Source organism: Lampetra fluviatilis, chromosome 49 (assembly GCF_964198595.1).
Source record: "Lampetra fluviatilis chromosome 49, kcLamFluv1.1, whole genome shotgun sequence".
In the NCBI taxonomy this organism is placed as follows: Eukaryota; Metazoa; Chordata; class Hyperoartia; order Petromyzontiformes; family Petromyzontidae; genus Lampetra; species Lampetra fluviatilis.
In genome coordinates, this window is record NC_136323.1 from 956,386 (window position 1) to 1,099,527 (window position 143,142).

Below are 143,142 nucleotides of genomic sequence, written 5' to 3' on the forward strand. Positions count from 1 at the left end.
ACCGTCCGGCTGGCTGACTCGCCCTCTGTGCTTATCTAACCCAGGGAGAGGTGTTTGTGTTTTGTGTGGTTGCGGCTGTCGCGTAAGTGAGCACGAAACAACCGAGGTAGCTCGTTACCGGGAAGGGCGAGGTGGGGAGACTCAAAGGCGACGCCGCCGCGGTGGCCAGGAGATGTTGACTTCCTCGCCTGGTATACAGGAAGTCGTGGGCTCCATCTAGACCCTGACGCCTGCTGTGTAATTGGAGTTTGCGTGTCTCTCTCTCATCATCACGGTGGCTAGGAGATGTTGACTACCTCGCCTGGTATACAGGAAGTCGTGGGCTCCATCCCGACCCTGACGCCTGCTGTATATTTGGAGTTTGCGTGTCTCTCTCTCACCATCACGGTGGCTAGGAGATGTTGACTACCTCGCCTGGTATACAGGAAGTCGTGGGTTCCATCCCGACCCTGACGCCTGCTGTATATTTGGAGTTTCCGTGTCTCTCTCTCACCATCACGGTGGCTAGGAGATGTTGACTACCTCGCCTGGTATACAGGAAGTCGTGGGTTCCATCCCTACCCTGACGCCTGCTGTGTGTTTGGAGTTTGCGTGTCTCTCTCTCATCATCACGGTGGTTAGGAGATGCTAACTCCCTCGCCTGGTATACAGGAAGTTGTGGGTTCCATCCCGACCCTGACGCCTGCTGTATATTTGGAGTTTCCGTGTCTCTCTCTCTCACCATCACGGTGGCTAGGAGATGTTAACTACGTCGCCTGGTATACAGGAAGTCGTGGGCTCCATCCCGACCCTGACGCCTGCTGTGTGTTTGGAGTTTGCGGCGTGGATCTATTCGTCGCTGTTACTGGTCGTAAGCGGGAAGCGAACGCGGGTCTCCTGGTTTCGTAGCAATGACTACACACACTCTCTCTGTCTCTCACGGTGAAAACCCATCACGTCGAATTCATCTATTGTTACTTCCCTGCGATGCTGAACTCGGATGTGGGTGTGCGTCTGGGCGATGCGGGTGGGAGGCCAGCCCAGCCCTCCACAGCCCACGATTGCCCCTTTCTTGATGAGTTTATGGCCGTTTGAAGTCAGCCTGGCAAGGCGATATATTGCTTCTGCTTTCTCTTGTTCTTAGCAACAACAGACGAGTTCCTCTTGAGTGTCACCTGGGCGCCCTTCTCATGCTCACACCTCCTGCCGCCGGAGTCGCCCGAGGATGCAACGATGGAAACTCCGCCTTCGTGTCACCTTCACATCAAATCCGCCACCGCCACCACCACCACAAATCCGGCAAACTCCATACGGCTCACAGCCCCCCCCCCCTCACACACACAGGGCGCCGCGGTGGCTAGGAGATGTTAACTACATCGCCTGGTATACAGGAGGTCCTGGGTTCCATGCCGACCCTGATGCCTGCTGCTGCATATTTGGAGTTTGCGTGTCTCTGTCTCATCACCATCACGGTGGCTAGGAGATGTTAACTACCTCGCCTGGTATACAGGAGGTCGTGGGTTCCATCCCGACCCTGACGCCTGCTGCTGCTGTATATTTGGAGTTTGCGTGTCTCTCTCCCCCGCTGTCGTGTCGATTTTTCTCCGGTTCCTCCGGTTTCCCCCTCCACATTTAGAATAAACGTCACGCGTTTGGAGTGTTTGGCTGCTGTGCATTACCACGTGATCTGCCACTTCATGGGGCAATCATTCTTGGCCAGGTCGCTTCTGAAAAAATAGCGACAGAGGTCAATGGACTTTAACCAGTAAAAAAAAAGTTTATAGTTGTATAGTTTAGAGTTGTATTGTTTATAATTGTATAGTTTATAATTGTATAGTCTATAATTGTATAAAGTCACGTAGAATGGAGATAATAAAATAATTAAAATAAAACATAATAAAATAATTCAATTGTCACGACGTTTCGGCCACAACGCAAGCAGCCGTCCTCAGGTGAAGAACAGGTATGTCGGAAAGACAGCGTCTGAATGAACCAAGCTTGTTGGTGTTGTATTGTTTATATAATCCCCAAGCGCCACTCTCAGCCCCGTAGCGTTGGGAGCGGAGCTGGTGAGGGGGGAGCTGAGCCCCCCCCCGCCTCGGTATACGTCGTGGGGGGCGTCCCTGGACGACGTACATCGAAACTACGTAAGTCGAAGCGATGTACAGGGCACGGTGGTGGTGGAGGCTGAGAGGCGATGTACAGCGAGGAAGGGCCGAAGATGCTGTCAGCGACGTGAGCGTGGAGTCGATGTGACGCGTTTTTGCCAAAACGTCAAAGGGGGCAGCCGTAATTCTCGGTGTCACTGCACTGTAATGCCCGGCCAGCAACAAACAGCACCATCGCTCACTCAATGAATCCAACCACCTCCACGCGTCTTCTAGCGCGACGCGAAGACCCGCGGTGGATTTTATTGCTTCCTCCTCCCGGAGGGTCGAGGCGCCGACACTTTTCTCTTTGATGACACACGTGACACACACACGCACCCACACACGTGACACACACACACGTGACACACACCCACACGTGACACACACACACCCACACGCACACACACACCCACACGCACCCACACACGTGACACACACCCACACGCACCCACACACACGTGACACACACACGTGACAAAGATCCCCCGTATAGCCTTCAATAGACTGTCGGGGCAAGTGCTGTTCGCGACCAGCTCCTATGAAGGTCGGCATTGTGGCACACGAGGGGGTGGGTGGCCAGCACCACGCCCGGGCCGCCTTTGTCTCCCTAGTGGCGATGTTTACACACCGCACCAGATGCTCAATTGAGGCTGAGTCGACCTAGGGGAGGAGGCCCAGGACCGGTTCAGATAATCGTCACCGGTGGTGGCCGTGAGCGGGAATCGAACCCGGGGTGCCGAGTTTCTTAGCGCAGCGTAGCGCTGACCGCTACACCACCGCTCCCCACCCACCCCCTACCACACAGACACACAACACAGGCACAGAGACACACAGACGCAGACACACAACACAGACACACAACACAAACACACAGACACACAACACAGCACAGACACACAACACAGACACAAAACACAGACACAGAGACACACAACACAGACACACAGACACACACCACAGGCACACAGGCACACAGACATACAACACAGACACACAACACAGACACACAACACACAGACACACACAACACACAGAAACGCAGGCACACACCACAGGCACACATACACACGAAGGCATGAGGGCACACAGACACACAGGCACACAGACACACAGGCATACAGGCACACACACACAGGCACACACCACAGGCACACAGGCACACGCAGGCATGAGGGCACACAGACACACGCAGGCATGAGGGCACACAGACACACGCAGGCATGAGGGCACACAGGCACACAGACACACGCAGGCATGAGGGCACACAGACACACGCAGGCATGAGGGCACACAGACACACATACACACACAGGCATGAGGGCACACAGACACACAACACAGACACACACAGGCACACACACGCAGGCATGAGGGCACACAGGCACACAGACACACGCAGGCATGAGGAGAGCACACCCCCAGCGCCAAGCCAAGCCAATGGGGACGTGCAGCTTGCACCTCGCCCATCTTTGATGTCAATTGGCTCTGGGCCCAGACAGAAGACGCCGCCTCCTCCTCCAGGAACAGCGCCAGTGGCATCCACCCCCAGCCCCGCCGTCGTTATGTTAATGTGCCCAATGTGGCCGCGTATAAAGCGCAAAGGGGGCTTGGAGCGGGGAAGACATTGAGCTGGGATGGCGTGGAGGTGACTTGCTGCTTCTGCTGCTGCTTCTGCTGTTGGTGCCACCGCTCCTGCCGCTGCTGCTGCTGCTCTTGACGCTGCTGCTGCTCTTGACGCTGTTGCTGCTGCTGCTGCTGCTGCTCTTGACGCTGGCTGTCCGGCCGGTGACATCGAGGTGGGTGCTGTCGGTGGGTGTTTGACGCCTCGAGTGACGGCGGTCCGTTGCCGAGTCGGAGCGAGGATCAGAGACGCGCGGAGGCTCTGCAGGAGGAGATCGCGAGGAGGAGGAGGAGGCCACCATCAGCGAGCACGAAGGAGCGGAGCGAGTGAGCGACCAACACCTCGAGCTGCACGGAGACGGACGACTCCGCGGGAGACCGGCGACTTGCCTCGTGTGACTCGGCACGGCTGCTGAGAACCGCGCTCACGCCGGACACCAACTGTCTGGCTCTCTGTGTGTGTGTGGTGGTGTTTTGTTGTTGTTGTGAGTCTTCTGCTACTGCACGGACACAAGCATCTACTTCCAACAACAGCAACAGCTGCAGCAGCAGCTGTAACCGGCAACACCAAACAGCAGCCAATTTCGTAGGGAACGAAGGGGAATTTTGAGTCTCCCGGCCAGTTTTGCGAACGAGATCTGACCGAGGAGATCGCGTTCGTTTCAGCTTGCGGAAGATCGCCACCGCCGCCACCACCACCCACCAAGAACAACAACAACACGCCTTGCTGTTAAAGACCAAGCCAGGGTGGTAGCAGCACCGCCACCACCGCCTCCTCCTCGCCCGTGTGTCACCACCGCGCGTCTCATCACAACGGCGCAGGAGCGGCGCGCGCCCATTGACCTCTTCGCTGCAGCGAGACGGGCAACGGTCGCGACGCGGGGGGTCACGAAGAGAGCGAGCGGAGGAGACCACCACCACCAACCACCACCAACCACCACCACCACCACCAACCACCACCATGATGAACAAAACGGACTTGTTCCAGCAGGCAGTGCGCTCTGGCAACGCCAAGGAGCTTGAGAGGCTCTTGTTGACGATGGGGGGAGGAGGAGGCGGCGGAGGAGGCGGCGGCTGCTGCGACGAGTTCAACGTCAACTCGTTCGGCCCCGAGGGCCACACGGCGCTGCACCAAGCCGTCATCGACGGCAACCTGGAGCTCGTCAAGCTGCTCGTGCGCTTCGGGGCCGACACGCGCCTCGCCAACCGCGACGGGTGGAGCGCCCTGCACATGGCCGCGTTCGCGGGCCACCAGGACATCGTCCTCTACCTAGTGGCGAACGCGCGCTGCCACTCGGCCAGGCCCTGACGACGCCGCTCCTCCTCCTCCTGACGATGGTGGCATGGCACGGAACCGGGGACCCACCCCCGCCACCCCCGTCACCGAACGGCATCGGTGGACGATTATCTCCGAATCGGTGACGGGCGACTCGGCCTCAAATGAGTACCCGGTGCGGTGTGGTATGAACGTCGCCACTGGGGAGACAAAGGCGGCCGGGCGTGGTGCTGGCCACCCACCCCCTCGTGTGCCGCGCCGGCCTTCATAGGTGCTGCTCGCTAACAGCACTTGCCCCGACAGTCTGTTAAGGCTACACGGGGGATCTTTGTCTTTGTTTTGGGTGTTCGGTGGCCCTACCTGATGGTGGCCGTCCGTGATTGGCAGCTGTCCGAGCTGCTGCTGCTCGGCCTGCTGCTGCTGGAGCCCACGCTGGTGAAGATCGTGGTGGTGGTGGTGGCATTGGTCGTGAAGTGTTGACGGCGGTAGTGGTGGTGTGGATGGGTCCGAATGGTTATGATGCTGTTGGTGATTGATTATGATGGAGGTGGTGGAGATGAACGTGGGGACAGTTGTGTTGGTGGTGGCGCTGGTGACGAATACGCATGCCGTGGTTTTGACTGAATGCATGTGATGGTGAGTATTGTGGTGGTGGAGAAAACTGCAGCTGTTGTTGATGCAAGGAGGATGATGATGAGGATGATGATTGTGTTGAAGATCGTGACTGGGGGAAGCTGCGGGAATCATTCACGAGGAGCTTTGTCGACAAGGCGGTGACTTTGCGATGGTTTGTTTTTTCGCATGAAACCTTGAACTTCTTTCGCACCGTACGTCGCCAACCGTGCTCATCGCAGGTGCCTTCTGAGCTGTGACGCGTGCTCCTCTCTCTCTCTCTCGCGCGCGTCGGTGCCGTGGCCGCTGGGTCGGCAGGTTGGGAGTCTCCCCACGATGCTGCTGATTGGAGCTCTTAAAAAACAACATTGTGAGAGCGTAACGGCTGTCAATACTGCTTTTTCAAAATGATTTTTAATTTTTTAAAATTCATTTTGCTCACGGATTTGGTCTCCTCCTCCTCCTTTGCCCACCACGACACCGAGCCGCATGAGCCGCGCGACGCCGTGGCGCAAGGGGCATTGGCCAACAGAGTCGGGCACCACGAGGTGACTTGCTACCGCTACTACCGCGACTACCTCGCATGTACAATGTGAACGCCTGGGACAGGGAGACGGCGAGAGAGAGACACACACACGGAGGGGACATGTTGAACGAGCTCGGCAGGATGGGACATTACTCAGCACGTCCCTTCGAAATGGTTATATGTCTGTGGGTGTGTTTGTGTGTCAGTGTGTTTGTGTGTCGGTGTGTGTGTGGGGAGCGGTAGTGTAGCGGTTAGCGCGCTGCGCTATTAACCCGGCGACCCGGGTTCGATTCATGCTCACTGCCAATACCAGTGACGATGATCTGAACCGGTCCTGGGCCTCCCTTAGGTCGACTCAGCCTCAAATGAGTACCTGGTGCGGTGGTAGAACATCGTCACTGGGGAGACAAAGGCGGTCGGGCGTGGTGCTGGCCACCCACCCCCTCGTGTACCATTCCGGCCTTCATCGGTGCTACTCGCTAACAGCACTTGCCCCTCCAGTCTGTTCAGGCTACAAGGGGGATCTTTGTCTTGTGTGTGTGGGTAAATTGTACATCATCATTTCTCTTGGTGCTTGCGCTGGGCGGGTAAACAACTGCTGAGTGCTGTCACCTCTCCCGGCGACATTTGCCTGGCTGGGACGAGAAGGGCCCCGAACACCACCACGAGGGGCGCCTCTCGGCGGGGTTTGCCCCCCGCCCCCCCCGGAGTCCTCGGCGCGCGAGACGCGACGCGCTTCGTCTGTTCCGCCACTTTAGTCGAGACACTGCGGGCAGGTTGCGGCGACGACGCGCACGCGCACACACACACACGCGCACACACACACACGCGCACACACACGTGCACACACACACACGCACACACGCACGCGCACACACACGTGCACACACACGCAGACACACACGCACACACACACGCACACACGCAGACACACACGCGCACGCACACACGCGCACACACACGCACGCACACGTGCACACACGCAGACACACACACGCGCACACACACACGCGCACACACACGCACACACGCATACACACACACGCACGCACGCGCACACACACGCTACGAGCCCGGCGACCCGAGTTCGATTCCCGCTCACGGCCAACACTGGTGACGATTATCTGAACTGATCGTGGGCCTCCGCTAGGTCGACTCAGCCTCAAATGAGTGCCTGGTGCGGTGTGTAAACATCGCCACTGGGGAGACAAAGGCGGCCGGGCGTGGTGTTGGCCACCCACTCCCTCGTGTGCCGTGCCGGCCTTAATGGGTGCTACTCGCTCACACCACTTGCCCCGACAGTCTGTTGAGGCTACACGGGGGGTGGATCTTTGTCTTTGTGCGTGGTAGTGGTGGTTGTGATGTTTAGGCCCTTTGCACGTTGAGCAAAGGGAAGGCTCAAAGTGCACCTAGCCTGGCACAAGCGCCGTGGTGACGTCACCGCAACTTAAGTGGCGGTAGTAGTAGTAGTTGTTGTTAATGTCCGCCTTACGTTGTAAGTATCGCGGCGACACGAGGATTGGGAGGGAGAGACGCGGCGCGTGGTTTGTGTTGATATTCAATCGTGGCGCCGTTCTCGTCTCCGGATTATAAGACGGACTTCTTTCCCAAATATTTGAAAGCAAAAGTTGAGGTTGGGGGGGGGGATGGCGATGTGCCTTATAATTCGGTAGGTGAATGTGAGAATGTTGAGTGCGGTGTGTAGTAATAGTACACATTGCCACGAGGGAGACAAAGGCGGCCTGGCGTGGTGCTGGCCACCCACTCCCTCGTGTGTCGTGCCGGCTTCCATAGGTGCTACTCGCTAACAGCACTTGCCCCTACAGTCTGTTAAGGCTATACGGGCGGATATTTGTCTTTGTGTGTGTGGAGCGGTGGCGCAGTGGTTAGCGCGTTGCGCTTGGAACCCGGCCACTCGAGTTCGATTCCCGCTCACGGCCAGCACCTTTGACGATTATCTGAACCGGTCCTGGCCCTCTTGCAGGTCGTCTCAGCCGCAAATGAGTACATTGTGTGGTGTGTTAACATTGACACGAGGGAAACAAAGGCGGCCCGGGCGTGGTGCTGGCCACCCACCCCCTCGTGTGCCGTGCCGGCCTTCTTAGGTGCTAACAGCACTTGCCCCTACAGTGTGTGAAGGCTACACGGGGGATATTTTCTCTTGTGGCTAGCTCTGTACAATTTAACACGTCGGCTTTCGCGACCAATATCATCCATAATAGAGGTTTTATTTTGGGGAGATCTGTACAAGTTGATTTGACACCGGCCACGCGTTCGCGGACGGTGGGAGAACAAGGGGGGGGGGGAGGGTCTTCCTTTCCGAAGCGTCTTATAATCCGCAGCATGCGGTATCTGGTACGAGGCCAGGGGAGCAAAGGGGGGGGGGGCGATTTACAGATGAGTTGTGAAATGTCGCCCGTGCCCTGTGCAGTCAACGCCGGCGCCGTTGAGTTGGGTCGAGTCGAGCGGCACCGCTGGAGCACTTTGTCAGCACGCAGCGTGACAGCGCCTCGCCTCCACGCCGCGTCCCACGCCGCGTCCCACGGCGGTGGTGGTTTCGTTGCTTGACGAGCTGCCCGGCCAGCGATGTCTGAACTGCGGTTCTGCTTTGACCCCCCCCCCCCCCCAATTCTCCTCTATCCCCTCGCCCAGCCACCACAAGCCGTGGGGGGTCGGGGTGAAGAGCGAGGAAGCAACACAACGCCTTCCGGCTGTCCTCTTGCAGTGGACTTGTAAAGGGTCGTAAATTATTGCAGTCTAATAATAATAAGCGTGCGCGTGTTTCAATTGATGGAAGCCTTCATCTCGAATTCAAGCGGTGTGCGGTTACAATGCGAAGAGTCTGGTCAAGTGCTGTTAACATCAATTAGCTGGGGTCTTGTTTTAAGTACAACGTAATAACTTGGGAAATTCCCCCCCCCTCCTCACCAAAAAAAGCCTTAAGATGCCACACCTCGTCATAGCAACATGTCTTGCGTGTGTCTGTTACTCACTACAACATCGGGGGTGGTGTTAGGCCAGATAAAGTTGAGCTGCTTGGCCACGTGCAGACGCCACTGGGTAGGCCTCTGCCAGCAGGTTGACAAAAAGGGCTGTGAATGATGATGATCTTGATGATGATCATCATCATGTAAAATACACGCCCGAATGAAATCCTTGATAACGCAGGAGTGGCATCAGCGCGCAGACATTCAACAATTTAAAACTCATTTCTTCAGAACTGATTGTGTTTTAGTTTGTTATCCTTCCTCCGCACCTCCGATCGGCGCGGTGGGCTGTGTATGTGTCGTGCTCATCCCGAGGTGCCGACTCGTACGTGGCCAACATGCATACGAGTTTCACAATGCAATGTAAGACTTGAATTGTAACCTCGCTCGCACGTGGGACGGTCTTCCCTTGTTGTTACTCTGCCGCAATTAACCACCGCGGGGTAACGCCGCGGGGTAACGCCGCGGGGTAACCCCGCTGGGTAACGCCGCTGGCACCTCCCGAGCTCCTTGCGTGCGTCTGTGGCTCTCATTCTGTCGCAAAAAATCTCGTGCAGCCGCGTGGCCATGAAATATTGCAAACCGTTTCTCATTCCCGCGTGACATCTGCGTGGATTTTCATGTTTTTGTTCATTAGCATTATCGCGTGACGTTTTAGGGTAAATGAGGATTTTTAGGAAGCGGGTGTTTGTTGTCATGCGATGTGGCTTCGATTCGACATTATTTACCGTTGGGTTAGATCGCCATGTAGTTATCCCGTCGTGTTTTTTTTTTACGTTAACCCTCCACCACCCGACGATGCAAAGCCAATCAAATCAGGTTTGTGAGCGCGTCAACGGGCAGGGAATGTCATCGATTACCTACACGACGGTCTAACCCGACAAAAAATAAACCGAATTACGTTCAGCAATACCGGCAGCGAAAGGCTGCGTGTGCAATGAATACCCGCCTCTCGTGTGTGTGTGTGTGTTTTATAAATCGGTACAGAAAATAATAAACACGTGAACGTCGCAGAGTGAATCAAAACAAGTCACGATACGAATGCAAATGCCTGTGAAACGATGTCCACCGTTGTCCATTCATTCGAATAGAATTGCACTGTTGAAATGAAATACTAAAAAAGATGGGCATTCTGACGGCTGGGAACCTCGGGGTGGATGTGTGTGACACTCTTCTTGAATAACGGGGTGGTCGGTGGTCACAGTACTGATGGTTTACAGATTTCTCGGGTCGTGTCTGTGTACAAATAATGATTTTTTAAAAAAAGTTATCTTGACCGTGTGACCGGGACATTACTTGAATGTCGACCTCGCTTAATTTGCAAATGAACCAAGGCCATTGAAACTTTGGTGATATCATAAAGGGTTGCGGATTTTATTTTTTATTTGTTGTTAAAGAGAGGGGATATGTCTTGACTACGTACTGCTGCTGTGTAACCCTTCCCTCGATGTGCGAGTTCATTGCGTTGTTAAAGTGTGGTGTTGTGTTACAAAAAAAAACTGTAATTGTTTTAGTTTTGAATTTGCATTTGGTGGGGCGCGTGATTCTATGGGCAGACAAATGCCCCTTGCAATCCGGTGTCCCCTGTGATGATGATGATGATGATAATTGACGCGGCTGTGAGGTGTACGATGATGTCATTAAAACGTTTTCTGTCGTCAAAAACATATGAGATTAAAATCATATGGATTCCTTTTTTATCGCAGCTACTTTGCTTTTTATACGTTTGTTATTTTGTGTTGTTCACTCCGTTGTGCCAATATGTACAACGTGTCAAAAGGACGTTGCCGACTTTAAACAAACATTAATTCGGGACGGAAGGGTGGCCAACGCATCAGTGGTGATCATAACTCGCACCTCGCAGCACGGCACTTGGGTTAGGTTCCCGACTCGGGCGTTTTTCTGCGCGACATTCCTCTGCTCTCAGTGGGGGTCTCTTCGTGTTTGCTGATTGTCCCCCATAGCTACACAAACTCGACAAGAAAGATCAAATATAACTGGAATTGACCAGAACACCGCGCCTCTTCCCCCTACCGTGAAAACTTGTCAGGACCCTCTTGAGATTCGGCGAATCTTTGCTGGGTAAACAAACGGCGTCAACAGCATCGTCGTCATCATCGTCGCCATCGCCAAACTAAATTACAACGCAACTCGGGCACGAGTTGTGGGTGAGGCCGAGCCGCTTTGAACGGCGGCGATTGGCCGCGTGCGGTGCGAAGGAAGTTCGTTGCCCACTGCTCGCGCGCCAGCTTGCTGATCGACTCCGCTTTGTGGTATCGGCACAGAGGGGGGGGGGGGCTGCAGAGGAGGAACGCCTGCCGTAGGGAGCGCGTTTTTCGCCATCACTGCTCCGCTGTTAGTCGGCACACGAAAGCGCGGCTGCCCGATGCACGTGGAGGCAAGGCCGTCAGGCGGTCTGCTCACGTCTGCTCTGACCCATAACGCCCCACGGTAACGCGTGATGAGTTTGTGCACGAGGGGGAGAAGACGCGTCTTCACGATTGTGGCATTTCGGACAGATGGACACGTGACGTGCTGCTCAAACCACTCGCTCACCGTCGCTCAGTCGCCTTCTGAACGCCATTCTATCGCTACTTACTGCCACTACAACCATGGTGACTGCTCCCGTGAACTTCACTCATTGGTTCATCCTCTCATGCCGAGTACTCGGTCTACCAGACACTGACCGCTTCATATCATACGCACTGTGTTCAACCACGACCACCACGCTGCAGGTCACACTAACACACAGACTCACTCATCCACTCACTCACTCGCCCGCTCACCCACCCACCCGTTCACCCCACCACTCACCACACCGCAAGCAACACGCACTTCTCTGTCACTGCTCAACTTTGGAATTCCCTCCCAACATCACCATCATCGCCCCTTCTCCAAAGCACTTTACAGCAAAAAAAAACCCTTTGCTCTTATCTATTAGAACTTTGAAAATCGTGCGGCTTTTTGCTGGACGTTGGACGTGTTGGGCCTTTAGTGCCTCTGCCACTTAAACATAAACACGTAGACAGAAGCTGCTGTACTTTCAATTCCGCCAGGATGGCAAAATGTCTCAATCGGAAACTGGCCAAACATTTTGGGCAGGACCCTCACTAGGAGAAGAACAAAAACCCCAATTTTCAAGGAGCGATTTCCGCGGAAGATACTGAAGGTGGTTTGCAGAAAGACAAACTATGTTTGAGCTCATCTCAACAATCGCTGGGGCCACCATTCACCGTGTTTGTTTAGGCAAAGCGAGGATCCATTGTTGCCGTGAGCAGGGTGGCTGCGTGGTGCTGGCCACCCACCCCTCGTGTGCCCTCGTGCCGCCCTTCATCGGCGCTGCTGCTGCTGCTACTCGCTAGCGGCACTTGCCCCCAGCAGTCTGCCGAGGGCCTTTACGGGGGATCTTTGTCTTTGGAATGTGCGGCTGTGACGAAGTTTTCCTCTCTCGGTTCTTGAACAGCATCAGCAGCAGCTTCTGTTACGTAACACAAATACGACGTAATAAAGAGGTTGTTTTTTGTGTTCGATCGCGTAAATATACATGTGTGGTTAACCCACCACCACCCGACACGTGCAATCAGTCAGGTTTGTCACGTCAACAAAACGTGCCGCTTAGTAACTGCCACTCACTTACATTGCCGCGATCTCATACAAAAAAAACAACCTCGATTATGAATAATATTGATCACTAAAGTGACAAGACAATGCCAACGTGGCCGAGCCGTAAGTGCGGGATCGCGGGTTCAAATCGTGGGATCGCATGCCAGAGACTTTTGCATCGTAGAGTAATCGTCATTTTCACTTTCGAAAGTAGCAGTCTTCCCCCAGAGCCCGCACGGTGCTGTGCACAGCTAAAACACAGAACATGACACTGTTCCTCTTCGGTTCTTTCGGTAAAGTCACGTAGTTAGAAATAAAATGAAACAAATCACGACGTTTCGATTGCAAACACAAGCAACCTTCATCACGTGGGAACAACCACAGCAAGAACAAATTGCTGCAGTGGGCGAGAGAGCTGCCGTGGCAAATCTTGTCTTGCTGTGGTTGTTCCCACCTGATGAAGGTTGCTTGTGTTGCAATCGAAACGTCGTGATTTGTTAAATTTTATTTAATATCTACCTACGCGACTTTACCGAAAGAACCAAAGAGTATGGATTCCTGCAGTCACAAAAGCCTCAACTCAAGGATGACACTGATCAATAAAACACACGCACATCTCACGCGACCCCTCATCTCTCGCCGTCAACCCTCGTTCCGCAGCAGCAGCAGGAGGAGGTCGCTTCTTCTCGGCTGCCCCTCTCGAGGCGCGTGGAATTCTCTTCCTCTTGAACTTCGCGCAGTGGAGGCTGCTGCAGCTGCCCTCGTTCAAGCCGAGAGACTTAATTTGCGCAGAGCTCACCCCCCCCCTCCCCCTCCCTGTGCTGCGCTTGTATTCACACGCGACGACGTGTATAGGGTGAGTCCTCGCTTAACGCGTCGGTGTTCACACCAAAACAAAACAATGTGTTTTGTGTCAATAAAAAAAAAATTATTACCTCTCGTGTGTATGCTGCATTGCTGAATTAACGGTGAGTTGCCATTAAGTCCCCATCATGCACTCGGCAGCCCCAAACATTATTCCTCACCGGCCACCCATTTTGTGTTGTTGGACCCAGCCAGCCCCCCCCCCCCCCCCCAATGTGCCCAATGAGATCCGCACGGCAACTTGGGGTCCGGCGCGTTCCCAAACGCCTGGGCCCACTTCTCGTCCCAGTCCGTCACCGTGCGTCATGCAGCCTGGCGCTACACAAACTCTCTCTCTCTCTCCTTGCCCTCTTCGGCGGGGACAGCACACAAGCGACATTGGCATTTAGCTCCCGAAACACATCGCCGCCGCCGCCGCTACTGCTGCTGCCATCATGCGGAAGAATAAGAACCCCGAGTGACCATGCTGAATAAAGTTGCAGAGGCAACCGCGCTAATCGCACCCACGATTAGCGCGGTTGGCTACCTATGTACGGTGCCAAAGAAGTCCACCATGCGTACGTACACACGGACGACATGCTCAGAACATCCGTCCCATCGCGTCCCACGCAGCATATGATTTTCATCCATTGCAATGACCATGGGCGGCATTCGTTATACGACCATCGGTCTGGTTCAGTGCAGAGAGCCCTCCCACCACCGTGCGATGGTAACTGTGGCATCTCGGTTCGCGGATTGTTGGCAAACGCCGCTCGGTCAGATCACAATCCCGACAGACCTCGTGCTCAGCCAGTGATCTCTTGGACAGTTCCTAGGGCAGGGACTCACTTGGGGAAACAATCACTTTGCTGGCATGCCCATTGGTCCTGGAATGAAGTACAAACGATGTTGCAACTGAAGAAGAGGGCATCGCCCTCTGACTTCAAAGCTCTGATAAGAAGAAAATCTCATTGACCATTGTAATTGTAACGTATTGTATTGTACTATGTCGTATTGTGTGTGTGGTGATTTATTTTTGCTGACTTCTTGCAAGGTCCCCCTCGCAAAAATAGAACCGTTTTCACCTTGAGGGTTCTTTACCTGGATAAATAAAGGTGAAATAAATGAAATAAAAATAGGCACCCTAGAATTGCTGGAAAGGAAAGCATCTCACTTGTTTTGAAGCTTTCGTGACTGCAGGAATCCAAACTCTTTATTTCTTTCTGTAAAGTCATGTAGGTATAAAATAAAATGAATCCCGACGTTTCGGGCGCAACACAAGCGTCCGTCATCAGGTGATGATACCTACGTGACTTTAGCGAAAGAACCCAAGAGTATAGAAATCTCACTCGTTGGCAAGCTGGGCCAGACGATCTCTCTCGCCCGTTGTCGTTCAGTGGCCTATCCAAGCGCCCCACCACCCCACACCTCCAGCACTCCCCCCTCTCCCCATTGTTTCGCGAAGCAGCAGCAGACAGCCGTCAGCCCCCACCGCCGGCCCTCGACACTTCCTCGGCCGCGCGTGCGCAGTCCGTGCGAAGCGCGTGCCGTGGAATTAAACAGAAAAGTTAACGTTGAGCGTCGCCCGAGACGATTCATGGGGAGTCGATCACATAACGCCATCAGATCGTGCACGGGGCCAGTATGTGCGGAACAGACTCGTATCTCTGTTCGTTCGAGAGGGAATAACAGAGGATAGCACAATCATCACCCCAGTGGGGCGCCGCGGTGCCGAGATGTTAACTCCCTCGCCTGCTGTACACGAGGTTGTGGATTCGATCCCGACTCTCACGCCTGCTGTATATGTGGATGTTGCATGTTCTCTTTCTCTCTCTCCTCGTGGTCGCGTGGATTTTTCTCCGGTTCCCCCGGGGTTGTCCCTCCACACGTAGAAGCAACATCGCGCGTCTCGGGTGTTTGGTTGCTCTGAATGTCCACACGACGACAAGCCACTCCGTTGAGCTATCATTAGTGATAGCCAGGTGGCTTCTGGGGCGAAATAAACCCCTCACATCCACTACTTCTGGGGAGAAATAAATACCCAGAGGGTGTTTAAATCCCAGATATCTAAACCCAGCATGCCCGTCTATATGCCCTCTGTCACGATCGCGGTGTCGGGTTCAATAAAAAAAACAATCTATGCCTTTAAAAAAAAAGCGACTGCTTCTAATGTATCCGTGCATCGTCCTCCCCCCCACCACCACCCCCATTCTCTCCGTCTCTTCCTCCCCAGCCTTGCTTCCTGCCTTCTCCCGGGACGAGCGTGGAGGCAGGGTGTGGATTAGAGGGGCGCGAGGCGAGCATTGTTATCCGATGGAGGCGGTCAACTGTGCAAGCCCACCGAGCTCAACAGTTGTTATATTGTGCTGGCGAGAAAGGCGAGGGGGTTTCACTGCTTTCGGGGTTGGAGCGCCGCCTTTGTCTAACCGTGCTGAAGGCTCGCATTGACATTCAAATGAGGACTCCCCCCACTTTCCATTATTTTTCGGTTCCCTCCTTTTCTCATTTTTTAATTTATTTATTTATTTTCACAAATCTTTAGTACATTGACGAGGCCCGAGAGAAGGTGGTGGTGGGGTGGGGGTGGATGTGCTGGCTTGGGGCAAGCACATACCTACAAAGTCTCTTTTCATCGCTGTTTGCGGAGTTCTTCAGTGGCGTGTGTGTGTGCGTCCGTATGTGTGTGTGTTCTATGTGTGTGTGTCTATGTGTGTGTGTGTTCGTGTGTCCAAGTGTGTGTGTTTATGTGCGTGTCCGTGTGTCCATGCATGTGTGTGTCCATGTGTGTGTCCAAGTGTGTGTGTCCGTGTGTCTAAGTGTATGTGTCCGTGTGGCTATGTGTGTTCGTCCGTGTGTCCGTGAGTGTGTATGTCCAAGTGTGTGTGTTCACGCATGTGTGTCCGTGTGGCCAAGTGTTTGTGTCCGTGTGTCTGTGTGTGTGTGTCCAAGTGTGTGTGTGTCGTGTGTCTAAGTGTGTGTGTGTGTCCAAGTGTGTGTGTCCGTGTGGCCACCCACCGCCCTCGTGTACCGCGCCCGGCCTTCACAGGCGCTCGCGAACAGCACTTGCCCCAACACTCCGTCGCAGGCTACACGGGGGATCTTTGCCTTGTGTGCGTGCGTCGGTTGCGAAGACCGCGACCCCCGATCCCCCCACCCCCACGCGCAGAATTCCACAAAAGCGCGGCCCGTCGAGGCGCGCTCCTCCTCCTCCTCATCCCCCTCCTCCTCGTCCTGCTCCTCCTCCTCATCCCCCTCCTCCTCTTGCTCCTCCTCCATCTCCTCCTCCTCTCACTCCTCCTCCTCCTGCTCCTCCTCCTCATCCCCCTCCTCCTCTTGCTCCTCCTCCTCATCCCCCTCCTCCTCTCACTCCTCCTCTCACTCCTCCTCCTCCTCCTCCCTGCTGCTCATGCTCCTCCTGCACGGCACGCGGGCGGAGTGAGCAGCGCCGCGTGATGCATCGGCGCTGCGGAGACGCAAAGAGTCGGGGGATGACACTTGGGAAATTGAAGAGAGATTTAACAGCTGGGTTTTTCGTCTCATTTCTTCTCGTGCTATTAAACGGATGTTTTTTTTTACGGTGATGCTGCTGCTGCGTTGGCGGTGATGTAGAAGCACTAACTACAACTAACAACAACAACATGAACAACTTAAAGCGTTCATCAACAACGCCGTGGCCCCACAGAAGAACGCTGACACGCATTAGGCGACATTTCAGGCAATGGACCTGCTGCATTGGTCTACTGTAAGGGGGGCGGGGGGGGCATTATCCAAGAAAGGATTCCCTATTTTATATTAATCTTCCCTTTCAGAGCAACGTTATTGACACACGACCCTTTGTCTTTGTCCGGGCGTTGTTCGCGTTCATTTGCGCGTGAACGCCGTTCAGCACTGCGCTGGCGTCTTGGAGTCTGCAATGCGCAACGTGGGACAACAAATCTCCTTCACAGGCCACGGGATTGCACCACACGGGATTGTGCCACACGGGATTACACCACACGGGATTACACCACACGGGATTACACCACACGGGATTACACCTCACGGGATTGCACCACACGGGATTACACCACACGGGATTACACCACACGGGATTGCACCACACGGGATTACACCACACGGGATTGCACCACACGGGATTGCACCACACGGGATTGTGCCACACGGGATTACACCACACGGGATTGCACCACACGGGATTACACCTCACGGGATTGCACCACACGGGATTACACCACACGGGATTGCACCACACGGGATTGTGCCACATGGGATTGCACCACACGGGATTACACCACACGGGATTACACCACACGGGATTGCACCACACGGGATTGTGCCACACGGGATTGCACCACACGGGATTGTGCCACACGGGATTGCGCCTCACGGGATTGTGCCACACGGGATTACACCTCACGGGATTGCACCACACGGGATTGCACCTCACGGGATTGCACCACACGGGATTGTGCCACACGGGATTGCGCCTCACGGGATTGTGCCACACGGGATTACACCTCACGGGATTGCACCACACGGGATTGTGCCACACGGGATTGCGCCTCACGGGATTGCACCACACGGGATTGTGCCACACGGGATTGCGCCTCACGGGATTGCACCACACGGGATTGTGCCACACGGGATTGCACCTCACGGGATTGTGCCACACGGGATTGCGCCTCACGGGATTGTGCCACACGGGATTACACCTCACGGGATTGCACCACACGGGATTGTGCCACACGGGATTGCGCCTCACGGGATTGCACCACACGGGATTGTGCCACACGGGATTGCGCCTCACGGGATTGCACCACACGGGATTGTGCCACACGGGATTGCACCTCACGGGATTGTGCCACACGGGATTGTGCCACACGGGATTGCGCCTCACGGGATTGCACCACACGGGATTGTGCCACACGGGATTACACCTCACGGGATTGTGCCACACGGGATTGCACCACACGGGATTGCACCACACGGGATTGCACCACACGGGATTGTGCCACACGGGATTGCACCACACGGCCACGTGTACGCGCGGCGTATGGCGACGTGCAAATCGAGATTACTGTACTTGTGATTCGTGAAAAGAAAAATACTCGCAAGCTTTGCAGACATCTGCCAAAATGTGGCTGAGAGAGGACATCAACTTTAATCGGTGACGTTTCAGTCAATGGATCTTCCCCATAGCACGTGTCATATGAATACGGGACATTACGCGAAACGTCAACTATTATATATATTTCTCTTTTACGGCCAAAGTGTTGTTAATTGTTGTTGTTAAATGTTGTTGTTAATTGTTGTTGTTAATTGTGCTTTTGTGCACCCCTGCAAACGCCGCCGCAGGATCAGCAGCAGCAGTGGCATGACAACGCCATGACAACGATCATTTCTCCATAAACTCGTAAAGAGATCGACAGAGACACACACACAGAGAGAGATACGAACAATCGCACACGTTCACACAATTTGCAATCTGTCCTCGTTTCGTTAAAAATATAAGTAAAATGCGGTCTGCCGTCAGTTTTTTTTTCCGCAGGACAATGGAGACCGGTTTGGCCTCGGATCCTTCAAGACAAAAATAAATAAATAAATATAAAGTCGGAAAAAAAAAGATGACACCAGAGACCCGCTGTGGCCACGACCAGCAGCAGCAGCGTAGACATCTCGGCATGTCGTTAGGCCGTGTCAGTCACCTCGAGGAAAGCGTGCGGGTTGTTGTTGTTGTTGGTCAGGAAGTTGCGTCAACTTTACGATAACTTCGACTCTCCCCCGTCCGCCCGCCCTCGCCGCTGCGAGCAAAGCAAAACGTCCGCTGCCTGCCGAGTAAGAAAACGTGAGCGGCCGATTCTCTGGAGACGGAGCTGGTTGACCGCAAGCCAAACTTTATTTCGAGAATTTTGGCAACAAAATTGAAACGCCCTCAAACGCGCATTCGGCCAGTGACACTTGTGCGGCCTTGCAATAGAAAATAATCAAATATGGACAGGTGCTTCATAAACATGTGAACGCTCCTGAGAATTCGCAACAACACCACGAGGAAAGTCTCTCCGCGATCTGGAGACCACCTGCAGAAGATTCCAGGCAACGTGTTGACGATGATGGAGACTGACGTTTTGAATCTATTCACGTTACATTAGTTTGAAGCGCCCTCTATAATACGACGTTACTGGCAATCTTCTTCTTCTTCTGTCGTACGGCTGCTGCTGCTGCTGTAGATGCAGAGCAACAACTAAAACGTCACGTCCAGGTGCAGGTCAAGCCCCGACAACCGCGTCAGGAGGCAGCGGTGTCGCTGCGATGTCTCCTTGCTATCGGTGGCCCGGGGCATCGCGTCGTGATCACGTGGTGTGCGGTCTGTGCTGGATGACCGCGGTCGCCACACCACTGCTACTGGAGAGTTTTGCAATAATGGATTCATTTTCCATTCGTGCATCGTCAGGTATCCCGCATCTGCTGCCATGGCTTGTGCAGTGGGATGCGGTGATGGGCGCACCGTGAACTTCTTGGCAGAGACGTCCCACACACTAAGAGGGGCCCTCGCTCAGTGGCGAGGAGCACGCTGCGGTGCCAAGACGCGGAATGGGGCCTTGGCACAAAACGTCGCCTCTTGTGGTTTTACGTTTTTTTTTACTTTTAAGGCCACGAGGTAGTGGGGTTATTGTTCAATTGTCGTTGTTTCTTTGTTCACAATCAAGAGTTTTTTTTTTTTGGGGGGGGGGGTAGATCTCGTAAATACAAATGTGTAGTTAAACCCGCCACCACCCGACACCACTATTATGGATAATATTGGTGGCGAAAGCCTACGTGTTCAACTTTGTTTATTGCTGTTGTTGTTGACTGTGTGCCACTGCCAACGCAGCAGCAGCAGCGGCAGTATGACCCAATAATTTGTTTGAATCTTTTGGCAGCTCGGAATGAATATTACTATAATAATCATCATTATTATAATTCTCAACTTCTGCCAGTGGTACATTGTCTCAGTGGGTGAGCAGACAAAACGGGCCCCCCCTCCCCTCTCGACCAATCCCCGTGCCTCCATTGAGCGACGCAAACCTCCTCGCCTCTCGCGATGCTGCACAGAGCCCTGCTGACACGTACACATGCAAAGACAAAGATCCCCCGTATAGCCTTTAATAGGCTGCTCGGGCAAAGGGATGTTAGTGGCACACGAGGGGGTTGGTGGCTAGCACCACGCCCGACCGCCTTTGTCTCCCCAGTGGTTATGCTCACACACCATGCCAGGTACTCGTTGTTCAGGCTGAGTCGACCTAAGGGAGGCCCAGGACCGGTTCAAATTTTCGCCGCTGTTATGTTTATGGGTCGAGAGCGGGAATCAAACTTGTGTCGCAGGGTTTGTATCGCAGTTCGCTAACCACGACACTACCGCAAAACACAAAGCCAACCACATACACACACGCACAAACACAGGCGCACACACGCACACACTCACTCGTGTGCACACACACACAAAGCGATCAAAGATCCCCCGTGTAGCCTGAACAGACTTTTGGGGCAAGTGCTGTTAGCCAGCAGCGCCTATGTAGGCCGGCACAGCACACGAGGGGGTGGGTGGCCAGCACCACGCCCGCGACCCACACACGCGCACACACGCAGACAAAGACACACACACACACAGATACACACACAGACACACACACAGACACACACACAGACACACACACATACAGACACACACACAGACACACATACACACACATACAGACACTCACGCACACACAGACACGCACACACAGACACGTACACGCAGACACGTACACACAGACAAAGACCCCCCGTATAGCTTTAACAGAATGTAGGGGCAAGTGCTGTTAGAGAGCAGCGCCTATGAAGGCCGGCACGGCACACGAGGGGGTGGGTTTGCCAGCACCACGCCCGACCGCCTTTGTCTCCCCAGTGTCGACCTAGGGGAGGCCCGGGACCGGTTCAGATAATCGTCACGGATATAGGCCGTGAGCGGGAATCCAACTCGGCGCGCCGGGTTCGTAGCGCAGCGTAGCGCTGACCGCTACACACACACAGACACACACACACTCACGCACCCCTCCCCACCGCACTGTGACCGATTCGAGCGGCAGCACACTGGTCTCTCCCCTGCATTATAACGCGCGCGAGTGCAGCAGACAATCCCTGGAGCACAGACAGGGATTGTCTGCGGCTATGAAAGGACCCGCACCACGCGGAACGTGCCATGCATAAACTCGGGTGCCTAAACATATATGCACATTAATTCTTGGACTTGACCAGATTTGTGTGTGTGTGTGAGTTGCGCATGTGTGTCCTATGGAGACACAGAGGACATACACGGCGTTAGGGAGCGGTGGCGTAGTGGTTAGCGCGCTGCGCTACGAACCTGGCGACACGGGTTCGATTCCCGCTCAAGGCCGCTCAAGGCCAACACCAGTGACGATTATCTAAATCGGACCTGGGCCTCCTCTATATCTACTCAGCCTCCAATGAGTACCTGGTGCGGCGTGTAAAACATCGCTACTGGGGAGACAAAGGCGGTCGAGCGTGGTGCTGGCCCACCCCACCCCCTCGAATGCCGTGCCGGCCTTCATAGGTGCTGCTCGCTAACAGCACTTGCCCCAACAATCTGTTAAGGCTATACGGGGGATCTTTGTTGTCCTATGGGGAGCGGTGGCATAGTGGTTAGCCTCTTGCAATACGAAAATGGCGATTTGAGTTCGATTACCTCTCACGGCCAACACCAGTGACGATTATCTGAACCGGTCCTGGGCCTCCCCTAGGTCGACTCAGCCGCACATGAGTGCCTGGTGCGCTGTGTAAAACATCGCCACGAGGGAGAGCAAAACAAGGGTTCCATTCCGGTTTCTGTAGGTCGACGATAACAGCACTTGCCCCGATGGCCGATGCAGGCTACACGGGACACCTTTGTCTCTGTTTGTTTGTTTTCGCTCACTTTGATTCCTGGCCAGTTGCCGATTTTTGTCTACCTGGCCTGGGACTCTCCTAGGCTGACTCAGCCATAAATTAGTTCCCCGTATTGTGTAAATGCCAGCAATGGGAACATGCATTCGAGTTATTTGTGAGTTCACCAAGCGAGCCTGGCTCTGCTGATGAGACACTGCGTGTCGAAACCGCTCCAGAGTTTTGCTTGTGTAGACTCAATGCTGCTGAAATGATCCACTCGCAGAGGGTCGCGTAACCGATGGGTTGTGTCAGAATTACTGCTAATTTGTGTTTTGTTCTATTCCATGCAGAGATGAATATGTGAAGGAGACGCACGCATACATGCCACTCGGCCGTGCGACTGATGGGATGTGTCAAATAAATATGTTGTCATTCTTGATGCGGCCGGGTAGCTATGCCGGAGGAGGCGGCAGTGTCTGTCCGCTTTTGTTGTTGCTGTTGCTGCTGCTGCTTAAAGAATCAGAATCCCGTCTGGGACACAACACGCACACGTGACCTGACGCAGGCAGCCACTGCCGCTGCGTTGGAGGCGGCAGCCTCGACTCGCCACGCGGGGGTCGACTCGTGCCTCACGCCGCCAATGGAACGCCTCTGCCGTGCAGGTAGCTCCTCGTTTAACGTCGTGGTGAGGTCCTCGTTTAACGTCGTGGTGAGGTCCTCGTTTAACGTCGTTGTGAGCTCCTCGTTTAACGTCGTGGTGAGGTCCTCGTTTAACGTCGTGGTGAGGTCCTCGTTTAACGTCGTGGTGAGGTCCTCGTTTAACGTCGTTGTGAGGTCCTCGTTTAACGTCGTGGTGAGGTCCTCGTTTAACGTCGTGGTGAGGTCCTCGTTTAACGTCGTTGTGAGGTCCTCGTTTAACGTCGTGGTGAAGTCCTCGTTTAACGTCGTAGTGAGGTCCTCGTTCAACGTCGTGGTGAGGTCCTCGTTTAACGTCGTTGTGAGGTCCTCGTTTAACGTCGTGGTGAGGTCCTCGTTTAACGTCGTGGTGAGGTCCTCGTTTAACGTCGTTGTGAGCTCCTCGTTTAACGTCGTGGTGAAGTCCTCGTTTAACGTCGTGGTGAAGTCCTCGTTTAACGTCGTGGTGAAGTCCTCGTTTAACGTCGTTGTGAGCTCCTCGTTTAACGTCGTGGTGAAGTCCTCGTTTAACGTCGTGGTGAAGTCCTCGTTTAACGTCGTGGTGAAGTCCTCGTTTAACGTCGTTGTGAGCTCCTCGTTTAATGTCGTGGTGAAGTCCTCGTTTAACGTCGTGGTGAAGTCCTCGTTTAACGTCGTGGTGAGCTCCTCGTTTAACGTCGTGGTGAAGTCCTCGTTTAACGTCGTGGTGAGCTCCTCGTTTAACGTCGTGGTGAAGTCCTCGTTTAACGTCGTGGTGAAGTCCTCGTTTAACGTCGTAGTGAGCTCCTCGTTTAACGTCGTGGTGAAGTCCTCGTTTAACGTCGTGGTGAAGTCCTCGTTTAACGTCGTGGTGAAGTCCTCGTTTAACGTCGTGGTGAAGTCCTCGTTTAACGTCGTGGTGAAGTCCTCGTTTAACGTCGTTGTGAGATCCTCGTTTAACGTCGTGGTGAAGTCCTCGTTTAACGTCGTGGTGAAGTCCTCGTTTAACGTCGTGGTGAGCTCCTCGTTTAACGTCGTGGTGAAGTCCTCGTTTAACGTCGTGGTGAAGTCCTCGTTTAACGTCGTGGTGAGCTCCTCGTTTAACGTCGTGGTGAAGTCCTCGTTTAACGTCGTGGTGAGCTCCTCGTTTAACGTCGTGGTGAAGTCCTCGTTTAACGTCGTGGTGAAGTCCTCGTTTAACGTCGTGGTGAGCTCCTCGTTTAACGTCGTGGTGAAGTCCTCGTTTAACGTCGTGGTGAAGTCCTCGTTTAACGTCGTAGTGAGCTCCTCGTTTAACGTCGTGGTGAAGTCCTCGTTTAACGTCGTGGTGAAGTCCTCGTTTAACGTCGTGGTGAAGTCCTCGTTTAACGTCGTGGTGAAGTCCTCGTTTAACGTCGTGGTGAAGTCCTCGTTTAACGTCGTTGTGAGATCCTCGTTTAACGTCGTGGTGAAGTCCTCGTTTAACGTCGTGGTGAAGTCCTCGTTTAACGTCGTGGTGAGCTCCTCGTTTAACGTCGTGGTGAAGTCCTCGTTTAACGTCGTGGTGAAGTCCTCGTTTAACGTCGTGGTGAAGTCCTCGTTTAACGTCGTGGTGAGCTCCTCGTTTAACGTCGTGGTGAAGTCCTCGTTTAACGTCGTGGTGAAGTCCTCGTTTAACGTCGTGGTGAGCTCCTCGTTTAACGTCGTGGTGAAGTCCTCGTTTAACGTCGTGGTGAGCTCCTCGTTTAACGTCGTGGTGAAGTCCTCGTTTAACGTCGTGGTGAAGTCCTCGTTTAACGTCGTGGTGAGCTCCTCGTTTAACGTCGTGGTGAAGTCCTCGTTTAACGTCGTTGTGAGCTCCTCGTTTAACGTCGTGGTGAGCTCGTTTAACGTCGTGGTGAAGTCCTCGTTCAACGTCGTTGTGGGGTCCTCGTTTAACGTGGCAGAGAGGTCCTCGTTTAAGCGGAAAAAAAAACGCGTTCAGTGAAAACATCACCCCCCCCCCTCCCCCCCATGAATATAATGTAACGATAAAGTTCGGCGAGATGCGATGGACGCGCACCGAGCAGTGAGACGGCGGGGGATGGGGGAGTACCACTCCGCGTTACTGTATCACTCCGCTCAGCGTCGCAGCTCAAGAAAGTAGTTCGGCGTCGGCCGGTCAGAAAACGGCGTTATAACGGGGCGGCGTTCCGCGTTGTAACGGGGTGGGCGTGCCGGTGTCGTCACGAGGTGGGCGTGCCGGTGTCGTCACGAGGTGGGCGTTCCGCGTTGTAACGGGGTGGGCGTGCCGGAGTCGTCACGAGGTGGGCGTTCCGCGTTGTGTGCACAGAGTTCCCGGATGGGAGATCCGCGTCATGTGCTTTTTGACACCCATCCAGCGAGGAACTCGCCGGACTTGGCTCGCTCTTTAGTTTCGCTTCAGTCCACAACCACCAATTTCATGCCGATGGCGCTGCCATCTGCGTCGCGCCGAGGCTGGTTCTGAACCCTCGCAGAGTTCCGGTGCGGGAGGCGACAACCCTCAGTGCTCATTAGAGAACGGTCCACGGACGCAGATATCACAGAGCAGCCTCTGAAAGAACATCAGGTGACCTCAGGTTGGCACTTGGTGTATCGCAGCCGCACGTCCCGCAGCTGATCTGCACAAGGGATTACTGAGCACCGCGTGACGGTCCGATCGATGTTTTAACTCCCCCAGGGCTTTACTTTTGGAAACTGTCACGTGATGGTTCATTTCTTTTCATTGTTTTATTGGTTCAGTCATTGCAGTTGACGGGGCTGAGCCCATCATCACCTAACCGCGATTAAACGTCCCGGTTTCATCACGGGCATCTACCGGCACTCGGATTTAGGAATCGCAGCGGCGAAGGCGAATCCGTGTGACCTGCGTGTGACCTCGTGTGACCTCCGTGTGACCTCCATGTGACCTCCGTGTGACCTAGTGTGACCTCCGTGTGACCTCGTGTAACCTCCGTGTGACCTCGTGTGACCTCCGTCGAGACGAACGGTCCAAGTTGATGTGCAACAACTCCTGCAGCTGCGTCACGGAGCAGGGGGGAGAAGGGCAGCACTCTGCCGGGCGTGACCTCCCACGTGGGCAGTGACGCTGCTCAAGGTGCCCGACCCGACAGTCACAAACGGGGACGCCGCAGGTCGCAATCTCGGCAGGCGGGGCAAAGCGTGGGTACTCCCAGCTCATCAGTGGAAGAGTAGACCAAATACACACACCCCCCTACTCCCGCCAGTCCCCCCAACACGCGATGCTAAAAAAGGCGCTTTCTTGTCCGACGGTTCGGCTTGGGTCAGGGGATGTCAACGTCGCAGCGCACCTGCGACGTTGACCACGAGGTGAGTTGGAGCGAGGTGAGCGAGGTGAGTTGGAGCGCCTCGCCCGGCTCCACGAGACGACTCCCGCGGGGAGTTGGGGCGACTTCAAGTTGGCGGTCGACGTTCGGAGCGACGGCGGCGACTCCCCCTCCGCTCCCTCCCCACCTTCCTCCCCCCCCCGTCTCTCCCTCCCCCCTCCCCTCCTTCCCCCACTCCCCCCCCCCCCTCCCGTGACCCGTGGACCAAGCGAGGCGACTCGAGACGCGAGCGAGCGGCAGCTGAGAGCGCTCCTCGTGAGCGCTGCCGCGAGAGGCTCGCGGCGTTTGGCGCAGCGGCGGCTTCCTCGCCGGCGGCGGCGGCGGCGCGCGACGACGAAATCCCCGCCACGCTTGGTGGCGTCAGCACGAGGCGAAGCAATTGCAGGGGCTGCGCCTTTAGCGCGAGGCTGCCGCGGTAGGCATGGAGCAGCGTCGTCCCGTGGACTGGCTCAGTGGAGAGCGAGCCGAGCGGCGACCCCATGGACACACAGCCACGTTGCACAGTGGACCTTCTCGTGGGGGACGGGCCCGTGTAGAATCCGTTCATTATCACACACAAGGGGGCTTGGAATGCAACAATGGAACGTCGTTGTCAGAGCATCATGTGGAATTATGCCTCGCCATCGTCATCATCACCACCATCATTACGAACATCATCATCAACACCACCACCATCATCAACACCAGCATAATCATGAACACCACCACCATCATCATCACCACCATCAACATCACGAATATCATCATCATCAACACCACCACCATCATCAACACCAGCATAATAATGAACACCATCATCATCATCATCAACATCAACGCCATCATCAGCAATATCAGCAACACCAACATCATTATGAACACCACCATCATCAGCACCATCATCATCACCACCACCATCACCACCATCATCATCACCACCACCACCATCATCATCACCACCACCACCATCTTCATCATCTCACTCTCTCCGCGCGCCTCGTGTCGAGCCAGCCGATCCCGATCTTCGGTGGAGTCGTCGATGACTTTGGTCAACGGATTCGAGCGCCGCTCCGGGTTTTCGTTGGTGGCAGCATTTATGGCGCGGCGTGCCAGGCTGGGTGCACGCTGGGGCTGCGTGGAGTTGTGGCGTGACGTCGCTGCAGGGACACGGGCATCATCGGGATTCGCGAACCCGATGCGCCCATCTCAGAATCGGAATCTTTATGTACCTATCTAACCATTTTTGAAAATTATTTTACCAGGTAAGACCCCACGGAACTATGTTGCTCTCTTTCAGAAGCTTAGACAAATGATAACCCAATGAAGTGGCTTATCATCACGTGGACATTTATAGCAGCCAAACACTGAGAAAGACACGCACTCTCCTCCAAACACACAGCAGACGACAGGGTCGGGATCGAACCCACGACCTCCTGTGTACCAGGCGAGGGAGTTAACATCTCGCCGTGTTTCTCGTGACACCTCTGGTCCACACACGGTAGAGGGCAGCACTGTCCCACCCGCTCTGTCACATGACAGTCAAACCAACGCGTGGCTTTCACGCGACCACACGTTGTCGCTGTAACGCGGCTCTTCCATTTGCACAACGCGAAGCGCGCACCACTATAACGCGAAACGCGCACCGCTATAACGCGAAACGCGCACGCTGTAAATAACGCGGATTCTGAGCGGTCGACGACGAACTACTTTCTTGAGCTGCGCGGCTTGGCGGAGTGATACAGTACCCGGAATGATCAACTTCGTTGTTGCGTTCTCGCCAAACGCGTTCATAATTACTTATTTACCCAGGGAAGTCACGCAGAGTGCTAGGACTCTTTTTTTCAGGAGGGTCCCGCATTGGGGTTTCTGTTGCATTTTAAAGTCGTCAGCCAATTTACGACGAGTTTTTATACACGCGGGAGGAAAGCGGAGCGCCCGGAGAAAAAAAAAAACACCCCTCCGTCTCCCACGACAGATGGGGAGATGAGCCCACTTGCTGTACTCCCCTTATCCTAGCGAGCCAGGGCACACCACCTCGCCCAAGCCCACGGGCCAAGGGACATTTCGCGACATTTGCGTGACCCGCCAACCCCTCGCTGCCTCCACCGCGCTGGGTCGAAGGCCACGTGCACAGCCAACACGTCGAGGCCTTCTGTCGACGGGCAAGGGCTGGATGGTGGTGGTGGCCGTCGTCGGCGAGAGGACGTGTGCGCACCCTCCCTGGCAGCGAGCGCGGTCCAGCCAGTGACGGGCTCGGGCAGGGCATGGAGGGGGGGTCAGCAACCCGCAGCCCCGGAGCCGCAGGCGCCTCTTTAAAGAAACCGCCTCGTGACGTTATCCGCTACGGAAGCGCCGTCTCGTATTCATCGTGCGCAGCATCGCGGCTCTTGAAAATATTGATGGGGTGTAGTTCAATCTTTTCTACATGGTTAATAACATCTTTCCAATGTAGTAGTAGGTTTTTACCCTTTTAAACTGGTACTATATTTTGCCACTGGTAAAAGAGATCTCATAGTGTAAATCTTTCCAATGATGACTCAGTTTGTACCCATCATCACGGTTGAAGTTATGTCTGTGTTTGTATATCTGGATGGCTTCGTGTACAAACCTTTGATTATAGCCAGAAGGTTAGCAGAGCACCTTGGTCTCGGAAAAGACAATATCATGAGAGCCCACAGCGTTGTAGCAATGATCAGCAACGGCAGAAAACTCAATTTTGCCGTGTTTCAGATCTGCTCGCGGACACGATCAGAGATATGACGTTTCGTTTCCCTTCAAATCTAGAATTTATGGGGTGTTTATTTTTTGTTTGTACCGAATTCGAAAAAAAACGATGGCTCTTCTTGTTATTTTTGGTGTACCGATCTCCCGTACGAGGACATCTCGTGGTCGGCAGCGATGATGCACGTCACTAGTGCGACCTACAGGTCACTGCTGGGAATTGCACTGCACTACTGTGGAGGATGTTCAAGCCGTCCTCCATCCTGTCCCAGCTGGGCCAGCACTGCGGGATCACCAAGCCGAGTCTCGGATAGCCACCAAGTGTTAACTTTAAAAAAAAATTACGAGCAACTTTCTTTAACATCTACGGCAAGTCCTCGCTTAACGCGTGTTCGCACAACGCATTTTCACGACGACGCGGTTCTTCCATTCGGCAACTTTCGCACAACGCCGAAAGCGTCCGTTATAACGTGGAACGCCCAACGTTATAACGCGGTTTCTGACGAACTACTTTTAGCTCGGCGGCTGAGCGGAGTGATACCGTAAGTGGAATAAGTGACACGACCGCGTACCCGTGGTTATTGCCCCTGCCATCTCGCCAAACGTTACATTTATGGGGAAATTGCTTTAGCGGATAGCGTTTTTCGCTCAACACGGTACTTTTCAGGAACACGAGGACTTATTCAAAAAACCAAGGACCTTACACAGCTGCTTTGTTGATGTCCAACTGACATGTACAGCAACAGACCTTACTCGCTTAACTTTTCCCACCAATCACTTTCTCTGCTATTCGGAGAGTGGTTAAGTACATAGGAACAACCCACAATCCCATTCTGCTGCTTTATTTCATTTTGTGTAGTGATCAACATTCAGTTATTGCCCGAGGTCTACATATTGTTGATCCTTCAATGATAGCTGCACCGACAGATCAACCCCAACTTTATAGCCTCCAATGTATCTTGATGCCTTCATTCCTCCAGTACAATTTTCTATAAACTTTTCAATCTTTTTTGTTACCGTGAAGTGCCTTGGTGAAGCGCCCTCTTCCGTTCGTCTCGGTGCTCTCATCACGCAATCTGTAGAGCGTTTTCCATCTTCATATTTGTTTTAACATGTCTACTTAAGATGTATTCATATTCTTTCGTTCTTTCGGTAAAGTCACGTATAGAAAAAAAATAAGTAATTAAAAATAACACTAATGTAGACTATAGCCTGGTTCTTAATCGGAGTGTACTGGCAATCTATAATGGTTATTAAGTTTGGGGAGTGTACTGGCAGTCTATAATGTAGACTGTAGCCTGGTTATTAAGTTTGGTAGGTGTACTGGCAGTCTATAATGTAGCCTGGTTCTTAAGCTGGTGAGCGCAATGCTTAAGAAAGCACGTGCAGAGTCAACAGAGATGATAAAACAAGTAAAACTGCAACCACCCAGCATTTGCAGTTGCATTGATCAGTCTAAACATAATCGGCCAGTCAGCTTGCATTCGAAGGAATTTATTCGTAAATACATTGACGTTTGGACACAACTTTGAATTTCCCACGTGAACAGTTGCATTTAGACATTTAATTTCTGTGCCCGAGTTAATTTGTTTTGTAATTACCGTGAGCCCAGGTCCAATCTCGCAAATACAAGTCACCCATATCTCTGGATTTCTCACGAGGCAAAACTAAATCTACTTGGCATGACTACACATGACAACAGCAAAGCATCTAAATTAGTAAACATTCAAAAGCACCAACCCCCCCTCCCCGCACTAATCTACAATAACAAAAAAACATTAAAAAAACAACTACTACAATAAAACCAGCTCATATTTTACCAAGTAGTTATTAAAACAACTTCTACCCCTTACAATGTAGGTGAATGTGATAAATGTGTTACTTGACTCTATTCAGATATGGGAGGAAAATATGGTCGACTCTGAAAATCAATACTTTTAATGATGGAAGATAATTGAATTCCACATTACTCTTTAAACATATCACAGAATACAATTAAAATCTCCATCTGCTCTTGAATGCACTTAATCTACTGGTATTAAACACAGGTCCACCGTTTCCAACTTAGCCGACAAAATGTCAGGGAAGTAGCTATTGAAGGTCTAGGAGTTAAGTGAAAAAGTGGAAGTGAAATAATCGGTAGCACGCACAAGTTTCCACTGATTAATGTAGTTGAACTTCTTTCGCACCGTACGTTAGCCAACCGTGGCTAATCGGAGGATTAGCCACAAGGACTTTCGGCTAACCATCGAACAAAGATGGTGACTGCATTGCACACTTTCAGATGCGCTTCTGCGGCAATATGGAACGCTAGTCACTTAAAAAAAAATCTGGATTGAAAACTGATTTCTTCAGAACTGCTTTTTGTGTTTAGTTTGTCGTCCTTCCCCCACACCTCCAATTAGCAGGGCTAGCTACGTTCGGCGTGAAAGAAGTTCAACATACATGACAAAACCACGCTACCACTCGCACAGGGAGAATGACCGTGCAGAGTCTGATGAACAATATAACACGCTGACGTGACAAGAGCACTTAACCCATTGCGACGATGTCATTAGGGCACTGGCCGGATGTGAAAGACGTGTATCGGGCATTAATCAACATTTCCAACATGTGGCCCCACATTAGTAATGCATGCCGTCGTCCGACTTGCATACCAAAGACCTGAAAACGATGACGGCAAAAATTGGAGGAAATTAAATTGGGCTGCACATTTTGCAAATAAACTTGTGCATTGAAACAAGGCCCTCTATGTGGCCTTAGATTTGCTGGCCCCACCACGACCCCTCCCAGCCTTCCGCGTCCCGTACGGACTTTTGCGGACAACGGCGGCCGTTCCTCCTCCCATGACTATGGGCATCTCCACGCTCGCGTTGCCCTGGCTCCAATCGGATGGGATGGTGTCCTCAAAAAATGGAAGGGTTTCTGCGGGCAGCGACACCGCCTCTTCCAGGACAGGCGTTGCCTTGACAGCAGACGCCGCCGACTCCTCACCATCTACGTATTGACCTTCCTGAGCATCGCCCTGACCAACAGAGCCAAGAAACGATTCTTCTTCTGCTGCTGCCGGTGCGGTGGCGGCGCAGTCTCCGTAGCTCGCCGCATCTTCGCCGTCGTCAACAACAACTCCATCTTCTCCGAGATCGCCTTCCTGCGTTTCTGTTTCCAAATGGTCAAAAGGGGGATTGGCCACATCTTCACCTGAAACACCGTCAGCAGTGGCACCCTCCGACAACTCGGGCTCCCCAGCCGCAGCCTCTGCGAGCTCGTCTTCTTTCAGAAGATCATCGTCGGCATCTTCCTGTGCAGTGCCTTGCATCTCTCCCTCATCAGCGGGTGTCTGATCAGAGCTCTGTGGCGTAGCCAGCTCTGCTGCTGCCTCCCCAGCTTCTGCATCATCTTTAGCGGCTGTTTCTTTGCTGGTTTCTTCACTGACCACTGCCACTGGATTCTGCTTCTTGCCATGGCCGGAGAAAATGAAGAGGTGTTCATATTCGGGGTTGTTAAAGGGTTCTTTGCCCTGGAAAAAAAGAAAGGAAATGATATAAATTAAAAGTCCATCAATGAGTGTCGATACAAGCTGCTATGTGGCTTCCTAGATTGTGGCACAAACAAACGCGAAAAGAAATGTGTAGGTGCACTGCACAACTGCATATCCACACATTCTTAAACTTCTCATGTAATCCAGAAAAGCCTCACTCACAAGTTGCTGAAATTTGTTAATGTAGATTATCGGTGAGTGTGAAGATGCGTGACTATGGGTGGTTAAGATGGAGCCTAACCCTGTCCCGTGAGAACCTGGGCTCCGAGATGCCTCAACCCTTCCAGGGCAGGCCAAGGCCATTTCTAATTCAGGGTAGGGGAAAGGGGATCTCTAAACTATTCTATTTCAACTAAACTAAAAGGTTGGATTCACCAGGTAAGGCCCACCAAGCTATGGAGCTCTGATTCAGAACCAACCTGGCTACAAATGATAGCTCAACCAAGTGGCTTATCAAGTGGATATTTATAGCACCCAAATATTCTAAAGTCATGTTTCTAAAATAAGGACAGAAAAACCGGAGGACCGGAGAATAATACACGTGACCACAAGAAGAGAGACACCGCAAACTCCAACTATACACATGCATCGTCAGGGTCGGGATCGAACCCACGACCTCCTGTACACCAGGTGAGAGAGTTAACATCTCGCCACCGTGGTGCCCCATCAGCACTGCAACATGATCAAGTGGAGCAGCAAAACTGGCATGTAACCATTATTACGACTACCGTTACCCTGCTTACCCAGGAAAGTCTGAATCTTGTGACTCTCATGTTATTCACAGCTGGGTGCTGCCACGGTGCCGCTATGAATAATTTAACAATTATAAAACTTAGTACAGGGCTTTTATTTCGATGTGCTACGATGGAATTATGGGAACGTAGTAATACATTTTGAATCAATAGATCGACTGAAGCTGGGGAACATGGCAAATTAAGTATGTAAGAAAATGAATAACTGGTAGTTATCTAATGCAAGGTTCTTGAGTGAACATCATGGACAGAGCTAAATGGAAGGCCTTGATTGCCGATTATTTGAGAAGGGACTCGGCTCAACAGAGACAGCGAGATAATAGATTGTTTGGTTTTGCCACGGAATGATTTGGCCAAATTTGTCTTTGCAAGACCTTCCAAAACACAACACAGCCAAACACATTAAAATGGTGAAGCGTACATTAACGCGTCGATAATCATCGTTTTAGCTCCGACGGTAAGTTGAAAAACCTCACATCCAAATTTGGCAATTAGATACGACGGTGTTTCGCTTGAAATTGCGCCAACCATCTTCAGCACAAATTCCATAATTAAAGTCAGAATAAAACCATCAATCATGACGAACTATAATATTGCCTTTGAAAACATGTATTATTATTTTTTATTATAGATTTCTGGGTGCAGCCGCCACACGGAAGTTAGAAGTGACGAGTGGTGAGCGTGTGGATGACCCCATTAGAGAGCCTAACCGTGAATCCAACCTTTGTTGTCCAAGCAGCGGTGTGTGTGTGTACGACACGCTGTGTCGAGGTGATCCAAAGTGCACACACCTCTTTGAAGTGCTTGAGGAGGACGGAGTTGTTGTCGTTTCCCAGAATGCTCTTGGCAACAGCAACCACCACCGTCTTCCTTTCAGTCACGTACACCTTTGAAAAGAGACAAGCAGGAACTCTCATTGAGATTCAATCGATAGATTTTTGGAAGAAACAAACCAAGCTATTTCTATTTGACCAGGTAAGGCCCACAGAACTGTACAGCTCTTTTCATAAGCGACCTGGCCGTAAACTATAGCTCCACGAAGTGGCTTATCACGGTGGAAATTTATAGCAGCCAAATACTCTAAACTGTTTCTAAATGTGGAGGGAAAAAACGGAGGACCCGGAGAAAAATCCACGTGACCACGGGGAGAGAGACATGCAAACTCCAACTATAAAAGCGTCGGGATCAAACCCACTAGCTCCTGTATACCAGGCGAGGCAGTTAACATCTTCGCCACCGTGGTGCCCCTGAACTGGAAAAATAATGAACTGGAAAAGTAAACTTTGGTAAGGAAAAGTTATTGCATTAAAAAATTTGGTTTAGGGTGCTTTTATTATTTTATTTCGCATTAGGGCTGCGGCAGGAAGTCAACAACATGGAAAAATAATCTGAGCGATTCAATTTACAGGAATCTCCCACTGCAACTTATAGCATGGGGCTCCTGTACAAGTTAATTTACTGGAAATTTAGTGTCTACCCGAGGCATCGAGGCCACCCCATTCTCATGGCTTGCCAGAATAGGCAGCACATCAAGTGGATTAATTTCCTTCCGCAGTGTGCTAACCATAAAGCCACAGCGTCCCATACTCACACACCAATTTATTCTGCTGGTGCTCCGGAGATTCAAGGTGCTGAGCCACCATTGAAAATGTGTACGGCACAAACATATTGCAGGCATGACACTGCACTGCTGTTCTCATCTCCAGTGCTTCATCCAGGACGATTGCTTCTGCACACACGCGCACAGACACACAAAACGATGGTCTTACACTTCTTTTGCACTGCTGAACCAGTACAAGGCATTCACGGCACAGATATTTTTTTATTTTTTCCACCGGCTATTTGCAGAGCCAGTCAAAATCAAAACACGTGAAATGCTGGCCTAACAAGACGACATACGTGAATCTGGTTCGGGACCCCGCAGGTGTCGGGGCCGGAGTTGACGATGCATTTATTGCGTGTGCGATGTTAGTCATTGCAACGCGAGGACAAAGCGACAACGCATCCTGCCGGCCTTTGCAACACATTACGCCACTGAACCATAGAACCAACCTCTTTCTGCTCGCTTTGTAGTCCGCGTAAAGATGTCGTCACTGTTGCCAAGGACGCACTTAGATTCGTTTCCCCGCTTCATAACAAAGTCGGCTTTCCTCCAGATTAGCTTCTGCATACGTCCGGCAACATGGTAGAAAATTGGACACAAGAGATCCTTTAGAAAACTCAACACATTTGAAGGTAGTAACACTGAAAGGTCTGTGCGGACAAGTTAACTAAAGCACTTGCTGGGCAGGTGAGTGGCTGGGTGGGTTTTGTGGGTCCCCGAGTGGCTGGGTGGCTGAGTGGGTGTTGTGGTGGATGTGTGGCTGAGTGGGTATTGTGGTGACTGAGTGGGAGTTGTGGTGGCTGAGTGGGTATTGTGGTGACTGAGTGGGAGTTGTGGTGGCTGAGTGGGTGTTGTGGCAGAGCAGCTGGATGATTGACTGGTTGGGTGTCATTGTGGATGGCTGGCTGCTGTGGTGGGTGGCTGGTTACACTGACATGCAGGAACTTGGAGACATCCTTGTCGAACTCCTCTTCAAGGAAAGAGAGCGACTGTTGGTGGTACACACTCTCCAAGTGGCCCTTGATGAAGAACGCTTTGTTCGTGCGGATCTGGCAGAGGCTGCAGCCATACTGTGGCCTGAGTAAGAGAACAGGTGTGGGGAAACAAGTATCAATAAAAAGTTGTTATACTGGTAGGAACGAAGTGGACCAGACCACCAATAGATTATATCGTCCGACCGTTTGTCCGTCCGTCCGTCCGTCCGCGTCCGTTTGTCCGTCCGTCCGCGTCCGTTTGTCCGTCCGTCCGTCCGCGTCCGTTTGTCCGTCCGTCCGCGTCCGTTTGTCCGTCCGTCCGACAAGATGGCCGCCCGCTCCCCCTGCGCGTGTGTGTGTGCGTGTGTGTTTGCGTGCGTGTGTGTGCGTGTGTATGCGCGTGTGTGTGCGTGTCTGTGTGTGCGTGCGTGTGTGTATATGTGTGACTGTGTGCGTGTGTGTGCGTGCGTGTGTGCGTGTCCGGCCCACTCGAGCGGCGTGATGAATGGGCGCTATTGGGCTTCGGATCGTTATTCACGGCGAACTGGAAGCGTAGCAACACAACTTCATTACGTGTGCGTGCGTGCATGTATGTGTGTGTGCGTGCGGTGTGTGTGCGTGTGTGTGTGCGTGTGTACGTTTATGCGCGTGTGTGCGCGTGCGCGTGCGGTCGATATCCCTGTACCGGTATTAGTATTATTCCTACCAGCCCACCCCGCAGGGTCCTGTTTAATCTGCCCAATAAAGAACAAGGCTAAAAAGTCTAAAATTATTGTTATCGATTGGGGTGTTTGGTCAGTTTTATTAACGACTACCAATTGTGGGAGGAAATCAAGGTAAATGGACATGAACAAAACGGGATCATATTCAACGAATCCACTTATTATATACTGGCGTCTCCTCGTTAGCGAACTCTCCCGTCCACGTGATCCACCTCACCTTGCCTCCAGAGAACTGGGGACTACATGCATGCGCCATCGCACCCGGGCCAATAAAAAAAAAGAACCCAAGGATGAATAATTATGCAAATGCGTGGACTGTTCAATGCTCTCCGACATGCATTCATCCGCTGAAGTATATATTTAGTAATAATGTTAAGTCTCAAGCTGTACGTCACTTGTCCTCAGGACGTCACATTGCATACGACGTTACCGCCATGGCCAGCAAGCTGAAATATTTTTGGTGCCGGATTATTGCCAGGTTCTGGGCAAACCGTCAATCAATTTGTCCTGGTTTTCTATCAGACAATTTGCTCAAAGTAACACAATTATTTTAAATATATTTATTGGCTCCTCGGCATGAGTTATTGTGGGCCCACTTAGATACGAGACACTTCTCACGTATTAATGCTTTCAACCTGAGGAAAGTCTACTCTGCATGCCATAGGGAAAGTTATTTGCGTTCAGTACAATTCACCTGGTACTGCTGGAATATAGCAAATTGGTTTGACCTTTTTAGGTTTCTGCACTAGGAGACAGACACCGCCCAGCGATAGCGCGTTCATTGATTGTTCGCAGAGGTTCGAATCTGGCAGGCGGCCCTGATTAACACTGCAAGTGTAATTCCCATACAATAGGCACCACTGCCCACTTCACAGTGGATGAAAGAGCCTGTGATGTTATTTTCGATTTAGTGTAGGCCAGTGTACAATCGTTGCCCCTATCGCAAACACATAGCAGGACCCTCCTGCAAAGTTTTTGGGAGACTCTTTCAAGTGCGTGCATGTATATATATGGTAAAACACGTTTCATGCCAATTGTGGTTGTTGTACTTTCTCCAAGTCCACCTTAAAAAAAAGTGTGGCAATTGTGCTTATGCAACCCATCCGAGGTTTGCAGTTCGAAATCGGGCTGGCCACCCTGATTAACAATGTGGGTGAAATAATCATATCCAGTCACAATCCATTTGAATAAGATGCAAGACTCACTTTTTGGTACCTTTCATCCAGTTGACATGCAAAAAAAGAAAAGCAAAAGAAACATGTTAATCTCTGTTCACAACAATCATGATCTTCATTCTGCCAAGGCAGGGTATGGCTTAGGACATGGTAAACTGGTCTCCCATGGTCAGGGGGTCACAGCAATCAATTTAACAAGAGGAGCACTGTTTTTCACATTCGGTAAAAAATACCCTCAATATTTCAAAAGCCACAATGCAGTCCCTTTAATAAAAAGAGCCGCGTGTCTCCGAAGCTGCAGCTCGTCGACCCCTGGTTAAGGCGGCGATACAGGAAAGTGCCGACTGATTTTATCCGTCCCTTTTCCCACATGCACTCATTAATTGACCGAAAACATCTGAATATAGAGGACCGCAAAGCTTGGGCAATTGTTGGAAATTCCAGCTCACTGCTTGACTGCTGCCTTCCAGCTTGTGAGATGCAATTTGCATGAACAACACCATCCAAATCTAAATATTATATTTTCATGATAATAAGACAACAGGAGGGTAACAAATGACCATGTCTGGCACAGTAACGAGACTTGAGTGAACGGATTGCTTGTTTGGAGAAACTTTAACCACACCCACTGACCATTGAATAAAATGTTATTTCCTTTAAGTGGTTATACGGCAAGGTGGCTCAGTGGGAGAGTGAGCAGCCCCCACATCGAAAAGCTTCCCGTTAATATCCTGGTTGAGGGGGGGGGGGGGAAGTTGACTAAGCCCATCTTCCCTCCGTTGGTAGACAAAACAAGTACCACTGTGGGGAAGTCAACAGTTCAATGTGTAAGACTCGCCCCCCCCCCCGCCCCCCCCGATTTGTTACCGCCGACTCAGGGCTGCCAACACGAGAGGAACACCAATGACTCAATGCGCATTTGAGCAGGAAATCACCGCGTGAAAGTATTGGCGGAACACCTTTGGTGTGCGGTATAAAAGCACATTTTTAGCAATAATTATTTTCCCACGATTCGCAATCCCAGTGAGAAAATTTTGTAGGGTGGTGGGTGCGTCAAAATCAGTTCTCGTGATGACCAAACAGCCGGAAGACGAATGTTTTTACGAGCGGCTGAACACAAAGCTTCACAATCTGTTGCCGTATAGAAGCACCCAGCCCGATGACGAATCGGCTGCTCCATGCTCCAAAGGCAGATTTGACTCCTCGTGTCCTATGCTTGGTCGCGACGGTTCCTCTATTCTTTTCCGGAATAATTTATGGGCGGACGGTGGCATCAGAAAAGTACGACTCGTGGTGTCACCGCACGTTCGAATGGGAAAGCAGCTGCTGAATCTAAGGCAACTTCTGATGGGGGAATCTGCAGCTCACTCAAGGGCAACGGCGACATCGTAAGACTGTTTTACGAGGACCGGTGTGTCATGCTACACCCGTGTGCCGCTAATGCGTCCATGTATTGACTCGACTAGCGTTTGGTGTGACATGGCCCACGCTAGTAATGCAAACACAATACCTTTGCGTCTAGGGCCCTTGGGTTTCGTTGACCACAGTCCTCCAAATATACTGGTGGTTTCACTCTCTGGTGCTGAAAAAAACAGTACAATGGGTTACATTTCATCTAGATTGTATTGTTAAAGATCATTTAATTTATTAGTCATTCTTATAGCCGTACAAAAAAACTCGACGTATGTTTACTGTGCAAGTTAAACTTGTGAATGTCAATATTGGAACTTTGAATCATCTGAACCACAGACAAATTACTTGAACATTTGTGTAACTGATGATGAACATCCACCAGCCAAAAGGTACGTAAGGCTGGAAACATTTCATAAGAATAATAAACAAAGTTTTAAAAGAAGGCGTAAGACATGGCACAATAATCATCGTTTCAAAAACTCCAGGCTGCTAATTGCAGTCAAGTGCCAGCTCAGATCTTCATATACCAACAAGTCAACCAGTTTCAGGGGAAATATTTTACTCGACTGCTCTGTTGGGCTCAGTGGGACGTGGCTTGAAGGGGGGCGTAAAAAAACATTTCCCCAAACCCGGCGGCTCATTTGATACGATGATCTGAGCTGGCAATTGACTGCAGTTCGCCCCCCCCCCCCTCACAATAACTTTTGAAACACAGAAAAGTGTTTTAAAATGCAATGCATAACAGTAAGTCGCAGGATGTATTGCATGTGGGAATGACACAAGTAATAATCCATCTCCCTTGCCTATCCCTTACTGCTACTCCATGCCCTGGCCCACAGCTACGACTAGGCAAACCCCTCGTAACTCTGCCTACCACTATCCATATCACTACCCCTCTATCACTACCAACCCCGATCACTACCCTAACCCCAACCCCTCACACACTCCCACCTGTTTTCCTTGCCGTCACCATAACGACACCACCACTTTTAATAACCCCACTATTTTTTCTCACCCCTATTATCAAATGTACAATTTTATGATTGCAAAGCACCTTGGACTAAGGCGCTATATAAAATCTATATATGACAAGATAAGGTATACGTACACATGGCCTGGTCATGGCTATCAGCCCAAAATAGTCAGGTGACCTTTAATTTATGACAGCAATGGAACTGGGCAACTGCGTACAAATTTAATCGCGATTCAGACTCGTCACAACACAGGAGCCAACACTGCCGACTGCAGACATTTGTTCCCGAGGGGATTGTGTTGGCCAGCCCTCTCCCTTTGTGCCGTGGGCACAACTTGGCAGAATGCTACAAAGACAAATTTAATAAAACCCACCATCCAAACAAAAGGTGTGCAGTCTGGAAACGAATAATAATGCATGTGAAAAGGTGTTTTAAGATCGGAGAACAGAAAATCCCAGCTTGTTTGTAAGATGCATCACAACTTGTAACCACTGCCAATAATGGAATACACATCTGGTCACACACAATTATTAAGTCACACCAACATTTTTCTTTAAAATATGGGGAAAACGTGCATCTTGTAATTGTGGGTGCACAAAGCGTACAAACACAACGTTACAGATCCCCTCACGTCGCCGTTCGGAACGAGGCCATTGCGTGCCATATTCATGGTCCAAATGTCAACATTACCCTCAATTTGCTCAACTGTAATTACCGGCAGGTCTATAAAGGCATGCGAAAGCCCTGCACCATAATAACGGTGCGAATACCAAATGTACTAATTTATCAATGCTGAAACGTTCTTATATGGATTAACTCGCCCATCCACTGAAAATGAGTCGTTCTCGGATCGCGCGTACTTACAGTGATCTTCAAATCTGGTTTTTTTGGCCAACGGCTGCTCACCCTGGGTCAGTTTCCTCTTCACTGCGCCTCCAGACTGCTGTGTATTTGTCACCTCGGTTGCCTCTCCGGTCTGCATCACCACAACAGGTCAGCTCTTAAACCATCCTCTCTCGACTTGCACCAACACATTGGCAGCAACACGCAACAAACATAATTAACAAGCAACTGATGGAACATCCCAGGCAAGACCACAGGAAATTGATTCGGCAGGTATTTTCCTGCATAAACAAATATTGCCAAGGTTTTACGATTTACTTTTTCGTGAAATTACACGATACGATATACAATTTACGGATGTGACGACTGTCCTGTTATCCGTTTCACATAACTATGGAATTGTATTTCACATTTTATATTGTATTATTGTCTAGCTGTACAGCAAGATGTCGGAAACGTTCTTCGACTGAAGTTCACTCGACAAAATCCTGCCACAAGCCTGCACATTTACAACCTGCAACACCGACAAAGGCACATGCCGTCACTGTTATACGTCAAAGAATGACATCCACTACACAAATTATGACGTGATACGACCACGTCATCCGTTACTCCTAATAACATTTAGAAAAGCACCAATTTAAAATATAATTGACATTTATAACTTGAATTAATGTTTGAACTGCCAGAAAGTATTTTTACTAAATACATTTATAAAAGGAACATAAACCACGATTTGACGATATTTTGCACATCCAGCCGATACGATCAACGTGGATCTACTTGTTGTACGTATTGTAGCATCAAAATAACGCGGCCAAGCAGCAGCATTACCGTTGTTACGGAAACGCCGCTGGAAAAACCCGGCGGGAAACACCCGACCCCAAACCAGTGTCAAAAACACTTGCATACGTCAATAACAGCGGCGTAAAAAAAATGTAACAAGCGATGTTTTGGGCATTGGCTCTTGACAGCACGCATGTAAAACTCATGAGCTGTGAATAAGGGTCATTGCCCGAAATGTCACCGATGATATACTTACTTTTTTGTTTTGTCCGGCCAGTGTTATTGACAAATGTATTGAATGTTCGTGTTATTTGTGCTTGTGCCCCACTGGTAATGCAGCGGTATTACCAAATAATGTTTAATCGGTGGCAACTATTTTCCAAGGTAACAAGTGCAACGATTATATATGTTAGTTGATCAGTTGATACCTGAATTAACTTGTGAATGGTAACCTCGACTGTGGGATAAAAAAAAACTAGTGGAGGTCAACAACCTCACAGTGTACTTGGCCAAGGCCTCTGTAAACATTCTAACAAGGTCTATACGAGACGTTTCAAACGTATCAAGCGATTGCAAGTGTCTTCATAGAGTGCTCTGCCAGGTTTTTTGGTTCAAGCTCCCTCTGCCCAGTCTGAACCAGAGTTCTAAGTTTTTGTTAAACAGCCTTTCTTAAAGTCACCTCACAAGCACGTTTCCTAGTTCTACCTTTAGGCCGGTTTCCACAACATAATTTCTTCTACAGCTTTGTCCAGGAAGCCGTTCCCCTCAGAAAAACGCTCAATCCACATCGTTTGCTTTCTCCAAATTGTCCCAAGTTCACTTCTCACCTCCTGACCCGGGCCTCTAGCACTTTCTTAATTCTGTGCGGTAGATTTTCTTCACCAGATCACCGCACCTACATCTCAAAACTTAATATTTTCCTGAGGTCTTTCTTTCTCAACATCGCTGCCTGATAAAACGCCACATTTTAGGTTAGTCTTAGCAAGCCTCTTCTTTAACTCCCTGCCAATACAATCTTACCAGCAACACCTTATATGCAGCACTTGCCTATGCAATGGGAAATAAGTTAATGTTTTGTAAATATAACCGAACCACATATTACAGCAGAAAATCTAAGCTTGTTTATAGTTGAATAATTATAATATTAAAACAGGGCATCATTTGCATTTGGTATTAGTTTCACAGCTGTAACTATATGGATTTAGTACGCCTACCACCTGATCTCTTGACTACCGACCAATTATCCTTACTCCTGTCATCACCGAATCCTTCACCAGCAAGCAACTGTGAAAACTTTTAAAGAGACTCTCGAATTTGCAAGCCATTACTATGGGTTTCATAAAGTCCATTCAACAGTCAACCGCTTTGATTCAATGCCACATTTATGGAGTTCTGCCCTCAAAGGCCTCTGTAAAGTCAAGAGTAGTAAACTCTCAATATTGCTAAGGCCTTTGACAGGGGCTGCACGCTCTGCTCATTAACAACAAAACTTTAAACTTCCATCCTTTTGGTTTAGAGCCCGAGTCGGCGCTTCGTACGGGTAGCACCCCTGCTATGACGAGCAAGGTGCCTTCCGTTAAGAGGACTCCACCGCAAACGATGCACGGCGAGCCCTGGCTGCAGTAAGGCGGGCATCCCACCGAATTTATGGTGCCAGGGCCTGAGGCTTGACTGTGACTGAATCTGGGGGGTGTGAGGTGGGGGTGTGAGGTGGAAGTGCGCGGCGGGAGGGGGGGGGCAAGGGAGGGTGGAGCACGTATGACGGCGCTCCTCCGACCCCAGCGCCACCAGCGTGATGGCCGAGCACGAGGCAGCACCTCCGCTTAGTACGATGTTTAAAAAGAGCCAGGCGCACCAGCCATTACCAACCCGACACTGGCTCTGTGGGCCAATTGCTCGAGTCCTTTTCAATCTCAATCTCGAAATAAAATTTGCATCAATGGCATCACCACTCCCACAGCGAGCAGAGCATCACAATGTGGCGGAGAAGGGACCACATAAAATGACATCAAAAAACTACTTCTGGAGTCATTTCAATAGGCCTCTTCTCATCCAACAATGGAAAGTGCTCTCATACCCCCTGTTAAAGAGTTTACCGCATGCCACTCAAGCCAAGACTTCCACCCCCAGAGCTGGCATCTTCAATCTGTCAATTTGAGTGACAACTAATTTAAGAGGATGGTCGTATTTGTGCGGTCACTGGCGACTTGGCCGAGACCATCACCTCCCTTCACTTTAGAGCCTGGTTTAATCACGGGCAGTCGCCCAGATTTGAACCCAGGATCGAAGCAGGGCTGGGCTCGTTGCTCCAACACGGCCATTTCATGCCGAGTGAGCCGGCCTTCCACTTCTTTAAACAGGGACAACAAAAAGCGGCCGCTACTTACAGACGGCACATTGGTCATGCCAGACGGTCCCGTGCAGGCGCCGCCGCCCACCTCCGAGCCGGCACTGCTCACCGGCTGCTTGCCGAGGTGGCCCTTCTCTGCTCCAGAAGCCCCATCCCCCGGCTGGGCGCCTGAGGACGGCAGCTTCTGAGCGGGCACCATCGCCAGGTTCGCGTTGATCTTGTTTGGAAGCCACTTCAATTTCCGCTTTTGGTTTTTGGACAGCACCGTCGTGCCAACTGCCTTGGTAGTGGGGGGAGCCTTGGCTGGCAAGCTCTGCTGGCCGACCTGGCCCTTTGGCGCAATGCTCTCTTTTTTCTGCCCTACACCACCAACAAGACTTGGAACCTTGGCCCCGCTCACAGGGGTCTGCTTAGCTGGTTGGCTGCGCAAGTCCAACTTCCCCGTCTGACTCTGAGAGCCCGAGCGCTGACTGGACCAATTCGAAGAGCCCTGCCCGGCCCTGGCAGTCTGGTTTCCGTAGCCCTGCCCGTCAGATTTCCACTGCGCGTTGGGCATACCGCCACGTCCTCGGGAGCTGCCCACCCATTTGCCCCGCTTGCCCCGGCCACTTGGCTGCCATCCAGTGCCCTGCGAGAAGTCATGCCCCTTCGAGTAGCCCTGCCCCCTGTTCTGCCAAGAATAATCGGGCTGCCATGAGCTGCTGCTGCGGCCATACTGGCCTTGGTTGTGCTGCCCACTGCGCGGCTGGTAGTTGTAGTCGGTGGTTTGACGGGTCATCTGACTGTTGTAAGGCTCGCTGTAGCCTGCGCTATAACCGGATCCTAGCTGTGACGAGTCATTCGATCTGCGATAGCTGTACCTGTAAACCAACCACAAGCCACGTTACAAACAAAACAAGCTGGTAAGCCATTCCTTTTGAGTGTGCCTGTTTTTTGTTAGAGGACTTGAATTTACAAATGCACACGAAGAAAGGTGCAAACCCACACACACATTGGGGGTGGGCTTACAACATCGGCGAACTAGACAATCAGGCTGGCAAACAGTAAAATGAAAATATTTAAATAGAAAAATGCTTGACTTAAAGCTTTCGTGACTGCAGGAATTCATATTCTTTGGGTCTTTCGGTAAAGCCACGTAGATAGAAAAATAATAACATCACGACATTTCGATCGCAACACAAGCAATCGTCAAATAGCGGGAGAGCTGCTGAGGCAGGATATATTTTTTTCCTGCCTCAGCAGCTCTCCCCGCTATATTTTTCACCTGATGACGATTGCTTGTGTTGCGATCGAAACGTCATGATATTGTTATTATGTTTCAATCTACATGGCTTTACCGAAAGACCCAAAGAATAGAAAAATGCTTTTTTATACAGAAATCAATGTGCTCCATTCCAAATTGTACCATGTGCAGTTGCTCACCACCACATGTAGGTTGATGAAATTTGAAGACTTTAGGTAACTCAAACTATCACGATTGTTCAGCGTTGAGAAAACCCTGTCTTGGTAGTTTCCCAATTTGTCTGCAATGTACTCTAAACTGTTCTACCAAACACACGACTGTGGATTAAAGTAACCAAAACTCTAGACCAAAGTGCTAATTAACTGTGAAGCGAGTCATTTTGAAATATGGACTTAAAATAAACTGCAGCTGGCAGGAACACAATGCGTTTGTAATTTTGCAGACATTGAAAAATCCCTTTTGGTAAAACCCCACTTTGTAAACGTGCGAGCGATGTTTCACTTACTCTTGTGATGACGACCAATCCTTCGGATAGCCCGATTCTGAGACTGTAGAAAGACACAAACGTGCAGCCACTTTGGCACAGAACTCTCAATACCAGAAATGAGGTCAATCCTCACAATGCGAAATAAAAAGTTCCCATCCAATACTTGTCAACCCAAACGGCTTACCCATATTCTTGGACAGAAAAATTGAGTTCAGGTCTATATAGCATACAGCCGTTTCAATACTGGCAAAAATGTTGTGTATTTGTCTGTGTTTCCCTTGTGATGGGACTTTGTAGGATGAACATTGAGATTTATAAGGGCACGGGGTGACCAATAAAGGTCTGAATTGGTCTGTAATAAGATAGGCACTGATAAGGAGTTGACAGGTATGCCATACTGTTGCATGTTTGAAATAGTAATGGTTGGAGCTTGGCATTCCAATTATTTTGTGCAAAGGCATATTTTTATCCGGTGCGTTCTGCACGATTTGGTGATAGGATTTACAGAAATGTGGTGACATTGCACCACGCTGTTGCCCAATCGACATCTCACACAGCCCAGACACTCACCTGGGGCGGCAGGCTGGGATCCGTCCGAAGTCATCATCTTCAGCATGGTGCTCAGCAGCGCAGCGGCTGTGCTGTAATTACCTTCACTTCTGTTGTCTTTATGCATGCCTTGGGAAGACAGAAGACGAATTAAGTATATGCACAGCAAAAAAAGCAACAGAAATCTCGAAGGACATCTTTGTAATTATCTCCGTTTAAAGTTATGTTTGTAAAAAAAAGCAGCAAGTGTACACGTGCGTCATTGGAGCGGAATCTGTAGATAAAATGTACGACGTGCATGTACGTCATCGGAATTGGAAAGGGTAATAGCGTTAAACACTTTTTTTTTTACATTTTCCACTTCGGGTGGTCTGTAATTATCACCGTCAGTAACAATAATAATAAACTCGGGTTTTCTATAGCGCAAGGCCCACAAGACATTTGCATAACATCTTAAGTTTACGGAGAAAGCCTGTACAAAGCGATGAGTTTTAAGCCGTGATTTAAAAACGTTAACAGACGCAAAATCCCTAATGGACGAGGGAATTCCACAACCCGCACCTCTGATCAGCAAGGTTGGCTACGTACGGTGCTAAAGAAAAGATGATTCAATATGAATGCAACTTTAGTATAAAGGGATGTTGCTCTTCGAGAAAAGTGGACAAACTGATCAAAGAGTTGGGCAGAACGTTTGAAACAAACCGGAGCAAAAATAACTATTAATGCTCGGGGCTTTTATTTCCATGCATCTGTGGCGTCAGGAGTCACTTCCGCAACAATAACCACACGGATGTTGCATTTAGGATGGTGACTTTATTTCCATATATTTTAGATTAATTTGCATAAATGTGGCACCTTCGTACGAGTCTTGCATATCAGAAACTCTTGTCGACCTCCTTCCATCATTGTCCCAATTGCCACTGTTATCCCCACGGTAGTAGCTACCACCACCACCTGCTCAACACAAAAACAACAGCTTCTTTCAATCACGCATCGGGTTATGGCGATTCAACGTGTTAAAACACAGGGATCAGCTTGAATGATTAACAATCACCTGAGTTACTATAGAGGCGGGTAAATACTTCGAACATATGCAGTACGTGAAATAAGCAAATATTGGGGGAACATTTATTTGAAATACAACTCATTCAATAATAAATATTCCCGAACGCAGTGGAGGTGGACGGAGCGATGAAATCATCTCGTGCGCAGGATGGGGGTTTGTGTTGCTGCATTCGCGAGACACGGCGGGAGGCCTTCAGCCAGCAATGGCTCGCGACCATAGCTGATGATGATCGTCTTTACCGCGATTGCTGAACGAAGGCCCGAAGGCCCAACGCGCCAAGCGGTCGGCTAACAAACAAGAGCACTCGCCATTGAAGGCTAAAGAGTATGGATCATTGCAGTCACAAAAACTTCAAATCTATAATGAACCACCTCTACGGGGAGGGAATCCACTTATCTGTTAGAGCTTTTAACAAACGGGATAAGAAATCACAGCTATACTCTTAGTTTGTTCGGTAAAGTCACGTAGGTAAAAAATGAAATAAAAATTAATATAAATAAAATAAAAATCACGACGTTTCGGAGGCAACACAAGCTTCCGTCTTCAGGTGAAACCGTCATAGCAAAACATCTGTATCAAGTACGAGTACTTCAGTAAATCATTTATTGCTGTGGTTGTCACACCTGATGATGATTGCTTGTGTTGCAATCGAAACGTCGTGATTTATTTATTTCTATTTTTTTCATTTTTTCACATACGTGACTTTACCGAAAGAACCGAAGAGTATTCTCTTGAAGGCGTTCAAAGACAAGAGTCAATACGTTAATTGAACGAAGCAAGGAAGGTGCACGATAAAATGTAACAGCACTTAACACATTCTATCCCATTGCAAGGTTTTAACAGGAACAATATGTAGTCTTTGTTCCGTTCGGTCAAGTCACGTACTGTAGATAGAAAATTAAAATAATAAAATTAATAAAACTCACGACGTTTCGATCGCAACACAAGCGGTCGTCATCAGGCGCAGAGAAAAGGGGGCAAACCTCCAACTTAACAATATGACTGGGGACATTTGGGGCAGTGGTCAGTCCTTCGTCTTCACGTGCTATGAAGAGAATAGGCGACGTTTCGGGCAGCGGACCCTCCACAGCACATGGGCCATTGTGCCCTCAGGCCTTGCCCGAAGGCGTTGGCGCCATGTCACCAAAGACTTGCCCTCACCACGATCGAGACGTGCGAAAGAACACGCACAACGCGATGTGACAGCGGCGTTACCAAGTTCTAGAAGCGCAGGAGATTATATAATCGTCGTTCTTTGTTCACCTTAATTTATTTTACGGAGGAAGACAGCCGCGCACGAAAGAGCTTACCTCTGTACGACGCCATCTTAAGGTTCTTCGCGAAGGAGAGCGACGTCACAGTGCGATGACGTCACGGCGTATTTTTGCACAGAAGCGCCGTGACGTCACAACGCAAAGCCGCTCCGAATGAAACGACGGCACGCGCGTTTCGGGGTTTTAACGCGATAGGATGACGTCATCCGAGTTTCATGCACAATTTCCTGAGGTGACGTCAGAAACGTGATGACGTAATACACGCTCTAATCACAATATTTAAACGAGGAATCCGATGAGCCAAACAGCTATTTTTCAATGATATCCAGTGATATCAATGTTCGGTATCCTCAGTGTAAATAATCTATGAATTGATTATCGCACGTGTTAAACACGACGTGATGACGTCACTCAACAAAGGAGCCTGGCCAACCTTTGCGTGATGACGTTGCACTCAATGAAAAAGCCAGACGGGTCATGCGTGATGACGTCATCACGCACGTCCGAAGCCTCCGTCTTGCCTAGCGTGAGGCGATTGTTGGATCCGCGAGTTACACGCCGAGGAAAGTCTCGTGTTGATGTTGTTATTTTGATAATTACATTCTCTGCGAGCCAACCCGAGACGCCTTGTGAGTATTCAAGAGACGTTTTAAATAAAGTCGCTACAAGCACTCTGGGTGCCGTTAAAAATCGAATTCCCCCGAAACCCCACGGGGGCCTAAGGTCGCTCACTCCTCGCGTGCCACGGGGGGTGGTGGTGGGGGCGGGGGGGGTGGTGGGGGGTTGTGGGGGGGGCCGGGCGGGTTGTGGGGGGGGGGCCGGGCGGGTTGTGGGGGGGGGCCGGGTGGGTTGTGGGGGGGGGGGTTGTGGGGGGGGCCGGGCGGGTTGTGGGGGGGGGGGTTGTGGGGGGGGGGCCGGGCGGGTTGTGGGGGGGGCCGGGCGGGTTGTGGGGGGGGGCCGGGCGGGTTGTGGGGGGGGGGGCCGGGTGGGTTGTGGGGGGGGGGTTGTGGGGGGGGCCGGGCGGGTTGTGGGGGGGCGGGCGGGTTGTGGGGGGGGGGGGCCGGGCGGGTTGTGGGGGGGGGCCGGGCGGGTGTTGGGGGGGGGGGGGCGGGCGGGTTGTGGGGGGGGGTTGTGTGGGGGCCGGGCAGGTTGTGGGGGGGGCCGTGCCGGGCGGGTTGTGGGGGGGGGGTTGTGGGGGGGGCGGGCGGGTTGTGCGGGGGGGGGTTGTGGGGGGGGGGGCGGGTTGTGTGGGGGATTTGTGGGGGTGGGGCGGGCGGGTTGTGGGGGGGTTGTTGGTGGGGGGTTGTGGGGGGGGCCGGCCGGGTTGGGGGGGGGGTATCCGGCTCGCAGGGTGCTCCACAAGTCCCGTGACCCCAATTGTATTCTCCAAAGCGTAATACATTTTACGTTAAGATGAGCCGTGAATATGAAAAACATGTTCAGGGTCAATAAAATGTTACAATTTTTTTTACTTTGTCAGGTAAGGCCCCACTGAGCTAGTTTTTAGAAGCGACCTGGACATCACAAATGATATCCCAACGAAGTTGGCGGCGTATCAGCATCCCCGGTGTGAACATTTATAGCAGCAGCAGCAGCCAAATCCTCTGAACGCGTCGTGACGTCGATTCTAAACGTGGAGGGTAAAACCGGAGAAAAATCCACGCGAGAGAGAGAGACACCGCAGACTCCACATATACAGCAGCAGCGGGCGTCAGGGTCGGGATTGAACCCACGACCTCCTGTACATCAGGCGAAGGAGTTCACATCTAGCCACCGCGGCGCCCTTAACTATTAGTACGCACGCAAAAATCTATCAAAACTTGACCCCCTCCCCCCCTCCCTGTACGCACGCATTCTTTTTACACCCCCCCCCCCGAATCCTATAGAACGGTCGATATTTAATCCACGCAGAAACGATCAAGGATTAATACTCTGGCTATTTCGGTAAAGTCACGTAGGTATACATGTGGGTCACTGTACCGTATCTCTGTGGATCTTTGTGGGTCTCATGGTTGGCTTGATGGTCCCCTTCGTTTTGCTTGCATGGCCACAATGGCACTCCTGTGGTTTTTTCTGAAATGTTCCATCTATGGCCTACTGATGGTTAGTTACACAAGTCTACTAGTGATGAACAGCCATGCATAAATATTGCCCTGGGTGTAAGGCGGTTAATTGGCCAGGGGAGATTATTTTGTGAAAAGGTCGGATATCTGACATGAAGGACAGACGATTATATTTTTTTTGTTGAGTCATCACTGAATGTTCATTTGCCCCCTTTGCAACACATACATTTAAGATGAAACAAATACCTGTCGATTTCTGTGTGTGTATGTTTATTGAAGCCCTTTTGTCAAGACACAGATAGTTCTCAACGCAGTGTTGTTTCAAGCGTTTAGCCACGCACCAATTGTACATTTTTTAACTCACCTTTGAGCAATTCTCATTTAAAATCAGCAATTAGATTAACGGCATTTCACTTGAGACAATCTCATGCATCATAAATTCGAATAAAAATCCAGGGTCAGTTGTATCTAATTTCTAAATTTGGTTGAGAATTGCGCTTCAACTTACCGGTGATCTGCAACAATAGATAATAAATGGCGTGTTAAACGCTTGTACACATGGCGGTTGAATTTGTTTGGCTGTGTCGGTTGACGGATCGTACTAGCAACTCAAATTTGACCAGATAATTAGGTGGCTTCATTAAAAAAATATTCTATGAATCGTAATAAGGTTAAGGAATAATTGTGTTCTGTTTGTGTATAGGTCTGGTAATTTATAAACATAATCGTTAGTTTCCTTATATTTCTATGAAACCGTGTTGCAGTGGCCTGTGTGAGCTTGAAGTTTGCTTTCTGTTCACAGCTTCTTGAGACCGCTGTGAGCTCGACAAGCAGACGGGCGTGTGGCGTGCTGTCTCGGCAATGCACCAAACCTCACCGCGCATCAGCGTCCAGTTTGCTGAACACAGCGCCTTCAACAAACAGCGGGAGGGTGGACCGACACTCCATCTCATCTCGTTGACCGTGCTTTGAGGGGTTGTGTGTGTGCGACCTTCAAAGTCACCTAATCGTAGATCGGTCGACTAGCATGGAGCATTCCGCTGAGCAGAAGGACAGCGGCGATCAAAAGAGCTCCGCTTCTCAAGTCCTGGGCTCATCCGCAGCCAACGCCCTTGACCTGGAGATGGCCATGTGGGATTACGAAGCGCAATGGGACATGCCCGGTACCACGGGCTTCCAGACCGATTCCTTGAGCCTGAAGAGAAAATGCGTAAATACTGACAAGGAAGACCCAGCGGCGACACCGTCGAAAAAACTGAAGGATGACGCCAATGCTAATCAGGTACCTCGTGACACTTTTCGTGCTGTACGACCAAGCGGCGCCGTGGCCGTGCCGAGCCGCTTTGGCACGGCTTGAGGCGCCAGGTGGTTTTTCCACAGCACAAGCCGGGCTGTGCCACTGACGTCGCACACATTTGCCGAGTCGAGACGCGCGTAGATGACTCGGTGGCGCAGTGTCCTTGCGGCGTACTGAATGGACATCACCCGCAGCAATGAACGTGTCAATTTTCTGTCCAGAGTCGTCGAATTGGCCTAATTCCTTGGAGCCTTCAGCCAATAGTGGAAGAGCCCCCAAACACACTAAAAAAAAAAGTCCTTTTATCGGCAGCGAAAGATGTTGGGGTTAGTTGACTGCCGATAGGGATTTGAGTGCATACATTTGCGACGTAATTGTTATTTCAACACAATGTGTGAACGTTCGACGAGGTTGTCTTTCGAGCTCTATCTTGTTTTCTTGCAGGATTTCTTTGTGAACCTTTGGCCGGATGAACTGGAGTTAGACGTTTATCCCCCAGGTATGTGACATCTTACCTGAAGTAATAATAATATCTAAATTCAAGTTGTAAATAAGTTGCTATGAGCCATTACATTTAACATGCAAGCTTTTGTAACTGATATTATGATTCTTGCTGGATTTTTGTGGTCAAAAAACTGTGTCAGGGTGTTCAACACACATTGGTATTTCACTCACGCGCTCTGCGCCAAAAAGCAATTATGAATTACCCATTAAATGAGTACTTTGCAAAATGTTTTTAAGAGTAATTGACGACGTAGCTCTTTTATTGTATCGTAATTTTAGTTGTTCATGAACTTAATGTTGGTGTATAACTGACAATGTGCACGGCAAGCATCGTGCATCGTAAAGTTGCAGTGATAAGGAGGCTCGTGGCACGTTTATGTTTAGTGAACCACATTTATACGATGTTTTCGAAATCTTTAAGAGTACTGCATGTATAGTCCTGGAAGTTAACATTGATTTCATATCGGAGTGGGAAAATAATTGCGCAGCTGCACTGTTTGCTATTTGGATTGTCGCTTCCTTCAACCCCTGCTGAGTTGTTTTCAGTCTTGGTTTGGTTTCTCCAGGTGATAACCCAAGAGACCAGAATAAGCATCAGCTGCAAGAGTGACCTGGGGCATTGGTCTGCCTGTAGGGGGCAATGATTGCTATGTATACTGCCAATTGAGTGTATAAATGTTTGACCTATCTGCTGGAGGCAACGGATGTTCATCATTTAGTGTCCAACTTTCGTGTTTTGGATTACAGGGAGCGAAAAAAAGCGACACTGGGCAGAGGTTAGGTGAGTCTTTTATTTTACAATTTTTTGTTAGGGCGTTGTGCCCATGCAGACACGTGGACAGATTTCCATTTATCAAGATTTGACCCCTGGTGAGATGCACTGTCTTTCTTTGCGAAGGATGCCTGGTGACGTGTTCACTAGCGAGGCACACTCGTGGATGCTTCGCCTGTCTAAGCCTCACCTGTTGAGAAGTCACACCTGCATGACCCGCACCTGCGAGAGCCTCAACCTGTAAACGGTCTCACCTGTGTGTAGGCCTCGTGTTTGATGTAGTGACTTGGGGGCTCAGTTGATGGATCGTGCAACAATGCAGTAGACACCCGTCATTGTGTGTTGGAGGAATTTGTAGAGGTTTGCGGTTTGGGCCTTGCGTCCACCCTGGTTAATACCGCGAGTGTATTAACCGTGAATATGCGGTGTCTACTTCACAGTGGACGTTAAATGTATGATAAGGTTATTAAAAAAAAAGAGACCGTGTTGCGCCAGCATCACGTTCCAAATCTGTCGCATTTATGTCACAGTGATTCCCGTGACTGGGGTGAGTTTATCCACAGGACAAGCACGATTGACATCCCCAAAAGAGCGGTCCTTATTTTATTGACCCAGGAGGGATAATGGGTCGAGTCATTCCCCCCCCCCGCTCCAGATCAGGTTTTGAAATGTTAACCCACTGATTGGACTGCAAGCCGCTTGTTCTACCGCTAAGTCACCTGGCCGGGTGCCTTGTTGGTGTCATGTCATGTGACTGTGGCGGTGTCCCAAACCAACAGGAATCTCTTGTCGTGCCCGATGTGTCGATTCCGCACGACCGAAGAGGACGAGTTGGAGATGCACTTGAAGAGCAAGCCACACTGCGAGTCGATGAGGATCGTCGATGAATCCTTCGGCGAGAGCCCCATGGCCCTCCGTCTCCTCAGGGTAAATCGCATTGCCGTGTCGCATTGGATTGTAGGAGGGGTTAAGCATGTAATAGGGGGTTGGTGGTGCGTGTCCTCTTGTGACCGTCGCTCTTTTTCCGCAGGAATTGATGAAAGCTCGAAATGAGAAACGTAAGCAGAGGATGCGATTGAGGGAGGAGGGTGCCTGGGGAAGTACGATGGAACCGACCGTGAATATTCCCTGCGATCCTGATAAAGGTTTTTACGCCACCAGACTCCTGCACCCTTTGCGCGCGTGTCCGTCTGCACGGCTGCTTTCGCGATTGTGTAGTCTTGCGCTGCTGCCTACACGAGAGAGATGCTTTCTCCCACGTTCCCTTCACGCCACTGAGCTGCGGCCCACGTTCACGGGGCAGAGTTTGTTCCCCCGCTGTGCCGGCACACATCCGAGCCGCTGAGTTCGCTGCCTTGATTTAAAGACTCGCCCAAACCTGCACTCACCTTGTCGGTATTCACCAGTGACATTTCCTTTCATTCGCATTACGATGGATTAATGACCGAACGTTTCTTTTTTTGTTGTTGCTTGTTCAGCACCGTTGTAACGGCTTGCCGTTTTACGGCGCTGTAGGAATTGTCGTCATCATTATTGTTGTTATTGTGACTGAACCTACCATGTCACCCTGTCCAGGTTTTTTAGCCACGCGACGATTCACCGTGTACCAGATGAACCTTTATATTAACAAATCTCAATTGGCTCCCACTTGGTCATGAATTAATGACATGTGCGTAAGAGGGTGTATTTTTTAAGAAATGTGTCTTTTGCCCTGTTTTCACAGCACGGCTAAAATTGGATGATGATATGGAGGTTAAAGACATGATTCGGTGTCACGCCTGCAACACCTATTTGGTTAACGATTCTAAAATCCTGAATGAGCACATGGCTTCGAATACACACGTACTCCAGAAACAGGTGAGGCTAAATTGTCTTTCTTAAGTTTTAATACAGTAGCACTTACCGTATTTTACCAGATTATAAGACAAATATTAAAAGTATATATATTTGAAAGTAAATGTTGTGAACTCAGCCACTTTTTGCAATGCATATGTTAGTGGTGGGCAGGTGGTGTTATAATAATGTTTAGTTTCACACAGTGGCATTCGTGCAAATTTCATCTCACAATTGCTGAGGAACCACAGACGGGCTGGCAGGCAGCAGCCAGGCAGTGAGCAAGTGTTGCCAACAATTGTCCACGATCTGTGATCCTCTATATATTAAGATGTTTTCAACCAATTCGTGTAAATGCAAGTGGGAGGATACCGGAGCACCCAGAGTAAACCCAGTCGTGGGAGGGGGCAACACCATTCCATAAATAAATATTCTGATTCATAAAGAAAGTGACATGCGATATTAGTCTGCACTTTGCTGTACTGCCTTCTCCTGACAATCCAGGGTTTAGGGCACCTCTTTAACACCCACGGAAAGTGAGCTCCGGAACATTTGTGGGATTCACAAACCCTCGCCTCCACCGTGCTGGATTACAGGCAGTAATTGTAAAAAAATATGGAGTGACGAGGGGAGAGGGTGATGCGTTCGTCGTCACTAACACTGGGTGTGAAAGAGAGCCACGTGATATATGCGGCACCTCGAGAAAGAAGGGGGAGGCGAGTAACATGAGTGGGCTGACAGATTGACAGAAAAGCAGACAACCAGTGTCAACAATGGGCCCAACGCTCTGTGGTCCTATATCTGTATGTTTGGCCATCCCCATTAGTGAGGGTTTATACTTGTGGAAGGAAATCAGAGTACCCGTAGAAACCCTGCATGTGTGAGTGGGGTGTAACACTCAATCCCTGTACGGATGGGAATTATCCCACTTACTGTACTGCCATCCTGTTAGAAGGTAAAAGTGTACAAGATGGTGGTGAAGCCAATGCTGTTGTATGTGGCCGAGTGCTGGGGTACAAGAAAGAGGGAGGACTAAGTTATGGCAGTGACAGAGATGAGGATGTTGCGGTGGATGTTGGGTTTAACAAGGAAGGACAGGGTGAGAAATGAAGAAGTGAGAGGAAGACTCAAGGTGGTAGAAATTACAGAGAAGATGACGGAGAAAGGCTGGTGCAGTTCGGTCGTGTGGAGAGATAGCAGGACAATTATGTGGGTCAGAAGGTGTGGAAGGAAAGAGATCATTAGGAAGAAAGAAAAAGAGGTGGGGGGGGGGCTGTGGTGCGATCGGACACGGTGGCCCGAGGAGTGGAAAGAGAGCTGGCGCAGGACAGGGCAGTGTGGAGAAGGTTGGCAAGGACATTGGAACACCCCACTTGATGAGTGGGACAAACGCGTGGGAGACTACTGTACTGCCATCCTGTACTGCCATCCTGTACTGCCATCCTACCCTGGCAAGTCGGGAGATGGTGGCCTCGGTAGCGAGTGAGAAACGTGCACGTGTGCTGTTTCATGACTGAAAACAATTGCAGAAGTGAATTTTACACATGCACTGTCGTGATTAACATCATTGATAATATATATTTGGGTCAATTCACCACGTGAGTAAAAATGGCAATGTGTGTTGTGCACCCTACTCCACCTGGTACAGCCAAATAAATAAAGTTGTTACTCAAACAAACATGCCAATTTATTACTGCTACAGCACCACCGGTAATGTTGTTGGAGAGCGAGCCACAATGTTTAACAACTGGGTACGGATGTTTCACTGGTAGTTACAACCAGCATCATTTTCAGAATTGTTAAAATCTACAACATATCTGCGTTGTGCTGAAGCAATATTTGGCAGCGATACATGTCCACGTGATGAGCCACTTTGTTGAGCTTTATTTGTTGCCAGTTCGCTTGTGAAAAATAGCTAGATAGCTCAGTGGGCCTTACCTGCAATTTTTAAAAAAAAATAATAAATTGGCACGTTTGTTCACGTGACAACTTCATTTATTCGGTTGTCGGGTGGAGGGGGGATGTACAACACACTGGCTTTTTAGTCTCGCAGCCATCTCGGCCAAAAAATTAGTTATGAATCGATCGCAGTCGTGTTGAACTGAAACGCTGTTTTGTGTTTTAGAATTACTTGGAAGAAAGAAAAGAAGTTGCCATACACGCTGCCAAGTGCATCCTCTCCCAGCCGAAGAATATCCAATTGTTTGAGAAGTACAAAGAGGTTATCCATTTTACTCTTTCTATCATTATTATTATGATCATCATTCCATTGAAAATGGTTGACAATGTTGTCCACATGCTACCCCATTATTGCTATGATCTTCTTTGGGTCTTTCGGTAAAGTCACGTAGATATAAAAAAAAAAAATTGAAGTGAATAATAAATTTATAAAATAATAGGGAAATTATAAAATATTTAAATATCGTGACGTTTCGATCGCAACGTGACTTTATCGAAAGACCCAAAGAATATGAATTCCTGCAGTCACGAAAGCTTTAAGTATTGCTATGATCATTTATAACATTGCTAGCTAGCACTGTGGTTGTCCTCTACTGTTATGAATAATTGTTATTTTACCTAAAGTACATATGAATACATTTTGTTATGCCATGACAGGCCTTCTTAAAACCCTGCACTTTTGCTAATCAACACTTTTTTTTTACTTTGTGAAAGCGTTTAAACTCTTGCGTTATGTTGATAACGGTAACTGGTCCATGATTAATACTAATTGCATGCCTTAACCCCAGGAATCCTCGGTAAATCTCAGTACTATTTAATTTTAAATTAAGGTTCTGTACAGAGGTGTTTTGGTCAATTTATTTTTAAAGCGTTGCTTTGCATGTTGGAGTAAACAGCAGTAAGACCCCTTGCATTACAAGGGGAAGAACACTCAAAAGTCCACACAGAAGTGTCCGTGAGATCATTTGATGATATCCCCCCAGCCGAGTCGAGTAAAACTTAATGGGCTTTACTCGGGGAAATACATTTTTGATTCGGAGACTTCAGATTCATTTTGCCAGTCCGCATTCCCTGACCATGTCACAGCCCAGAGAATTTTGGATTTTCGGATTTTCTCAAATCTGCATGATCCACCAAACGTCACCTTGAAATAACTTGGTAACTAATTACACAATAAAGTTGTAATAACAGGGCTTGGAATACTAAAAACTAGTCTTGTGGGGTGGTGATGTGGCTCAGCAGTAGCGCCTTTGCAGATTTTCGCAGAGGTTCGCAGTTCAGATCCAGCAGGCCGCCCTGGTTATTACTGCCAGTGTGTAATAACCATAAAATACCCATTTGCTTCACAGTAGACCTTAAAGATCCCGTGACATTCAAATAGAGCAGGTTATTGTGTGCCAGCATCATGGTCCAAATTGACCAAATTCGAAAAAAAAATACCTGTGAATTACTCAGTTGGGAATGCCACACAGCAACATTGCCCGCTACTGTGAAACTACTGCGGACTGTATCTGAAACATGGCACCATTGCGCTACATGAATAGCACGAATGCCAAACTTCCTATCTCATTTCCATTATTGATGCGAAACCGCTCGATTGATTGCAGAGTGTACAGAGCTGTTATTCGGGAACCAACATTGACCTTTCTGCGGATGCATTCTCTTGTTTAAAGGCCCTCTATGAGAAAGAGATGGAACAGATGAAGAGGGAAGAGGAGGAACTCTTGCGGAAATTTAAAGAGAGCGTCGGAGCGAGTGTCGAGTCGAGCAAGGCCCAGTCGGGCGCCCTGCAGGCAGCAGAGAGAGCGCCGGAGGGCCCCAAACGGGCTGGACTGGCAAGCAAACCGGCCGGCAACACGAAGGTGGTGGCTCAGAAGGGCAAGAAAGCGATCGCCGAAGCGGGCAGCGCGGTGGGAGTGGTCACCAAGAAAGCGGTTAATGTCGCTGCCAAGACAGCCATGGGCACACGTAAGGCTGTTCCACCAGTCAAGGCTGGTGCACCAGTCAAGGCTGCTGCACCAGTCAAGGCTGCTGCACCAGTCAAGGCTGCTGCACCAGTCAAGGCTGTTACACCACCTAAGGCTGCTGCACCACCTAAGGCTGCTGTTCCACCAGTCAAGGCTGTTCCACCAGTCAAGGCTGCTGCACCAGTCAAGGCTGCTGCACCAGTCAAGGCTGTTCCACCACCTAAGGCTGTTGCAACAGGAAAGGCTGTTGCCCGAGTCAAGGCTGTTGGAGCAGTTCAGGCTGTTGCACCACCTAAGGCTGTTGTTGCAACAGGAAAGGCTGTTGTTGCAACACCTAAGCCTGTTGCAACACCTAAGGCTGTTGTTGCAACACCTAAGGCTGCTGTTGCAACACCTCAGGCTGCTGTTGCAACACCTAAGCCTGTTGTTGCAACACCTAAGGCTGTTGTTGCAACACCTAAGGCTGTTGTTGCAACACCTAAGGCTGCTGTTGCAACACCTAAGGCTGTTGCAACACCTAAGGCTGCTGTTGCAACACCTAAGGCTGTTGTTGCAACACCTAAGGCTGTTGTTGCAACACCTCAGGCTGTTGTTGCAACACCTAAGGCTGTTGTTGCAACACCTAAGGCTGTGGTTGCAACACATCAGGCTGTTGTTGCAACACCTCAGGCTGTTGTTGCAACACCTCAGGCTGTTGTTGCAACACCTCAGGCTGTTGTTGCAACACCTCAGGCTGTTGTTGCAACACCTAAGGCTGTTGTTGCAACACCTAAGGCTGTTGTTGCAACACCTCAGGCTGTTGTTGCAACACCTAAGCCTGTTGTTGCAACACCTCAGCCTGTTGTTGCAACACCTCAGGCTGTTGTTGCAACACCTCAGGCTGTTGTTGCAAAACCTCAGGCTGTTGTTGCAACACCTCAGGCTGTTGTTGCAACACCTCAGGCTGTTGTTGCAACACCTCAGCCTGTTGTTGCAACACCTCAGCCTGTTGTTGCAACACCTCAGCCTGTTGTTGCAACACCTCAGCCTGTTGTTGCAACACCTCAGCCTGTTGTTGCAACACCTCAGCCTGTTGTTGCAACACCTCAGGCTGTTGTTGCAACACCTCAGGCTGTTGTTGCAACACCTCAGGCTGTTGTTGCAACACCTCAGGCTGTTGCAACAGGAGGTGTAATTGTTGCAATGGGTAAGGCTACAGGTGTAACTGTAGCAGCAGACACGGCTGCTGGAGCAGGCAAGGCTGTTGCAACAGGAGGCAAGGCTAAGAATAAATCGGGAAGGGCGGTTAAAAAGATTGGTAAGGTTGGAGAACAAAGTAGAAATGTAGCGAAGATAAGCGGAGCAGAAGGGCCATGTTTGGATAAATCTGCCGATGGGGTTAAAGTCGCCAACGAGGCAGCGGAGATTACCGGCAATACTTTGGGAAACCTTGCTCAGTCAACTGGTAAGGTCGGTACGATGACCAAGGATGCGATAGAAAACTTACCTGCGCCCCTTGAAGAAACTGGCAAAGTGGATCCTGACACTGAGAAGGTGGCCAGCGTATCTGGTGAGAAGGGTGGTGTGCTTGTCGTTGAGTGTGGCAAAGCAGTTGAAGAAACTAGCATCACTACTGAGGGTGCGAGTGAAGCTCTTAAAAATGATGTCAAAGAGATGGATTTGACTGAAGGAGCCTGCTGTCCACTTGAAGAGATGAGCAAAAGTGAAAATCTGAGCAAGGCTGTGGAAACAAATCCTAAATATGAAGAACCTGCAGATTTGGTTGAAGAAATGGACACTGGAGAAGCTGGTAGCACATGTAATGAAGATGAAGATTCTTCCAAGTTAATTGAGGGAACAGACAAGACTGGGGAGGCCCGAGAGACAATTGGAAAACCCAGCAGCACAAGAGAATTGGTGGAGTCGGTAAAAGAAGGCGACGCTTCTACTGGAGATTCTGGAGAATTGGTGGAGGCGGTAAAAGAAAGTGACGCATCTTCTGGAGACTCTGGAAAATCGGTGGAGGCGGTAAAAGGAAGCGACGCATCTACTGGAGACTCTGGAGAATTGGTGGAGGCGGTAAAAGGAAGCGACGCATCTACTGGAGACTCTGGAGAATTGGTGGAGGCGGTAAAAGGAAGCGATGGCTCCGGAGGAGGTGAGAGAGCGATTGAGTCTGCCAAAGAAGAAAGCTACGTGGCTGAGCTCAGCCAGGACGTGGGGAAGGCGGAGGGGACCCTGGTGAGGTCCGTCAGGGGGAAGAGGGGCAGGACAGCACAGGGGCGAGGGAAGAAGGGCAGGAGGAACACTCATCCCTCTTAAACACATTCCTGCGGAGGGAGCTGGTAGGAACGTTGGGTTGCTCGGTCAACGGCGGCGTGGTGTATTCCGCAAATATGGCCGACTGTGAGAGCGGGCACAAGCCGGCGTGAGTAGGCTAAACGTTGAGTTTTATAAGGGCACCACAGGGTGACCAGCCCCTCCCCACCCAGCCCAACCCCTCCCCACCCAGCTCTTCCCCACCCTCCAGAGGTCGCAAACAGGTTTTGATTCCTTACCCGTACCCGGCCGCACCAGGGTCGCAAACGGGTACCCGGCCGGGTACGGGTAGCCAGGTAGGGTACGGGTATCGGTTACCCGGTTGCAACCTCTGCCATCCTCCCCTCCCCACCCAGCCCCTCCCCACCCTCCCCTCCAATTTTTGGATGCACGATGGGACGGTGGAACCAGGTGGTTCCTATCAGTAAGATAATCTAATTGAAGAGCCCTAATATAATCAGAACATATATTTAGACTGGAGAGATCGGATGAGCTTTGCATCTCTTTTCCCCCAGATGTCTAATCAGGGCGGGTCAGGGATAGAGTTGTTCTGTACCACAGGCCACCTGTGAGTTGCAAGAGAAAGCGAGATGTATAATTGAAATCATATTTCTCTACCAGCAAAGAGAACTCCTGTACATGCATTGTCTTGAGTGGTACATTGTTACAAATGTAACGACACCGACACACGTTGTACTCGGAGCCCTTTATTCGACACAGCACCAACATGAGGCCCGGCTTCTTGCTTGTTGGTTGGAGCTCGTACTCTCTCCCCAACGTCCTCGCTGCTTTAGCTCTTCCCTTTTATCCCTCTTGAGCCCCTTCTCTCAAAACGTCTCTCATTGTCTTTTTTTCCAGCCAATCACCGTCCTCCTCCCTTAACGGTTCTCAACCGTCGCTTCCCGCCTTTTTCAGTTTGAACCTCTCCTCCAATCCCTTCAAACCTTGCCTCCCGGCCAATCACCATTGAGGCCTCTGCACCAATAGGAGGCCGTGCCCTACTTCCTGGAAGTCTGGCTGCATATTTGCTTTGGGCGAGTGCTCTCGAATTTCGGTCATTACACAAAGCTGACATGTTGTACTTCATGTGAAATTACTAATGGTATAAACAGCAGATGTGGTTACGGATAATTAATTTTGGTGTTTATGGATGTGCTCTGAATAAATGATTATTAATACAGTTTCTGGTGACTTGTTATTGTACAACTATCAGGAACCCGCGGAAGTTCTGTGGAAAAATGGCGACTGTGTACATTTTACAAGTTTGTATTTATATTTACGACATTTGAATATTTTGGTATCTTAATGAAAACTTTTCAATCACTGACCCACCAGCGTCGCGTGACGTCATCTCCCCTCACCATCTACATCTCCAACCCCTTACATCGCCCCACCCTTGCGTGGCGTCATCCTTTCACATCACTCGCTTCGCATTACGTCATGCACGTCTCAACGTCATCATTGCTCTCCAACTCAGAGCAGTGTCGTGTGACGTTCGCTCCACCGTAGGGATCGTGACGTCATAGCGCGCATTTTCCCCCAATGCGTCCCGTGACGTCATCCCCCCCTCAGCCTCACCCCAAACTGGTGAGCGTAGCGAGTGGTGACGATAAATGAGAAGTGAATTGATCACAACCGATGATGCTGCATCTTGATAATTAACATTCCTGCGGAGGGAGCTGGTAGGAACATTGGGTTGCTCGGTCAATGGCCAGGGTCAACGGCGGCGTGGTGTATTCCTCAATTACGCCCGACTGTGAGGACAGGCACAAGCCGGCGTGAGTAGGTTAAACGTTGAGTTGTTTCAGGGCACCACGGGGTGACCAGCCCCTCCCCACCCTCTCCACCCAGCCCCACCCCATTTTTGGATGCACGACGGACGAACACAATAATCCCCTGTGGGCTGGTGGAACCAGGTGGTTCCTACCAGTATCAATCTCCAGTCCCTCCAGAAAAACGCGGAGTTTTTTGGTGATTGTTGCAGGCAAAAATCGTTGATTATGCGGCACGTTTTCTTAAAAAATGCGATGGAATATGCGGGATATTTATGCAATTTTATGCGATTAAATTGCGGGAACTTGCAAAAATTGCGGGAACTTGCAAAAACTGCGGTTTGATGAAAAAGAGAAAAAAAAGTGATTCCCCCAACACCCTATTCACTAGGCTACTACTTTAATGTAAAGAGTCATTTCTTATTACTTCCTATGATAAGCAAGCATACTACATCACAGAAAGTGCTGGGAATATTTAAGTTCTCATCTTGTTTTATTTCAGACCTTAAACAGATGGCTCAAACTTACAAAACATTGAGTCGAACAAGTTCTGTAGCTTTACAAAATGAATATGCTACAACTTCTGTAAAAATGAATAAATAAAATATTAAAAAATAAAATGTGTGCTTCCTGTTTTACAGAGGTAGCTATACAAAACAGACATCTTCTGTTAAAATAAGTGTTTTCAGTGCACAGTAACGTAAGCAATACAGTAACAGTACAGTCTTACAGTAATGTAAATTTACATACTACTAACAAAAAAGTGCAATCTTACAACTGTAAAGTTGCATAAACTCCTGAATAAAACTAACTACGTAGCCTCTAACACTGGCCAATCATTCACCATCCTCATCCTCCATCCCCTCTCCCTCAGTGTCCATCTCCTCCCCCTCCACCATCTCCTCCCTCTCAAATGCTCCACTGCGGACTCGTTGGTTATGGTAAAGGAAGACCAAGGCTTTGAGGTTTTGGTTGGTAGTTGATCTTCGGTTAGACAACACTAGTTTGTAGATGCTGTTGCTGCGTTCAGCATCAGCTGAGTTTGAGACAGCATCTTTGTACCGCTTGGCCAAGGAACTCAGCACAGGAAGTCTCTCCTGTAGGCCATCCCAAAACATCCAAATCCACCACGCTGAATGGTGCAGCTCTGAGTGCTGCTGGACCAAGAGTCTTGAAGTAAGAATCAAATTCATCACCCTGCACTTCAGTGAAACCTGGAATGGCCTTGTAGCTTGCTACGGGGTCATCTAGAAATGCAATGTGGCGAGGGTCAAACACCCTAACCTCCTGGAGAAACTCAATGGCCGGCTGCCCATGTGACATGTATTTGGTGAGCTTTTCTTCAGCGTTTTCATATGCCTGACCAACTGTGCAGAGGATCTGTGTCTTTGTGGTGTAAGGTAAGTTAAACCCTTCAAAGTATTCGGCACACGCCTCATACTGCAGCTCTTTGTTGGCAGCAAAGACCACCTGCAGATCCTCCAGATAAGTGAAGATCTTTGTGGTCACAGGACGTCTGCTCTGGAAGATATCGAGAAGACTTAGGAAGCGTTTGCACTTGTCAGCCATGATGTTGATCTGGACATTCAGGGACTGAGCTAGGTCTTGGTCTTGAAACATCTCGTGGAGTCTCTCCACAGACTGTGGAGCACTTCTGCTACACACCTATAAAAACACAAATAGAAAGAAAGGAATTAGGTCAAACATACAATATGTTCAATGCAATGAATTTTTTTACTTTGATCTTACTAAACTATTCATGTTTGTATGTGCAAAGGGGGTTAACTGATGAAGAAAAGGAAGTGTTAATTGTATTGAGGAATTATGTGAAGGAAGTTTTTACCTCGATTTCCATCTCTATGAACTCCTTGTACAGTCCAAAGTGCTGTGCGTGGTACTGCACTGCAGAGAACCAGGAGTTCCAGCGTGTTGCACAGGGGTTTGGAGGCATGACCGCCTTTTTTCTAGGCAGCTTGTTTGACAAGAAGCAGAGGTATCTTCTCTTGCGTGATCCAGCATTGAAGAACATCTGGGAGAAACTTAGCATGAAGCTGTTCAACTGAACAAAAGGTTTGCGGAAGGCATTGCCAATGAGATTCATTATGTGTGCCATGCATGTGATGTGTATCGAGTTGGGGAACAACGACTGCAGAGCTGCTGTGAATGCCTTCTTCATGTAGGCTGCATTATCAGTGTCGAACCCAATCACATCCTCGTTGTTAATGCTGTATTCTTGAAGGCACCTTACGACAGACATGGATACAGTGGAATGATTGCATTGCTCAAGGAAAACAGTATCTGCAAGGTAGGCCAAGATCCTCCCAGAATGATCCTTCTCAAGTGGTGCAAGGAGGATATTCAGGACACATCTCCCCTCGACATCTGGAGTCTCATCAAATATCACAGTAAGAGGTTTTCTGGCAAGAAGTGTCTTCAGCTCCTCTTTTTCCTTCTCATATACTGCTCCCAAGTACATATCTTGAAGCTGGTGAAACCCTGGAATGGCGCCGCCATTGATGACTTTCTCATTCAGAAATTTCCTCAGTGCAGGGTGGTCAGTCTTAGACAGTGGGATGTTGATGGCAGTGCAGGTGGCAACCCAGGTTTCACAAATCTACAAACAGAAAAATACTTTTGTATCATTGGGCTGTATTACACACACACACAAAGTCCAGTGTAACCTACAGAAAACTGCTGTATAAAACTGAATCATTTACAGTAAGCCTTTCACAGAACAGTAGTGTTTCTGCAAATAAAACATAATTCTTTCATGCCAAAATCAATCATCTTGCATGGGAAATTACACTACTGTTAGTCTATCTAACCCTAACGTTAACTTACATCCACACACAACATACTTGGAAATCTCATTCACACACACCTCTCTCTGTTTCAATTTAACTATCAGCCTTTTCATAATTTTACACGCTTTAATCTAATAGGCTACTGACCTTGATTCTTTCAGCCCTAGCAACTGTTTTGGAAGTTGACGCCTCGGTGTAGGTGAGCTGCTTCATCTTGGCTGATTCCGCTGCTGCTTTAACCATCCTCGAATGTTTGTCGGTTGCAAAGTGACTGTCCAGCGTCGACTTCCGCCTGTGGTCCAACACGCAGTTGCACGGAGTGCAAAATAATTTGCCCCCACTGTCATGTAACACACTGGGAAACTGCTTTGCGCGGTCTTTTGCGCTTATGTTTGTTGGCAAATGAGAAAGATTTGCGGGCTTCATCATGGTTTCATTGGCATCGCGGGGTTTGCAGCTTTTCAATGATGTCGCGTAATGAGTGACGTCACTTCATAACGTTCCCATGGCAACAGGGGAAATGGCTGCGCTTGTGTGAAGTAAACGCAACATTTTTCAACTTTCTGCTAAGATATATGTGACTTTTTGCAACGAAAATGCGGGGATTATGAAATCATGCAAGCCCGCATATTTTGCGCGCGGAAATCTGCAATTTATGCGGCGAAAGTGCAGCGTATTTGAAAAAACGCGCCCCCCGCATAAATATGCGGACTTTGGCTGATTTTGCATGGAATCATGCGATCGCATAATCGCGTTTTTCTGGAGGGACTGAATCTCATTGATATTTCTGTCTTTGAAGAACCATACTATAAACCAACATTCTTCACACATCATTAGACCACACTGAAATGTTCACGCGGGTTTCAACACCTCCGCGACAGACACGCGCTCCGGAGTGATCCCTCTAGGAACTACGCCCTCAATGGTTCAAGTTCATTTATTAGGTGTAGCCCTGTGAGCTATTCGGCTCTTGAATAGGGTGCAACCGCAACAAACAAAAACATGAACAAGAAAACATCTTAAAGTGACTATGCAATGCTGAGATGGACTAAAAGACCGACACATTCATATCCTTGTGTTGACAGTAGTTTTATTTATATATTTACATACATGTCAAATCCCATGACCAAGGACGAGAAGTTTGCTAAGGTTGATTATGGTGTAGTCCGTTCTCTTATCACGTGGTAGTTGCGTTCCTGATGAACACCGGGTTATGGAAAAATCGCATTTTAATAACAATGTAGGATCAAGCAGTCCGCGATACGACGTGAGATGCATATGCAGGGTAAACAGTTTTATCCCGCTCACATCCATGTTATAAAAAAATGTGTTCCCTCATACATTCATCACGTTATATCCAATTCGCGTTATGATAACACGCGGCACTGTAGGATAACTGATTGTAGTTGATGAGAGAAACGGGTGTTATTTCAAACACGCTAGGCATGTTAACTCCAAACGCGGTTTACAAAGCAAACGCAAGGATACTCATTCATCTTGGGATATTCCACGTGGCAATTGAAATCACGTGCATCTGCTTCCAGCCCTGAACTAGCGTTGGAAATTCCACATTCCGATGGTGGTGAATTAATCCATCGGGACAATGACCATCAACTTCCCACAAAGCGGTATTCATTTTATGGACCCCAAAGGTGACCGAGTGGCTGAGTCGAGCCCGTAGCAGGATTGGAACTCGTAACTTTCCGATTGAGAGTCGCCGATTCTTCTGAGCCGCCTGGCCAGGTGAACTATTATCACGTGGGACTTCACGACAAGATGCTTCCTCTACATTTCTACAGCTGTGAAATCTACATTCTGGATTCTAAATTTAAGCCACTAGATCCTCCAGATTCATTTCAATGTAGATTTCAGTTTCGTATGTTTACATTACTCAATAGATTCCTGATGTAGATTCTATAGTAGCCTTGTTAATGTGGATTGTATAAGAGTCTATTTGCACAATCAAATAATTTCCAGCCATTATCAAGCCACGGACGGAGGAAGGCCTCGCCACACCAGGTTGGGTTACGGGGGTTGTTTTGTTGTCGTTTAGTACCACACTTGATCGTGTGGTCAGTGCAAGTTGGTGAAGCAAGCGGCACGCGGGACCCGTTCTGTGGCCAGGGATGCCAACTCGGCTCATCAGGTTCGTGGTGCAGCGCGCGCTAACCGCTGTGCCACCGCTCCACGCTTATCGTTACGTCCACGTAGATCTACCGCCCAGACCTCTTGCTCGTGAAGCGGGGGCTCAACACCGTCTACGGGGTCGGGGCGGCAGCATTTGCATGGTTGACCCGCTGACACTCCGAGCCTCCGCCCCCCCACCGTAATGCGCCGCTTTCGTTTTCGTGCTCCTCGCCAACACCACAGCCGTCGTCGCGGGGCCACCGGACATCGGCTCGTACCTCCCGCCGGTGTGATGTGGCAGTGGGAACACGTCGGCACGGCAGACGCCGCTATCTCCTTGCGCCAATGGACAATTCGGAGCAGCCCGCAGCAAGAACACCGGTCACCGATCTCAAACAATAGACCACAATTAATGCCACTGCCGGCTGGCGATCATTTGCTGGCAGTGTTTGGAATATTCACGACGCGAATCCCAAAGCCGTGTCCATTTGAGTCTATGGCTCTCGATGCAAGTCTGAGTCTCAATGCAAGTCTGATTCTATATATGCGAGTATAAATCTAAAACCATGGATCACACAGGAACGGCAATGCCCGATGCGATCATTCACCAGTGGACTTTCACCATGAGGCAACTGAAGCCATTCGCTGCCTCACTCGCCAACCTCAACATGAGCATACACACGCCACTGATGGAATCCCTGGCCGCACGTATGGAGAACCCAAAGCAACAATCCCAGTGACCACGCGGACAACGGAGCTTTGAGCCGGCCATGTCCGCGGCACCGCCGGCCGGGTCACTACTCCAGGGCCTCCAGCTGCTCCTGGAGCTTCTGCTTCTCCGCCTGGAGCTCGCGGATCCTCCACGCGTTCCGCTCTACGCGGTCCTCCAGGAACTGGAGCAGCGGCCCACTCACGTAGGCCATCTGGGAGCACAGGTTCCTCGTGAAAACTGCCAACGCGCAACACAGGAGGGGAGGAGAGTGCGGAGGATTGTCGCACGGCAGGACGGCGAGAGACGGTAGCGGCTTCTGGAGACCTTCATCCCCAGCGGTGGATTGACCGTGGCGAGTGATTTGTGGTATTGGCGTGTTTCCTTTGAAAAATGAACAAACCCCAAGTATAACATGAGCTCATGATGGATATATATATTATTTATCTGAGACAGTATCAACACTCTTTCAGAAAGAAGGGTCCCATGTCGGCATGTCGCTTCGGATGTGGGAGAAAAATGAAGCGGCGAGAGGAATCTCAAACCCATACTGGAAGGTCCACACAGATGGGTGCACGAACCCGCTTGGTGCACGAACCCGCTTGGTGCACTGCCGCCTGCTGCTGGCTGCCTTACAGTTGGATGGGTTTGGAAGCCCAACTAATCTACATCGAGGTTCAAGTCTATTTTGGAGAATTCAGGAGACCAGGGACATACAAGATCCCACCACGACCCTTTCCTCAACGCGCTGGATCACAGTTGTGTGCCAACCACGCAGCGAAAACTACTTTGAGCAATTGTGGTGCTCAGGCAGCACCACTCGTGCTGCTCTCCGGGACAGTTTTGAGCTCTTGTTGCTTTTCTACACAAATATCACACTATGAGACCTCCTTAACGCCTTTTGGCATCATCTGGTCCAACACCAATGGAGACTAGGCTCTAAGAAAAGCTGTCTCGGGTGTGGACCAATCAACTTCAAGGACAGTGCATATCATTATCACTATCAGAGTTGTTTCTTTTTGTTTGCATTTTGACTGCTTGTGTTGTGGTTATTGCAAACATGATACCTTGTATAAAGGTGTCAGTTTTTGTACCAGTTGAAAGGGTAAAAACCTATTACTATTAAAATATCACACTATTATTACATCTACACTTGTTGGCCCAGAAAAAACCCAGTCTCATGACTTTTTTTTTAAGGAGGGTCCCTGCAAGGTTTTCTCAGCAAAAGATCGCCATGGGTATTTCAATCGAGTGGTGTGTGGTGTAATTTTTTACATTTTGTAATTCTGAATCGCGACGCAGGTACACAATAGCCAACTACTCTTACGAAAGATGCCCCTGTGATTTGGGGCAGTGCGTTAGTCCGCTTACCTGTCCCGTTGTGTATCTTAGTGATGGGGTCCAGGCTGGTTAAACTGAAAACACAAACAGAATCAGTCTGAGAGCGGAAACGTCAGGTCTACCGTCACTGCCATTTACAACTGGCACAAAAGTATATGCTAATACACCGTAAGGATTATGTAACAAATGAGACGAAATGAGACGCTGTCTTTCCGACAGCTCTGTTCTTCACCCGAGGACGGCTGCTTGTGTTGTGGCCGAAACGTCGTGAGAATTTTATTATGTTTTTTATTATTTTATCATTTCCCTTCTACGTGACTTTACCGAAAGATCCAAAAATATGAATCCCTGCAGTCACGAAAGCTTTAAATCGAAATTTAAATGAGACGAAATCAACTAGGCAGAACGACAGCGGCAAACAACATGGTCAGCAGATACAAGAATAGACGCAAGACGACAGTTGGGTGAGGGGAGGTGATGTGGCCCAGCGGCAGGGTGCTTGCCGCTCGTTGCAAAAGTTTACGGTTTGGACCGAGCGGCCGCCCTGGTTATTACTGCGGCTGTGTGAACCGTAAGCTACGCGTCGTCCGATTCACGTTGCACGTTAGAGATCCAGCGACGTCAGTCGTAAGGGTAGGCCATTGGGTGCCGGCATCACGGTCCACATTTGGCAAATTCGAAAATTACCCGCAAATTGATACATTGGGATGAGTCGCAGCGCCTATCGACCCCCTATGGACAGGCTACAGGGCTTGAGCAATTGTTCGCAGTGCCAGTTCTGGCTGCCTGCCCACCTGTGTGCAGTTTCCCGCGACCCCGTTACAAATCGTGCAGGTACAATTGCCGAGATGCAATTCGCACGTTTGACGCTCCACAATAAATACAACAGGTCGCGTGAGATTACAAGCGGGTAATGGATCCCCGGCCCTTCTTGCCGTGCGCCACGGCCCCCGTCGCGATCTGCGAGTACGTATGTTGAACTCCCTTTCGCGCCATAAGCGCTCACGTACTTGAGAACCCTCCGGTACGCGTCCTGCTCCTCCTCGCACAGGCTCTTGGGCAGCTCAACGATGGACTCCAGGCACATCTGGCTGATGGTCGGGCACGGCACCACATGCACCGGGATCTCGACTCGCGATATCCTGCAGCACGCACAGAGACAACGTTTGGTGAGTTGTGAGTGTGATGGTGTGGTGAGCGTGTCTGGTGAGGGTGTCTGGTGAGTTGTGAGTGTGATGGCGTGGTGAGCGTGTCTGGTGAGTTGTGAGTGTGATGGCGTGGTGAGCGTGTCTGGTGAGGCTCGGGAGGCAGTGGTGTGAAGTGGGGAAGTGAGGGGCACTCACTCCTCTTCCCCGGGCACCTTCATGGACTGGAAGCAGGTGAGCAGCACGCGGCCAGTCTGTGGGGGATGGCAGGCACCGGCCATTAGGGGAACACAAAGTGACCCACACAGTGACAACACACAGTGACACACACAGTGACTCACACAGTGACTCACACAGTGACACACACAGCGTGACACACAGCGTGACTCACACAGTGACACACAGTGACACACAGTGACCCACACAGTGACAACACACAGTGACACAGTGACTCACACAGTGACACACACAGCGTGACACACAGCGTGACTCGACACACAGTGACACACAGTGACACACAGAGTGACCCACAGCGACTCACACAGTGACCCACAGTGACCCACACAGTAACCCACACCCCAAAAACCATCACACAGACCTACACACCGACCTACACCCCAACCAATAACTCACACAGCAACCAACACAATAAAACCACACCCCAGCCCACACACTGGCCAACACACAACAAACAGCAGCTGTCAATAAAAATTATTCATTTTTACTCGTGCCTGCTGGAGCCCAAATCTCTCTGTTTCAAGGCTCTGAACGACAATAACATCTGCAGGACCCATAACGTAGCCACAGCTACAATCAAATTACAGTACTCAGCTGGGATAAGAGAGCAATCATCACCCCCTACCGCAGAAACTTGGCAGGATCCTCCTGAACAAGTCATGAGGTTCGGCAAGGCGTAATAAAATAAACAGCATCCTTTAGTAAGTTGTTTGAACAATATCTGCAGAGCCATAATGGAATGTTCGCGGATCACTGGTGGCCCCTGATGTGCAGCCCCCATCAATAAACAAATGGTTGTTGCTGTCAAACCTCCAATGGTTTCAAATGTGTGGCGGCCCTCACACTGGCGATGGCATATCGGGGGAAAGTGGCTCCGCTCTGAAAATGAAAAACGCTGCGTTAAGAGGGACAGCGTTAGAGGGAGCCCGCAGGGCAGCACTGTGGCCCCTCACCTTGGTGTTCTTGTCGTCGGAGAAGCAGGCGAAAATGAGTCCCACGAAGCAATCGTCCATCATCTGGTACATGGCCTGCGTGCCCACGTCTGACACACGCCAACAACTTTCACGCTCGCCATAACGCATCCACCACCGTGCACCCCAAACAACCAATCTTCTTCTACTGGTCCCTTGGCCTGTTGGGCCATGACAGACTCCTTCACCGATATCTCCTTGCAGTGGTTCATCTCCACTTCTACTCTGTCCGTCGCTGCGTCGTTCAACTGCGACGGCGTTTCATCCCGCCCGGTGTTTGACGTCCGGCCATGTCCTGGGTTTCCTCTCTCCCGAGCTCCTTCTCCCGGTCCCTCAGTCGCCATTCACCCCGGCCACATGTCCAAAATACTGCAGGATCCTGAACTAGACCTAAATAAGTAGCCCTGATTCTTTGCTTCATCTATCCAGGACATCCTTGTTTAAGTGCTGCTCATTATAATAAAGTTTAAGAATTCAACGAAAGGCTTTAATTTCGAAGGCAGTGATTCTCCTTTCTTCTTCATTTGCTAAAGAGCCCAAAACATATACAATAGCAACAATAATTAGAAGACGCACAGGTAGGCTGGCTGGCATGAGTTTGATGCCTTGATAGAGGTGACTGGGTAGCTCAGAGAGTTAATTTCTGTGTCTTGAGCACAACCGACACTGCTGAGATCCTGGGACCCGCACTGGCTGCCACAGTGGTGCGATGGCACCGCAGATTTGCAATCCAGGTCGCCGGTTCGATCCAATCTCCCAGCGCGGCTGTTGAAACGATGCTGCAAGTTTCTTAAACCCTCCCACCCCCCCACCGTCTAGCTACCCCCAGCAGCATAAATGCATTCACCAGTTGATTGCGGTGAACGTTCTTACCTGCCCCAAGTGGACATCTGTGAAAAAGAGCTTTATAGCTCATCGGATTCCTCCAGTGTAAATAAACATTCTGATTCTGACTGATGATTGGCCGGTCACATGTGGTGGAGTAAAACGTGGGTACTCCCACCTCTTCCAAGACATCTGGTCAGCATGGAGGCCCTTCTGCCAGCAGTTGAGCCAACAAGCAAATTACAAGGCTGGATCTTCAATCTGGACACTGTCAGAGCGCTACGGCGCGGTTCCTGCTTGCTGTGCACACTCACCGACATGCGAGGGCCACACCGTGATGTGTGGGTGGGAGTGGTACCACCCCACCACGCGCATCGGCTTCCCACTCTGCACCGCCAGTCTGTGGAAATGAGTCAAGGACCAGCAGAGACGTTGCGGAGACGACGACTGGAACTGGGAACCCATCAGGTGGGCCGGCGGCAGGGCGAACCCGGCTCCCAATCGCGAGGTTGGGAGTTCAAATCCTGGTTGGGGGGTGATTCAGCCCATCGTCCCTCTAGTAATGAGTATCAACAAAACGAGTAGTACCACTTTGTTGGGAAGTTGACAGCGGTTGTCCTATTGGAATTTCCACCCCCAGCTCATCTCTGTAAACAGAACAAGAGCACCGTCTCAATGCTCATTTCAGCAAGAAATCACCTGCATTAGTATATTATATTTACACTTCAATGACACAAAGGTTTTAGAGTAAAAGCCTTGTAAGATTATAATAATACGTAATTCAGACTAATAATCTTTATCCGAAAGAAATCCGAGGAGCTAAGAAGCTCTTTTATAATAGATGTTCAGTCGGGGCAGGTCAGAAAGTTACAACGGCAAATGTATACACAGGAAAGACCCAAGGAGTCTCAAGAGTAATTTCCAGGTGGGTCCTGCATTGCAATATTTTGCCAATTCCTTTTCAAAAGTCAAAGTGATTTCTCGCCCAAAATGAGCATTGAGGATAGCGCTCATCTTCTGTACACAGCTGGCTTGGGCCCAAGCAGTAGCGAGGGAGCAAGGATAATGACATGCACAATACCTATTTGCTGTGTGAAGTCACAGCAAGCACGGCTCGGCTTCTACGGTGGGGAAAAAAAAACACCTGGGCACGGCCCCGGCACGGCACGGTTGTGCCAGTGGAAAAAGATGCAGAGGTGCAAGCGGCCGCGGGGGGGGGGGAGGATATCTCGGCCTCGGTGGAGGCGGCCGACAGCTGCTCCGGGGAGATCTCCACGCGGTCTTTGCGCTTGTCCGAGCGCCGGAGGATGATCACCGAGTAGATGTGAACCACCTCGCTTGTGTCCACCTGCAAGAGGGCGACCCAGAGCAGCGGGAGGCTCGGCTGGCGGTACGGCGATCAGTCAGGTCTGGGTGGGATGGGGCCTGTGTCGATGGGGTTCTGTAGGGGCTGAGAGGATGCAGTCTGGCGGTAATGGGGGTAATGGGGGTGGGTCGGGTCTAGGTGAACTGGGTCTCTAAGACCTGGGTAGATGGAGACTGGGGTGAGTTGGGTCTGTAGTACTTGGGTGGATAGGGTGAATTGGGTCTGTGGGATTTGGGTGAATAGGGTGAATTGGGTCTGTAGTACTTGGGTGAATAGGGTGAATTGGGTCTGTGGGATTTGGGTGAATAGGGTGAATTGGGTCTGTGGGATTTGGGTGGATAGGGTGAATTGGGTCTGTGGGATTTGGGTGAATAGGGTGAATTGGGTCTGTAGTACTTGGGTGGATAGGGTGAATTGGGTCTGTGGGACTTGGGTGGATAGGGTGAATTGGGTCTGTGGGACTTGGGTGGATAGAGTGAATTGGGTCTGTCGTACTTGGGTGAATAGGGTGAATTGGGTCTGTGGGATTTGGGTGAATAGGGTGCATTGGGTCTGTCGTACTTGGGTGAATAGGGTGAATTGGGTCTGTGGGATTTGGGTGAATAGGGTGCATTGGGTCTGTAGTACTTGGGTGGATAGGGTGAATTGGGTCTGTGGGATTTGGGTGAATAGGGTGCATTGGGTCTGTAGTACTTGGGTGGATAGGGTGAATTGGGTCTGTCGTACTTGGGTGGATAGAGTGCATTGGGTCTGTGGGACTTGGCAGAATGGGGTCTGGGGGTGTATGGGGTTAGTAAGGCCTGGATCAGGGGTCTGTAACCTGCGGCTTTCCAAGGCCGCATGCGGCTCTTTAAGGACTGCTGCCTTCGTAACGTTATTTTACGAGGACCACAGTCTCGTATTCATCACGTGCATTGCGGCTCTTGAAAATATTAGTGGTGAGGTTGGTGGTGGTGAGGGTGGTGGTGGTGAGGGTGGTGGTGAGGGTGGTGGTGAGGGTGGCGGTGAGGGTGGTGAGGGTGGCGGTGGTGGTGAGGATGGTGGTGAGGGTGGTGGTGGTGGTGGTGAGGATGGTGGTGAGGGTGGTGGTGGTGAGGGTGGTGGTGGTGAGGGTGGTGGTGGTGAGGGTGGTGGTGGTGAGGGTGGTGGTGGTGGTGGTGAGGGTGGCGGTGAGGGCGGTGAGGGTGGTGAGGGTGGCGAGTCGCCGCTCACCTCCCCGATGCACAGCCCCATGACCTCCTCGCGCTCCGTGGAGAGCGCGTGCGTGAGGCACACGTGGAGCGCGTCCGCCCGCACGCGCGCCGCCTGCACCACCATGACGAGGACGACTTTGACGAGGACGACTTTGACGAGGACGACTTTGACGAGGACGACTTTGACGAGGACGACTTTGACGAGGACGACTTTGACGAGGACGACTTTGACGAGGACGACTTTGACGAGGACGACTTTGACGAGGCCACCAGTGTCGGATTATCCTAGCGGCACAAGTAGCTACATATGTAGTAGTAGTAGCTACGGGCCCCGCAGTTCCAAGGGCCCCGCGCTAAATGATTTCGCGCTATCAATTCCGGTTCAGTGATTCTGCACTTGCTCTATTACTATAGTACTATACCGCCTTCGACTTTTATAAACTACTGGGTATTTAAGGTTAGCGATTTTTTTTCGTATTATCCGGCTGTATAGCAAATGAAAACAATCGATTTACTTTACTCTGCAAGTAAAAAAACGTGTTTTTCTTATGAACGTCCACTTTATAACAAATGTTACAGGCCCCTGCACGAGCTTAATGCGGCACTGGCTGAGGTGATGGTCTCGAGATCTCGAGGCGGTCTTCTTCTTGTTGCTGTTGTTGTCACTGCGTGGGAGGCGGCGACCGAGTGATGAGGAACGAGGAGTTGTGAGCAGGTTGCAAGGATGGATGGAGCGACGACAAGGGGAGGAAACGACCAGGAGCTGATGATGATGTTGTTGTTGATCCTGAAGTCAACTTCCAAACCGGAAATGCGCGAACCCTCGTCGCGTTGTCAGATGGGAGGATTTTCCCCTCGGACCGGCGATGAAGTGCTGTGGGCATACCGCCCTCTAGTGGACACCTCGTGGTGTAGCCCGCATGGCCACCCCCCCGTGCCCGGCCACCCACCCCCCCACGTGCCCGGGGAGGGGCTGCTCACCCCGTGGTGCCCTGATAAAACTCAACGTTTAACCTACTCACGCCGGCTTGTGCCCGCCCTCAGTCGGGCATATTTGCGGAATACACCACGCCGCCGTTGACCCTGCAGGCCATTGACCGAGCAACCCAACGTTGCTACCAGCAGCTTCCTCCGCAGCAGGACAATGTGTTTGAATATCCGCGAGGGATGGCCATGATGCACCGCGCTGGGTCGCTGTGCAGTTCGTGTTGTGGGACAGCAGAGAGGACAGGGCGATGCGATTCACTGTCGCACTGCAGTGCTCTGCTCCAGGATTCTGTGCTCCCTCCCCGCCCCTCAACAACCAGCATTGGCCAGGGTGGTGAAGTATGGTCAAACAATGGCCTGCGGTGCGGCGAGGCCCTCATCCAGCAGTGGATTGACACAGGGGTTGTGTTTGTGATCTAGTTTGTTGGTTGGTACCACCTCTAACTGGAGACTATTGTAGCGCAATAGATTAAAAACATTCGAGATTTTTAAAAATATAAATCACACTCAATATTTTTTACGTGTAGCGTCTACATCGTTTTGTAATAATAATGACAATGTCTATAGCAGTGACATGATAGGCCATTTCAAAGGCGTTTATTTTGAGCGTTGCAAATCCACAAACATAACCAAACTAGACTGTCATTGTAGCGTGTTGTATCATCTTGTGCACAAACATCTATGCATGAATGTATGTTTGTCAAAATATGAATGTATTATGTAGGTTGTGCATGAGTGTATTATTTCCTTTGTGGACTGAATTTGTATGTGTATAGAAATCAAGTATTCTGGAAATGTTCATGTTTGCTTCGTAAAGGGATGTAAAGTTAATGCCTTCCCCAAAAAGTCGGTTTGCACAATGAAATAATGTTTATTCCCCAAACCAGTTCATTATGCTTGCAGTTTTGGAAAATAAAGATGTAATTCCGTGAGAGAAATCACTTGAGCTGCTGTGTACTGATTGTGATCTCCAAAAACATGACCGCCTGCTTTAAAATTTAAATAAATATTCGCTAAGTATAGATATTTTATATAGTGCCATTCAAGCATTTCATAACGCGGTAGAATGTTTTAAATCCAGTTTTCACACAAAGGCGCGGGAAGCCGGACAAGGCAGACAGAACTGGCGCAACAATTGCCAAATCTCTGGTTTTATATTTGGACGTTTGGCAAGCTTCACTGATGAGTGTTTATACATCTGCGAGGTGGGTAACAATCCCGTACAGATAAAATGCACTTGTATGTATAACTTCTTTCGCACGTGCACATCGGAGGTGCGGGGGGAAGGACAACTAAACACAAAAAGCAGTTCTAAAGAAATAAGTTTTGAATCTAGATTTTAAAGTGCATAGCTCCAGCGCCCAAGAGTGTTCCAGACGGATGCAGACGCGCATCTGAAAGCGCGCGATGCGGTCACAGTCTTCGTTCGATGGCGTAGCCAAAGCCGCTGTGAGGATGACCGGAGTTCGCGTGATGGTGGTTTATACTCCTTGGCGAGATCAGCAAGGTATTGTGGTTCATTTGCAGTAAGCACTGTGTGTAATTAGTGCGACTGGACAATGTGTTCGTTCGGCAACCGGAATTGCCAAACACTGGAAATCCAGGAAGCGGACCTCAACCGATCCGCCAACCCTTGCCTCCAATGTGCTGGATTTGGGGTGGACACCGTCAGTGCTAGGGCTGATGCCATTTACTTAACCAAGTCTCATTCCTCGTTTTATGGAGGGTCCTGGAATTGTGATATTTGGCAAATTCCGTGAACGCGTGCTTGGTAGCACAGACGGGAAGACATTCAGACGTGAGGTGGTAGCACTGAACACTGCCGAGGCCTTTGCCACGTCACAGCTCCAACACATCACTGCTTGTACCCCCATTCATGGACGACATAAATGTACGCGAGTAAAACGTCTTGAAGACATTTTATTTGATAAATTCAGCAATATTATCAAATTACACAACAGTCACTATTCAGGCCTACACTCTAAAATGAAAAAATCATGTCAGGTGATAAAAAAAGAAACAATTTATATTAATTTACAATTAATCCGGCCAAATGCCTCGACGGTATAGTAAGTGACTCGTAATCGGAAGGACGTGTGTTGAAATCCTGGTAGGAGGGGGGGGGGAGGTGACTCAGCCCATCATCCGTCCGGAGTAGTTTATACTTGCCCCCGCCATAATAATGTGGAATTTCCACCACCGTCTCAGGGATGTAAACGGAAAATCACTTTCGAAATTAATAGGCTCAATTTTTAACTTGAACCTAAGTGTGTGTTTTCTTTTCCGGGCCACCCCTCCTCCGCTATTTCACCGGATAATTATCCGGTGGCCCGCAAAAAAAAACACAAACACACTGAAAATAGAAAGTATACCGAACTCAGGGTAAAACAAATAGCTATTTGTTCATTTGCATTTTGGGTAGGGCCTCACTCTTCTTCTCCCACGTGTTCGTCCCACTCATCGTGAGGTGTTCCGCTGTCCTTGGCAACCATCTCCACGCTGCCCTGTGTCCTGCGCCAGCTCTCTGTCCGCTCTCCGGGCCAGCGTGTCCGATCGCACCACATCACCCCCCCCACCCCCCCACCTCTTCTTCTGCCTTCTTCATCTTTCCTTCCACTTGCATCACATTTGGCCAGATTAGTATGCACCCCTTAGGGTCAGAAGGTGCATACTGATCTGGCCAAATTGCAGTCGCAAGACCCTCCCCACCACCTGACATCTCCAGATTCATTAAACTTGACTTGAAGCTTTCGTGACTGGCAGGAATTCATATTCTATGGATCTTTCGGTAAAGTCACAGAGATAGGTTCAAATAAAATAACAAAAAAATAACAATCTTTGAACCTATCTACGTTACTTTCCCGAAAGACCCAAAGAATATTAATTAAACTGTCATGCGTATAAGTGTGAACGCGGCTATTGGCAACTTGAATAATCTTAAGGACAAGATGCAGAAAGTCTAAATAAAAAACATTTGCCAAATCATATTGACTGAAACAAAAACCTACTGCCTAAGGTCACCTTTTTCTTGTTAACTTAACGTAGAATGAGGGTAACAAGGTGCAGTCTCTTTGTTTATTAGAGTAATTGGTTCACTTTCCAACATGTTTGCAATCGTATGTTTTTAACCTTCCAAGGAAGAACAGAAACTAACATAACCAGTGTGCGCAAAGATAGGTGGGGGTTATTGTGGTTATGCCGCACAGCTCCCTGATGTATTTTTGGGTTGTGCTGCGTATGATATTGGCACAACATCCGACGTTTCATTGCACGTGCTGGGAGCTTTTTCAGGAATTCAGTTCATACCACCTCAGGGGGTACATCTCAAAACAATGCAGTTTTTTTTCCACAAGCATGGTTAATCCGCAACCCGGATGAGCAAACCACGGACAATTTAGAGTTTAATGAATCCCCATTACGATATACAAGTCACTGCCCTACGTTTTCTCAAAGCTGTGGTCTGGCTGACTTCTCTTAGTGTTTCATAATCTCTGCATTAATCTCAGCAACTCAAAGCACACAACATCAAATCACATCTTGACCATTCAAAGGGGGACTCCCAGTAGCAGCTGTCCCTGCGTGGTACAAGATGACTCAACACCGGCCTGATATTTGGTATTAGTCCATCAATAGGGTGTCAGTGATTGCAATGTGTAATCCAAATTAAGTAATCTCCAAATAAAAGAAGTGGTCCATGATGCCAGCACATTTGCAGAGTCCCTTCACTCAACGCACTTGGCTTCACTCAAAATTGTGAAAAAGTTGAATGATTTAGATGGCAGGGACGTGTAAGGACGCTGGCTGATGTTGCGCCCGAAACGTCGTGATTTATTTTATTTTCTACCCACGTGACTTTACCGAAAGAACCAAAGAGTATGGATTCCTGCAGTCACGAAAGCTTCAAATCAAGAGAGATAATTTAATCAAGAGCCGAAATATCGAGAGAGAAGCGTGAGGAACCCACAACCGAACCCTGTGGAACACCGACACCGAGAGTGGAGGGCGAGGAAGCGGAGTGACTGAAGGAGATTTAAAATGTGCGTGAAGAAAAGGTGAGACTTGAGCCAAGAGAGGGGGGTGGGGTGTCAGACGTGCCGAGGTCGGAGAGTGTGAAAAGATGAGTGTTGTGATCAGCAGTGCCAAGCAGATGGGCGTGTAGTATTTCACGGTTCATACACCCCGCAGCAGCATTAACGAGGGAAACCTGCCGGATTTGATTTGAAGCGTGAACTTCTGCAGCAAGGAGAGGGATGCGCCTACTTCTGGGACCTGCCACCGCTCCTCTCGGCGCCCTTGGCCCCGCGTGGGCGGCCACGGCGGGCACGCGGGCCGCTCCCCCTCCCCCGGGCGGCAGGCCTGCGGGAAGCCGGCACTCCGCCTCCTCCTCCTTCCTCGCTCCCCTGTCCAACGCTGCTGCTCTCCACACCCCCCTCGGTGCACACATTCGTCACCGTTTCGGGGCTCTCAACGCCCACGTCGGGAGTAACGCTTGTCTTGTGGCTCTCGCTCGTCCTGTCGGCGCATTTCACGAGCGAGACGTCCCGTTTGGAGTTGCTGCTACCAGCCTGTGCCTGGGTAGGCACTGCGTGTGGACCACCGCCCTTCAGAGACTCTACAAAATGTCCAGGGTTCTCTTTCGCCGCAAGCAGGTCATTTGCGTGAGTTACCTCCGTGCCGCCCTTCATCCCCTCACCCTCCACAGATTCACGATCATTGCCACGCACGTTCACGTTCTCATCTGCGTCGCTTACGATCCCTTCGACCTCTTCACTCACCTCTTCACTGACCTCGTAAACCACATTTTCAATCTTGCCCTCAAATTCCCCTTCCGCAACTCGGCCCGCGACATTTCTCTCTCCCTCCTCAATTGCCGCTTCTTCCTGAACTTCCTTCTCCCCGCTCGTCCGACTCACGGTCACAGCCTCGTTCCCCTGCGTTGATGACGCAGCGTTACACCGCACGGCTGCTTCGACAGTGGAGAATATGACGCAGGCATCCCCGTTCCCTTTGTTGTCACCTACTACTCTCTCCAGAGCCTCGCTGGCAGAACGCTGCTGTATTGTTTGGGGCTCAGCATCGTTGGGGTCAACGTCTTCAGCGTTCTCCTCGGTGGTGCTTTCTGCATTTGGTTTGCTCTGGCCTGGCACGATGCCCAAAAATATTTGTACCTTTTTAATCAGTGGATTATTTTGGAATAGTTTTACGTCTCCTTGTTTGTCAATAAAGAACTTCGTGTTTTCAAATGTATCTATACCCTGATGGGAAAGAAAGGGGTTTTAGAAAACAAAAAACAATTATTGAACGCAAAGCATATGCAAACGTACCCACATGTGAAGAGTTGGCATGGGAGTGTTGCATTAAATTTTATAGCATTGAAAACATTCGGTGGTGGGCTAAAGTATGGTTACGCCCATTTCTCCCCCGTGGGTCTGGTAAGCACGGAAGAGGAGACCTAAAGCGCTCCAGATCTCCTGCCAGGAGAGGCCCTTTCGCCACGAGTGGCGTGTGAGAGCAATTGCAGGGCTGCGACTTTACCTTGTGACCGAGACACGAGGGCGAGTGAACCGCGTGGGCATTTAGGCCGTCGTGCGGTTTGGGCGTTCGCTGCCAGCCAATCGGTGCACTCGTGACTAAACTTCAACTTCTTGTTTTTCTTTCATACAGCTAATTTGGATGCAGACCAACAACTGCGATTTCACATTCAGGTGGGTCAAGCCAGATAACCGTGTCAGGAGCAGCGGAGTGTGTCATCGCTGCGATGTCTCCTTTGGATTTGTGGATCGGGGCATTGCGTTGTTATAACGTTGTACGGTCTCTGTTCTGGATGTTCACAGTCGCACGCTACTAGAGAGTTCTTATATTTCTATTTGTGCATCTGCTGCCATGGTTTGTGTGGATGCGGTTTAGGGCGAACCATGAGCTAAACTTCACTGACAACGATTGGCGATAATGGCTACTGGTTTACGAGTTGTCGTTTAACAATCGTAAAGCAAACACGTGCATAGGTATTGCCAAGTAGAAATGCTGATGACAACCACAGACAAGCATGCCCAGCAAAGACAGCCAGGCATGTGGAAAGGCTGTGCTCCAGAGTTGAGCAAACTCAGGGACAGCACTCACCCAGTGCTGTGTAATTAACGGACATAAAAAGAGTAAATCAATAACAATGTGAAAACAAATATCCACGCGGTGTAGCGCGAGCAGAAAATGTAAACATTTGCGCTTCGTAATTTGTAAATCTCAAGTGACTATTTCTTTAGCGTTAAACAAATTATTTGGTGATGCTGCGTTGTCAGTGGCGCGCAAGCATTCAACACATTCTCTAATGCCACTGCCTTAATATAAAACAATGTAAAATTGGAAATATTTCACGCAATGGCCCTTCATTGTGTACTAGATGCAATTAAAAAGGGCCACTGCCCGAAACGTCGATGATTATTTTTTTGTATGTTTGTTGAACTTATTTCGCACCGTACGTAGCCAACCGTGCGAATTGGAGGCTGCAGAGTGTCTTTGACGAATGCGTTGGCGGCTTCTTTAGCGACAAGTGTACGCGCCAATTCACTTCTCTGTGCACCCTAGCCCTCACACGTGACTGCATGGCGATGCACGCGTGGCTCTACGAATGGGTGATTGGGAATGAAAATTCTTGCCTTTTGAAACGCTTCGAAAAAGGTAGAGTGCTTCTGTTGGCCCACGATTCTCTTCGCCACGGTTACGACGCGGTTCCGCCTCTTCCGGTTGTAAGCCTACAGGCAACAACGACCAATTAAGCACGGCACCCTCTGCACAATACCAACAAAGTAAACCAGCAGACACTCCCCTCCGTCAATTTAACACGTAGGCTTTCGCGACCAATATTATTCATAATAAAGGTTTTTGGGTCAGATCGCGTTATTTATAAATGTGTCGTAACCCTCCACCACCCGACACGGCCAAACAGTAAAAAATGTGTCACGTTTTTCAAAGGACAAAATAATGCACTTCTTTAGCCCACCAGTGTGCTGAAGAGAGAATCAACAGCATTTTTAAATTTGAGTAGTACGACGTTTCGCTGATAATTACAATCAGCTTCATCGGGCAAGAATGGTGAAGCTCTCCTGTTGCTTACGGTCTTAAATAAAGTAGCATCAGGGTGACGTCATCATTTAATTCAATTCAATCTGGTGCAGTGATTCGAGGCAAGGAGGGGGAGGGTATTGTAATTATATAGATTGGTAATCATTCAATTGTTATACATTGGCATTTGTTTCCCTTAAATTTGCCTCTCCACACTAAAATCGAAGGCATTGATTGCACTTCGCATCGGCCGCACGGCCATCTGCGAGCACATTTTTTCAGGAGCATTGATTCAACATCAGCAAACTCTGAACCGGTTTCAACAATCAGTCTCTCATCAGCAGTCAGGCTCTCTTGAACCAATGCTGGAAAACTGCCCGATAATCTTTGCACTTTTTTTATGGAGAATAAAAGTAACAACATAAATAAGCAGACATCATATTACTTATATTCTCCACAATGATGCCCAATTATTCTTGTGTGTTCTGCACAACAGAATGATTGGTCAATTGCCGTCTCTCACAGTGACTGAAAGCTGCGATAGATACGATTTAGCGCACTTCTTTAATTATTATAGTTTAGGAAAAGAGATGACGGGAGAGATTTCCCAAGTCGAGCAGTGTGAGGAAATGAGCTGAAAAAGAAATGTTTTGATCTGCAGTGTGGTGACTGAGTGGGTGGGTGACTGTTATTATGACTTACAGTGTGGTGACTGAGTGAGTGAGTGACTGTTGTTGTGACTTGCAGTGTGATGACTGAGTGAGTAAGTGACTGTTATTGTGACTTGCAGTGTGATGACTGAGTGAGTGGGTGAGTGTTGTTGTGACTTGCAGTGTGATGACTGAGTGAGTAAGTGACTGTTATTGTGACTTGCAGTGTGATGACTGAGTGAGTGAGTGACTGTTATTGTGACTTGCAGTGTGATGACTGAGTGAGTGAGTGACTGTTGTTGTGACTTGCAGTGTGATGACTGAGTGAGTGGGTGAGTGTTGTTGTGACTTGCAGTGTGATGACTGAGTGAGTAAGTGACTGTTATTGTGACTTGCAGTGTGATGACTGAGTGAGTGGGTGAGTGTTGTTGTGACTTGCAGTGTGATGACTGAGTGAGTAAGTGACTGTTATTGTGACTTGCAGTGTGATGACTGAGTGGGTGGGTGACTGTTATTGTGACTTGCAGTGTGATGACTGAGTGGGTGGGTGACTGTTGTTGTGACTTGCAGTGTGGTGACTGAGTGAGTGAGTGACTGTTATTGTGACTTGCAGTGTGATGACTGAGTGGGTGGGTGACTGTTGTTGTGACTTGCAGTGTGGTGACTGAGTGAGTAAGTGACTGTTATTGTGACTTGCAGTGTGATGACTGAGTGGGTGGGTGACTGTTGTTGTGACTTGCAGTGTGGTGACTGAGTGAGTGGGTGAGTGTTGTTGTGACTTGCAGTGTGATGACTGAGTGAGTGGGTGACTGTTGTTGTGACTTGCAGTGTGGTGACTGAGTGAGTAAGTGACTGTTATTGTGACTTGCAGTGTGATGACTGAGTGGGTGGGTGACTGTTGTTGTGACTTGCAGTGTGATGACTGAGTGAGTGGGTGAGTGTTGCTGTGACTTGCAGTGCGATGACTGAGTGAGTAAGTGACTGTTATTGTGACTTGCAGTGTGGTGACTGAGTGAGTGGGTGAGTGTTGTTGTGACTTGCAGTGTGATGACTGAGTGAGTGGGTGAGTGTTGTTGTGACTTGCAGTGTGATGGGTGAACACATTGCGAAGGAGACAAAACAGTCCGGTAGACCGAATCCTCAGCATGGCTGGAGGAATCAATGATTCAAGTTAATGGGAAGAGTAACCACGGCAACTAACGACCGGTGAGCGAGTAACAGCGAGCACTGGACCATCATTCAACCCGACTGTTTCACGTTGAATCCTATACATTTCATAAAATAAATCCGAGCAGATTCCTTAAATTTCTCCCTTTGGAGAAGGTTTCTCTGACCTCTCTCCTTCTGATGTGCTCCTTCGAGTTCATGTGGCCCTGCAAACTGCTGGCGAGATACGGCACACACATGCCGCACGCGCGACACCATGAGGTGCGCAACACCTCCATGGTTTCATCCAGCTCCGCTCCAGCTGTGGGAACACGAATGCCGCAAAAGAGGTCAGAACACGAGGAGGATGTAACTCCCGAGGCTTACACGTGCAACTTAGACACGTCGGGAAACACGGCAATTATAACGGTTAATATCGCGTTCAAATTAGCGGTTGCTCCTGTGATACGACACCTATTGCTGGGTTTTGTTCTGACTTTTGTTGGATTTTCCCCAAGATGCTTGGCCTCATTTCAGTCAAAACGTCATAGAGTTTCTTGAGAACTGTTTTTGCATTTAGTTTGTTGTCCTTCCCCCACACCTCTGATTAGCACAGTTGGCTACATACGGTGCGAAAGAAGTTCAATATACATACATATCCGATAAGTACATTTGATTGTTTGAATCTGTATTCACCTTACTAGTGCGAGCTAAAACAATAATCAGCACGTTAAAACACCCGTACATGGAGCGGTGATGCGGCCTAGTGGTCACACTGCATTCGCCGCTTGTTGCAAAGGCTCATGGTTGGAATCCAGAGGCCGCCCTGTGGGTGAAGTAATCTCAATAATACTACACTCTGATTCACAATGGACGTAAAAAATTACATCACATCGTTTTTGGGCATTGTGTGCCAGTCAGGGTTCAAATTACCTGCCAATTGCTCAATTGGGATTATACAGAGCAGCAATCACCCCTCACCCCGACTGGTAAACTAATGCCGAAGGTCATTCTTGCGAATGAGACTATCCTGGTCACTCGAGTTCTCACCGGGTTGAACGAAATAAAATGTTAATTTGCTTGGTCAATTAATTACGACTAATATTTGGCCAGATCATTACGTGAACACCCATGTGTTCAGTTGGCCAGGATTTAATTTGCTCACAGCTCTTCATCAATCCACTGCTGGATGAAAGGCTCCCAAAGCCATGCCCGTCATGAGGGTTGTACGACCATACTTCACCTCACTGGCGAAGAAGGGGCCTTCGGACAGAGTTCAAATATCACTCGCCACTGATTTTAGCCGAAGGCAAGTGAACGTGCATTCTCGTGAACACGCACGGGCGACACAAACCTTTGCCTGACGCCGTAACAGATAGACTCATTGTGAGCGGCCCAAGGGCCTGTCTCCTCCTGTCGCCCACCTGCCGATTCTTCCAGCTCATCAGTGCCTGCAGGAACAGACAAATCGCAGGTTTACATCAACCACAACAAATACATTTGTAAAAAACGTAAAACGAAATTATTTTTATTTTTCTTTCATCATTCAATGTACATTTAAAATTGTTATTTTCCCACCCCCCCCTCGTGACGTTAGCTTCATCGTGGCGTGTCGCACGAAAACAAAAATACAATTCGCAACTCCACCTCGTGATAAGAGAATGGGCCCAGAAGTAGTTGTCACAGAACATCCGAAGTTACGTCAAGAGACCTCTCTCATACACACACATCTAAATTATACTCCATGGCAGAGTGTTCTTTTCTCTCGCTTAATTGTTTAATTCACTTAGATGCCAAATGAGGTACACATACAACCCTTCTCTTCTCTGTCTACTGCCAGATCAGAATTTTATTTTTCAGAATCACAATATTTATTTGTTATGAAGATTTTTTTTTACAGATGTCTAGAAGGGGCAGGGTCAGAACGTTACAACAACAATACAAAAAAAAAACAATAGTACATAGTATAGGAAAGGTAAACAAATCACTTAAAATATAAACAAATGTTTAATCTTACCAGGTAAGGCACATTGAGCTACGTAGCTCTTTTTCAGAAGCGGCCTGGATATCACAAATGATAGCCCAACGAAGTGGCTTATCACGTGGACATTTATAGCAGTCAAATACTCTAAACGCATGTGGAGGGGAAAAACCAGAGGTCCCAGAGAAATATCCACACTACTACGGGTGAGAGAGAACACGCAGACTCCGTAAACGAATAATCGTGTGGAGTTTGAAAAGCGCGCATTTTTTTCATTCACGCTCAAGACAGAAGCCGATTTGAGCTCACATCGAGAAAGTCAGCGATTTCCGGCCCGTCTGGGTGATCTTCGCCAAGGTCGTGCAGTGTGTGCTTGTGCATGTCGCTCTGCATGTGTGCGTCCATCTGGGAGCACTCTGGAGTCTTCACCTTGCACAGCAAGCACTTGTACATGGCACTACGGGGCACATTCACGAGTCGTGGTTGGCGACGCACGGTGCGAAAGAAGCTCAACATACAGACATACGTTGGAAACACAACGTGGTGCGGGCATTTTTAAGAAAAAAAACTGAAACACGTACACGGCCTTCCATCGCCAGGGCCCTGCTGGATGAAGGTCCCCCCCACTCCGTGTTGGATATGAGACTGTTTGACCATACTTCATCACGCTCCTAAGTGCGAGTTGGTGCAGGGGGGGGCCCCCTCCAGAATGGATATCGCTCACCAATGATTGCTGGTTATGGGCTAGGATTCGAATTGGGGTAATATAACAAAAGCACTTTTAGAACAGCCTGTTTGCCGTGTTTGCCACCGGCTCAGGTTTACTTGTGATTTTTGTGAAAGATTTATCCAAGCTTGCAGACTTTAAGCGCACCTTAAATACCCTGTGAATTGCAAGAGCAGGGGAACACCACTGGATATCATAAAGAACATCCCGAATGTAAACATAGCGCACAGCTTAACTGTAATAAATAATCGTTGCACACATTGGCCAGACATCTTAAGCGATTCAAGATTGACACTTACAAAACGTCTCCTATGTCTTGCACCTTGTCCATGTCTGAAATAAATTAACAAACACACGTGTAAATAATAGTCAATCTTGATTTGACTAAATAATAGTCATCATGAGACCTCCTTTGCCAGTAGCAAAATATGATAATAGTTTTTTTTACCCTTTTTATCTGGCAACAAAACTGACACCTTTTTACAAGGGATCATGTTTGCATTAACCACAATACCTGCGGTCAAAATGCATGAAATGCATACATTATCAGAGTGCTGTTTTTTGTTTGCATTTTGCCCGCAGGTATTGTGGTTAATGCAAACATGATCTCTTGTAAAAAGGTGTCAGTTTTGTTGCCAGATATAAAGTGTAAAAAAACCTATTATCATAAATAATAGTCATTTTGAACATGTCCCCACCAGAAACACCTCTTCAGACACAACATGATTTGTGAGCTGTGGGGATGGCTGAATTCAATACGCTGTTTAAGACTCATTTAGGGGGTTGACTCGGCCCATAATTCCTCTGCGTTCAATAAAGGGGATACCACTTTATGTGGAAGTGAACAGTGGCGGGGACATGTGGATGAGACTCTTCTACACTATAGGAATGCGTAATCACCGTCACTGGCCCAGGACTGTAAACGGGTGATGCGCCCCACCTCAATGCTCAGTTTAGCAGGAAAATAACTTTTGACTTTTAAAAAAAGTAACTAACTGTGAATGACACTATGAGACCTCCTTTACCAGTGGCAAAATATAGTAATAGGTTTTTATCTTTTCAACTGGTACAAAAACTGACACCTTTATACAAGATTGTACACCTTTTGGTGTCATCTGGTCCAACACCAATGGAGACTAGGATCTAAGAAAAGCTGTCTCGGGTGTGGACCAATCAACGTCAAGGATAGTGCATATCATTATAATTATCAGAGTTGTTTCTTTTTTGTTTGCATTTTGACTGCTTGTGTTGTGGTTATTGCAAACATGATCCCTTGTATAAAGGTGTCAGTTTTTGTACCAGTTGAAAGGGTAAAAACTGTGAATGACTTAAATTATCTTCCCTGAAGCACTTCCACTCATTGCCAATAGCTTATCTCCAAACCACATGAAGTTTCACTGCTAGACCGACTGCCCCGACTAGCATGGTTGGTGACGTACGGCACGTGAGAGCATTATCTCCATTATGAAGATATTTCACTGTTTTTTTAATACAACTATCATCTATTCACAAGACTGCCGTCGCAAATGCGATGGCCTTGCTTCAAAGCACGTTAAAAAAATATTTCAAAAAATATTCATAGCACGTGAAAATCATTGCTATGTGCTATAGAATTATAGCAGAGGGCAATTTCCGAAAATGTTGCCGATACGTTCCCTTGCCAGGCCGCAGTGTTAGTGACGAATGTGTCGCGCTTATTAATTGCACTTGTGCACCACTGGCGACGCAGTAGCAGCAGCTGCATCGCCAAATTATTTCCCTGCCTCTACGACCTTTATTGCGCTTTCCCGTCTATCCCACTCCTATCGGCACCAGTGACTAGCAGTGCAAACTTTGTTAAAAGTAAATCAATGACAGCGAGGCCTCATTATAACATCTCCCCGCTTGTGCATTTTCCAACATCGAATGCTCCACGTTTGGAAATCCAGAGAAAGTCGCTACTGACGCAATTACCGTCAACACCTTCCCACGAGGTAACGTTTTCCTGCATCGACCGGTCAATTTGACCGGTCTCCTGAAAAACGTCACGTTGAAGTTTCACTGCAACAATGGGGCGGCGTGGTGGCGAGATGTTAACTACTTCGATCCCGACCGTGACGCCTGTATATTATCATTTGAAGCTTTCGTGACTGCAGGAATCCATACTCTTTGGTTCTTTTGGTAAAGTCACGTCGGTATAAAATAAAATAAATCACGACATTTCGGGCGCAACACAAGCGTCCATCATCAGGTGGGAGTGGGCCTGATGGACGCTTGTGTTGCGCCCGAAATGTCGTGATTTATTTTATTTTATACCGACGTGACTTTACCGAAAGAACCAAAGAGTTTGTATATTTTTAGTGTGAATATTTTCTCCGTGGTCGCGTGGCTTTTTCTCCGGGTCCTCCGGTTTATCTCTGCACATTTATAAACATGCATTTGTAGTATATGGCTGTCATAAATTTCCAAATGATAAGCCACTTTTTCGAGCTATCGTTTGTGACCAGGTCACTTCTATATCTCAGCGGGCCTTACCTGGTAAAATAAATAGATTAGTTTAGGTATTAGTTTGTAATTCACTAATTTGAGAGCCAATGTAAAATATTTTAACATCCAAAATGAACTCCCACTAATCACACCTCTCTGGTCTCTCTCTGTCTTGTGAATAAAGGACCGTTGCTCAAAACATCACCAATTATATCAATATTCTTATTGAGGCAGCAGTGCTATTGCCGGATGTATCAAGGTTGTTTGTGTGTGTTTATTACCACTGATGGTTAAAGTCTACATCCAACTTTATTGCCACTTTATTTAAATTCTTATACAAGTTACACGTGAACAGTGGGACAGGGAGCAGACAAATAAAATCAGAAATTGGGTTGAAACATTCGATATCTTCATGAAATCTGAAAGCCATCTGCATGGTGCACACTTGGCACAAACACCACGTTGGTCTTAAAAGTGTCACAATAAGTCCAACACTCACCTTGCAGAAACTCCATGATAGACACCGTTCTGCCTTCTGGGGTGGCCTTTAGAGAACACGCAGCGGCAACACAGTGAATTACTCGGGCGCCATGTGTGTGGTGATTGGTCTACATATTCAAACTAACTTTAGTGTTAAGCAACCGTGTGAACAGCTTGACAATGTGACACCAGACATGTTGCACAACACACAAAGTACAACAAGGGGTCTGGCTCTCACTGCTGTGAAGTCTAGCGGTTTGGGATGTGCTCCTGATTTTTAATCCAAAAAACCCAAAACTTCGGTCGAGATTCGAAATGTTTTGTTTCATTAAGCAGCCATTACACCTCCTCCACTTGTATGCATGTTGATCTTCTCTCAGATCAAAGTTGCCATTGCAAATGTCAGAATGGTTAGAAGATTGATTATCACGTGGCTTAATGGGGTGACGTTTGAGTGAAATATACCTGGTGAATGTGGTCATCTCTTGTTTTCAAAAATGGCAATAGCCAGTCCCTCAGATAAGAGCCCCGACTCATTCTAGATTTGAAGTTTTCGTGACTGCAAGGATCTATACTCTTTGTTTTTTTTCGGTAAAGTCACGTAGGTGAAAAGAAATAAAATAAAACTAAATTAAATCACGACGTTTCGGAAGCAACACAAGCATCCGTCATCAGGTGTGACTGCTTCAGCTGGACAACCTCAATACCGAAAAAACCAAAGAGTAAAGCCCCGACTCAGTTAAATTCATTCGCATCAACATCATTGCACCCATTATTTTAAACAGCAATGGGGTTTCATTGTCTCTATCGACAGTGAAGTCATTGGTGTTGTTACAATTAGATGTGTTATGTTTCAGAACACATTTTCAAATTCATCTCCTATGAACTATAAGTTTTAGAAAAATTTTACTTTCTGTGCAATGGGAATGAGACTGTAGCGTCACGTTCACTCGAGGTTTTGTGAACATTGTGGCGGTACCTAAAGCCCCTGTGGTAATCCGGCCCTTCTTCTGCTTCTATCATGAGGTAAGGTGAATGCAGCAAGATGATACGTGTGGGTACTGAGGATAATTGGCCCCATCTACAGCAGACGGCAGGCATTACACTGGTCAACAAAAAAAATACATGTTTTTCTGGCCTGGACTTTTGCAGCTGTTTTAGACTAATTTCAGGGTGCTGATTCCAAATCGGATCTCAGATTTGCTCTATCACATCTCATTTTATGCTATCGGCATACCCCATTTTCATTGATTTTACCCGAATTTAACTCTGTCACTTATGATTGCAAGTTGTTGCGAGTCAGTGACTGCTTTAGTGTTAAAATATGGTGCTATATTTTTAGGATAGTGTGTTTATAATATCATTTTATGTAGATATCCACATTTATTTAATATTTTTCTTCTGCAGTTTTGATTGAAAATGCAATATTTGATCTCAAAAACCTGATGTGATAGACAAAAACTGATGCCAGATTTGGAATCAGCACCCCAAAATTACCTTAAAACCGTTGGAATACCTTATGCCAGAAAAAGTGTGTTGACCAGTGTTATTAATGTTACCCAAGGGGACGCTGGGAGGCTGCGGGCCTTGAGCCGTCAACTGCTGAAGTGTGACTGTGCTGGGCACAGAGATCTCTGGGATAATGTTGCATACCTGTCCAGATTTCCCCGGTGCCGAACTTGAAGACTTTATTTCTGTGTCGTTAAATTGAAATAAATAAGACAAAAAATATTAAACAATCTTTAATTCAATCAAATACTCCACGTAGTTCTATTATCATGAGGCCTTGTAGAATGGTATATACAGTTGGAAGCAGTCATGCACCATTACAGAGCCCTAAGAATTCCAGCAGACCCCAGCTTTGAAACCATGGTTCAACACTTTAAGATTAGAAAATAGAGATATTGTGAAAATGTCTAGTTCCTCACTGTTAACATATCGTTTTCACTCTGCCATACATCACAAGACGCACACGATAATAAAGTGAGTGTACAAATTCCTGCGTCAATTCTTCATCCCGGCGTGGCTCTAAATGGGTGGGTTCGCTCACCGGGTTTGAGTTTTTTTGCCTGCGAAGCCTCTCCTCGTGGGAACGTCCTCTTGAGGCTCGTGCCGGGCCTCACAGACCTCGAGGCGTTTGGATTAACCAGCTGCCGGAGATGACACATCACGTTCAAGCCAAAGCAAGTCAGAGATTTCCCTGCTCGATTTTGAGCACGCAGGCATTGCTCGCCTCCTGCTTACAGACCTGAGCCAGTTGGTGGAAACTCCACGTTGCTGTGACAGAGGAGAGTATACCCAAAGGACAACCGCTTGTTGACTTCCCCACAAAGTGGGTACTTGTTTTATCAACCTGAATTAATGATGGGCTGAGTCAACCGCCAACCGGGATTTGAAGTTGCAAGATCGTGAGCCGCCCGCGCTACCGTTGTGCCACCAGGCCGGATCCTGGTTGGCGGGCACATGAAGAGTTTGGATGATGATGCTTTTTGTAGACTCAGGGGTGCGTTCAATTGATAGAGTGCTCCAGTGCTTTTCTATTGACTAAAACTACACCAAGTTATATTTAGTTTACAAGGTAAGGCCCACTGGAGCTATACAGCTCTTTTTGTAGAAGCGATAGAAGACACTGTTGTTTTTTGGTACATATATGCAAGGCAAACAAAGGATTTTTTGTTCCAAGTCCAGCGTAAATAACAATTAAAAAGGACATTACTTACATTGCTTGCAATGGCTGCAGATGAACTGGGTGGCTTTGGAGGTGCTGCAGACATGCTCGCCTTCTGCCCAGATGCTGGGCTGGCACTCTTGCCTGCTTCATTGCCTTTTGATAGTGGATGGGTCTGCCGACCACCACCACCACCCGAGGTGCAATTACCTCTTTGCAGAGTGCCAACACTTGTGCCCGCTGCAGCATACGAGGCTTTCTTCGATTCCACAGCAGCAGTATTCTTGGAGGCCTTTCTTTGTTGGCCTCCAAGTTTATTTTGACCTTCAGCTTTCACGCTACTCGTTTGTGTGACTGGCCGTAACTGGCCTGGCCGATTTACTATCCCAGTTGGATAAAATACGACGCTTCGGTTTTTTGAATGACCACCAAAACCTGACCTGTTTGTCAAACCTCCATGGCCTGGCTTATTATAAGGACCTCGAAAACCTGATATGTTTGGACCTCCAAAGATAGGCCTGTCATCTTGACATTCAAAGCCTGGCCTGTTGTTCATGCTTCCAAAATCAGCCCTGCTACCCGGACCCCTATATTGGGGCCAGTTTCCTAGCCCATGAAATTCTTGCATATGGGCAGGTCTTCGATTCTGGCCCGGCCATCCAAAGCCTCTCCGGTCAGACGGCTCTTGCTGAACAGGTGCATTGTAATGCATATCGTAGTCATTCCTTCGACTTTGTAGGTCATATTGTCCACCTGGAGGTGAGTTATGGCCACCATGCTGAGGCCCTCTCAATCTTCTTCTGCCTTGATGGTCCAAAAACTCCGATTTATTGTAGCCTAGGTTATCAGCGTCTTGCCTGGAGTCAAAAGACTCACGATAGCCATACCTGAAAACCAAGAGTCACATTTAAAAAAGGTATAACCTTTTACAGCAAATGAGCATTTAAATAGGTAAACTAACGTGAATGCATAAATCCTACAATATTTAATAGCAGCTTCAAAATCAGTCCAAACACCATAAAATACCTTTACACAAAATATACAATTCTTGCCGTTGCTTCTGCTTCTTACAGACTCAACACAAGGAGGCTTATGTTGGGAATTGCTTGTTGTAAATCTGTTTTCCAATCTGGTATGAAGAAGCATCACTTTCCTCTTTGAATAAATCTTCACTGGTACGATTGAAGGAAACAACCACCGGTACAAGATTTAGATTGTCCACATCAAAGTAAAGGAAACAATAGCAAAACCAACACTGGGCAGTTTCCGTCTTTACTTGGTTCCAAAGAACAGAGTAGTTGGTTGGTGAGTTTTTGTGCCGAAGCATTTGGCATGGATGGCACTACTCCATAGCAAGCTTCTGAATCGATGCCTGGCATAGTCATCAAATGGGTCAATAAAACATTTTAAATCACGTGTTTAATTGGTCTGCACTTTCAGCGTCTAACCAGAGAGAGTGGAGACTTTGTTGGCATTCCAGTCACCTACTCCAGTCAAACGAATTATTTTAACTGGAGGAGGATGTGCCCCTACAGCCAGAAGGCTTGAAACTTTCACTGCAAATCTTGGGGATCAAGTGTCAACCTCACAACTGCTGCGGGATCTCTACCTCCTTGACATTGTGGTGGTTGCTGCCTATTGAGGTGGATTTTCTAATGTCCGAACATGCGGTACTTTCCACACTTCACCGTAAAATGGATAGTGATGTGTTTTTTTTCCATCAGCCATTGTTTTTCGGGATCTGGTCGAAGGCAGCGTTGCTAAAACGTGGAGACACCAAACGGCACCACACACAATGACCACTTCAATAGACAATTTATTTAATTTAATCCAGTGTCGTCTTCTTCTTCCAAGCGTTTGTCCCACTCGTGGGGTCCGCTGTACTTGCCAACCTTCTCCATGCTGCCCTGTCCTGCACCATCTCTCTTTCCGCTCCTCGGGCCACCATTCAATCCGGCGTACAGATTCCAATCCCAATCTTTGAAGAAACATTTTCTTCTTAAAGGCTTTTCATAAAAAAAAGCATAATTTAGATGTTTGCCGCATACCATACCATATACGCAAACCAAATAACTGCTGATCGTAATGAGCCACCGATTTCTTCATGTGCCCAATGAATAATAATCACTGCCAACATTTTCTTTATCCTGGTTGGTTTTTCATGTCTCTTAACATTCATGTCCATAACTAAAAAATGTACAGCTCTTTCTTTGTTATGGTTCTCCACACTGTGCCCTTCATGGAATTTGCTTTGCACATACTTCACCACACCGGTGAGCGCAAGTTGCAGATGAGGTTGGGGGGTGAGGGCGGGGTGGAACCCGTTTAGGTATCACTCGCCACTGATGAAATCCATGGCAGGGAATTCAAATCAGATCACCAGGGTTTCATAGGGCAGCGTGCTAACCACTGCGGCGCCGCACCAATATATTTAAATACAAATATTACTTGAATCTCCTTGAATATTTGTGAATGGGAAAGTTCCACAAGAAAATGGCAAATATTTTTTTTAAACCTCCATTTCTGATATGAGCAACAAAGTTATGGAAAGAGCGCACCGACACAAAAGCCACACTTCTGTCTTGGAGCAACTGAGACGTGAACATTTCTGGACATTTTTTGGAACTAAATAGCTATACGCATTCTGTCCTTTGTGTCCAAGGATGACCCTGCTGACGGACAGCGTGCCGTGTGCTACTGTGCCTGTGTAGGCCCATGTCTGAGTGGCAGTCCTATGTTGGAGGTCAAAGAATGCACCCCAACTGCTACCAGTTGTCTTGTCTTTTGTGTGCCGCTGGATCGGAGATGAGCAGGGCGAGAGCGTGGGAGCCGCTACGCGAACCATCGTCGCTGTAAACGACTCGCGGAGTGGCGAGCAGAGAATTGTTCACTCTGCATCGGTTTCAGATCTTTGTGTCCTTTAAAAAAAAATGTACGATCATATTTTGATAAAATCTCTACGGGAATTTTCTTCTCATTTTCAAATCTTCATTGTGTCATCATGTGCCATCAAAATTTAAATACGTTAGTTTATTATATTTCTTTTGATATCTCACACACAAGTATTAAAGGGCATTTTTTTCTAAACTGTTAATGAGTATGCACGGAGCGACTCCTGTGAACATTTCCTGTGACCTGCTCTGAAAAGAGGAACACGTTTTTGTCTCACAAACATCAAAGTGTTGTCTGCATCAGGCACAGAGCCCTGTGAGCTTCATTCGTTTTAGCGCTGTCGTGTGGATTACAGAGGTCTTTATAAATCCAACGGCAGTACTGTGGTGTTCAACACTTCTGATAGAATCAGTAATCCTTCTTTATTTTTGTAAATCGCTGTAAACCTTCTTGTACAACTTCCTTATTTTAAACAGAAGTGGACTGTATCAGCATTATAAAAAAGGCCTTACCCTTTTTGGCATATATAACACTCTCTGCATTGCGTTCTCTGCATCACCACAAGAATGCGTAGTTAATGCAGGCTTGCTGCCTTGTAATATATCTATTTGTTGTTTGAATATCTAATACCGGTAGTAATGCCAGAAAGGGTAAAGTATGGTTTTTTTATTTCGATTTGAAGCTTTCGTGACTGCAGAGATTCATATTCTTGGTTCTTTCGGTAAAGTCACGTAGAAGGGAAATAAAATAATAAAAATAAAACATCATAAAATAAATATCTTTATACCGTTTGATTATTTATTAGAAAAATTGAAATTATTTTATTATTTCCCTTCTACGTGACTTTACCGAAAGAACCAAGAATATGTTTTTTTAATGTAAATTGACAATCTGTTTGGTTAAAATTCACAACCCTTCCAAACATGGCAAGCACCGCAACATAAAAACATAATGAAATTACATTCTACAAAGCACGGTGACCCACGGCCATGTCAAAAAAACATGCGGAGGCAAACAGTCCGTAGCGCCTAATGTGAATAGGCATTTGTTGACATTTAAGTTGCGACTCTCACACAAACTATTTATTAAGACGCACTTTTTCTACACAAACCTAAGGGTGCCACTCAATATGCAGATGTAAAAAGGAAGTTTAAGTTTTATGGAATCAGACCCTCCTCCTCAATGTGTTACCTTTAATGGGAAAAGTCAACGGCTGAGAATCTCGCTGTTGTATGTTCACATTTCCAGGTGGCTCAGGATTTGCCTCTTCCTCTTAGCTGCCTCTATGCCGACCCTCTGACTCAATGGCATTGACGGTAATTCACCGTTCAGCTCCGTTGAGCACCCAGTAAATATCGAGGGACTGTCTTTAAAACTTGTGTAATGACGACTGGGACCCAATTGTCTTGGGATGGTTTCTTTATTGAACACGAACACTTGAACAGGCAGAGACCCCATTCCAGGCAGCCCCAAGCCTCCTGCCAATTCATTCTCCTTATTTTCGGTGCGTAGCCACGCCCCTGTCCCGTGGCCTATTCTCGAACCTGCACGCTGGCGCTAGACCACTCGTTCGACTCCTGTCCTCTTACGTCACCTGGCCACACCCCTATTCTCGATCATTCCCATAGCCACCAGTCCATTCGCACTACAAGCTGACTCCCCCGTCATTACTTCCCGTGGCCACCAGTCCATTCGCACTGCACGCTGACTCCCCTGTCATTACTTCCCGTGGCCACAAGTCCATTCGGACTACAAGCTGACTCCCCCGTCATTACTTCCTGTGGCAACAAGTCCATTCGCACTACAAGCTGACTCCCCCGTCATTACTTCCCGTGGCCACAAGTCCATTCGCACTACAAGCTGATTCCCCTGTCATTACTTCCCGTGGCCACCAGTCCATTCACACTGCAAGCTGACTCCCCTGTCATTACTTCCCGTGGCCACCAGTCCATTCGCACTGCACGCTGACTCCCCTGTCATTACTTCCCGTGGCCACTAGTCCATTCGCACTACAAGCCGACTCCCCTGTCATTACTTCCTGTGGCCACTAGTCCATTCGCACTACAAGCTGGCTCCCCTGTCATTACTACCCGTGGCCACTAGTGCATTCCCACCGTAGGTTGACTCTCCTGTCATTACACTTGCATCGCTTCAGTTTAACAGGGAAATGAAGACCAGGAGACGTGAACTTGACAATAACCAATTTGGATTTTGAACGGCACCCTAAAAAACAGTGATGTTTAAATACTTCAAATAATAAACAATACTTGAGCATACAAATCTAGCAAAGAAGGATGCTAATTTCCAAAGTAATAAATGTTAACAAGAATATAAGATCGATATTTGATGTAAAAAACACAAATGTGGCATTTTCATTGTAAATACAAAGCGGTGATTTTCATCTTGTAATATTCTAGGACAAGCAAGTTTTTGCAAGCTAAATGTTTTTTTTACGACGAGTGTATTTGTTTCGGCACTTACCCTTGGTCTTGTGGGCCCGTGTCCCGAAATTCTCCACCTGTACGGACAAAGAGCATTCACTTGCCAGTGACTAACCAAAGTTTTAAAAGTTTAATTTATTAGGTACTAGCTTTACGACCCGGCTACGCCCGGGACTTAATTCACCACGCCCGGCCACCTTTGTCTCCCCAGTGGCGATGTTCACACACCACAGCAGTTAATTGTTTGAGGCTGAGTCGACCTAGGGGAGGCCCAGGACCAGTTAAAATAATCGTCACCGGTGGTGGCCGTGAGCGGGAATCGAACTCAGGTCGCCGGGTTCGTAGCGTGGCGCACTAACCACTACACTACAATGCATTACGCTTCCACATGCGCGGGTCATGTGACAGATTTGACGTCACAGCTCACTTGCTGTGCAAAATATATGCATTATTGAGCTCCCCCCTCCCAAAAAAAAAGAACAAAAGTGTATTTTTATAATTTGTGCATGGTGTACAGTCTGGAAAGTACCCACATGACAAATTTCCAGTTTGTTGCATGTCGAGAAGTACGCGAAACATTTTGAACAGACACACATATTCACAACTTTGCCTTTTAAATTTCAATTTAAAGCTTTCGTGACTGCAGGGATTCATCTTCTTGGTTCTTTCGGTAAAGTCACGTGACTTTACCGAAAGAACCAAGAAGATGAACTTTGCCTTTTATATATATGGAGATAACCCTGTGAGCCATGCGGCTCTAGAGTCGGGTGCAACCGCAACAAACAAAACATGAACAGAGAACATCTTAAAGCGACGACGCGCAACAGAATCATCCTGGATAAACCAGCAAATATTCCAAAAAAACAACAACACCGTATTACAACGCTGTGTGCAAAAATCCCCAGAAACTAACCATAAAGCCATAGACAAGTGATAACATTTCAACACTATGTATATATCTACATAATATATATGTACATAACGTGATTGTGTATATACATAACATGATTGTGTACGTATATACACGTACCAAAATGTAAGTAGATATATAAACATTTGGGTTGACCCATCATCCTTCTGGGGTGTATAACACAAGTACCACATTGTGTAGGAATGAGGAATGACCACCAGTAGCTCAGGGCTGTTACTAGGAGATGCGCACCAATGTCTCAATGCTTATTTGGGCAGGAAATCATTTTGACTTTTCTTAACACGTTTTCATCATATCAGCAGCAACAGCATTTGTCTCCTACTGGATCAAGGCTTCCCCAAACTGTCTCCATCATCATCATCACAATCAGCTGTGATGAAGATGACTGGCTGATCTCACATCAGATCTGGCCTCACTATGGACACTGAGATTTGTGAATGAGAAGTTTCACATCTGCATGTAATTAACGTGCAAGATAAACACAGAAAAGCGTAGAAGACCATTCTGGCTGTTGTTATTAATGATTAAATGTATATTTCGCCTTTCATCAAGAATCTCGGAGCGAGCGCTGTACAAGACTCAGTCGCAGACACTTGGCCTAACAATAACTCGTGAAAGTAAAAAAGAAGAAACAGCTAAATAATCTAAATAGTATCTAAATAGATTTCAAGACGTGCCATTGTTGTTGTCGTACGGCCTTCTATCAATCGCTCTGACTTGACAGAACAAAACATTTCAGATGTCAAAAAAGTCATACCAGGGTGATCGGCTGGATGATCAGACTTGATGATCTTGATCATCGTTGTCAGAAGGCTGGCTGCGGTGCTGTAGGTTTCACGTTGGTCGTCTGGCGGCCCCACTTCCTCTGCACCACAAAAAAATCAACAAAGATGGAAAAAGACAGCAGCACCCAACTCGCGCTCAGCTTCCATAATTTTACACTTACAGAATGGCCAGCATGCAATTTACACGAGCTGCAAATCGCTTAATCCATGCATAATCACAATGCGTATATTCTGAGTAAACAAGCACTGTTCATTTATGAATCGGTAAATCGGTAAAACTGGTGTACGTCGAGTTGGGATGTCCTCCCGAATCCCATATTTATCTTTAACGCCTAAAAATAAAGTCTGAAACTCATCCCTCATATGTTGAACTTCTTTGGCAGCGTATGTAGCCAACCGTGCTAATTGGAGGCGCGTGGGAAGGGCAACAGTGCAACGTTGCATATCCGACCATCACACACCCACACTGACCAATGCAGCGCACCATTGACGCACGGTGTAACCATCAACTTTGATAGCTGATGTTTTTGCATTTCTCACACTGGGCACATCACAGACCAACACTGGTCACACTGAATATAACTCGAGGCAGTAACACCTCTACCGGCTACACGCACAGCCGATCACTCGGCGGGGTCCCCCCTCTCGTCTCCGCCGCTGGCTGGCGACGACGGCGATGGAACCCATGCAGGAGATCTTCCACGTGGCCGGGCGACGGAGAGAGATGTCGGTGAACAGCGACGCAGCCAGGACTCAGGCCCCCACACACGAGCTCCGGGTCCGCCCCCCCCCCCCTTACATCCCCCCAGGCCCCGCCCCCCCTTACATCCCCCCCAGGTGTGGCTAAGCCCCGCCCCCCCCCTTACACCCCCCCCAGGCGTGGCTGGGCCCCGCCTCTGGCCACGCCCTCTCGTGGAACCTTCGAGCAGGTTCCCGGAGTATCTCGGCTCGCCCCGCCTGTTACCTTTGCCCCAGGTATGCCTCCTTCCCTGATTGGCTGTTACCTCTGTGCCTGTACCCGCGATTGCCTTCCCAGGCCAGTGGGTGTCACTTGGTCGTGTCAGCAGGTGTCACCCTGTCATTACACACGTACTTGGTGTTCTGAGAAGTAACACCGGCAGATTGCCACCACTGAACTGTGTCATTTACCCACACGGCATTAATGAGAACCAAAAACTTTTGGAATACATTTCTGCCCAAACCCTCAATGACTCGTGGAAGTTCGACTGTATTACAAACACCGCGGAGACATCAAGGTCTCGTACCTGTGCCAAACCATAACGTGTACCCGTGTTCTTGTACAGGGACATTGGGTTTGCAGGTCAATATGGCGTGCAGCCATTTCAATACGGGCAAAAATAACATAATTTTTGTGTCTATTTGTTTGTGTTTCTCCCTTGTGATGGGACTTTGAAGGATGAACGTTGATATTTATAAGGGCACGGGGTGACCAATAAGGTCTGAATTGGTCTGTAAACACATTCCTGCGGAGGGAGCTGGTAGGAATGTTGGGTTGCTCGGTCAATGGCCAGGGTCAACGGCGGCGTGGTGTATTCCGCAAATATGGCCGACTGTGAGGGCGAGCACAAGCCGGCGTGAGTAGGTTAAACGTTGAGTTGTATAAGGGCACCACGGGGTGGCCAGCCCCTCCCACCCCCACCCAGCCCCACCCTCCCTACCCAGCCGCTCCCCACCCAGCCCCTCCCCACCCTCCCCTCTCCACCCAGCCCCACCCCTCCCATTTTTGGATGCACGACGGACGGACACAATAATCCCCTGTGGGCTGGTGTAACCAGGAGGTTCCTACCAGTATAACGGGTTGACAAGTATGAGGTCGTACCTCGGTACACGTCTTGGTGATGACCCCTCGAGCCAGTGTCTCTGTAACCATAATCATCACGTCTTGAAATGTAATTGCCACCGAAGGAATCTAGAAGGGCAAAAATGTGGACATTAATTTAAACTCAGCAGTCATAATACTTCCATGCAGAGTAGAAACAATTGTTGCTTCTTAATTTTTGTTACCCTTCATTTGAGCCATTCACATTTTGATGCGAATGCACAGGATATAATGTGGGTGTACATAAACCTTCTCATGCGCAATCAAAGAACTTAGACATTAACGCTGTGCATCAAAAACAGCAATGGACTCTTCATAAATTGTAGCTCCATGGACTGACTACACAACGAGATGAATGCTGTACCTGAAGCTTGATCTCAATCCATTGAATGCATGCGTTACCATACAATGCAAACTTCAAAATATACAGCAGGCGTCAGGGTCGGGATCGAACCCACGACCTCCTGTACACCAGGCGAGGGAGTTAACATCTCCTAGCCACCGTGATGATGAGAGACACGCAAACTCCAAATACACAGCAGGCGTCAGGGTCGAACACACGACCTCCTGTACACCAGGCGAGGGAGTTAACATTTCCTAGCCACCGTGATGATGAGAGAGACACGCAAACTCCAAATACACAGCAGGCGTCAGGGTCGAACACACGACCTCCTGTGCACCAGGCGAGGTAGGTAACATCTCCTAGCCATCGCGAGGCTCGGGGTGTCACTGTGTATTGTCCAGACCGCTGCTACGGCTGGCTTGAGAGTGTTGTAACACGGTATGATAACACGGTATGATAAACAAGGCGCGAGATGGATGGATGTGGCGCAGGCAGCTTCAGCGGTATAGAAGCGAGCGAGCGCCTTGTGGGGAACACGGCCTCGTAGCTCCACACACCACGGGAGTCCGTGTGGCGTGAGTGTGTGGTGAGTCTGAGGGGGGTGGTGCTGGTGGTGGTGGCTGCTGGTGGTGGTGCTGGTGGTGGTGGCTGCTGGTGGTGGCTGCTGCTGGTGGTGGCTGGTGGTGGCTGGTGGTGGTGGCTGGTGGTGGTGGTGGCTGGTGGTGGTGGTGGCTGGTGGTGGCTGGTGGTGGCTGGTGGTGGCTGGTGGTGGCTGGTGGTGGCTGGTGGTGGCTGGTGGTGGTGGCTGATGGTGTCCAGGCGGTCGTCTTACCGCGGTGCTCACGCGCCATCTCCGCTCCGGGCGCTTTGAGGAAAAAGTGCGGAAGCTGGCGTCGTTTCGTCACCACGTCCCGCCGACGTCATCGCGCGGAAACGATGGCGTTATCGCGCGGAAACAATGGCGTCATCGCGCGGAAACGATGGCGTCATCGCGCGGAAACGATGGCGTCATCGCGCGGGACGACAAAGAAGAATGATGACGTAATGATCTGCCAGTGTACAGGGTGTCCAGATGTATTGTGACCCTAAATTATTTTACCACCCCCCCCTAACACTGCCCACAAATGCTAAGCTTAGCGAAGTGGCTTTTTATCAAGTGGAAATATACAGCAGCCAAATACTCTAAACGCGTGATGTTGTTTATAAATGTGGAGGGAAAACCTGGAGCTCCACGCGACCACGAGGAGAGAGACGCAAACGCCAAACACACAGCAGGCGACAGGGTCAGGGTCGGACCCAAATTGATATTAGTTTACAGCAGAGGTGTGGACTCGAGTCATGTGACTTGGACTCGAGTCAGACTCGAGTCATGAATTTGATGACTTGCGACTCGACTTGGACTTGCATAACAATGACTTTGTCCCACCTCTGGTTTACAGGCCATTGTAAATGTGCAAACTAACAACATGCATATGATTATGCCAGGAGATTCCCATCCGTATTCACACCGAAGCGAGCAATGATGCATATTCCTATTTAGGTTTAAGTACAATGGCCACATGAGCTTAGGTATGTTCTAGATATGCGGAGCGTTACTTCCGAGAATAACAATTGAATGCAAAAAATATAATGAAGAAAATGCAAATGATTCTAGAGAGATTTCAGAAACGGGAAGAATAATCCGAACCAATGTGCCGAAGGAAAAGGAAACAAATGGAAGTATGAACTTTGAATATATTGCATGCAAATAAACTAAACTAATGACTTTATTACACTCCCTAAACATGAGGATAATGTTCATAATATTGTTAACAATCCACATGCGTGTATGTACAATAATTTGTTCACACATTTGTTTGTGTAGTAGAACGCAATCCCTGTGTACGTGAACTGTTGTGTATGTACACCCGTGTGTGTATGTACAAAGCAGTATGTGTGCACATTCGTCTATGTTTATACACTGCTATGTCTATTCGTGTGTGGGTGTGTGTACATGGGAGTGTATGTGTGTACTCGTGTTTGTATTGCAACGCACAACTTATTATTATATTGTTTCGTACAAAGAATTGAGGGCAACGTGGTAATGAATGCTCCAACCCAACAGGGAACTACAGGGGGATGACACTCCCCGCTCGTGGTGCTAAATGAATGAAAACAGCGCCACTGAGTGGACAGAGCCCCGCCCCTACAGCTCGTGCGTGTGACGTCATGTGTGACGTAGTGAGTGCGATCAGCGGACAGCCACGATGCTGCCAGGTGAGGGTAAACGTGTGTGATGGAGATGCTTCACCTGAAACTCGCCTCCGCACGTGTTCGTCATGAACATTTTAACAATAAGGGACGATTAGTCATCTTTAACATATCAGGCGTGGCCACCCACCCCCCACGTGTGCCACAGTGCCGGCAGCCTTCATAAGTGCTGCTGCTAACAAGCCCTCTCCCCCACAACGCTGTTGCTGCTTCTGTACGTTGAACTCTGCTCTTTGGATAAGCCATCTTCAAGGTACGTTGCGTGGCGCGAATTCGTAGTCAATTCTGAACACCAGTGTCGTGTTTTCTCCGGAGACACTTTGTACAAATCGTTGCTTTATCGGTCTGTCCTTTAAAGTGTGACACAACTAAGAAGTATGTTGTAGACGTTGTGAGGTTGATTATCCAAAGAAGAGACATCGTTATCTGCCCTGCATATATAATTTGTTAATATATATGCAGTGCACAGAAATAACATTTTTTGGTGGATTTCACACCTGATGATGATTGCTTATGTTGCAGTCGAAACGTGAGAATTTGTATTGTTTTATATTATTTTACTAGCTGTACTACCCGGCTTCGCCCGGGACTTGGATCCACCACGCCCGGCCGCCTTTGTCTTTTATCAACGTGACACTTTTTTACTGATTGGCCGTGTCGGGTGGTGGAGGGTTACAACACATTAATAAATAAGGCGATCTAAACCCAATAACGTTGTTTATGAATAATGGTCGCGAAAGCCTACGTCTTACAAATTGACTCACTTTACTTAATAACCAGGCTACAGTCTACATTATAGACTGCCAGTACACCCACCCAGCTTAATAACCAGGCTACAGTCTACATTATAGACTGCCAGTACGCTCACCCAGCTTAATGACTATTTGTACAGTCAACATTTAAAGAATCGATTCTTGGCGCGTCGGGTTTAAAAGTAATTACACAGTTGTTTTTTCATTGGTATGTAATGTTTGAAAGTTTTCAGAAGATTTTAAGTGTATTTTCCCCCCGGGCAACGCTGGGTATATCGAGTTTATACCACAAAGTCGTCGCTTGACACGGGTGGGGTGTCGAGGCCTAGTACCGTGCAGAGCCCCCGGCCTCGCCTAAATTGCCCAACCGGCTGAGGCTGGGTACCGGGGCCGTTACCCCCCCCCCCCGCTACAATAATGCTGTCTAATCGCTATAATTTTATTATCTACCGACCCTATAATAGTAATTGCACACATTGTGGTGGGGGGGGGGGAGTGAAGAGGACGTGAAACTTTGATGAATTTACCTCAGAGTCGCGTGTTAATGCGTGCGCATATTTTTAACGGGAATTAAAAATGGCGTCCACCCCGCAGCGAATGCGTCGCTACGCGTTGCCAGGGGCAACCGCCGTGGAAAACCAAACGGACCAATCGTGTCTCGCAAATCCCTCACATTTCGTCCAATGAAACTGCGTATGGTCCGGCGACACAGACAGACAGACAAACAGACAGACAGATTTGTGATTTTATATATATAGATTAGTTCCCTTCTACGTGACTTTACCGAAAGAACCAAGAATAACAATCCCAAACTTAATTTGGAGCTTTCGTGACTGCAGGAATTATTCTTTGGTTCTTTCGGTAAAGTCACGTATAAAGATAAAATAATAAATTAAATTAAATACTAGCATACGACGTTTCGATTGCAACACAAGCAATCATCGTCAGGTATAAATTAAATAGGAACAAATCTAGTATACTTAGAAACGTAATGTAATACAACAGAGAGTCGTATAACATAACAGTCAACACCCTATCTGGTTGATTACGTTCTTCCTGAGAATGCTAAATTTGAGAGAGAGATTAAACACAGAACGTCGTATGCTAGTATTTAATTTAATTTATTATTTTATCTTTATACGTGACTTTACCGAAAGAACCAAAGAATAATAACAATCCCACTCTTTATTTCAACCACTCATCTTACGTACAATGTTATGATTGTTCTAAAGTGCCTTGGGGTTTAAGGAGCTATGTAAACCTATATAACTTGGCCTGGACCCAAAAGACTGAATGGATCTTTGATCGTTCTGATTGTTGTTGTTGTGTTCTTCCGCAGGAGGAACCGGCGGAGGAAGCAGAAGTGCCGCCGCAGCCGCCGCTCGCGACGACGCAGCCGCCGCTCGCGACGACGCAGCCGCCGCTCGCGACGCAGCCGCCGCTTGCGACGCAGCCGCCGCCCGCGATGCCACCCGCGACGCAGCCGCCGCTCGCGACGCTGCCGCCGCTCGCGGCGACGACGCCGCCCGCGACGCAGCCGCCGCCGCCGCCGCCTTGGGGTTTAAGGTGCTATGTAAACCTATATAACTTGGCCTGGACCCAAAAGACTGAATGGACGCCGCCGCCCGCGATGCAGAGGGCAGCAGATGCCACTCACAGATCCGACTCCCCTGCCACCGCAGCTGCCGCTGCTTCTACGTCGGCGTCAGCGCCGGCATCGCTGCCGCCAGCGTCGGCATCGTCCTCCACGCAGCCGAGTAGCCAGTCGAGCAGCGGCGCCACGTCCGATGCCGACGACAGCTGTCCCCAGAAATACCTCATCTTCGTGAAAGGGGGGCTCGCCTACACTCTGCACAAGATTGGTGAGTGAGTTAGCACAGGGCGAGAAGGCTGTAGCTGTGATCGTGATAGCAGCGGTGGTGGTGTTTTTTTTATTTGTATGATGTGTGTGTGTGTGATTGATTGGGTGTTTGGTGATTAGTACATTTGATGTTTCACATACATTGTCTGCAGTAGTTGTGTAGTCTGCAGTAGATTGCGCTGGCAATTGTGGTTAGCACACTTTCTTGTAATCCTAGCTCCCCGAGTGGGATTTCCGGTCATGGATAACGTCATTGACTAGTGATATCAGAACCATACTGGGGGCACCCCCCCTTCACCAACCCGCATGGTGAAGTATGGTCTGACAACTTCCATGACAGGCACAGCATGGGGAGGCCGTCATCCAGCAGTGGATTAACAAAGGGCTGTACATTATTATATTATTCAACTTCATGGGGTTTTTGTGATTGTTCTATTTTAAATTGCTGACTTTGTAAGCCAGGGCATTAAAATATATATATATTCGTCTCACTGGGCTCTCACCTGGTCATAAAGTTGAATTTGTGTTTTTTATATAATCGTGGTTATCTTAGCCCACTGTGACAGACATCTCTTGGCATCTGATTTTACCTTTCGTACCTGCGAAGGCATCCAGCGCATTGCCGCGGAGCAGATGTCGTGCGACTGCCCTGACGAGACGGGCCACGAGGAGTTCTTCGACTGCATCGACCACCTGATCGACGTGCGGGGGCATGTCGTGCGCATGGGTCTCTCTCCGGATCACAGGCACGATGGTTTCCTTCTAAACGAATGCGGCTGTGAGGTTGTCAGGTGATACAGGGGTCAGAGCGCTGAGCTGACACCGCTGAGCTCCTGGTTTTGAATCCAGGTAGCTGTCGGTGAATAAACCGGGCTCTCAAGGGTAGCGAGTTGACAGTTTCCGCCCAGTAGCCAATGACTAAATCCTCACTTAAATTCGGTTCGATTTATTTATTTAAATTTCAGCTCAAAAAAGTGTTGATTTAACCATCTTGTGACCAATATTAAATTTGAAGGCAGAGTGAGTTGGAAAGTGCTTCCCCTTACTGTACCACCCATATGTAATTTGAAAGGATCTCGGAGGGAGCTCTGGGATATCCGCTTCCGTGGGCTATTCTCTAACATGAAGGGTTACACTCAATGGCGGAGCCAGGATTTTCAGGGTGGGGTGGGCAACCCTTCCAGCAATGAAAAATGATAGAGGAGTTGTTAGTAAGTAAGGACTTGTCCCTTGCTTTTTATTCGACGCGTGTAAGGCGATAGCGCAGCCATCGATCGAGGGTCGATTTCGAACCGTGTGTGATCGGCATCGCGCTCGCTGAAGGTGAATGCCTTCAGGGAAGTCGTGGACTGTAGACGCAACTGCGCACAATTCTGAGTCACATATAACTGCTTTGCCGTTACTTATTGCCAATTATGGACTATTGTCGTATTATCTCAGAGTCCCTGGTCCCTGGCACATAATAATATGCTACACAGTGGCAGTGGGGGTTGCAAAATGTCGATTTATTACTAATGCACTCTAATGATCCGATCGAAATGAGGGATTTCGGTCAGATCATTGGGGGGGCACGTGCCACCCCCCTACTGGCTCCGCCAGTGGTTACTGCTTTGCAATGGTCAAGATGGATACTTGATCTTGTGAAATGATGGCTAAAGCACAATCGATGTTGTCTGCCAGCCGAGTCACCCTTGAAATAAGTAATATTTTAAAAACTTGTTTTTAAACATCCTTTTATGAAATGTATTAGTAATGGAAGAACTCCACGACTCCAGGAAGTGGCCCTGAAGCTTGCCATAATGTAAAGAACCGTGGCCAATTACAGCCGACGTAGGTTGACCGTGGACAATTATACCCAAGCCGAAACATAACGTATAAAGAATGTTTAAAAATATATATGTTTTATGGTAGAATATAGTATTGTCATCAGTATGACATAAGTATACCAAGTTTGCAGTCGATACTACATTGTGAAGTGGGTTAAAATTTTGTTACATGATTTGAGGATACAACAACAGACAGAGTGAGTTAAATGAAAGCGTATAAAATAGTTTGCTCAATGGGCTTTACTCGGGAAATAAACTTCTGATTCTGATAAAATTACATAAAGAGACAGTTGGTTCTGAAAGCACAGGACATCCCCTTTAGATCAGCCACTGCAGTTGCATGATTCTTGGAGACACTGTTGGTAAAAAGGCAGTTGTAGTTGAGCCACCAAATATTTCACATCTGCCTGCTCGGCAGAGAGCGCCCGCCCTTGACCACCTTGCTCTGGGTGGACGTGCGCAGGCTGCTGTACGTGAGCTGCCGTGCGTGGCCAGAGGGCTGCATCATCAGTGACCCCCTCAACCCGCCGCCCATCGCGCAGGAGATGGAGCTGCGCGTGTACGAGCTGGGCACGGCGCGCGAGCTCAAGCGCACGCCCCGCGCCCAGCGTTCCTATACCCCCACCGACGAGTGCAGCTTCTTCCATCTGCACGTCAGCCGCCACTTCATCGCGAGGTCGGGCAGCGTTGCACGCCGGCGTCAAGCGTGGGGGCTTGCGAACACCCCGACCGCACCATCTCTTGTGACAAAGACACATGTTGAGGAATCCATGCCGTGTTCGGTCTTAATTGGAATATACATTCTTGATTTGAAGCTTTCGTGACTGCAGGAATCCATGCTCTTTGGTTCTTTCGGTAAGTCACGTAGGTATAAAATAAAATAAATCACGACGTTTCGGGCGCAACACAGCGTCCGTCAGCAGGTGGGACGGATGCTTGTGTTTGCCCAAAACGTCGTGATTTTATTTATTTTATTTTATATCTAAGTGACTTTACCGAAAGAACCAAAGAGTATGGAATATACATCGCAATCAATTTCCCCCTACAATATAAACTTGGCAGGACCCTCTTGAATCGGAGTCGTGAGAATCGGTGAGGCTTTCCTGGGTAAACAAAAATAATAAATACCATAAGTCCAAACACTTCTAATGTTTGCTTGTTACTTCCCACTGCTCAAACTGTAGAATTCTCTCCCATCGTCTCTTTTTTCCAAGCTCAGGGGTAAACAAGAGTAATAATACTGCAATTGCACCTGACTATTTTCTGAATTCCTGGTACACAGAATCGGATGCATGACTAGTAGCCACAAGAATAGTGGCATATTTACTAGATATATTTTTCTGGGTCACTGACCTGGTCCGACCCGATTTGAAATTGACTCATGACCGTCCGTCCTTATCGGCTAAATGAGAGCGCCTGAGACGTTTGTCTGTGTGCATTGACTCTTGCAGCGGCTCGGAGGATCACAACGGCTACATCTGGGACCGGCACTACAGCGTGCGGCTGGCGCGCCTGCCGCACGACGACTGCGTGAGCTCGGTGGCGCTGAGCCCCGTGGAACAGGAGATGGCGGTGACGGCGAGCGCCGATCACACGCTCAAGGTGTGGCGCTCGGCCCGCGTGGCGCGCATCATGACGCAGACGCGCAAGTCACGCCTCACCACCTTCTCCTGGCTCAAGAGCTAGCCGGCAGGACGACCGCTCTCGGTCAGCCAGTTGGCCGGCCGGCACACCGTCACAACGCCTCGCTGTCTGTCGTCTGCCCTACTGTTTCGTTTCGATGTATAATTGCGTTGATTGTTGCAATCTGAGATCGGTGCTCTGACGTGACCGATGAGATATCGCTGAGAGACAATCCAGCCCAAGTATCTGGGAGTCGGCAGTGCACGGTGTCTTTTTATTTGCCCTGACGTGGCCAAATTTTGATTGAAAGCTTTCGTGGCTGCAGGGATTCATATTCTTGGTTCTTTCGGTAAAGCCACGTAGAAGGGAAATAATACAAATATAAAACAATACAAATTCTCACGACGTTTCGACTGCAACACAAAGCAATCATCATCAGGTGTGAAATCCACAGCAAGAAAATTTTAAACCGGCACTTTTTTCAAATTTTCTTGCTGTGGATTTCACACCTGATGATGATTGCTTGTGTTGCAGTCGAAAAGTCGTGAGAATTTGTATTGTTTTATAATTTTATTATTTCCCTTCTACGTGTCGATACCAAAAGAACCAAGAATATCTGACGTGGCCAGTTCAATTTCACACTAACTACAGGATCGTACCGCGATCAGGGCGGTGACATAGGCCCAGTGGGTAGCACATTCACTGTTTGTTGCATAGCTTTGAGTTCGAAGCCAGTCGGCCACCCTGGTTATTACTGCAGGTACGTTTAGCTTAAAAAGTCGCAGTCTATTGCATAGATTATGTGACGTCATTTGAAACGAGTAGGCCATTGTGTGCTTGGCGTCATGGTAAAATTTTACAACTTGGAAAATAACTCTCAAATTACTTGATTGCGATTTGTCGTATAGCAACCAAGCTACTGGTAAACCAATGCCTGCTTGCAGGGCAGGCGCCGAGTTACCTCGTACTGTTCAGGGACAGCCGTCGCTGGGGGTGCCCTTTCAAATGTTTGAGATGAGAAACGCGATGCGAGTCGCTTATCGCTTGTTAAGCGCTCTCAGATGCCTCCGCACGAAGGACGCTGTTAACAAAAACGAATTATTGTTGAAAAACTTGAGCATGCGCCGTCCCTTAACTGGAAACCGCTTCGGGACACTGAGCAGGTAATGAACCCCCCTGTGTTTGTTCCCCGCTGCGCTCCTAAACATGACACTAATCCTCACCCTGTCTCCGCCACCGTTGTCTAAAGGCTTCACCCGTCTCCTGCCATAGCACCGTCACCAGCCAAACTTGTATCGTTTGTTCGTCATTCGAATATGTGTTTACATGTTGAGCTGATTTGTGAGGTTTTTTGTTTATTTTTTGTTTGGGGATGGGTTGGGCCCGCAGGTGAGGTGTCATGTTCCATGCGTCGCGTTACAAAACTACTTGCCAATTTGTGCCAATCGGTGAGCGAAGTTGCTGCACTGCATGTTGCCGAACGGTAATTGCTAATGTGCATGTGAGCACTTTGGAATACAATGCTGTCCGATTTTATACAAATGTTATACAAAGGATGCAAGCAAATCTTGACTAGCAATAAAAGATAGCTTGCTGTGCCAGATCATTAACATTATTATTTGCGTCAAATAATAATGTTTGGGTCACGGGGTGAATTTCCAGTACAAACCTATGTTAGACGAACGAGCGTACCACGCCAAGTATTATTGTTTCAGCTCTCACCTGCCAGTGAGTTTCAGAACAGTTCTCACAACCAAATATATCAATTGGATATGATATTTGGCCACTTGCCGTAGTTTCAAGATAAACGTGGTGAGTATTTGTTCTTCAATTCACCGGCTGAGCTGAAACCGTAATCATAGTTATACACGCTTGTAACCATGGCAGTCTTATTTGTCTAGCTATGTTGGCTGGTGGAGGGTTCTCATTGACACATTTGGTAAGATAATTGCTTGGCCTAACCCAAGAATCAATTGTGAATCGCATTGTACAGTTTACTCTTTACGCTATTGTGTCAATGTCAGCCAGCACTTTTGTCAGTCCACGACTGGATGAGGGCCTCCCCATGCCTTGTGGGTTTCGGATTAACGGGGGCTATTTTATCATACTTCACCATGTCGGTACAGGTTGGTGAGCGTAGAAGTGGGGGCATATAAGGACAGTACAACAATGGTTTTGGCTCTAAATTAGAAGTTTTCGTGACTGCAAGGATCCATACTCTTTGGTTTTTTCGGTAAAGTCACGTTTTCATTTTATTTTATTTGTCACCTACGTGACTTTACCGCAAAAACCAAAGAGAATGATTTCGGTTGTTTTGCCGTCTGCTGCCCACCACGACCTGCTTCTACATTGCAGTCGCCCACCCAAGCACTTAGCAGGCTCAGGTCTGCTTAGCTTCCCAGATCTGAGATTTTGGGCACATGATGGGTGATTCAGTCATAGGGCTTTTTTTGGTGAAGTGCTGTACAATGAAAATTATATATTTGATAGGACATGACGAAGTAAGTGTTCTTCCAAAATGATGTATCTCACTGCTGAACATGAAAATGTGTACGTTACTTTAACATTTTAAGTGTATGCAATTCAAAATGCACTGATCCATAAATATGAGCTACTGTGAAAATTATACATTATCCTTAAAGAGAACAAAACAATGAAAAAGTTACTCAACTTTTAAGAATTGCAATTGGGGTACTTGGTATTAAAATTCATTGTACAAATGAAAAATGGGTGCGAGTCTTCACATACGGTCCGGTGCTCTGATATCATGTAAGCTAAAGGCCCACGCCTCTATAGAACTCGAAATATCTCTACGTTTTATTGTGTGCGCATGGGACTGCCTTAATGCGGTCTGCCCCGTTTGGGTTTAAATGTTGCCGGGTTCTGCAGTTCGTGCTTCTTGCCAATCAAGATGAAGACGCCATCGTGGCCAAAGCAATCGATGCCACCGCACCTTTCCATCGGAGCGGTGACGTGCCCAGCGGGGAACACGTTCCCCGCCCCTTGCGGGTTCGAATCCGGAAGGCCACCCTGGTTATTGCTGTGGGTGTATTAACTGTAAAATACTCGCGACCTGCTCGACACAGCGGACGTTAAAGATCCTGCGACGTCGTTCTAAACGAGCAGGCCCATCGTGTGCCGTTGCCGTCACGGGTTTATGTTCTTTTCTCAACCCAATCGAAATGGTTGGGTTGTAAATGGAGTTAATGTGACGCATCTTTGGTTTATAAGTGCATGTCTGGCATTTACTTCAAGTAACAATTTATAGAGGCTACTTCGTGGAACATGTGCTCCATCTATTGCTAATTTATTTCACAGGACCTCTGTTTACAGGTCGCTGCTTCATTTTCCGTGAGTGACAAACCTGTCTTGCCTAAGGATGCCATTCTTCCCAAATAAAATACATGGGTTCGCCATCAACTTTAAGCGCCAGAGTCTTGTCTTTTTAGTTATAAAAGATGAGTTTTTATCACAGTTATGATGTGCTGGACTGTCTTGCATGCTGGCGATGTCTCAACTCGGTGTGGATTTTAATGGCACACAGGTGTTGTGCTGATGAATGTCTTGGCTGGAAGGTGACACGCTGGTAGTTTTTACCGTGAATCTTGAGCGAATTTCTTTGCGTTGGCTTTCTCGAGAAACGTGCAACGTATAATCACGTAACGTGCCTGTGGGAGCAATGTTATTTTGTATGTTCGGGGCATTCCTCACCTCCATTGAGGGCACTAGGCCAGTGATGGAAATTCAATTTTTATGTGACAGTGACCAGTATATCCATATGACATACACTATGAACTAGAGACACTTGTGTTTGGATCGTCAAAAGACGAGGGCTTGGTTGATTCCAGATGGGTGTTTGATCAACTCACAGCTGTCCAGATCTTAGTAGAGCTCTCTGTTGCGTGCACGTATGCCAACATGTAAAGCATGAAGCCCCAAAGGGACTTTTAATTGCATTAAAATATTTTGATAACCAATGTTCATCCCGATTTAAAGCTTTTGTGACTGCAGGGATTCCATACACCCAGCCATCAGATTCACCATGGAAGTCGAAAAAGATGGCAAGCTACCCTTTTTGGATGTCCTTATTAAAAGGAGACCTGATGGTTCAATAAGCCACTCTGTCTACAGGAAAGCCACCCATACGGATGCTTACCTAAAACCGGATCCCCACCACCATCCATCCCAGAAAAATTCCTTCATCAAGACTATACCATAGAGCCCAATGCATTTCCGACCAGGAACACATTGCCAGTGAACTCGAACACGTACGCCAAGCTCTTAAGGCTAATGGTTACTCCGACTACACAATCCGCAAAGCCATCACTCCAACCATCAAGAAGGATCCTGTTGAGGAGCCTCTCAAGACCATCACCTTACCCTACATTGCTGGGGTCACAAAAAAGATCTCCAAAATCCTGATTAAACACAAGATCCAGGTCCGATTCAACACAGTACATAAAATCCGTGATCTGGTCCCGTCTGAAAGATGTGGTTCCAGACATACAGTACCCTGGCGTCTACAAACTAAGTTGCCTCTGTGGTAGCAGTTACATTGGAGAAACCAAACGACATGTCTCGGAGCGCATCCGTAAACAAAGCAGACTTGAAACACGGTAGGACTAACACCTCAGCCGTGGCAGATCACTGTTACAATTCAGTGGGCTCACATGATATTGACTTCTCCAAGACAGAGGTTCTCTGCAAGCCATCTGGCTACCATGAGAGATTCGTTCATGAGGCAATCCACATATACAAACACAGAGACAATTTCAACCGAGAAGATGGATTCCAGCTTAGCAATCATTGGAAGGACGTAATCAACCATTTCGGATCTTAACTGATTGTGTCCACGTTTACGGTGACTTTCAGACCGCGTTCCACTCACTGGCATTGACTGTGTATCTTGTATTCTCTGCAGGGAATGGATTCTTTGCTCCGCTGCAAGCTTCCTATCACCACTATTCCATTGACATATTTCGTTGCTTCCCCTTAGTACCTTTCACGCGACGGTCAATGGTATAGTGTGTAGCATATTGTATAACAATAAATTGTATTAAAGTGTAATGTTTAATACAATGTATAAGGTAATATATAGTATCGAAATTGTATAGTGAATATACAGCAGTGTGGTATACAGTTGGGTGGGTAGAATAATACATAGTGTAATATTACACTATGTATTATTCTAAGAAATAGGGCAGTGTATAGTAATACAGTATACAATTTAATACTATGTAGTTTATACTTTAGCTTTTTACGTTGTTGTTTAGTTACTGCAGCTACATACTATTAACATTCCTTCCCTTTATTAATGCTACCCCTATCCCCTCCCTTTGATGCTGCTAATCCTGCACAATGCATGGGCATTATGCAGGATTAGCATTTCACCAATAGAACTAATCGCATTCCTGCATTTCCCATAAATATGCTAAATTCCTCTTGATATGCAGATTATTTTGTCAATGCGCATTCCCCCCCCCTTCCAACCCAGCTTAAATAGACGCTCCAAGCGTGGTGGTGTTTTCTTTTAGACGCTGTCGCCTCGACAGACCTGGTCTTCACCTGAGGACGGCTGCTTGTGTTGTGGCCGAAACGGCGTGAGAATTATTTTATTATGTTTAATTTTTATTATTTTATTACTTCCCTTCCACGTGACTTTACCGAAAGAACCAAGAAGATGAATCCCTGCAGTCACGAAAGCTTTAAATCGAAAGTGTTGTCTCCTGGAACGGACACGGTTTGCCGCTAATTAAGCAACGTGGAGATTTCTCATTTTCTCCCTGGGTTCAACGTTGTCTCGATTTTTATTAAAACTATTTTTTTTACCACAGTGCTTCTTCTCAGGGGGCTTGCTAGTGGGTTACTGGACGAGGCATTATCCGAGAACCACACGTGAAGGGCCCAGATATTTATGCAGGGGATGTGGTGGGTAGGAAGGGGCTTGGGTTACCTGCCTGGCCTCAAGCTCAAGATCACCGCCAGTGCGAGAGAGAGACGGTCACACACTGACCCCAAACATCTCGAATAGACTCCCTGGTCACGATGCACAGCACGGTAGCGAGATGGTAACTACCTCGCTGCTACACGGGAGGGTCGTGGGTTCGAACCCGACACTGACGATGCCGGCTCTAGATTAGGGGTTGCGCGTGTTCTCTCTCTCTCCCCGTGGTCGCGTGGATTTTTCTCCAGGTCCTCTGGGGGTTTCCCTCGACGTTTAGAATCAATATCACGCGTTTAGAGTATTTGGCTGCTATAACTTTCCACGTAATAAGCGACTTTCGCTGAGCTATCATTTGTGGCAAAATAAAAACAATTAGTTACGTGGCAGCTGGTATCTGAACTTTGCTTGGGCCTTCCCCAGATTGGCTCCGCCAAACAGTTATTCATCAATTCTAGATTTGAAGCTTTCGTGACTGCAATGATTCATATTCTCAGGTTTTTTCGGTAAAGTCACGTAGGTAAAAACATTAATTTTAATGTTTTTACCTACGTGACTTTACCGAAAAAACCTGAGAATAGTTATTCATCACTCAGTGTGGTGGCGCTGGAGGGAACGCGCTCCTTACGTAAGGAGCGCCTGAAAGCAACGCGACAAGCATGCACCTCTTAGTTAAAGTATATTTCGATCAACATTGCAATATTTCATGCTGTATTTCACAGGTAAGGCCGATAAATTGATATTAGTTTACAGGCCATTGTAAATGTGCAAACTAACAACATGCACATGATTATGCCAGGAGATTCCCATCCGTATTCAAACCGAAGCGAGCAATGATGCATATTCCTATTTAGGTTTAAGTACAATGGCCACATGAGCTTAGGTATGTTCTAGATATGCGGAGCGTTACTTCTGAGAATAGCAATTGAATGCAAAAAAATAATGAAAATGATTCTAGAGAGATTTCAGAAACGGGAAGAATAATCCGAACCAATGTGCCGAAGGAAAAGGAAACAAATGGAAGTATGAACTTTGAATATATTGCATGCAAATAAACTAAACTAATGACTTTATTACACTCCCTAACCATGAGGACAATGTTCATAATATTGTTAACAATCCACATGCGTGTATGTACAATAATTTGTTCACACATTTGTGTAGTAGAACGCAATCCGTGTGTACGTGAACTGCTGTGTATGTACACCCGTGTGTGTATGTACAAAGCGGTGTGTATGCACATTCGTCTATGTATATACACTATGTCCATTCGTGTGTGGGTGTGTGTACATGGGAGTGTATGTGTGTACTCGTGTTTGTATTGGAACGCACAACTTATTATTATATTGTTTCGTACAAAGAATTGAGGGCAACGTGGTAATGAATGCGGCGCGGCACCACAACAGGGAACTACAGGGGGATGACACTCCCCGCTCGTGGTGCTAAATGAATGGAAACAGCGTCACTGAGTGGACAGTCCCGCCCCTCTTTGTGGATTTAACACCTGATGATGATTGCTTATGTTGCAGTCGAAACGTGAGAATTTGTTTTGTTTAATATTATTTTATTATTTTCCTTCTACGCGACTTCACCGAAAGAACCAAGAATAACAATCGCACTCTTTATTTCAACCACTCATCTTACGTACAATGTTATGATTGTTGTAAAGCGCCTTGGGGTTTAAGGTGCAATGTAAACCTGGATAATTTGGCCTGGATCCAAAAGACTGAATGGATCTTTGAGCGACGCCGACGCAGCCCGAGACGCAGCCGCCCGCGCTGCTCCTCTTCCTCCTCCTCCTGCTGCTGCTGCTGCTCCTCCTGCTGCTGCTGCTCCTCCTCCTCCTGCTGCTGCTCCTCCTCCTCCTCCTGCTGCTGCTGCTCCTCCTCCTCCTGCTGCTGCTGCTGCTCCTCCTCCTGCTGCTGCTGCTGCTCCTCCTCCTGCTGCTGCTGCTGCTCCTCCTCCTGCTGCTGCTGCTCCTCCTCCTCCTCCTGCTGCTCCTCCTCCTCCTCCTCCTGCTGCTCCTCCTCCTCCTCCTCCTGCTGCTGCTCCTCCTCCTGCTGCTGCTGCTCCTCCTCCTCCTGCTGCTCCTCCTCCTCCTCCTGCTGCTGCTCCTCCTCCTCCTCCTGCTGCTCCTCCTCCTCCTCCTGCTGCTGCTCCTCCTCCTCCTCCTGCTGCTCCTCCTCCTCCTCCTGCTGCTCCTCCTCCTCCTCCTGCTGCTCCTCCTCCTCCTCCTCCTCCTGCTGCTCCTCCTCCTGCTGCTCCTCCTCCTGCTGCTGCTCCTCCTCCTGCTGCTCCTCCTCCTCCTGCTGCTCCTCCTCCTCCTCCTGCTGCTCCTCCTCCTCCTCCTGCTGCTGCTCCTCCTCCTCCTGCTGCTGCTCCTCCTCCTCCTGCTGCTGCTCCTCCTCCTCCTGCTGCTGCTCCTCCTCCTCCTCCTGCTGCTCCTCCTCCTCCTCCTCCTGCTGCTGCTCCTCCTCCTCCTGCTGCTCCTCCTCCTCCTCCTGCTGCTCCTCCTCCTCCTCCTGCTGCTGCTCCTCCTCCTCCTCCTCCTGCTGCTCCTCCTGCTGCTCCTCCTCCTCCTCCTGCTGCTGCTCCTCCTCCTCCTCCTCCTGCTGCTCCTCCTCCTCCTCCTGCTGCTCCTCCTCCTCCTCCTGCTGCTGCTCCTCCTCCTCCTGCTGCTGCTGCTGCTGCTGCTCCTCCTCCTCCTGCTGCTCCTCCTCCTCCTCCTGCTGCTGCTGCTGCTCCTCCTCCTGCTGCTGCTGCTGCTCCTCCTCCTGCTGCTGCTGCTGCTCCTCCTGCTGCTGCTCCTCCTGCTGCTGCTCCTCCTGCTGCTGCTCCTCCTGCTGCTGCTGCTGCTCCTCCTGCTGCTGCTCCTCCTGCTGCTGCTCCTCCTGCTGCTGCTCCTCCTGCTGCTGCTCCTCCTGCTGCTGCTCCTCCTGCTGCTGCTCCTCCTGCTGCTGCTCCTCCTGCTGCTGCTCCTCCTGCTGCTGCTCCTCCTGCTGCTGCTCCTCCTGCTGCTGCTCCTCCTGCTGCTGCTGCTCCTCCTCCTGCTGCTCCTCCTGCTGCTGCTCCTCCTGCTGCTGCTCCTCCTGCTGCTGCTCCTCCTGCTGCTGCTCCTCCTGCTGCTGCTCCTCCTGCTGCTGCTCCTCCTGCTGCAGCTCCTCCTGCTGCTGCTCCTCCTGCTGCTGCTCCTCCTGCTGCTGCTCCTCCTGCTGCTGCTCCTCCTGCTGCTGCTCCTCCTGCTGCTGCTCCTCCTGCTGCTGCTCCTCCTGCTGCTGCTCCTCCTGCTGCTGCTCCTCCTGCTGCTGCTCCTCCTGCTGCTGCTCCTGCTCCTCCTGCTGCTCCTCCTCCTGCTGCTGCTGCTGCTGCTCCTCCTCCTGCTGCTGCTGGGGCTGCTCCTCCTCCTGCTGCTGCTGCTGCTCCTCCTCCTCCTGCTGCTGCTGCTGCTCCTCCTCCTGCTGCTGCTGCTGCTGCTCCTGCTCCTGCTGCTGCTGCTGCTCCTCCTCCTGCTGCTGCTGCTGCTGCTCCTCCTCCTCCTGCTGCTGCTGCTCCTCCTCCTCCTCCTCCTGCTGCTGCTCCTCCTCCTCCTGCTGCTGCTCCTCCTGCTGCTGCTGCTGCTCCTGCTCCTGCTGCTGCTCCTCCTCCTCCTGCTGCTGCTCCTCCTCCTCCTGCTGCTGCTCCTCCTCCTCCTCCTGCTGCTGCTGCTGCTGCTGCTCCTGCTGCTGCTGCTCCTCCTCCTGCTGCTGCTGCTGCTCCTCCTCCTCCTGCTGCTGCTCCTCCTCCTCCTGCTGCTGCTCCTCCTCCTCCTGCTGCTGCTGCTCCTCCTCCTCCTCCTGCTGCTGCTGCTCCTCCTCCTCCTCCTCCTGCTGCTGCTGCTGCTGCTCCTGCTGCTGCTCCTCCTCCTCCTGCTGCTGCTGCTGCTCCTCCTCCTGCTGCTGCTGCTGCTGCTGCTGCTCCTGCTGCTGCTGCTGCTCCTCCTCCTGCTGCTGCTGCTGCTGCTGCTCCTCCTCCTCCTGCTGCTGCTGCTGCTCCTCCTCCTCCTGCTGCTGCTGCTCCTCCTCCTCCTGCTGCTGCTGCTCCTCCTCCTCCTCCTCCTGCTGCTGCTGCTGCTGCTCCTGCTGCTGCTGCTCCTCCTCCTCCTGCTGCTGCTGCTGCTCCTCCTCCTCCTGCTGCTGCTGCTGCTCCTCCTCCTGCTGCTGCTGCTGCTCCTGCTGCTGCTCCTCCTCCTGCTGCTGCTGCTCCTGCTGCTGCTGCTCCTCCTCCTGCTGCGAAGCGGCGGAATAGGAAAAAACGAAGTGCTGCCGCTCCTCCTGCTGCTGATGGTGCTGCTGCTCCTCCTGATGATGGTGCTGCTGCTGCTCCTCCTGCTGCAAATTAAAGAAAGAAAATGAAAAAGAAGAAGGCCCTACCGGGGCAGCTCACAAAAAAAGCGAAAAAACGCATCCAGATTTTAACGGCATCGGGGGTCAAGGTGCCTCAGTCACCCGTCCTTCTGCGAAAACGTAAAAAAGACAGCTCCCAACCAGCGATGGGGCAGTCGTGGAGAGAGTGGAGAGTTTCCCATACTTGAGTAGTGTGCTTATGACCGGCTCCAGTTTAACAGCAGAGGTCTCGCTCCGATTCAGTCGAGCGGCAATATCTTTTCATCGGCTGCGTAACGCTGAGTGGAAGCTACCTGGTCTGTCGCTCCGCACGAAGCTTCAGGTCTTCTCGGCCACGGTCATTCCCTCCGTTCTCTACGCTTGTTGTTGTGGTGTCAGGTTGGAATCGGACGTAAAAAAAAAGGAAGCGGAAGAAGTCACTGCCCGCCCTTCTGCGAAAACAGAAAAAATTAACCCGTAAAAACAAAGTTTTTCACTATAAATCCTTTATATGCGTGGCGGCTAGAGTCTTCTCGTCCTCTGGCTTGAGATGGCTGCCACCTATGGGTCAGATGATTGTCTGCCAGTATTAAGCAATTGGTAATTAAATATTTAATTTGTTTTCCCTAAACAGTGTAAAATTTTGGAAAAATTTTTTCACGAAAATTAATTGTCACACACAACGAGTCTGTGTGGAAAATGTCAGCTCGATTGGATCACGGGAAGTGGGTTAAAAAACGAGCGAAAGATTTGCACGGTCCTAAGCAAGCAAACTTAATATAAAGGATTTAAAAATATATTCGCCTGTGGAGGATGCGGGGATCGATCCCGCGACCTTTGGCATGGGGAGCGAGGGCGCTACCAACTGCGCTACTCCGACACGGCCTGTGGAGGGGTTACGCTCTGGGCTCCTACACTGTGACGTTCAGCCAAAGCCATGAATGAGTTCTATTTGAAAAAATGTAAAATAAAAAATTTTTGCCTAAAAAGTGTAAAATTTTTGAATTTTTTTTCACGAACATTAATTGTCACGCACAACGAGTCTGTGTGCAAAATGTCAGCTCGACTGGATCACGGGAAGCGAGTTAAAAAACGACCGAAAGATTTGCACGGTCGTAAGCAAGCAAGCACGCAAGCAAGTGAACTTAATATAAAGGGAAGTAATAAAATAATAAAAATAAAACATAATAAAACAATTCTCACGACGTTTCGGCCACAACGCAAGCAGCCATCCTCAGGCGAAGAATGAAACACCCCAAGCTTGGAGCGTATATTTAAGCTGGGTTAGAGGGGGGGGAGGTGGGAAGAAGAGCGCCTAAACAAAATAATTTGCATATCAAGAGGAATTCAGCATATGGAAAATGCGTAGGAGGTGGGCGGGGGGGGTTCCAAATCAATACTATGCCCGTGCATTATGCAGGATTAGCAGCATCAAAGGGGGGGGGGGAAGGGGTGGAGCAATAACAAAGGAAAGGAATGTTAATAGTATGTAGCTGTAGTTACTAAACAACCACGTAAAAAACTACAGTATAAACTGCATGACAAACTAAAGTATAAACTACATAGCATCATCAGTAAACTTACTATACTCTACAATAAGCTGAGTTACTAACAGTAAGTAATACATGAAAAATTCTACGTTGTAAAAAATTATATAATATGCTTCCATCTAAACTTTATTCTCTTACATCACACGCGTCTATACCGTACTATATACTTCCATAGGCAAAACCAACATTAAATTACATACTGTATTGCTATAAACCACCCTATACCTTATACATTTTTAATATAACACTATGTATTATTCTACCCACCCTAATGTGTATCAAAATGGTTTATTACGTCCTTCCAGTGATTGCTAAGCCAGAATCCATCTTCTCGGTTAAAATTGTCTCTGTGTTTGTAAATGTGGATCGCCTCATGTACGAATCTCTCATGATAGCCAGATGGCTTGCAGAGAACCTCTGTCTTGGAGAAGTCAATGTCATGTGAGCCCACTGAGTTGTAACAGTGATCTGCCACGGCTGAGGTGTTTGTCCTACAGTGTTTCAGGTCAGCTTTATGTTCACGGATGCGGTCCGAGACATGTCGTTTGGTTTCCCCAATGTAACTGCTACCACAGAGGCAACTTAGTTTGTAGACACCAGGGTACTGTATGTCTGGAACCACATCTTTTACAGACGGTACCAGATCACGGATTTTATGTACTGTGTTGAATCGGACCTGGATCTTGTGTTTAATCAGGATTTTGGAGATCTTTTTTGTGACCCCAGCAATGTAGGGTAAGGTGATGGTCTTGAAAGGCTCCTCAACAGGATCCTTCTTGGTGGTTGGAGTGATGGCTTTGCGGATTGTGTAGTCGGAGTAACCATTAGCCTTAAGAGCTTGGCGTACGTGTTTGAGTTCACTGGAAATGTGTTCATGGTCGGAGATGCATTGGGCTCTATGATATAGAGTCTTGATGAGGGAATTCTTCTGGGATGGATGGTGGTGGGAATCCGGTTTTAGATAAGCATCCGTGTGGGTGGCTTTCCTGTAGACAGAGTGGCTCATTGAACCATCAGGTCTCCTTTTGATTAGGACATCCAAAAAGGGTAGCTTGCCATCATTTTCGACTTCCATGGTGAATCTGATGGCTGGGTGTATGGAATTGATATGGTCGAGAAATTGGTCTAGAGCAGGCCGGCCATGTGGCCAGATGACAAAAGTGTCGTCTACGTACCTCTTCCATAAGGTCGGGCGTAGAGTGGCAGTCTGGATGGCGTCCGTCTCAAATTTCTCCATGAAGATGTTGGCTACAACCGGAGATAAGGGGGAGCCCATTGGGGTGCCCTCAATTTGCTTGTAGAAGGTTCCATTCCAGGTGAAGTATGTATTGGTTAAGCAGTGTCTCACCAGGGGGGGTACCCCAGCATTCAGTCCTTGATGAACCAAGTCTTCAATGATTGCGATGGTGTCAGGCACAGGCACCTTGGTGAACAAGGAAACCACATCAAAACTGACAAGCAGGTCGTCTGGGGACAGGGCAATCCCCTTGATTGTTGATACCAGGTCAGTAGAGTTTAGTACTGCAGAGGTGGTTTTTCCAGTGAAAGGCCGTAGGATTTCGGACAAAAAACGAGCCAGTTTGTAAGTCGGGGAGTTGATAGTAGAGACAATGGGACGAAGAGGTGTATCTTCTTTATGTATCTTTGGCAAGCCGTACAATCTTGGTGGCCTGGCTGCAGACTTCTCCAAGACAGAGGTTCTCTGCAAGCCATCTGGCTATCATGAGAGATTCGTACATGAGGCGATCCACATTTACAAACACAGAGACAATTTTAACCGAGAAGATGGATTCTGGCTTAGCAATCACTGGAAGGACGTAATAAACCATTTTGATACACATTAGGGTGGGTAGAATAATACATAGTGTTATATTAAAAATGTATAAGGTATAGGGTGGTTTATAGCAATACAGTATGTAATTTAATGTTGGTTTTGCCTATGGAAGTATATAGTACGGTATAGACGCGTGTGATGTAAGAGAATAAAGTTTAGATGGAAGCATATTATATAATTTTTTACAACGTAGAATTTTTCATGTATTACTTACTGTTAGTAACTCAGCTTATTGTAGAGTATAGTAAGTTTACTGATGATGCTATGTAGTTTATACTTTAGTTTGTCATGCAGTTTATACTGTAGTTTTTTACGTGGTTGTTTAGTAACTACAGCTACATACTATTAACATTCCTTTCCTTTGTTAATGCTCCCCCCCTTCCCCCCCCCCCTTTGATGCTGCTAATCCTGCATAATGCACGGGCATAGTATTGATTTGGAACCCCCCCCGCCCACCTCCTACGCATTTTCCATATGCTGAATTCCTCTTGATATGCAAATTATTTTGTTTAGGCGCTCTTCTTCCCACCTCCCCCCCCTCTAACCCAGCTTAAATATACGCTCCAAGCTTGGGGTGTTTCATTCTTCGCCTGAGGATGGCTGCTTGCGTTGTGGCCGAAACGTCGTGAGAATTGTTTTATTATGTTTTATTTTTATTATTTTATTACTTCCCTTCTACGTGACTTTACCGAAAGAACCAAGAAGATGAATCCCTGCAGTCACGAAAGCTTTAAATCGAAATTTAATATAAAGGATTTAAAAAAGACAAAAAACGTCATAAGGAGCGCTCCTTACGGCGGCACAAGTGGAGATGCAGACCAGGTGGGTGTGTGCGTGTGCCGTGATGATACAAAGCCCACAATACCTTGCTGCTGATCTCGTCAAGGAACATAAACCATCACGCGAACTCCGCTCATCCTCGCAGCGGCGGCTTTTGGCAAACCACCGAACAAAGGCGTCACTGCATCGTGCGCTTTTGATGTTGAAGGTAGCAGAGGGCACTGTAGCAAAATACATTGTGTATTTCAACAACTTGCAATGACCAGCATCGAGAAGCACAGTTGACCAACACCCATGCTCATCATCACAGAGACAGACTCACCACCACACAGACCCACAGACTCACCACACCACAGAGACCCACCACCACACAGAGACCCACCACCACACAGAGACCCACAGACCCACCACCACACAGACCCACCACCACACAGAGACCCACAGACCCACCACCACACAGACCCACACTCACCACCACACAAAGTAGTAAGGTTAAACCACCCCCATAAACGACACTGCGTGGGAAATACTCTATCCAGCCGAAGATGACCATGACGACCGTACGGCACTTTTATGAGCTGTCGTCACATGTGGCCTCTGAAAAATAGCTCATAGCTCCCAGGTGGCTTTACCTGGTAAATAGCAGTTTTAGTTTAGTTGCAAGCAACGGGCACCTCCGCCCCACTCCCCCCCCCCCCCCCCCCCAAATCGCGTTCCGTTATGTTCAAAGCAATTTTGGACGATTTTGACCCCCCCTCCCCCTTCGTCACACGGCGTCACATAAAGTCAGACCCCCCCTCAAATATGACGTCACAAAGCTCTGCCCCCCCCCCCCAAAAATGAAACACGCTTCAAATCGCTTTAAACTATTGTCATTGTAGTGCGTATTTAATGTGGCCCCCTCCAGCCCCCTTCCTCAAAGCCACTTGGTTCTTGGTTGGAACCGCCACGCCTTTGCCGGTAGCTTTAGCTTATCGGGATTATTGATCGTTACGCAAGTAGTGAGATTTTTTACGTATTGTAATTCGCAAGGCATGTTACCGTCGGAACATTATGACACGCAGTAGCAATTGCAGGGGAATGTTTATGAGGATCGAGATTACTTGAAACATCCTCGCAGCCAAAACTTAATTGGGAGCACTAAATGGTTCCATTGGCTCCAGCCTTGCAGTCTTCTTCTGTGGGGTCTCAATTTTGAATTCCGTCGCTGGTCTGGATAAGAATTGTATGCCCCTGGGAGACGACGTGAGCAGCTTTTATGCGGCTGATTGCGCGATCAAAAAATAAATAACAATTCATGGACTTTGTGAGTAGCTATGATTGCCCTGGCAGTCATGCCGATACTGGTAGGAACGAAGTGAACCAGCCTACAATAGATTATATCGTCCGTCCGATGTCCGATTAGGTGTAGCAACATCGCCCCCTACTGCAAACACTTGGCAGGACCCTACAAAAACCTTTACACTCAGTGAGGCTTTCCTGGCTAAACAAGTGTAATAATACATGATGTTTATATTCTTTGGTTTTTCGTTCCTACAAGCCCACTCCGCAGGGACCTGTTAGAAATATTTATGGCAAACCTTTGTTTGACTCACAGGAAAAACCCTCCAGCTTACGAGACAATGATTCGTGCAAATCCAATTCCAGATTCAAGATTAGCTGTTTAATGCCGTGAAATAATTGTTTTGTTGTTTGAAATTATTAACTTGTTCAGACCACAGACACAAGCCACACCGACACGCCACAGCACCACTTGTACGTGTGTGGCGTCTGAATGCCAATGAGGCTCGAAACGCCGCGCACGGAACAAAGAGTGGAACGCACGCATCACGTGGATGAGACCGGAGTGGTTCCGTTTGTAAAGCGAGGGGCACCATCGCAACACCTCGACAGGAGAGGGGACAGCCACGGGCAGAGGAGATAACGTAGTTGGTGAAACCTTTCAAAACATTACTCGAATTCTTTTTTTTTACTTCACCAGTTAAACCTATACTCAGTTGTTTTTTTCGGTAAGTCACGTATGTGGAAATAAAATATAAATAAATAAAATAAAATCAGATAAAAATAAATCACAAGGTTTCGAACGCAACACAAGCGCTCATCATCAGGTGTAATTGGGGTAAAGCACATAGCAAGGGCACACACAAACCTCACTAAGCTATGTCGCTCTTTTTCAGAAGTGACCTGGCCACAAAGGAGAGCTCGTCGGAGTGCCTTATCATCGTGGACACTTACAGCAACAAATAGACTCCTCGTCCTCATCAACCACACTCGATCCACAGCTGAACGAAGGCCTCCCCAAAGCCACGACCACCTCCCGCCATCTTGCAATGTAACAAAACACCCAGGTGCCTGAGCACGACCCGATTTCGTCCGTAATAAAGGTTTTTTGTTTGTTTATATAGTGTAAATAGAGATGTGTCGGTAAACCCACCACCACCCAACAGCCAATTAGTAAGGTTTGTCAAGTAAACAAAATGTGCCAATTAGTTACTGGTTCAGCACACCGATGTGTTGGAGGGTAAATCCATGACATGCAAAATGGGGGCACGACAATGGGGGCAGGACAACGTGTTACACTGATGTCCCTCCGTCTGCTCAGCGGAGGCATTCCAAAACGCATTCCACTGCCTTGGATTGCCACTCGCTCATTATTCTTGACCGTTGACCATCGTGCCGTCGAGCCGTGCCACATCCTGCCCAAGCCCCCCTTGGACTTTATTCAGTTAGAAGTGATCGCGTTCACCTCTCTGTGCGCAAAGAACCGTGCAGGGATGCACACTTGGAATTATACTGCTGTGTGGCGCTGTCTTGGTGTGGTCTGCAATTGCGTTGTGCTTTCTGCTGCCTTGTCTAATGTCGACAAGTCAGACTTCGATAACTCAATAATTAATACATTAATTACATTGTACCACTTGCTTACCCTGTTTCCCTATGTCGCACTCCTGTCGTGTTTGTGTTATGTTTGTGGTAACTTGCCGACACGCCTGCACTGGGCATCAATGAAAAAGAGCTTCATAGCTTATCGGATTCCTTCCCCAGTTATAAATAAATATTCTGACTCTTTTGCGGAATTGACTCGACTCCCGGTCCCATCGTGTGCCACAAGCACAAAGCTTCAGAGCGCTCAATACGGCGTTTGAGGTTTGTGCTTCCATCCCATAGTGGGGAAACGCAGCCGTTATCATCATTCAAGCCACATCCGTGCTCAATTATCGTTTACTCTATAAGCAAATTAACAGAATTCAAACGTAACTTATCTGTTTGTACGAATCACGTTTACGAAAATGTAAAACGACCGTAAGAGACTCTTCCACAATACAGGTTGTTGTCCGCGGTTAGATCACATAAATATATAAATATGCGATCTAACCTCGTCGATATTTACGTATATTTATATAAATATATATTTACGCGATATAACCCAAAAAAACTATTATGGATGATATTGGTCGCGAAAGCCTACATGTTAAACTGACACTCTTCAATCTTGATTTCTTTTATCCGTGCAGATAATGGCACTTTATTGCATATTTACATTTTCGTTCTTTGGAATTGTTGCATTTTCGCGTTTTTATTCTGAGGTTAATTGTGTATTTATCTGAATTTGTGATCCAAGCCCCCCTTGAAAAATATAAAAAAAAACACGTGAAGCTCATTGGGCTCTTGGGGTCATCATCGTTCAGTTTAACACGTAGGCTTTCGCGACCAATATTATTCATAATCTAAACCCAAAAACGTTGATTATGATTATGTAATTCTCGGTGCGAACGCGAATCGTCAGTCTGGTTTTAGCCTGATGACTCATCTGTGACGCCGTTTCGCGAGGAACCCCCCCCCCTCCCCTCTTTCCAGATTAATTATTACGGATAGCCGCTTCGCTTCAATAACTTTATTCCTCCAATAAATCGCACACACGGACGCAGCTGTGTCCACGCAGACAAACGAAACAAAATATTAGGTTCCGGCCCTTTGAAACAAATCGAAAAACAGAGTGGATGTCCCCGATAAAAACCGAGGCACGATTCCATCAACTCACACCATCGGAGCTCATCGGAGATCGTCGGATCTCAGGTCATCATCTCATCTCATTCCCTCCAACGAAGAAGTTCTCTCATCACCCAGAATGGCGATGCTCGCCGAGTAGCAGCGTGCCAAACCAAGCCGAGGTCTGCACCACCGAAAAAGAATCGCTACACCGAGCCAAGCCGAGGTGCGAGTGAAACTGACGGAGATTTCAGTTATCATTCTCGAGCCAGCGACGATACCCAACGTCAACCCAACGTCAGCCTGCCCGCACACGAGTGAACGAGCACCGCCACGCCGCCAGTCGCAGTGTACGGGTGCCGGCGCCAAGCGCAGCCAAGCCCCACCAAGCGCCAAGCAACCGAGCCTCTTCCTAGACCACATCGTGCCAACGCCGCTCAGCTAGCAGCTGAGAAAGGAGTCGGTGAAAGCCAGCAGCTCACCGCAGCCACGCTCGAGCGAGAGGGACATTCAACCCCTCCCCCACTCATACCCACACACGCACGCATCCACGTCCCGGACTAGCACAAGAACTTACCTAAGAGACTATCCATCCCATCCACACAATCGTATCAACCCTAGCCAATTATCAGAAGACTAATTACAAATTACATGAACCATCAGCTGGCCGTGAAGGCATCGCGACTCCTCGAATGATTAGAATGCGCCATTTATAAGGGCCTTAGTTAAAAAAAATCCTTTCGTTTTTTTAAATAAACGACCAATAGATTAATCGATGTGCGCTAAACTTTTGAAACCTTCGCCACGAATCTACACGCCCAGAGAGAGTATCGTGTTAAACCTGTTTCTTTGTCATAAAACTTTGCCCATTAAATAATTAAAGCTTAGCCAGAGATAAGAATCTACCTTTAAAGGGCACGCACACCGTCGCACCCCATTAGACCCAGACATTTCGTTAAATATATATACTTGCCGATGGATCTATTGACGTATACTTTCGCCTTTGGGGTATAATAAGTTGCCTTTATATGAATATCGCTGCATGCCTGTTTTAAGAAATCTCCCTACTGCCGTAAATGCTCATTACGCGGTGAAACTAATGAGATGTGCGGTGGGAAAGGAGAAATTACGGTTGTTAGAAGTGTTTTAGTCATTCCTTTTCGTTAATTGCATAATCTCGCCAATGAATCTATGGACGTATGCTTTCGCCTTTGCATTTTAGAGTATCATATGTTTGTTTAGAATTCAAATTGCTTAAAACAAAGTGGTTGAGTGTTCTTTCCAAGTCCATGCAAAACTGTCTTATTTATAAGAACTGTCGTGCGTTGAGATATGAATTTGGAGATCTAACATAACATAAAATACACTAAGATAATCAATACATGTTTAATCAAAGATAATCGTTTTATCCTGATTGATACAACTCTGGATAACGAAGCCAAGCCTAGTTATCTTAACTGCACACATTAACATATTTGTAAGCATTCGCATACATTATTACGATGATCTCCGTGATTATCATAATTTATGCATACAATTACATGTATTAACATAATTTCCGCGATTTACACATTTTTTATATTTATTGTTTTAAATAATTTTTTATAAAAATGTCATAATCCGACATATACAACAGGTCAGACAACCAAAGTGTCATTCACACATCTAAACCAACAGGATGGTTTTAATGTGCTCGAGGCAAGTGCTCTGGTTTCAAAGTTTTCCACGTACAAATTTGCTATAGCAGGAGATAAAGGAGAGCCCATTGCTGCCCCCTCCCTTTGTTTAAAGAATTCGCCTCTCCATAAGAATTAAGTGTTATTAAACAATGGTGAGCGAGTTTCGGAATATCTTTTGGTAAACCTGTATTCTTTACCCGTGTATCAAGTAATTTAAGCGACTCGCTCACTGGAACCTTAGTGAATAGCGAAATCACATCAAAACTCACCAAAATATCATTAGGGTTAAGTTTAATATATTTGATCACATTCACAAGATGTTCTGAATTTCTTATGAATGAAGATGTCCTACCGATGTAGGGCTGTATTTGTTTAGTTACATATTTTACCAATTTATATGTGGCAGAGCCAATTGTACCGACTATGGGTCGTAATGGGATGCCGATTTTATGGATCTTTGGCAGCGCATACAGTCTAGGTGGTTTTGAAGCCCTTGGCTTAATTAGGAATTGCTCATTTTTTGGGATTAATGAATTTGCAATGATTGCAGTAGTCTTACTTTCCAAAGTACTAGTTGGATCTCGTTTAATTTTAATGTAGGTACTTTCCTCTAATAAATCTTTAATTTTATTATCATAATCGGCTCGTGACATCACTACAGTAGTGCGGCCCTTATCAGCTGCCAGGATTTGAATATCTTTACTTAGACGAAGCTCTCTTAAGGCTTTTGCCTCGTTCGAGTTAATATTTACTTTTGGTACTTTACTATTCTCAATTAATTTGGCAACCTCGTGTCTAGTCATCTCTGCCTCATGTGGAAGGAGTCTTACGGCTGATTCTACCTCCGCAATTATCTAATCCACTGCAATTGTGCGTGGGGTAACGGCAACGTTAAGGCCTTTAGAAAGGATATAAATCATGTCAGTGGTTAAATCAGTGTTAGTCAAGTTCATTACGGTTTTGTTTTTAAATTGCTCGTTTTGAGTAGGGATTTGTTTATTATAAAGTCTAGAAAATGTGTTAATTTGGTTAGCTTTTGTTAGATTAAACATTATCAGCCGATTGTTGTGTTATGGGATCGATTATATTCCAATCATGCATGGACACACTATTGCTTATATCCAAGTGTAAATGCTTTAGCGATTCAGAAATGTTGGATAATTCACTCCTGTTGTGTTGTATTCTCTATTAATAATAACTCGCTAGCTTTGTGTAGTATTTTGTTAGCTTTAGAAGAATTTATGTGATGTGTTATTTTAACTGCGTTTGGTATTACCTTCGAATCTCTTCACCTTTTGAGGAACGCCAATGAATATATCAATTTCATCTGCTTAATGCGGATCTTCTCCAATTTACTGGTTTTAAGAAAAGTGTCCTCCCCATAGAGGTTAGTCAGTTTAACACGTAGGCTTTCGCGACCAATATTATTCATAATCAACGTTTTTGGGTTTAGATCGCGTTATTTATAAATGTGTCGTAACCCTCCACCTCCCGACACGGCCAATCAGTAAAAAAAAGTGTCACGTTGACAAAAGACAAATAGTTCACTGCTTTAACCAACCGGTGTGTTGAAGCGTGAAACCACAACATTTACAATTTTTGAGTAGCACAACGTTTCGCTGGTAATTGCATCCAGCATCATCGGACAATTCGCCAGAATGGTGAGGCTCTGTCTCCCGTTCTTATATAGAGCAGCAGCAGGGTGACGTCATCATTAACTCATCAACTCATCAGATACAACGATTTGAAGGGGGGGGGGGGGGGTGTATTGTAATTATATACTAGATTCGTAAGCAGGCAGTTACGATGCGAGTTGTAGATTAGAAATCAGTTGGAATGTGTTTTATTGTAATTATGCTACGTTAGTAATCAGTTGGTGTTTGTTTCCCATATAAGGAATTGTAATGTATCCCCCCCCCTCCAACTCAGCTTATATACATGCTCCAAGCACGTGTGCTGTTTCATTCAGACGCTGTCGCCTCGACAGACCTGGTTTTCACATGAGGACGGCTACTTGCGTTGTGGCCGAAACGTCGTGAGAATTGTTTTATTATTATTATTTTTTTACTTTCCTTCTACGTGATGTATCTTATTTAATAATACGCTTCCAGGCCGCACTAAGCATGTAGCTGTCTGAGCGATTAAAGTTATTTCTGTTCCTCTCAATTTCAATGGATTCTCTAATTAGTCTTTGCCAGTAGTAACTAGTTTTACACAACACTTCAACGTTATCAAAATCAATTGAGTTTCCCTGTTGGCAAGCATGTTCTGCCACTGCCCACAGTTGTGTTTGCGATAGTTTAATATTTCTCTGGTGTTCTTTTAGTCGTACACTAATGTTACGCCCCGTCTGTCCAATATAGCATCTGCCACATAAACAATTAATCCGATATACACCTTCTGTTGATAATTTAGGTAATTCGTCTTTAGTGAAAGTTACTAGTTGTTGAATTTTGTGTACTGTATCAAATCTTACTGTAATGTTTTGCTTTTGCAAAACACGGGCTAATTTGTCAGTTACTCCTGAGATAAATGGTATTCTTATTGTTTTAACAATCTGATCGCTTTCAGCAGTCTTGCTTTGCGATCGTGATTTGGCATTTAGTGCTCTGTTAATTTTGACAATAATTGTAGCCATTCTGTCATAGTGCTTCTTTAACATGTTTAATCTCTCTCACTAGACTTTCACCATCTGACACTGTTTTAGCCCAATCCTCGAAGAGCTGGATCCGGACCTTCCTGCATGCAATCGGGGCACAACATTTAGGTAACGATGTCTCAAGAAAGTCGCCTTGAGGTATCTAGCAGCTGTGAGAACTTGTGCCGACATGAGAGGGTGGTGCCAGAAAGGTGTTGCCACTGCTGGAGCATATTGGCACAAGACGGAGGAGAGCGTAAACAAGTTGACGGCATGTGCAAGTGGGGGACGCCTTACGTGGGGCGATCTTGCCCATCACGCTGGTTGATGGTGGAGAATGTGCGTTCTGCTGTGTGGCCACCAGACGGTGCTAGCTACACAGCCAGCGGTGCTTTTACTGAGCTCCGTTTCATGTGCACATTTCCCCCGCGTTTTTACTCGATTTAGTCATCAAAGTAGGAATGAATGAATTTCCGTTAGTGCATTTGCCAATTCACTTCTGGATTATGGCCTCCCCCACGCCCTCTTGGTTACCGGGGTTGTTTGATCATACTTCATGTCACTGGTATCAACACAATTTGCCCAGTTAAAAGGTAAAAAAAAACGCATGTGCTTGATATTGTGAGAATATTTATAGGATGCGTTGGTTTTGACTTTGTAAAATGTGGACAACGCATTTTGAGAAACCTGAAAATAAATACGATCGAAAAGACGCTATCGCGATTGAAAACGATGGTTTTATTACAACAATGCCGCATTGCATTCTTACAAAACACTCACTGGGTGTCGAATATAATTATTTACAGCCCTCCTTCAGTCCACTGTTGGTTAAAGAAGGGCCCTCCTATGCCATGTCAGTCATGGGCGTTGTTTGACCATACTTCACCACGCTGGTCAGTGCGCGTTGTGGAAGCGAGGGTTCAGGACCAGTTCACCAGTGATGTTAGCAGCGGTCCGCCAATCCACCTGGGGTCACTGGGTTCATAACCCACCACGCCACCACACTGCCCTTGGGTATACTGCAGTGTAAGGTCGATATTTAGTGTGGAGAGCCTCACTGAACCTCAACGTTTTCAGGAGAGTCCTGTGTTTGGATGTTTGGCCAGTTCCATTTTAAGGTAGTGATTGTCAATTTAGTGAAAGATTGACAACACAAGTGGTGTCTAGAAGCTCTTTCAAGTCGCAAACTTAACCCTTCCGAACGGAGTGTGTGGCGGTACTAATCTCCATTGAAAGCCCTGAAAGAGTGGTGGAAATTCCACATTCCTGTGGCGGGCGCGAACTCCTCAAAAAACACAACACTCGGTCTCTCGACCCCAGGAGAGAGCTGCCGACGTCAGTGATGGCAATGATGATAGGCACAGTTGCCCCTCGACTGGGAATTGAACTCATGTCCGTCGATCACTCTGACCACAGAGCCACTCGGTTAGGCATTCTTGAGCTTCATGCAGCTGCTTCTGCAGTGCCGGTGGACAGTAATTAATTTGGGGCAAAACCCCACAGGGACCCAGGCTCCTTGGCTTGCAGCACTTTTGACAGAAGTGGCGTGCACGAGCAGATGCTGACGAAATTCCCCAGTGTGGCTGGACGGGGGCTGCCAATTTCTTGACAATGTCATCGCCAATTGTACCTCCTGCTGTTCAAATGCAATATCCATCCAAACAGTGTCCTGCTCATGTCTGAGCGTGGTGCTGAATAAAGGGCAAAATGTATGAACAGGGTTAGGTTTGTTGATCTATTGTCTAGAGATTCCGTCAGTGAGCAGATTGCCAGCCTATTGTCTAGAGACCCCATCAGAGACCAGTCGGACAGTCTATTGTCTAAAGACCCCATCAAAGAACAGTCGGACAGTCTATTGTCTAGAGACCCCATCAGAGACCAGTCGGACAGTCTATTGTCTAGAGACCCCATCAGAGACCAGTCAGACAGTCTATTGTCTAGAGACCCCATCAGAGACCAGTCTGACAGTCTATTGTCTAGAGACCCCATCAGAGACCAGTCGGACAGTCTATTGTCTAGAGACCCCATCAAAGACCAGTCTGACAGTCTATTGTCTAGAGACCCCATCAGAGACCAGTCAGACAGTCTATTGTCTAGAGACCCCATCAGAGACCAGTCGGACAGTCTACAGTTTTGCCTAGAGACCCCGTCAAAGGCCAGCTTCTAAGTCAATCTGGTATGTTTGAAGTAATGTTTTACCAAAACTGGCCTTTTTTATAAACATAAGTAACTTCATTAACTTGTTTTGTGTCTACCATTTACAATACTTTCTCGAGCACGCATATTCTGACCGTAAGAATCCAGGGTGAAAGGGGGTTAATTTTGACTTGTGTAGACACCTATAACTTTTGACCTGGGTAAAATAGAGACTACCCACAAATTAAAATGAATTATGCGCTGCCTGCTGGACTGTCAATTGTCTGCTCAGATGGAGATTGCTAAGTGGTGAGTGGTGTCTGGTGAGGTGTGAGGTCAAGCGGTGTTCGTCGGGGTGTGTCTGCTGAGTGGAAACGCTTGCCTGCTGCCACTGCAAAGGAGCGTTATGCTGTTTAACACGTAGCCCTTCGCGACCAATAGTATTAATAATAACGGCTTTTGGGTTAGATCGCGTTATTTATAAATGTGTCGCAACCGTCCACCACCCGACACGGCTAATCAGACAAATAATTTACTACTTTAACCCATCGGTGTGTTGAAGAGTGAATCCACAACATTTGCAATTTTGAGTACGACGTTTCGCTGGTAATTACATCCAGCATCATCGGGCGATTTGCCAGAACAGTGAAGCCCTCCACTTGCTCCCGGTCTTAAATAGAGCAGCAGGGTGACGTCATCAGCGTTATGCCACTGGGTAATTTGCCGAGCTGAGCCAGAACCAACTCGTGAAAGTGGCCTCACACAAGACACCTGAATGTGGCTCGGGCGCCAATCAATGGCAGGACGTGGGGGTGAACTCGTTTAATGCATTGAGCGAGACGTCCGCGGCACGGCTCGGGTTGTTGCAGTGGAAAAAAAAACCCCAACATGGCTCCTACTTAGCCACGCCAGGCTCGTTCGCTATAGAAACCATAAACTCTCATTAACCCCCCCCACCCCACTTTGCGCAAGGGCGCAGAAGTGTGGTCACCACATCTACGGCTCCATATAAGGAAACAGGTGGAGTTCTACACAAATCTGGCTGTCGCCTGATGAAGCTAGTTGTAATTACTGGCGAAACGTCGTACTCAGATTGTAAATGTTGTGGCTTGGCTCTCCAACACACCGGTATGCTGTACTAGTATACTACACTATACTATACACTACTACACTACACTATACACTGCACTATACACTACACTATACACTAGTGCTGTACTAGTGACGAATTGGCCACGTTCTGTTTACGTGACAAACCTTACTATTTGGCTGTGTCGGGTGGTGGCGGGTTTTAACGACACATTTATATATTTGCACGATCTAACCCAAAATTAAAAAATTGTTTGTTTACTTACCAGCTAAGGCGCACTGATCTATACAATAGCTTTTTTTCAGAAGCGACCTGGCTATCACAAACGACAGCTCAACGAAGTGGCTCATCGTCGTGTGGAAGTGTATTGCAGCCAAATAACTCTGAACGCGCGACCTCGCTCCTAAATGTGGAGGGAAAACCCAGAGGATCCACGCGACCACGGGGAGAGAGAGACACCGCAAACTCCAAATATACAGCAGCAGGCATCGCCAGGGGCGGGGTTGAAGCCACGACCTCCTGTAGACCAGGCGAGGTGGTTAACATCTCCTAGCCACCGTGATGGTGATGAGAGAGAGACACGCAAACTCTAAATATACAGCAGCAGGCATCGCCAGGGGCGGGGTTGAAGCCACGACCTCCTGTAGACCAGGCGAGGTGGTTAACATCTCCTAGCCACCGTGATGGTGATGAGAGAGAGACACGCAAACTCTAAATATACAGCAGCAGGCATCGTCAGGGGCGGGATTGAAGCCACGACCTCCTGTAGACCAGGCGAGGTAGTTAACATCTCCTAGCCACCGTGATGGTGATGAGAGAGAGACACCGCAAACTCGAAATATACAGCAGCAGGCATCGTCAGGGGCGGGATTGAAGCCACGACCTCCTGTATACCAGGCGAGGTGGTTAACATCTCGCCACGGCAGTATGTGAGGGGTGCGTGTCTGGTGAGTTGTGTCGGGTGAGTATTAGGTTGAAGATCAGGTGAGTTTCAGGTGAGTTGTCATGCCACCCAGTTCATAGGATGGGCTGCACTCTTGTTGACATGTCAATGGGCAGCATATGAATGCATGGGTTGTTGTTGTTGTATTTGAACCACGGATTTAACTCTTTGCATGTTTATTTTGACGCGTATGTAGGATGAACAATAACAGGAAAATGTAAAGTGTTTTGTTCGTAAAAATGGAAGGAACAGGAAAGAGAGGAAGACCTCACGGAGAATGATTTGACGGCGACGTAAGAGAGATTGGTGTCGGAAAGTTGCGTGCACCACTCGAGCACATTGGCACAACAAGACAGAGCAAAGTGGAAACAAATGACGCAATGTGCAGCGATGATGTTTTATTCTTGTGTTATTTCCCACAAGCGTGCTCCTTGCTAAACACGTGCTCTTGCGATGCTGCATCGGTGCAGGCGCACAAACACAAAGAGCTCACAAACGACTCCATCACAACATTTAATTCAATTCATTCTTCTAATGCGTTTGCTTTACAGGCAACCGTGGACACAGTCGTCGGGTAAAACAACTCAACGCGTTCATCAAACGACACTGTGTGGCTTGAACAAGGCAAGTGTTGGACGTCCGTGTAAAAGAGCTTGATAGCTAATCGGATTTCTCCCGGGTAAATACAGATTCTGATTCTGATGCAATGGGCGACATTTCGGGTCAATGGCCCTTCATCAGCACATCGCGTAGAGCGGCGTCCTTTGTTGCAAGGCCCGTGGGCCACTGGCGGCCCCCGACAATCCACAGCGAGTGAGGACACACGGCAAGACACAACGAGTGAGGACACACGGCAAGACACAACGAGTTTCACGCGCTGTAGGCTTTCGCGACCAATGTCATCCATAAGAGGTGTTTTGGGTGAGATCGCGTGAATATATAAATGTGTCGTTAAACCCGCAACCACCCAACACACACAACTGGTAAGGTTTATCATGTACAGATAACTTGCCGATTCGTCACTAGTACAGCACTAACCGGTGTGTTGGAGAGAAAATACACAGCATTTACAGGTGCTGGGTGGTGGCGGGTTTAACGACAACTTTACGCGATTTAACCCATAAAAACCCTCTCTTATGAATACACAGCGAGTGAGAACACCTCACATTATCATCATCGTGCTGCTGTCAAACCCCCAATAGTTTCAAATGTGTGGCGGCCTTCACACTGATGATGGCTTATCGGCTATAGTGTCCCTCCCCTCCCCACCTTTGAAAATTAGTGAAGAACACCGGGGTAGAGCCTCGATCTCTCTGCTCTCTCTATCCATGTGCCATCGCTTGAAACGTCGCCTATTATATATCTTTCCGGCTAAGGCCGCACCGTAATTGCTGATTGTGCTCAGATGTTTTTGTTTGTTGCTCCTTCCCAGAGACACGATGACAGCCATGAGAGACGCGTGATATTCAGTGTGTCCACCGGATTTGCCCAAACAGCATGCGCACAACGATTACTGAGATTTCCTCTCCACGCGTCCCAATTTAACGAAGCAAATGAAGACGTATAAATATATACACGTGTACACATCCCACACGGATGAGTTATTCTTCACCGGATGTTTGTTTTCCGCGCGTCGCATCGCAGCCGTGCGCGCGTCCAATCGTTGTTTTATTTCTGCTCGGGAGAATTCAGCAGGAATGAGGTTATAATGACAATCGCGGTGCCATTTGATTTGTCCAGGAAAACATCGCCGAGTGTCAGCACTCTCAGTAGCGGCCGTGCATTCAGATGTCGCAGCCCTTCACCTTCGCGATAGGAAAGGCCGGAGTACCTGGGGAGGGGGGTGGAACCTACCCATATACGAGGGGGCTGACACGTGTCCGCACAGGTATTGGAGGTGACGTGGGGGGAGCGGTGGTGCAGCGGTTAGCGCAGCTAAGCTGACGAAACAGACGACCCCGTGTTGGATTTACGCTCACGGCCACCAGCGTCAGCGACGATTATCTGGACCGGTCCTGGGCCTCCCCGAGGTCGACTCAGCCTCAAATGAGCACCTGGTGCGATGGTGGAAACATCGCCACGGGGGAGACAAAGGCGGCCGGGCGTGGTGCTGGCCACCCACACCCTCGTGTGCCGTTCCGGCTGTCATAGGTGCTCCCCAAAAGCACTTGCCTCAACAGTCTGCTAAGGATATACCGGAGACCTTTGGCTTTGAAGTGACGTGACCGAGCGGTAGCGCCTTCGCTGCCTGTTGCAGAAGTTCACGGTTCGAATCGAGTGGCCGTGCTGATCACTGCTGCGGTAGTGCAGGAACCGCAATGACGACTACGCGCCGTCTGCTTCACAGTGGACGTGAAAGCCATCTGGCTACCATGAGAGGTTCGTTCATGAGGCTATTCACATATACAAACACAGAGACAATTTCAACCGAGAAAATGGATTCTGGCTTAGCAATCATTGGAATAATTTTAATTGACTGTGTTCACGCTTACGGTGACTTTCAGACCGCATTCCATTTTCTGCTCCCCCCTCCTCTTTTCCGAACATAGATGGACTCGTCCATCTGGCAAACAGCCAAATCGCTGTCCATGGTGCTGACGTTAGGAAAAACAGCCACTTTTTTTTTGCTGTGGATTTCACACTTGTGGATTTCACACTTGATGATGATTGCTTGTGTTGCAGTCGAAACGTCGTGAGGATTTTTATTGTTTTATGTTTGTACTATTTTATTGTTTCCCTTCTACGTGACTTTACCGGAAGAACCAAGAATATAATATTAAAAATCCTGTTACGTCATTCGCAAAGAGTGGGTCCACTGTGTGGCTGGCGTCCTGGCCCAAATCTCCATCGCAATATTCTCCTGCTGCTGCACAAAACTTGGCAGGACCCTCCTGAGAAAGGCGCCACGAGGTTCACAAAGAATGTTCGCGGAGTCGCGATGTCCCCGTGGACATCAACATTTGGACTTTGATGGTCCACGGTGATCGAACCGGACTGGCAGCAGCAGCAGCAGCACTCGCGCGCGCGCGCAGCAGCAGCACGCGCGCGCGCGCGCGCGCAGCAGCAGCAGCAGCACGCGCGCGCGCAGCAGCCTCTGCCACATCCACACCGTCCCGCACAGCACCGCGACACTTTCCTTTGAAGGCGACGCCCGCTTCGACAGAAAATTGAACTGCGGCGAGACGTGACTGGGGGGGCGGGCACTGCGATCGATGCGTCCCTCTCCGCTTTGAATCACGCGCCCGAGCGCTGAGTTGGTTTAGCACTGAGCCTAGTGCTGGGTTGGTTTAGCACTGAGCCGAGCGCTGGGTTGGTTTAGCACTGAGCCTAGGGCTGGGTTGGTTTAGCACTGAGCCGAGCGCTGGGTTGGTTTAGCACTGAGCCGAGCGCTGGGATGGTTTAGCACTGAGCCTAGCGCTGGGTTGGTTTAGCACTGAGCCGAGCGCTGGGTTGGTTTAGCACTGAGCCTAGCGCTGGGTTGGTTTAGCACTGAGCCGAGCGCTGGGTTGGTTTAGCACTGAACCTAGCGCTGGGATGGTTTAGCACTGAGCCTAGCGCTGGGATGGTTTAGCACTGAGCCTAGCGCTGGGTTGGTTTAGCACTGAGCCGAGCGCTGGGTTGGTTTAGCACTGAGCCTAGCGCTGGGATGGTTTAGCACTGAGCCTAGCGCTGGGTTGGTTTAGCACTGAGCCGAGCGCTGGGATGGTTTAGCACTGAGCCTAGCGCTGGGATGGTTTAGCACTGAGCCGAGCGCTGGGATGGTTGAGCACTGAGCCTAGCGCTGAGTTGGTTGGCTGGAGCTGTAAGGGTCCGCCGCCGGCTGGCTCGAATCCGCGGGGTCGCGCGGCTCGATAGCCGCGGTCAAATAGAAGAGACGGCACCGGCTGTGCAACACGCGGTGCGTGAAGATTGGATGTCGACGGCGGTGGGTGGCAATTCCTCCGTTGCACTTGAAAGTGTGGGGCCACGTGGAGTCCCCAGCGGTGTCGTTCGCTCTGTCGCCGTGCACGTTTCGGTTGTAATCGGAGTGTCACACCACCCCCCGTGGGTTGGTGCATTGTGTCAGTGAAGATTGCCTTGATAAACCCATTGCAAGAATAGTAGTAATATTAATAGTAACAATATGAATAGTAACAATATTAATAGTAACAATATTCAGAATCATCATAATCTTTATTTAGACTGCAGCAGGAGGAGGAATCCGATGAGCTATGAAGCTCTTTATCACACATGTCCAGTATGGGCGGCTCAGAAATAATACTAATAATTGATAAGTTCACATCTGTGGAGCTATGTAATGTATTTGTTTCCATAAGTTTACCCTTAATAGTCCTATCGGCGTCACGTCGCGAGAAAAAG

General features: G+C 48.5%; 6 protein-coding genes and 1 long non-coding RNA gene across 14 annotated transcripts in view; 3 read left to right on the forward strand and 4 right to left on the reverse strand.

The window, feature by feature from the left end:
- Positions 1-3,509: 3,509 nt before the first annotated feature.
- LOC144948412 (notch-regulated ankyrin repeat-containing protein B-like) lies at positions 3,510-8,436 on the forward strand. Its single transcript, XM_078877851.1, has one exon. It carries the CDS (start codon positions 4,711-4,713, stop codon positions 5,056-5,058), a length of 348 nt encoding a protein of 115 aa, XP_078733977.1. The 5' UTR covers positions 3,510-4,710; the 3' UTR covers positions 5,059-8,436.
- A 22,249-nt stretch (positions 8,437-30,685) lies between these two features.
- LOC144948414 (uncharacterized) lies at positions 30,686-49,051 on the reverse strand. 4 transcript variants are annotated; one of them, XM_078877860.1, is made up of 13 exons: positions 48,990-49,051; positions 47,469-47,567; positions 46,635-46,742; positions 46,083-46,125; positions 44,444-45,194; positions 41,262-41,331; positions 39,479-39,550; positions 37,999-38,008; positions 36,033-36,174; positions 35,547-35,658; positions 35,090-35,223; positions 34,286-34,381; positions 30,686-32,721 (listed from the first exon to the last, which is right to left on the reverse strand). In XM_078877860.1, exons 1-13 carry the CDS (start codon positions 49,003-49,005, stop codon positions 31,951-31,953), a joined length of 2,424 nt encoding a protein of 807 aa, XP_078733986.1. In that variant the 5' UTR covers positions 49,006-49,051; the 3' UTR covers positions 30,686-31,950. The 4 variants fall into 4 exon arrangements, with proteins under 4 accessions (XP_078733986.1, XP_078733985.1, XP_078733984.1 ...); XM_078877859.1 differs by having other exon boundaries at positions 41,220-41,331; positions 48,990-49,050; XM_078877858.1 differs by having other exon boundaries at positions 44,372-45,194; positions 48,990-49,050.
- A 392-nt stretch (positions 49,052-49,443) lies between these two features.
- On the forward strand, positions 49,444-62,218 carry LOC144948344 (uncharacterized). Its single transcript, XM_078877772.1, has 10 exons — positions 49,444-49,582; positions 51,819-52,298; positions 52,758-52,812; positions 53,565-53,598; positions 54,369-54,516; positions 54,620-54,734; positions 55,313-55,446; positions 57,548-57,643; positions 59,055-60,059; positions 62,162-62,218. The coding sequence occupies exons 2-10, from the start codon at positions 52,044-52,046 to the stop codon at positions 62,216-62,218; spliced, it is 1,899 nt and encodes a 632-aa protein (XP_078733898.1). The 5' UTR covers positions 49,444-49,582; positions 51,819-52,043.
- Positions 62,219-67,307: 5,089 nt separating this feature from the next.
- BRCC3 (BRCA1/BRCA2-containing complex subunit 3) lies at positions 67,308-76,937 on the reverse strand. The gene is made up of 8 exons (XM_078877861.1): positions 76,156-76,937; positions 74,805-74,925; positions 73,892-73,978; positions 72,735-72,823; positions 71,743-71,798; positions 71,410-71,541; positions 70,430-70,473; positions 67,308-69,298 (listed from the first exon to the last, which is right to left on the reverse strand). Exons 1-8 carry the CDS (start codon positions 76,258-76,260, stop codon positions 69,147-69,149), a joined length of 786 nt encoding a protein of 261 aa, XP_078733987.1. The 5' UTR covers positions 76,261-76,937; the 3' UTR covers positions 67,308-69,146.
- Positions 76,938-79,032: 2,095 nt separating this feature from the next.
- Positions 79,033-104,468, reverse strand: LOC144948413 (uncharacterized). Of its 4 annotated transcripts, none has more exons than XM_078877853.1 (14): positions 104,365-104,468; positions 103,190-103,279; positions 101,322-101,429; positions 99,674-99,710; positions 94,353-95,187; positions 93,683-93,782; positions 93,286-93,326; positions 91,652-91,697; positions 88,986-89,019; positions 88,269-88,416; positions 87,333-87,429; positions 86,167-86,300; positions 83,777-83,872; positions 79,033-82,378 (listed from the first exon to the last, which is right to left on the reverse strand). In XM_078877853.1, exons 1-14 carry the CDS (start codon positions 104,381-104,383, stop codon positions 81,380-81,382), a joined length of 2,784 nt encoding a protein of 927 aa, XP_078733979.1. In that variant the 5' UTR covers positions 104,384-104,468; the 3' UTR covers positions 79,033-81,379. The 4 variants fall into 4 exon arrangements, with proteins under 4 accessions (XP_078733979.1, XP_078733978.1, XP_078733980.1 ...); XM_078877852.1 differs by having other exon boundaries at positions 103,157-103,279; XM_078877854.1 differs by having other exon boundaries at positions 93,683-95,187.
- A 4,542-nt stretch (positions 104,469-109,010) lies between these two features.
- On the forward strand, positions 109,011-112,032 carry LOC144948370 (F-box/WD repeat-containing protein 5-like). The gene is made up of 3 exons (XM_078877797.1): positions 109,011-109,141; positions 110,685-110,897; positions 111,673-112,032. Exons 1-3 carry the CDS (start codon positions 109,029-109,031, stop codon positions 111,905-111,907), a joined length of 561 nt encoding a protein of 186 aa, XP_078733923.1. The 5' UTR covers positions 109,011-109,028; the 3' UTR covers positions 111,908-112,032.
- Positions 112,033-122,096: 10,064 nt separating this feature from the next.
- LOC144948419 (uncharacterized) overlaps positions 122,097-143,142 on the reverse strand; it is a 23,047-nt gene continuing 2,001 nt past the window's right edge. Inside the window, exons 1-4 of one of the 2 annotated variants that reach the window (XR_013640158.1) lie at positions 133,253-133,614; positions 126,396-126,531; positions 122,461-122,598; positions 122,097-122,152 (exon numbers count right to left, since the gene is read on the reverse strand). This is a non-coding gene — a long non-coding RNA (uncharacterized LOC144948419). Of the gene's footprint in view, positions 122,153-122,460; positions 122,599-126,395; positions 126,532-133,252; positions 133,615-143,142 lie in introns of those variants that run through there. The other variant, XR_013640157.1, reaches the window with a different exon arrangement.

Excerpts from the sequence above, each read along its gene's own strand:
- LOC144948413 (XM_078877852.1), bottom strand. Across the intron at positions 91,698-93,285 it reads CACCGGGGAAATCTGGACAG|GCCACCCCAGAAGGCAGAAC; the intron begins GTATGCAACATT and ends TGTTCTCTAAAG. Across the intron at positions 82,379-83,776 it reads TTTTCGAAGCGTTTCAAAAG|GGTATAGATACATTTGAAAA; the intron begins GCAAGAATTTTC and ends CTTTCCCATCAG.
- LOC144948414 (XM_078877857.1), bottom strand. Across the intron at positions 46,126-46,634 it reads ATCCCAGCCTGCCGCCCCAG|TCTCAGAATCGGGCTATCCG; the intron begins GTGAGTGTCTGG and ends GTCTTTCTACAG. Across the intron at positions 35,659-36,032 it reads ATGTCTCCAAGTTCCTGCAT|AAGCTAATCTGGAGGAAAGC; the intron begins GTCAGTGTAACC and ends GGACGTATGCAG.
- BRCC3 (XM_078877861.1), bottom strand. The coding sequence starts at position 76,260 with ATGGTGGTGCAGGCGGCGCGCGTGCGGGCGGACGCGCTCCACGTGTGC. Across the intron at positions 74,926-76,155 it reads TGGGGCTGTGCATCGGGGAG|GTGGACACAAGCGAGGTGGT; the intron begins GTGAGCGGCGAC and ends GCCCTCTTGCAG. Across the intron at positions 73,979-74,804 it reads CGCCTCCACCGAGGCCGAGA|GACTGGCGGTGCAGAGTGGG; the intron begins TATCCTCCCCCC and ends CTCATTTCCACA.
- LOC144948412 (XM_078877851.1), top strand. The coding sequence starts at position 4,711 with ATGATGAACAAAACGGACTTGTTCCAGCAGGCAGTGCGCTCTGGCAAC.
- LOC144948344 (XM_078877772.1), top strand. The coding sequence starts at position 52,044 with ATGGAGCATTCCGCTGAGCAGAAGGACAGCGGCGATCAAAAGAGCTCC. Across the intron at positions 53,599-54,368 it reads CGACACTGGGCAGAGGTTAG|GAATCTCTTGTCGTGCCCGA; the intron begins GTGAGTCTTTTA and ends CCAAACCAACAG. Across the intron at positions 54,517-54,619 it reads TGGCCCTCCGTCTCCTCAGG|GAATTGATGAAAGCTCGAAA; the intron begins GTAAATCGCATT and ends CTTTTTCCGCAG.
- LOC144948370 (XM_078877797.1), top strand. The coding sequence starts at position 109,029 with ATGTCGTGCGACTGCCCTGACGAGACGGGCCACGAGGAGTTCTTCGAC. Across the intron at positions 109,142-110,684 it reads GGTCTCTCTCCGGATCACAG|GCTGCTGTACGTGAGCTGCC; the intron begins GCACGATGGTTT and ends GGACGTGCGCAG. Across the intron at positions 110,898-111,672 it reads AGCCGCCACTTCATCGCGAG|CGGCTCGGAGGATCACAACG; the intron begins GTCGGGCAGCGT and ends TGACTCTTGCAG.